Source organism: Pteronotus mesoamericanus, unplaced genomic scaffold (assembly GCF_021234165.1).
Source record: "Pteronotus mesoamericanus isolate MK-2021 breed Mesoamerican mustached bat unplaced genomic scaffold, CSHL_Meso_final contig_639, whole genome shotgun sequence".
In the NCBI taxonomy this organism is placed as follows: domain Eukaryota; kingdom Metazoa; phylum Chordata; class Mammalia; order Chiroptera; family Mormoopidae; genus Pteronotus; species Pteronotus mesoamericanus.
Genome location: NW_026555223.1, coordinates 539,386 through 678,041, shown reverse-complemented (window position 1 = coordinate 678,041; position 138,656 = coordinate 539,386). Strand labels below are relative to the sequence as shown.

The following is a 138,656-nucleotide window of genomic DNA, read 5'->3' as shown; positions in this document are numbered from 1 at the left end:
TTTGCTAGTTTTTATGGAGCTGTGGGAAGAACTGTTAGTTGTGAATAACACTCCTGGCCAAAGTAAGCTCTCAAATAGCTAACTATTTTTTATATGTAACATTAATATGTAAATTATGTAATGTAACATTAACATTAATATGTAAAATGTTTTATATGTAACATTTATATGTAAAAATATGTAACATGTTTTACAATTGCCAAGATGTGGAAACAATCTAGGTGTCCTTCTATAGACAAGTGGATAAAGAGGATGTGGTACCTGTTGTTGGCATAGGAACATGAAAACCTGTAGAGAATTTTTATAAGGGTTTGTTTGAGCTAAACTGAGGACATATGCCAGAAGCAAGATCTTAAATCCTCCAGCGAATGACAGTTTGCAGTTTCTTTTATACATTTTTATTTAAGGAGGGAACATAAGGAAGATTGCATGAAGATGGGAAAAAGCAAGACAGGGATTGGATTACAGGACTGTCAACAATGTGCTCTCTTGAGGGCGGTTATACTTTGCAGGGGTCTGAAAAAGATGCATTTCAAACGTGCATTAACCTAAATACACAGAAACAGTGTTGTACAGGGCTTGCTTAAGGCAAAGGTGAACCTTTTATAGTCCTGGAATGTGACTACCCACCATAACCTGCCCACTTAGGAATTTATGTTCAGATCACCCCGTGAGGCTGCATTCTGTCACTGAACATTGTCAGATTTATTACATAGCCCCTTTTACTTTCTTTCATTTTTAAAAATATTAATTTATTTTTATTGTTTGTGCTGTTACAGTTGTTTGCATTTTTTTCTTCCTTTCCCCTCCCTAAGTCAATCCCCATATTGTTGTCTGTGTCCAGTGGGTTGCACAGAAATGTTCTTTGGTTAATCCCTTCACCATCTTTTATCCCGTACCCCTACCCTTCTATCTGGCAGCTGTCAGTCTGTTTCATGTATCTAAGCTTCTGTTACTATTTTGTTCATTAGTTTATTGTGTTCATTAGGTTCCATGTATGTCATAGCCCCTTATTCATTCCTAACTCCCAATTCATTCCCAATGTGGTCATAAAGCCACCCAAAGAATGCAGTGATGACCAGTCTTTTGGTCGGGTAGTGTGGTCTCACAGCACTAGGAAGACCCATTCCCAGGAAGTTTCATTGTCCAAGTTGAATTACCGAAATGGTGAACTTTTGGCAGCAGGTATGAATTAAAGCTGAATTTTCCCAAAAGAGAAGGGTAGGTTAACAGAAGGTCTTATGGGCCTTTATTACAAAAAACACTCTAGATCATTTTTTTCTTTAAGTATAAAAATAAAATCTTTATTTTCAGTTATTACCCACCAAGAAAAGAAAGTTAGGTTCACAGTTTTAGCTCTTGACATTAAGTGAGCTTGGAGGCAAATTAACATTCATTAGATATAACTAATGGACCAACTTGTTAAGGTTCAGGCTATCATGAAAGATTGTAACATATCAGATATTGCTGTGTATTCTTGAGTGACAGAATGCCAGCAATGGCCAACGGTGAGTAGAACTTGAGGTGTTTTTAACAGTAGGTGTTTTCTATATGTTGCTAAAAGTCAAAAGGTTTTATAAACATGTTACATGTCCAGAAATGAGTTAAATACTTGAAAGTCTAAACATAATGATTTAGGAGTACCTATGTTGCTATCTCAGGAGAGGTCAATAGTTCATATAGACTAAATTAATACTTGCCTCTGGGTAGAAGGTAGGTTTGTGAGTATAAAATTATATTAGACATTAGTATAGTACAGAACACACTCAGCATCATAAGATCCAAAACACCAGGACAAGTTATTGGATCATTTATATCTGGTGAACTATCATGATCTGAGTTTTGCTACGTGTCTCAGTATATACAATGGAATATTACTTAGCTATAAAAAACTTGAAAGCTTGCAATTTTTAATAATATGAGTGGACCTAGAGGGTATTATGTTAAGTAAAATAAGTCAGAAAAAAAAACAAATACCATATGACTTCACTTATATGTGGAATCTCAAAGCAAAACAATTAAAAGAAAACAAAGAAACCTACAGATACAATTGATGGTTGACAGAAGGGGCAGGGGGTAGGATGAGCAAAAAAGGTAAAGGGGACTAAGAAGTACAAACTACTAGTTATAAAATTAGTCACAGGATATCAAGTATAACATAAGGAATATAGTCAGTAATACCGTAATCATTCTGTATGAAGTAAGATGGATACTAGACCTATTGTGGTGATCATCTTGTAAGGTGTATACATATCTAATCATGGTGTTGTACATTTGAAATAATATAACATTGAGTGGGGGAGAATGGGCGAAAAGGTGAGGGGGTTAAGAAGTACAAATACATAGTTACAGGATAGCAATGGGGATGTAAAGTACAGTACAGGAAATGGAGTAGCCACAGAACTTATATGCGACCCATGGACATGAACAATGGTGGGGGCATTGCCTGAGGGAGTGGGGGTGCTGTGTTGAAGGGAGCAAAGGGGGAAAAATCAGGACCACTATAATAGCATAATCAATAAAATATAATTTAAAAAGAAATAATATAGCATTGAATTTAAAGTGTAATTGAAAAAATAAATTTTTAAAAACTATATTAGATGATTCTAGCAACAATTGTCAATGGATTCTTTGACCTTACAGCGAAAGGTTAGTAAGGAAAAGGATCTGGGCAGAAGCCAAAGTATCACTGCCTGCGTTAGTAGCCAACTGTAACGGAGGAAATATCTTTTCATGATGCGGAGATGCGGTGTTCACCGCTTTAATCAGGTAAAGAAGCTCTGCATCCACCACAGTGGGACAGCCTGACACTGGTGCCTCCTGATATGGTACCTAGAAAGTACGCAACATTCTCTATGGAGTCTCCCTGTTAGATGGGATAAACTGAACCTCATCTAGCCTCTAGACCCAAACTTCAGGTTCTAGGAAACAGGAATATATTAAACATGAACATAAAGAGACAAATACAGGGACATTTATAGCGCAACTGAGCTGGTCCACCAAAAATTCAATTTTAAGAAAATACGAAAAGAGACTAATGAGACTAGGGGAGGATGTTCCAGGAAAAAAAGCTTCTGTAAAATTTGTTTATTATAACCAAATAAGCATCTGAACCTTTACTGAATCCTGATTGGGGTGGGAGAACAACTATAAAAGATATTTTTAGGAAAATAGGAGAAATTTGAATATTGAGAATATGTAGTATTATGGAATTTCCTTAGATGTGGAATAGTATTGTGGTTTGTAGGTGAGTGTGCTTAAACTTAAGAAATGACTGCTGAGCTTTTAAGGGTAGAATGTTAAGATGTCTGCAATTTACTCACCAGTGCAAAAGAGAAAAAAGCGTACACACACACACACACACACACACACAAACTTGTACATATGCAGGTAAAGAAAATAAAGTGTTAACAGTAAATCTAAATGGAAGGGTATTCGAGTGCTCCGAACACATACTTAAAAAAAAAAAAAATCTTTTCTCTGTCCTTGAAAGTTTTCTTAATAAAAAGAGGGTAAAATGTTAATTAGAACCTGGCCCTTGCTAGGCAAATTCATATAACCTTCCCTGCAACCTATCTTTGTGGCCCGGGAAGAAGGAAGCTCGGAGTCTCCAGGAGCTCGCTCGAGGTCATACACTGAAGAAAAGCTCACAGGAGTCATTTGATTAGCATGCATTCACTGAACACCTACTAGTGGTGAGCACTGTTGTAGATGATGGGGGCGCAGTACTGGATCAGCCTCACATGATCTCGCTTCTTACGGATTAGGGGAGAGGGTGGAGGGAGAAAGGAAATATGGAAAGAGGTGACATGGAGTAGAGACCTGGTGAAATTAGAGCGGTAGTAAGGCTCTGTTGGAGGGGTGTCCCGGCCAGCGGGAAGGGCCAGTGCGAAGGTTGAGAGGTGGGCGTGGGCTCGCGGTAGGTCAGGCAGCGAGGCCTGGGGAGCTGGGTTGTATGCCGCCTGGACGAGGTCAGCGAAGCTCTTAGGCCCTTCAGAGCACTCTGTGGACATTTGTTTTTCATTCTGAGTAGGATGAAAAGACCCTGGAAGATGAATAAATGATTAAGATAATCTCTGTTTCTGTTCAGTGACTTGAAGAAAACAAAATAGGATGGGATTAATAGAGAGGCTTGGGGAGAGTTGCCTCAGCCCGGTGGTCCCGGAGAGCCTCCGTGAGGAGGCGACTTTGAAGCTGAGATCAGAAAGTGGAGAAGGAGCTAGGAATTCAAAGGGCTGGGGGAAGGGAGAAGGAAAGAGATCGGGCCTGGTGAAATGAAACCAGAAGCGAAGCCACGGGGCCCAGAGGCCTGGGGAGGAGCCTCCGGCAGCTGGGGAGGGAGGAGGGTAGGGGGAGCGCCCCGCCCCAGCCGGTCGCCCCACCCGGCCTCTAGGGAGAGAGGAGGCGCCGGGCGGCTCCAGGCTGCCGCCGGCTCTGGTTATCCAGCTGGTGGCCAGCCCCTGGCGGAGGGTGGGGGTTAGAGACCTGGCCTCCCTGGCCACGCCCCAGGTGGCCACGGCCCATCCCCCACGGAGGGATGGCAAGGGAGGGCACGTTGGCGAACTTGGACTCTGCCCTCAAGGACCCTGTTCCCTCTGCCGAGCCAGCCTGTCCACTTCTCTCTCCAGTGCTTTAGCAGGGCAGGAGCTGAGCCACTTAGCCTCAGTTTGTTCACCTGTAAAGTAGGGGTGCTTCTCATACTGGCTTCAGTGTGGTTATCTTCAGGACAGTTAAAGAGAGCCCATTTAGAAATGAGTTAGGTCTGGTTCCCTCCCTTCTCTCTCAGGGCAGAGCTCAGGTTCTTCCTGTGGGACTCCCCGAGGCCCTACATGATTTGTCCCCCTCAACTCTTTTACCTCATCTCCTAGTACCCTCTCCCTTTCTCACTCTGCCGCAGACACACTGACCTCCTCAGGGTCCCAAAACTCTCTGACATGCTCTGACCTCAGGGCCTTTGCATTGGCTGTTCCCTCTGCCAGGATCAGTCCCCTACAGATTCATTTCCCTCACTTCTCACCTCCTTCAGGTCTTTACTCAAATGGTGCCTTTTCACTGATGCCTTCTCTAGTCATCCCATTTATATAGTGATACCCAACCCCCATAACAGTCCTGCTTTTTCTCTACATTTACCACCACCTGACAGGCTGTACATGTTATTTATTTTTTATGTTTATTTCAGCCCCCCCCCCTCCACTATGCTGCTTTAGGAAAGCAAGAGCTGTTTCACTCATGTGCCTGGAAGAGTGCCAGGCCCACAGTAGACACTCAATACATTTGAGCAATTATTGGAACCCTTGGTGTGCATCAGGCATCCTTTTACACACTTTGCAGGACTGCTCAGTGAGGCAAGTCATTACTCCACATCTTCAGGTTGAGACATGCTGGTGTTTGAAGAATGGCAGAGAATAGTGTGGCTGGAGCATAGGAGTGAGAGAGTGCTGGGGAGATGAGTTTGGAGAAGTGGGAGGGTTGGTCATTGCAAGGGTGGGAGTTTATTTTTTCAATAATAGAAAAAATAATTTTTTTTCAGTGCCCACCTGTGCCAAGCATAGTTCTATGCACCAGGGGTTACAGCTGGGCTAAGACCAACAAAACCCCTTCCAATAGGCCAGGAGGCTAACCATAAACAACTAATGAATAACTTGAGATTGGGTAGGTGCTACTAAGAATATCGAACAGAATGTGATGGGGTGATGGTATATCTGGACATTCTGAGCTAGGAAATACAGGGAAGGCCTGAGAAGTGTACCCTGGGGAGTTAAGAGTGAGTGCAAAGGCCCCAGGGTGGAAGTAAATTTGGGATGAAAGGAAACCCATGTGGCTGGAAGTGAGAGAGGGAGGGGAAAGTGGAAGATTAAACTGGGCTAGTTAGGAGCAAGATTGTCAGGTCTCACAGGCTTTGGTGAAGTTGGTATTTCATTCCATGTGAGAAGTTGCCAAAAGTTCAAAGTAGAAGGAAGACACGATCCAATGGGCGTCCATATAGAGATGTGGACATCACGTACTTTCCTGAGATCCTCTTGATCATCATCTTTCTCTTGATTGGCATCCACATGTTACCCCACTGCTTTCAGACTTAGAAGCAATGCCCCTCTCAGGGTGAGAATCTGGCTTTGAACCAGAAAGCACAGGCAAAATTCCCCTTCTTTCCTTGCCTGTGGACTAGTCAAAGCGTGGTTCCTCCCTGCAGCCCTTCCAGAAAAGTCCCTAAAGCTGGGTAAACTCACTCGTTGCTTGTCCTCAAGGCTTTATGGAGGTGTAGCCAGTGCAACAGCAATGTTATCACACTATCTTCCCTGGTCTCCCTTGTTTCCCCCTCACTCACCACCTTGGGCTTACAACTCCCAAATAAACCCTTAGAATCCTAACTTTAGCCTGGGCTTTGCTTCCTAGCCAAGGGTATTTTTCTCCTCTGGGCCTCAGCAGCACATTTCATACAATGAAAGGGCTGCCTCTCAAGTGTCAGAAAGCACTATCCTTTGACACATAATTCACATGACTTGATTTCTCCCTCCTGTGTCTACGTCTGTGGCTGGGGACTCTAAATTACCAAGAAGTCAGTTAAGAACCAGGCTCTGGAAGCAGGTCGAGTTCAAGTCCTAGCTCCCTACTTCTCATTTTTACCAGCTGTGTGACCCTGAAGAAGTGACTTGGCCTCTCTGAATCTCAGACTCCTTTTATATAAAACATGATTATAGTAGGTACTTCTATACAATTGTGAGGACTAAATGACTTAATTCAAATAAAGTGGGTAGAACAGTGCTCTAACAAGAAGTCAATGTTACATTTAATGGTATATCTGGTCCAACTTTGAGGGAAGGTATACAGGTATCTAGGGAACTTACCAGGTTACCTGATATTTACAAACTTTAGACAGCATGATCCCTTCCAAAATATTTTTATTAAAAAAAAATAATTACAATCAAACCCCATCACCCACCCCACCCCCAAACCACCACAAAAACCTGCCTTTCTTTTAAATAATGAGGCATGGAGCAGTTTGGTGTCCACCCTATTGCACGTGGTCCGGCCTGGTTATGAATCAGGAGGCTGCTAGGACTCCGGTACTGTCAAGGAGGTGGGGTTTAGCCTGGGGCAGTGGGGGAGGAGGCCAGCCCCTCCTACTCCTTCCAGGTACAGGAAGCAGAGCTTGGGTTCCCATAGCAACCAGGCAACACATCCCTGTCATCCTTTGACAGGCCCAGCTTATCTTCCCTGAGGCCCCAGTGGTCACAAGAGTAGGAACTAGAGGGAAAGGCAGAAGAAATGCGGAAGTTGGGAATCAGACTCCCAGAAACAGTCTCATTAAGGCATTTGGAACAGATAAATTAATTCAGGAAGACCTGCCTTCACAGAAGGATGTGGTAACCAGACACACACACATATGCACGCACGCACACAAGACAGTTTGTGGAACCCTGAAACGGGAGAAGAGGAGGCCAGTCACTGCTTAAAGCCCCCAATACACACACACACACACACACACACACACATCTAGAGACCCAGCCCACTGAGGCTGAGATGTGGCGGAAACCCCCCCCCACCTCAACTATTAAAAGTTTTAGGATCCTAGAATGATTTCCATGATGTGATCTAGTTCATTCCACTCCCAGGACCCTGGGGCACAGAAAAGGTTGTGAGGAGACTCCGGTGGGGCCAGTGCAGGTTCCTTCTCCACTGTGGAAGTGTCAATGTCCAGAAAAAAGTCATCTAGACCCGAGTCCCCAAGGTACCGAGAGCTCAGGGCTTCTAAGAAAACTGGATCAGGCTGGGGCAGCACTTCGTTCTGGGGGCCTGGGGGAGCCACTGGATTCTGAGGGGTCTCTGTCTCATCCATGGAAGTCTCTAGCTCCCTGAGAATAGAGCCGATGGTGGTAGACAAGGAGAAATCCTCCTCACCCAGGAAGAGGGGCTCAGGGGGCAGGGCAGGTGCTGGAGCCAGGCAAAGTGCGGCCTGGAGCTGCTGGAGCGTGTTGTGGATGAGGACATGTCTGCGGAGGCTGGGTGCTCGGGGGCCCAGGCTTCGCTGGACTTTGTCTAAGGAGATGCGGAGCAGGGCTTGCTGGTAGCTTCGCAGGCCTGCGGGACCCCTGCCCCACTTCTCATCCTCCTCTTCCTCCTCCAAGTCAGAGTGTTTCCTCTTCAAGCCTCCTACCATGATGCCCTGTGGAGAGAAGTGGGGCAAGTTAGACACAGTAGGGCTAGTTCAAATCCTGAATCTCCTGTATGGTTGTTGTTGATTTTTAATGATCATCTGAACTTCAGTCTTCGCATCTATAAAATGGAGATAGTATAAATCCCAGAAGACTAAACAGGAGAGAAAATGTATGTGACTAAGAAAACAAGACCTGGACACAGCTGGGTTTGAATCCCATTCACTTGCCGCGGTCACCTGGAATGTGGCTCCCACGGAGGGAATTAGAAAGGCCGGCTAATGGTGGGGCCCCTTTACTGGCCCCACCGGAGTCTCTCACAACCTCTTCTGTGCCCCAGGGTCCTGAAAGTGGAATGAACTAGATCACATCATGGAAATCATTCTAGGATCCTAGTCTTCCTCCTTGAGATTCAATTTCTTCATCTGCTAGACATGAATCCTAAGTCAAAGTCCCTCTGAGCCTTAAAACTATTCTTTCCCCAATACTCATTTCTCAAATGTGACACATACAAGACCGGTGTAGAATGCAGAGACCTAGACTGGAAGCAGGGAATCCTCGGTTTGAATTCTGCCTTTCGCACTGCTCAGCTGTGTGATATTGGGGAGTGATGTGACATTACCTCTCCGGGCCTCAGGTTCCTCACCTGTAAAACGGGGATTGTAAAAATTCTCACCACATCCTCAAGGAGATCCCACGTGTAATATGCACAGTGCTCATCACACAGGAAATGCTTACTTAACAAGAGTAAATTCCCATTTATTCATTCAATATATTTATTTATTGTCTACTACACTCAAGCCATCTTTAGTCCCGTTAGGGGACGTATTTGTCGAGACTCTTCTTTCAGAGTATATTACGGTCAGTGCTATTTTCCTTTGTGGGAGCGCTCACAACACACGGAAAGGGCCTTTCTAATTCCCTCCGTACGAGCCTTGTTTCCCCCAAAGCGAGGCCCCGTAGAAAAACTTGCTACAACTAGACTCACGCCAAGCCCCTCCCCCTCTCGACCTATCCAACCAGACCTCGGCCCTCTACAGACCCCGCCCCCTGCACGGATCTATATTTGCCTTCAGCAGCCAGGCACGCCCCAGCTTGGCGCAGGGGCTTCTGGGAAATGTGGGCCAAGAGCCGCCAGGTACGTACGTAGACTTTCAGCACGCACTGCAATCCCCAGAGAGCTCCGCACGCCACAAAAAAGAACCTCCCCCATCTTCCCCCAAGGCATGCGCACAAAAGCCCGGGATGGGTGGGGGAAGGGGACCCGGACGTCCAGCGCCCGGCGCCTGCCGAGCCCCGCCCTCCACTACTCCCAGGGCGGCGGGTCTGAGCTCCGCGCCCTGAACACCCCTCCCCCACCTCAGACTGCGGCTCTAACACTGCTTTCTCCAGATCCTTCAGACCCCAAAAGGTCCTGGTTCTTCCCCCAAACTGCTCTCGGAGAGACGCAGGCACAACTCATCGCTCAAAGACTGCAAATGCTCTCCGATCCGCTCCGTTCGGGACACTAGCTATCTCAATTTTGAGACCGTTCCCCCTTCAACTTTCCCCTATTCTCCCCTTCTACAAACGTCTCTCGACCTCACCTCCAAACTCCCCTCTCTGGCTCCAAGACCTGAACATGGAACTCTTCTCAGCACCCTCTCTCCGCCACTGCGCCTGGGAAACCAAGATTGCTTTCTCGCTTCTCCAAAATGCCTGGGATCCCGGCCCCAATCTTTCACATTTTTCCCGAACACTAGAGCCTCGGATTCAACCCGCCTGGGAGACCCGAATTGTCCTAATTTCAGATTTCCTGCCCCCAAAGTTCCTTCCCTAGTTCTTTTGCTTCTCCAAATACTAGCTTCAAATTCCCTCCATTTGAAGATCCTGCCCAACAACTTCGCCGCCTGTCCAGGATCTCGAATTCAGTCCCCGGCCCCCAAACCCTGAATCTGCGCTCCCCGCTCCCACCCAGACTCCGCCTCCACAACTCCCCGGACGCGCCTCCACCTGCCCCAACACAAGGCAGGTCTCAAGTCGGGCAACCACCCCTCACCTCAGCTGCTAGGTTCACAACGACTATCTTCTGAAACGTCCGAAGCTTTGCGACCCTCCAATGCTTGCCTCCCTGGGGCCTCTGGGTCTGGCCTCTGGTTCACCCAGCTCCACCCAGTAGCCAAGCCATGAGCCGCGATTGGCTCGAATTATTACCGCCGCTGGGCGCGGATTGGCTTGGCGTAGCCACCCGCCTCTCGCCTGAAGACTGCTTACCCGCCCTCCCTTCCCTGGCGCCCGGGACCATTTAAAGGATTCCGACTCCCCAGGGGGCGGGGCCACCTCTGTAGGGTCGAGGGGACATCAAAACTGTTTCCTTCAAATCAGCTACTGTCCTCGCTCCAAGATCGTCAGCACTGCTCTCTGAGACCCTTTATATCAGGCTTGGACCTCGTTGCATAGCAAAACTGGCCGTCACGTTTCGCCTCACCAGCTCTCTGAGAAGGCGGGGCTGAGCCACTCGCGGAGGCCGCGCCCCCGGAGTTCCGAGGACGGCTGCTCCGAAGCGCAGAATGACGCCGCTGAAGGCCAGCCAATAGTTTCGCGCGGCGTACGTTTCCTGAGCGACCGCAGCCCGCCCCTTCTCTGTCGCTCCTCTGCGGCTCTGGACGAGACTTTACCTCCAAGGCTCCCTAATCTTCAAGACTGCTTCAGGCAAGTCCTCTGGTGGCAGGTTCGTTCCGCATCCTTCTAACACCCCGTCCTGTCTCTCTGGACTGCACCTCCGCTGCTGGAGACTGACTCACGACTCTCCACTACCCTGAGGACAAAGTCCAAATTCCTTACTTGTGCCACAAAGTCCTTCACGATCTGGCCTGATGCACCCTCCTCATGCCACACCAATTCACTCTGAGTTTTTCTAGAATGACTTCAAGTGCCCTTCACCACCTTGAACTAAGAGATTTTGTCTGTATTTACAATACTGCTAGCTACATAGCAAGTACTCAAAAATGAGAATTAAAGGGGGTCAAATATATGGTAAGAGATGTAAACTTAGACTTTTAGGGGTGAGCACACAATATAGTATACAGATACTGAATTGTAATGTTGTACACCTGAAATTCCCATAATGTAATAATGTTACTTCAATGAAAATTAATTTAAAAAAAAAAGGTTTCTGGCCCTTTAAACTTGTTTCCTCGTTCTGAAAATAGACCTTCAATTCTCAGGCTGCCTCTCATCAGAAATCATCTCAAAGGCTTCCTCTTCTTGGAAGCCCACTCTGAGGCTCCAGGGTGGATTGTTTCCCATGGGTCCTGTGTTTCCCCCATTGAAGCCTTGACCCCTCTGCCCATGTCTCCCCCATCCTGGCCTTGAGCTGTCACAGCCTGGACTGTGGGACCCCTGATGAAAGGTACCAAGGTTATCTCTGTTACCCACTGTATAGTCACAGCAACACCTAGCAGAGGGCTGGACACAAAGCAGGCGTCCAGGGAAAGTTTGTTAAATACCCAGACAATGTGGCAGACAGAAATGAAGAGGGCAGAAATAAAACAGTGCTAGTGTCCAGAAAGTTTGAATCAGTAGTGCCCCACCCCCACAAGTTTTCACCAGCCTACCCAAGACCAGTTCTCATGGGTTGGAATTTGACAATCAAGTTATCCTGCTGTTTGCAGAAACAGTGTAAGACTGGAATGGATTTTGCGGGTGGTAGAGGTGGGGGAGGAGGGGAGAGGGTGTTGCAGAGGACCTGGGAAGAGTCTAGAGGTAGCAAGAGAGGAGTGGCTCTCACTCAGGCCTGGGAAATATGTCTCTGGGGAATAAAGGCAGGGACAGTAGATTTCAGACGGACATGATTAGGAAGGGGCCATTCTTTCCTTCTCTCTCCCAAACCTGTCCCTACTCTGGGGTCTTCAGCTCAGGGAGGCCCCACTGTAACCTGGTTCCCAGGTTACAGCTCTCTTTCTTCCTGGATGCTGCCCTCCCCTCCCCGTGGTTGTAGCTGTTCCACTCAGGCTCCACCCACTCTCTCTTTCCCTTCTCAAGGTTTCTGCCTGGCACCCCTGGGCTCCCAGCCTCTACTCTTGCCCTCCTCCCGCCCACCTTCACACAATAGCCAAGGGATGTTTTATAAGAAGACCCAAACCTTACTGGGCCCCCTCCCCACCAATTAGTTCCCTGCTTCCCTCCTTGCATAAAGCCTCAGAATAAAGTTTAAACTTTTTACAGTGTCTCTGCACAATTTAGTATCCGTGGAACAGCCTCTTGGGTTGACCACTCCTCACCTCTGAGAAAAGAATTATTAACCATAGGGGACAGATTTTGGTTCCTGTGCTCTCCAGCACCCCGGTCTTTGCTCATTTAGTTCCTTCTGCCCAGAATGCCATCACACCTTGGGACCTTTTCCTGGCTCATTCTTACCAAACCAGATTTCAGGTGGGAACTCCCCTGTTCAACAGAGCCTTGTTTACTCCCCAAGTTAGAGCAGGTATCCTCTCTGAGTTCCCACAGCCCTCTGCGCTTCCTCCATCAGAGCCCTGATCACTGTGGGTTGTCACTGTCGGACTGTGAGATCTGTGAAGGCAGGACTCACCGCTGCTTAGTCACCACTGGGTCCCCAGCACATGGCAGGTGCGGAACAATGACTCAATGAACTGTAACTGAGGAAATGAATGAAGGAATACCCAGAAAATCTTACACACAGGGCAGACAGAGACACTGAAATACCCAAAGCCAGAGTTGGGCCTTCTCGTACAATCTGAAGCTCTTGGCTCAAGATTTATTGCTCCATTTCTTTGTTCTGCATTTCCCAGAATGCTGTCCTCCTGGACAGGGACAGAGCCCTAGTTGTACTGGTGGGAAGGGTAGACGTTGTGCCCATCATACTCATTGGTGGTGAGGCAGCGCAGCATGAAGTGGCCCAGGTCATGTTTGGAGATGACCCTCGAGGGCCCACGTCCATCCAGGGTCACTGAGTAGGCCCCAGTCAGTGGCTGGTCTCCTGTGAAGTAAAGATAGAAGGGACGGGTGAAGATGTTCTTTCACCATCCCCCAACGTGTGGTCACTACAATGATGGTTTCTGGGGGCCTACAGTGTGCCCGGCCTGAATGGTATAAGAACCAACAATGTATGAAACCCTTCCCATGTACAGGGCACTAATCTATACCCTTTACTTTATTCATCTGACAAATCGTTATTGATGACCTATTGTGTCAAGTGCTGGGCACTCAGCAAAGGACAAAGCAGACACAAATCCCTGCTCCTAGCATGCAGAAATTTGCTAAGGAAAGGTGACTAATAAGATAGGGAAGTACAACTGATAATATGTTAGATTGGGAGAAATAAAGCAGAAAATGGACCAGGAACCACTTATTAACTCTATTTACAAACAGGTACACTGAATCTGGGAAAGAGGAAGTCACTTGCCAGTGGCAAAGGCTAGATTTGCTCTAGGTACCTCCATCTGGATGCTCTCCAATCTCTGGACCCCTCTGGGAGGACAGAGTGACATGCCCCGGGCATGGGTCTGTATTTCATAGGCAGTGAAAGGGCTCATTTTTCTGGCCTTGCGAATATGGAGTTGGTGTGTCCTGATGCCAATGATACAACTAGGTCTTTCTTAGACAACAGAAACAGCACATGGGCATGGCCTAGCTGTTACAGGGCATCTAGTGGCGTCATGATAATAATTTTAAAATAATATCTGCCAGTGAGCAACTTAATTTAGGGATCAAAGGCAGCATACCAGTATAGGAACAACCTGGAATGCTATGCAATAAGAAATGCTCACACTTACCCTCATGGCATTCCTACTAAAAATGTTTGCTCCATGTCTGTGAGAACACAACCAAAAATTCAGAATGTGGGGTATTTAAAAAGATGCCAGGCCTAGTTAATGTTGCGAGAAACATTAAAAAAAAAAAAAGATATGAAAGAATGCTCCAGATTTAAGGTGACATGGCAACTCACTGCAATGCGTGATACTCAGTTAGACCCTGATTTTGGGGAGAGGGGGAGATTGGAAGATATTTTTTGATAATCTGGAAATTTGAATATGACATGGATACTAAATGATATGCTAGAGTTCACATCAGTTTCCTTGGTTCAATAACAGTCTTGTGGCTTATACGCAAATATTTTTCTTCTTGGGAATGTCTATTGAGGTTCTACCAGTGAAGTGTGAGAATGTTTGCAACTTATTTTCAAACTGTTCAGTCAAAAATACGAATATATATAGCCCTGGCTGCTGTGGCTCAGTGGACTGAGCGCCGGCCTGCAAACTGAAAGGTTGCCAGTTGGATTCCCAGTCAGGGCACGTGACTGGGTTGCCGGCAGGGTCCCCAGCTGAGGGGCGTATGAGAGGCAGGCAATCGATGTTTCCCTTCCTCTCTTTCTCCTTCCCTCCCCCTCTCTCTAAAAATAAATAAAATATTTGAACACAATACTAATACACACACACACGCAATTAGATACATGCAAAGATAATTGATAGCTAGCCCGTTATACATAGGAAGATAGGGCAAAATGCAAAGAAGGCAAAAATATTAAAAACTAAACCTAAATAATTTTAGGTATTCATACACTTTAACTCCTTCAACTTTTCTGGGGGTTGCAAAGTTTTCACATGCACACATAAAAAAATAAAAAAACTAAGAAAAGTACTTTGTGTTAAATAACTTTTAGGCATGACCTCTCTGGGTACTTATTCCAAACCTAGCAGGTCAAGAAGCAATATGATGAGCCCTGTTTACAGAGAAGGAAACTGAGGCTCAGAGGCCAGGGGTTTGGGTTTTCACCCAGCTTCTCCACTAGGCAGCTTCCCTGATTCAAAGCTCAGGATGCTAGTTCAATAGGATCTTGGCTTACAGCCACTTGACTGCATCTAAAGAGTGAGCCTTATTTGACCCTCTAGGGTATGGCAATCCACACTCCTGTCGGGGGTCCCAGAAAGCAGAGGGCAAAGCAGAACTATGCTTTCAGTGGGCGGGCGACAGGGAAGGAGTCCAAGGGTCTGGCGTCCGGGTCTTTACACTGCTGTTCCTTATCCCAGTCTTCCCTTCCCTCAGACCTTCAACTGACTCCCTCCCTCACTGCATGAAGCCATCTCCTTAGAGAGCTTATGCTTCCTAAACTACACACCATTACTACTCCCTTCACTGTGTGTGTTTCTTCATTCATTCACTGTGGTGCTGCCCACCAGTAATATCATCATCTATCTTTACCTCCCCCACAAGAAATGTAGGCCTCCTGAGGGCAGAGGCTTCATCACCAGTGCTCATAATGGTGGCACAGTTCAAATGCAAGAGACACATCTGTTGAATGAATGGCTCTCCCTGTGTCTGACTCTGTCTCTCAGTGTGGAATACAGACCTGGGAGGGGGAAAGAGGGTGCAGGTGATGTTTACTTGTTGCCTCCCAAACAACACCGTGAGAGGTGGTTCCCCTGTGTTAGTTCACCTGACAAACATATACTGAACATCTACTATATGCCAGGTCCTGTTCTAGGCACTAGGATCATGGCTGTAATCTAAACAAGACAAGATCTGTGACGCCAAAGAGGTGACATCCTAATGAGGGAAACACACACTAAGATAAAGAAATGATAGGACATGTGTGGGGAAGTGTAAGTCCCCTTCCTTTGAATCTGGACCCATCCTGGGAACTCACTTCTAATAAACAGAAAGGAGCAGAAACAGCACTAAGGGATCCGATCCCAGGGAGGCCGAGGGCAGGTGTTCCAGCCACAGTCGCGCCATCCGTCAGCGTGTCTTGGGGGAAGTCTGGCTCCTCTCCCAGCTACTGAGCAACCTCAGGTGCAAGCCTCACCCCCTGAGCCTAGTCTAGGGTACCAAGACAGGAAGTCATAATATATGAGTGGTTTGGTCAACAGAGATAATCAAAATGTATGTTAAAAAGGAGAATAAAATCAAGCGGGAAAGAGGACAGAGTGTGGAGGGAAGGTTTGCAGTTTTGGATGGGCCAGGCAGGTCCTGGCAGATGTCTCCAGAGGACAGGAGCGGGCAGGCTGGAGGTGACCTTGCCACTGGGTCCCAGCCTCACTCACCTATGTGGGGCGGCATCACGGCCACGTACTTCAGACCCGAATCCTGCAGCACCTTGTGCATCCGAATGTGGTCATTGGTCACATCCTGTAGTCGTGGGGGCACCTTGGCCGGGTCCCAGAGCAGGAAGGCTGGGGGCACACGGTGCAGTGTCAACCAAGGAGTGAGGAAGCCCAGCCAGGACAAAACCCTGCAGGGGCTCACTGCTGTCTTCCAGCTGCTTCCAGCTCAAACCGTCTCTCTCCCTCAGCCCACATAAGAGCTGACCGCTTCCCACTCCCCATCTGCTCCGTCCGCCATCACCTCCTGCCTGGACCATGGTAGCAGCCTCCTCTGTGGCCTCCCTGCCTCTGTCCTCACAGTCTGTTCCCTGAATGCAGCCACAGGGGGCCTGTGAACACCCGGAGGAGTTGGAGCTCCTCCGTGCCTCTCATTCAGGGTAAAAGCAAAGTCCCCATCAGGGCTCACAGGGCCCTACCTAATCTGGCTCCATCAGCCCTCTGGCCTTACCACCCAACACCCTCCCCTTCACTAGCTCTGCTGAAGGCACGCTCTGGTCTCATAACCTTCACAACAGCTGATACCTCTGCCCACAGTCCTGTTATCTCGCCATGCAGCCCTCCCTCACGCCACTTCCCTTCCTGGGTAGCAACTGGTGTGAGGAATCAGGTGAGGAATGTGGACTGTGGAGACACACAGCCAGGTATCACACACCAGCTCTACAGCCAAGAGCTGTGTGATCTCAGGTAAGCTGATAGGCCTCCACTGCCTCTACCACTTAGCTATACAAGAGAGACAATAGCTACTGCTTACTGAGCACCTACTATGTGCCACCATGAGTATAAATACTCAAAGGAGTTTTGTGAAGATGAAGTGGCATTCACCCGTGCTCAGATGGTGCCTAGCATACAGTAAGTACTCAGTAATTGTTACCTGTCAGCATTAACTGCTCCTGTTATGTACCCTGCAGTCTTCTTTTTGGATTATTTGGGGCAACTGTTTGTTCAAAGTCTCTTGCCCCATAAATGGGGAGGTCTGTGAAAGCAGAGACTTGGCCTGCATACCCATACCCGTCACTTCCCCTAGAAGGTTCCCTCTGACCTTGTCTCAGCCTGGGTTAAGCACCACCTCCGAGCTCCCAGTACTCCAGGCTTCTCCCTATCCCAGCCCTGAACCCTCTGACTGAGCCCCCCGTCCTGGCCCTGGCAACTGTGGCCTGTCACTGTTTCATGATGGCTCTGTTTACCACTTCCCTGTCCTCTGTGGAATCCATCAGTGTAGGGCCCAGGGCTGCTTGGGTCACCACTACGTCCCTGGCATCTCCCAGGAAGGTTCAGGCACTCAATTAATCTTCGATAAATGCACAGTAACTTGGGATGGCACCAATGCCACCTTGCAAAGGCCCTTGGGCTTTGTACCCACCCCACCCTTCACCCCACCCCTATGTCCCCACCACCCACCCGAGGTGCAGGCCACGACCTTGTCCACACCGTGGGCCTTCATGGCTGCCACAATGTTCTGGGCACCCTCGGACATCATTGTGGTAGGACCTTAGAGAGGACAGAGAGTGGCTGTCACTGGCGGGTGGCGGCGGCGGTGGCAGGGGTGGCAAGGGTGGGGCCGGGGGTGGGGGTGGTGCTGGGGGCCGAGGTGCAGGTGTGGGCCGTGGGCAGAGGGGGGGCCTAGTACTGAGGTCATCGCGGGTGCCCAACAGCACGATGACAGCATCCTGCCCAGCCACGGTCTTGTCCACATCAGCTGCCTGCAGAACATTGCCCACGACCACATGGGCTGGCTGGGGCCCCTCTGAAGGCAACCTGGAGGAGTCCCGCACCAACACTGTCACCTCATAACCTGTGGGCAAAGAAGGACAGAAAGGCAGGTCAGTGGGCTTGTGGGCTGGCACCGGCGGGCTGGCACTCCTGGGCTCCGGGGGCTGGGTCCTGGAGGGTGTCATGAACCTTCAAATATACCCCCCTCGCCCCTGTTCAGAGGCAGTAGTCTCCAAGCATTTCTGTTGGTATACCCACAGTTGATATTCAGCTGGTTATTAAAAATGGGCCATTCCTTCATGCCGGTTCAGCAATTACTTGCATTGATGCCTCCAAGGGCCTCCCTGCCCCGCCCCGCCCCCAGACTTCTCCAGCCTCTGGCAACTAGAGGGTTAATGTCACAGTGGTCTATGATCCCCATCCATAGTCCTGGAGGAAAGGGAGACACAGAGGGAGCCGTGAGTTGCCCAAGGGTGCCCAGAGATGGGATTTGTCTCTCATGCCTTGTTTCTGGACGACTGGGCCCTGGCTTATTGGTTATTAAAGATTCTGAACATGGCCTTGATGTTACCTTCCAAAGGAATTTTTGATAACTTCTGTCCCCCACAACATACACCCATTTTAAAGTTCATAAGCAACATGCTTTTCCTTTGTTTTAAACAATGGCAAAAGATGTTAATGTGTGGGTGTGTTGCAAATGGTGATATAAAAGAAATAAAATGATTAATTGTGGACTCTGATATGGATTGACTACATTCCCCCCCAAATTCATACCCTGAAGCCCTGACCCTAAAGTGACAGCATTTGGAGGCAGGGCCTTTGGGAGGTAATTAGGTTCAGATGAGGACATGGGGATGGGGTCCCCATGATGGGATTTGTGTCGTTAGGAGAGGAAGACAAACCAGGGCTCGCTCTCTCTCCATCACGTAAGAACACGGCAAGAAGTCAGCCATTGGCAGGCCTGGAAGAAGTTTCTCACCAGAAACCAAATCTGTGGGTACCTTGATCTTGGACTTCCCACCCTCCAGAACTGTAAGTGTGAGAAATAAATGTCTGTTATGTAAGCCACCCATCCTATGGTATTTTGTTATAGCCGCTCAAGCTGATGAAGTCAGCCTATGTCATTTTCCTGAAAAAATGAACCAGTCTCCTTGAGAAATGGCTGCTGGGCCGGGGCCGGGAGAGGGCCGGCTGCTGAGCAGTGCTCAGGGAGTGACGGGGCTGCGAACTCAACTGAAACACATCGAATAGGTAAAAATCTGTGGGCTCACATTGATAGTAACAAAGAGACCTCACTATTCATCACTTGTCAGAGGATTAACCGCTTACTCTGAAAATAATAAAGGAGGAGAAACAATAAAATTGTCCCATTTCTCTCGATATCTGTCATCACCCATTTCAAAAACAAACGACAGGAGGTTTTTACACGCTGGGGCAAGGACGACGATGATGATAATAATGATACATATGTGTAGAATACTCACTATGTGCGAGCTGCCAAGAGCCTTTATGTACATTAACTCATTACTTCTCAAAGTAACTCTGAGTTTGAATTCCGGCCCTACTGAATGACATTAGGCAATTCACTTAACCTCTTTGGGCCTCAGAGACTTCATTTGTAAAGTGACACAAATAATAGTATCTGCTTAATAGGGCTGTTGTAAGTTTAAATAATATAACTAAAAGTTTATGTAGACAGTTGATTATTGACAAAGGTTCTAAGGCAATTCAATGGGGGAAAGAATAGCCTTTTCAACAAATGGTGCTCGGACAATTGGCTATCTGTGTGTAAAAGGATGAAGTTGGATCTCTACCTCATACCATATATGAAAATTAAATTAAAAATGATTCAAGACCTAAATTTAAAAGCTAAAACTATAAAACACTTAGAAGAAAACTTAGGCATAAATCTTTGTGCCTTTGGATTAGACACCTAGCTGTGACACCAAAAGCACAGGTAACAACAACAAAATAGATATATCATCAAAATTAAAAATTTACATGTTTCTAAGGACACTATCCAGAAAGTAAAAAAAAAAAAAAAAAAACCAACTCACAATGTGGGAGAATAAGTTTGCAAATCATATATCAGATAAGGGACTTGTACTTCAGATATATATATAAAGAACTTCTACAACTCGATAAGGAAAAGATGAATAATCCAATTACAAATGGAAAAGATCTGACATTTCACCAAAGTAGATATACAAATGGCTAATAAACACATGAAAAGATACTCCATATCATTAGTCATCAGGGAAATGCAATCCAAAACCACAGTGAGATACCACTTCACTCCCACTAGGATGTCTATTATAAAAAAGACAGACAGTAAATGCTGGTGTGCATGTGGGGAAATCAAAACCCTCATACAATGCTGATGGGAATGTAAAATGAATGGTGCGGCCACTTTGGAAAAACAATCTGGCAGCTCCTCAGATGGTTAAACATAGCATTACGCAGCCATTCCACTCAAGAGAAATGAAAACATACATCTGCATAAAAAACTTGTACACAAATGTTCGTAAGAAGCATTATTCATAGTAGCCAAAAAGTGGAAACAAATCCAAAAGCCCACCAATTGAATGGATAAATAAAATGTGGTAGATCCATACAATGTATCCAATAAAAAGAAATAACATATTGATACATGGTACAACATGGATGAACCCTGAAAAAGATTTTTTTGCTAAGTGAAAGAATCTAGTCACAAAGAACCACCTATTGTATGGTTCCACCTATATGAAATGTCCAAAACAGGTAAATCTACAGAGACAGAAAATAGATCAACGGTTGCTGGGGGAAAGGGCTGGGCAGGAAAGTGGATATGACTTCTAGGGGTTTCTTTGGGTGATGAAAATGTTCTAAATTGTTTGCGATGATGTTTGCACAACTTTGTGAATATGCTATATATCATTGAATTGTATATTTTAAAGGGGCTAATTGTACAGTGTGAATTGTATATTAATAAAGCTGTCATAAAAATGCAAAACCAGAACTAAGACAAATGAAAAGTTTAGGTGAGTGCTTGCCACAGGAATGAGCGCTAGATGGGTGTTGGCTGTTATTATGCCTTTTAATCATCTCACAACGTTATTTCCTGGCCTGGTCTAGTCCTTTCTGGGCTCCTGACCCCTGTCACATCACCTCCAATCCATATACCATAGAGCAGCCCGACAGAGCCTTCCAGACAAGCGCACCCTGCTCAGATCCCTCCCATGATACCCCAGTGTCCTGAGATATGAAGCCCTCGGGACAGCCTTTAAGACCCCTCACGATCGGGCCTGCCCTCCTCTCCACCCCGTGCTGCAGCCACTGCCCTCTTGACCCGCTGCATGTCTCTCAGTTCCTCGAACACATCGTGCTGCTTCCTGGCCCTGGCACGTGCTGTCCCCTGCCTGAATCACCCTTTACCCACTTTCCCCAGGCCCCACCAGCCACTCATGCCTCCTCTGTCACGAGCCTACTTATGCTGACCTGGAATAAACCAAGGCCCTACAGGTCCAGGGACTGTGTCATATTTGCCACATCTCTCTGACTTTTTGTAAACACAAAAGCACTAGCTTTGCTGCCGTAAACACCTGGGTTCAAACTCCAGCTCTGCCACTTACTGGCAGAGGAACTGCAGGAAACCCCTTTTAGTCTTCTCTAGAAAGGGAAGGTCATCAACTTTGTAAGGTATACAAGTGTCTAATCACTATGTTGTGCACCTGAAACTAATATACTATTATATGTCAACCATAATTGGAAGATACATTAATTTTTTTAAAAAAGAAAAGAAAGTGAAGATCACAATCCTCAGTGTCTCCATCCCGTGTGACCACCTTTCATAAGGGAATGACACAAAACCCGTGCTGCCCTCACATGCATCAGGGAGCAGCAAGCGCTTTCAGCATGTCGATGCGGGCATTAGTGAACTGCCACTGTATTGGTTAAGAGATCCTGGTGAATTGCAGGCATTTGGGGAGAAAAAGACATATCTCACAGGCAGTGAGAGCTTTGACACAAGATTGCAGCACAACGGTGCCCATGGATTGTTACATTATTGGCGATTAGTGGCATTTATTAGAAGTGCTGTGCAAAGCTCGTTTTGCAGATAAACGTGATTCCTCCCTTCAAATTTTTAACACAAGTGATGTTTCAATTTTAATTTAAAAGTAAGTTGGTGGCTATCATACCAAACAGATTTAGAATTCACAGGTTTTACCCTTTATGAAGAATAAAAGCATTTGTAAGGTATTTCTCAACTTTTTCTTTCTTTTTTCTTTTTTCTTTCTAACAAAGCTCTTACTTTGTTTAGTTTTCTGTTAATTATTTTGAAATAAATTCAGACCTATGGAAAAGCAACAAGACCTAGATTTTCATATTGGTTTTGCTTTACCTTTCTCTGTTTCTGTGTATATAATACACTTATACATAATTATATATGTGTATATAAATATACTTATACATATATAACTATATATGTAACACATACATAGTGTTTTCCTAACTAGTTGAGAGCATGTTTCAGAGTTCATGCGCCTTTTAGGCTTGTTTGATTTCAACCCTCAATACAAAATTTATTTCACAGCCTAATCCAGTATACACAAATGCATAAAACCAATATATAGAAACACATATCACAATATTTACATGTGATACATTCAGACACTGTTGTGACCAATTGCATACAGTCAAAACTCACCATGACCCAGTTTGAAAAGCACCAGACTGCAAAAACCTTACAAGGTAGGTATTATTATGCCTTTTAAGGATGAAGACACTGAGGCAGTTTTAGGTAACTGGGCCAGGATCACACAACTGTGATCTAAGTTCACTCAATCAAGGAATGCTTATTGAGCACCAATTATGTGCTAAACATGATTCTAGGCACTCTCCATATATCATCTCATTTCATCATCAAAAGAGCCCCAGGGCAAATGCTATTAGTTTCATCCCCACTTACATAGACCACAAGACATTTGGCCACACAGGCGGTTAAGTGGCAGAGCTGGGGTTTGAATGTGCGCAGGCTAGCACGGGAGTCCATGCCTGTTAGGACTCGGCCCCACAGAATCACTGAGGTGAATGGAAGCCCAGCTCATTCAACAGCGAGGCTCTGAGCTGTGCAGGAACTCGCCTGAGCCACAAAGAGAAGGCAAGGCCTCCTTAGGCCCCAAGTCCCAATTCCCCAGGGTGCAGTCCCAATTGTGACCAGCAGGGTGGAGGAGCAGAATTCAGTGGAATTCGAGCTTAAGGAAAAGGGAAGGCGAGGAAACCTGGTTCCTCAGGGTGACTCAGCAATACTTAACTTCTTCTTACAAATACTTATCAGCAAATATGTTTCTCCCTTCCCAAAAGTCAAGATCCAAACTAGGTTTTCCTGGGGAGGGGAAGAACAGTGGGCCTCGAGGGGAACTTACAGGCAGAGTCCCTCCAGGGGAGGGCTGGCCTAGAAGACAGCATAGTGTAATCCTGGTGGCCTCCACCCTTTTGGGGCACCCAGATAGTCAATATCTTCAGAGTCACCAAGACCAGCAAGGGCAGGGCCCTATATCTGGAAGTCCCAGGCCTGGCTGGGTTTTGGTGAAGTCTGGACAGTGTGGGCAGAAGGCTGCCCAACTGTCCCCTTCCCTGAGGCAACTCTGAATTTTTAGCCTCATTGCCTTTCCAGGGTCCACAAGTCTCCACCGTGTCTCTGCGATCCTCTCTCCATTAGACGGTTACAGCAACCTGCCCCTCAGACTTTTCAACCTCCAGCCTTGGCGTTGAAGCCAAGAGCTAGCAGGCTTTTGGTGGTTAAGAGGACCGGCTCGGTTCAAATCCCAGCACTGTCACTTCCCAGTTGTGTGACACTGGTCAAGTCTCTCTCCCCTCGGCCTCAGTCTTCTCTGTGAAGTGAGATGACAGAAGATCCAACCTCACACTGAGTGCTGTGAGGATTTAACACGTGTGATGAGAGGGAGGTGCTGGGAGGCAAGCGCTTCCTGGCTTAGTGAGCCCCCGCGGGGTGTGCAACCACCACCGCAAAGACAACACCTGTTTGTAAGCGCCTGGATTTAAACCTGTCATTGGAGTCTCCCAGCCTCCCAGGGCCCACTCCTATTCCTTGAACTCACATAAAATTGGATGGCATAGCGTTCCCCACTTCTGCCCCGGCAGCCACCTGCTTTGCCCTCTGGATCCTCACACACCAAGGCACTGATGGCCCCAAAAGGCCTCGGCTCGACCCCACGATGCCCCTTCCTAGTGCTCTGCCTGTGCACCCCGTGGCATCTCCCGCCCGCCCCAGCTCATGCCTGCTTGCACCGCCTGAGCCAGCGTGGTGAGCCCGGTCCTGCCGGTGGCGCCGAAGATGGCAATCTTCTTGACGGCCATGCTGCGAAGTCGTGGGGGTGCGAGGCCGCGGAGTCTCGGGACGCGCGGGAACCTACAGACTGCTGGGCCGCCCTCCGCGTCCTTCTTTAGCTGGAGGGACAGAACGCGGACCGCTCGGGAGACCACGCCTCAGTCCGCCCCAGGGCAACTCGCTCCAGCCGAGGGGCGGGGCCTAACGGGCCTCCCTTCCAGAAGGGGAGAGCGGGGTGGGCGGGGCTCGCCGCCTTCTGCCGCCCAGCACCGCCCCCTCCGCCCGCCACTTAGACTGGGAGGTGCCGCCGTGTCTGATGGACAAGAAAATGTGGCTCCAGCGCTCCGCCTCCGCGCTCTGCCACGCCCACCAGTCTCTCCTAGTTCACGCCCCCAGGGACTAGGGCGGTGGGTCCGGGACTCACACTACGCCCAGGGCCGCCACAGGGGGAAAGTGCGGGAGGACAGTGTGGGCGTGCCGGTTTGACACTGTAACTGTGTGTCTATGTGTCCGTGTGACTCTGTGACTGTGAGTAACCCCAAAGGGGAGCGTGATTGTGGACACCACTTGCCATCCTCTGTGTGTAACACGGCATTACAAAGTGAAGCCTGTGTGACGCCGCATGGGACAAGCATTGATCTGTTTTTGTGTGACCTTGTGGTGACACTCTGGGTGACACTGTGTCAGTCTGTGATGCTGTCTGCATCCACGACTCAGGGGAACATGTGTGAGACATGTGTGAAAGATGTGACAGTGTGTGGCTCTGTTAGATGTGACAGTCTGACACTGCATGTGTCATGTAAGGATGTGTGACGCAGACCCCCTTTGAGTGTGTGGCTATGGCTGTTACTGTTGGGATGCTGTTTGTGACCTCCTGTGACGTGATGTATGAGTGTGTGATACCGCAGGATGTGTGACCCCATGTGAGTGTGACTGGTATGACAAGTTTGGGTGTGAACAAAATAAGTGATACTGTGTGATTGTGAAGCTGTGTGCGATGTGTGAGTATATGGCGCTCTTCGTGACACTCAGAGGAGTGTGGAACAGTGTGTGTGTGTGACACCGCATGGGTGGTGGCGATGGCACTGCCTCGGTGTCCCAGTGCGCGACGCCGTCGGGCACCGTGCCAGTGTGGGACCCAGTGTGGGTGTGTGATTGCGTGTGCGTTTGCATGTTTGACCCTGTCTGAGCCCATATGACGGGTGACAGCATGTGAGTGTGAATGTGGATAATGTTTGTGATACTGTATGTGACGCTGTATGTGTGACATTGTTAGTGTGTGACTGTGTGTGATGCTACTTCTGGGCCCCAAGAGCGCACCTGTGTATCGCACGCCGCGGCCGGGCGTGTGACCGCGCGTGGGCCCACGCTGTGGGCGGCGGGGGCTGCGGGGGACGCGGACGGGAGGGGGTCCCGAGGGCGCGCGAGCGCGGCGGCCGCGCGACTTGGGAGGAGGCGCGGCGGCGGCGGCGGCGGCGGCGCATGCGGATCTGGCCGAGCAGCGCGGCCGGCGAGGCCGAGCGGAGCCGGGCCGCTCCGGGCCGGGCCAGGACGCCGACAAGGAGGGCAGTCGGGCGCCACGAGCAGTGGGGATAGCAGCACCGGCAGCCGCCGGCCCAGGTGAGCAAATGGGGGCGGAGAGTTCCTCCCTGCAGCATCTCCCCACCTGCCTGAGCATCCCTCCTCCGCGCGCAGGGGCGGTAGCTTGGGCCGCCAGGGTCTCCCTGGCTGGGGGTAGGCGAGGGGTCGAGGACAGCATGAACCCCCACCTTCCCACCCAATTCAGTCTGCGCGCCGTGCGTGAGTCTTCCACCCAGGCCTTGTCCTTCCTAGGCCCCCTCCTTGGGAACGGTGACTAGACTGCAGGGAGAGAGAGGCGCGGCCTCTGAAAGGTTAAAGCATGTGTTCCCCATCCTCAGCCTTGCATCCCACCAGCCTCTGCTGGGGCCACAAGACACTTCTTTCCACCCCCCACCTTCCACCGCTTTCTTCTTCCTTCCTTCTCCATTCAGTCACGTAATGGCCAAGGCTGTTCGAGGGCTGTTCCCTGGCAGCCTGAGAGTTCACAAAGTGCTGAGTGCCTCCCCGTTCCCAGGTCCTCCATTGAAGAAATAATTATGTTCACTATTTAACAGGGAGGGAAACTGAGGCACCAAGAGGCAAGCTAAAGATACTGAGTTAAAGATACAGCAAGAATAAAGCAGGATTTGAACTCATTTCTGTCTGACTCCAGCACAGGCACTTTGATTTGCTAAGATAATGTGACCAGAGGGTGAAAATACTAGCAAGGACCATGTTTTGAGGGTTTGCAGGTGCTAGTTACTATGTTCTCTGCATCATTAAATCATTTTAATCTTCAAAACCCCTTGGGAAATGGGTACTATTATCATTACCATTTTACAGATGACCAAATTGAGGCCCAAAGAGGGGAAGTGATTTGGCCAAGGTCACACAGGTGGTAAGTAGCCATGTGTCTGCATAACTTTCCATGGAAGAAGGGAAGACTAACAATGGATTTTGGAGTGTCCACAAAAAGAGACAATGTCCACCCCATTGACCAAGATGTAGATCCTGCCTTCTTACCATCTGGTGGGTTGGCAACTGTCTGAGTCTTATGAGAAGGGAGACATTGATTTCCTCCCAGTTCTCTCCTTTCTTCATCTTAGAATCAAACTTGGATTCCTGGAGGGTAGAGGAGATGTATCTGATGTCTTCCACCTCCTTAAATTTCATATTTACAATCTGACAGTGTTCTAGACTCAGAGACGATGTCAGTTAGCTATTGCCACGGTAATACTGCATAAGAAACCACTCTCAAACTCAGTGTCTTAAAACAAAACAGTTAAACTTTATGTAGCCGTGGAGTCTGAGATCTGTGACTTAGATTGGGGTCATTTGACTTATTCACATGTGAGGGTGAGGAGGGGGATGTTCACTGTTGACTGCTGTCATTGGTCTTGGCTGAAACACATGAGGCTTTGGCCCTGGACTAGCCTTGCAGTGTTTTTCTCACAGCTACAGTCATCAAACACAAGCAAAAACATGCAAGGTCTCAAATCTTAGGCTCAGAATTCACCCGCACTTCCACCTAGTTCTGCTCGTCAAAGCCATGTGGCCAAACCCAGAGTAAAGGGTGGGGCATGTCCCCTCACCCTATTCTTCCACCCCTCCCAATGCCATAATAGGAGAACACTGAAGAGTTATATGAGAAAGGCTATAAGGAAGAATTGGAGCCATTAATGCAATTAATCATGCCATCACAGTGTCTGCATTTCAGTCATGGCCACTCACTAGCTGTGTGTCCATGAGCAAGTGAATTAGCTCCTCTGTGCCTCAGTTTTCTCCTCTTAAAATAGGCTGAATAATAGCCTATCTTTAGGGCATTTGTGGGAATTAAATAAGATAATACATATAAAGTACTGAGTACAGTGCAAGTGCTCAATAAATGTTAATTATTGTTATTACTGCATTATAGAATTATATCAACAATAACAGTGATGATTTGCCAAGTCTCTACTCTGTGCCAGCTTGTCATTATTATTATGTCCACTTTACAGACAGGGAAGCTGAGGATGAGAGAGAAGACAGGACTTAAAAACAGTCGCTCTCCGAAGTGGGATCTCTGAGCTCAGGCGCTGCTGCCTGCCCTAACCTGCCTTTGCCCATCCCCAGGCCTCACCTTCCCCGATGGCACAGGTACCAGGAGAAGTGGACAACATGGAGGGCCTGCTGGCCTCTAACAACAACAACCCTGCAGCCCGCTGGGAGAGCCCGGACCGGGGCTGGGATCGGGAGCAGCCTGCGGCCTCCACTGCTGCGGCCTCACTGTTCGAGTGCTCCCGGATCAAGGCCTTGGCAGGTACCTGGGAGAGGGCTGGGGTGGGAGACAAGACGGAGGGAAAGCGGGCAGCCACCGGGATGTTGTGCCTCGGTGCCCTGTGATGTCCAACATACTAAGCACTAGTGCTTGTGGTTTTGAGCACTTAAAACACGGCCAGTGCAATCTAAGAACTGAATTTGTATTCGTAGTTAGTTTTAATTAAATAGCCACATGTGGCTTGTGGCTGCTGTATGGAGCAGTGCAGCCTTAGAACCTTAAAGATATGTACAGTTCCAGAAACATGCAGTTTTGTAAGTATGCTTCCTTAGAATCCTAAAATGCTGAAATGCCTGATTTTAGGACCTTAGAATGTCAGGCTTGAACCTGAGACCTTTAGAAACAGAGACTCTTGTAAATGGAATTTTATAATCACAGACCTTAGAAGTTTTAATCATTGGCTCCTAGGATCTCAGACCCTTAGAAATCTAAACTCTAATACATATAGATCCTAGGGCCTTATAATCCTAACCCTTTAGAATTTCTTTTTTTTTTTTAAATAAAGATTTTATTTACTTATTTTTAGAGAGAGGGGAAGGGAGGAAGAAAGAGAGGGAAAAACATCAGTCAGCTGCTTCCTGCATGCTCCCTGACCAAGGACCAAACCCAACCCCAGGAATGTGCCGTGACCAGGAATTGAACTGTTGACCTTTCGGTTTGTGGGACAACGCCCAACCAACAAAGTCGCACTGGTCAGGGCCCTTTAGAATTTCTGATTAGAAAGGTGGATCCTGTGATAGAATGACCCAAGCTTCCAGCTTTAGCACTAAAGCCCTCAGGGACAACTAGGATGGTTGGTCACCTACTTTGACGTCTTAGAACAATGTAAGCAAAGACCAGAGAGCTATAGAGTTATAGAACCTTAGACCTTAGGAAATGTAGACCCTTGAACCTTAAGACTGTATATTCATGGGGCTTTAGAATCTTAGAAGAGTTTAATCATTAGCCTAAAAATTTATGAGCAAAGACCCTTCAGAGACATGTAACTTCATAATCAAAAACTTTGAAAATATAAAACCCTTAGCACCTTGACCTGGAAGGCTTTACACATAACATATATGTAGTTTTAATCATAAAATCTTGAAACCATAAAGTCAGAATTAGTTCCCTTACAATCTCAGAATTTTATTAACTTGACATTTAACAATCATGGGATCTTTGATACTAAGATTTTTGGAACTTTATAATTAAAAGACGTCAAGCAGGGTGTTGAATGAACTCAAGGGCCTCTGGAAAAGCAGGTGACGCAAATGAGTGAGTGGACCGGGGCCCGTGGTCAGCTAATGAACAGTGCCCTGGACGCCAGCTCTTAGAAGCTTAAAAACTTGGGAATATACCAACTTAGAATTCCAGAATTTATTATTTCATTCATGAAATATTTATTTGGTGCCTGCTCTGTGCCTGGCCTCTGCTGGACAATGGGAGGGACAATGGGTGATTGAGTCAGCTCGGTCCTGCCCCTGCAAGGCTCCCAGTCAGTGGGAGAGTTAGATCCAACCAGATAGTGATGACACAGAGGGGTCAGGGCTGGGATGGGGGAGGCACAGGCACAGGGCTGTGAAGGGGAAGCCCAGGGGCTGGAGGAGCCCAGATGAGGTGCCTGATTCAGTCTGGAGAGTCAAGGAATGCTTCCTGGAGGAGGAGATGTCTCAGCTGAGGCCTAAAGGAGAGAGAGAAGTGAAACTCTGATGTGGGAGGCAGAGGGAACAGCATATGCAAGACCTCCCAAAGTTGGGAATGACTTGAATGAGGAGGGGAAATAAATGATGATGAGAGAGGAGCCAGTGGAAGCCACTTTTTTTTTAAAAAAGATTTTATTTATTTATTTTTAGGGAGGGGAAAGGAGAAAGAAAGAGAGGGAGAGAAACATCTATGGCTGTGTGGTTGCCTCTCCCGCCCCCCTACTGTGAACCTGGCCTGCAACCCAGGCATGTGCCCTTGACTGGGAATCGAACCAGTAACCCTTTGGTTCGCAGGCCAGCACTCAGTCCACTCAGCCATACCAGCCAGGATGGGAGCCACATATTGAAGGGCATTGTAGGTCACCATGAAGAGTGTGGGGACATCAGGGAGCTATGGTAAGATTTCAAGCAGAGGTGGAACGTGATAACATGAAGACCAAGGACTCTTCAAATCTTAGAATCACTGACTCACAGAATATCAGTGGTGGACGTCAGACAGTATCTAGTCTAGAGAAATGTAGAGATCCCCTTTAAGAAAAAAAAATTTCTCATACACTCCCTGTGCTTACTTAAATTATTATAACTGTAGTTTCTTAAGTGCACACAAACATATAATTCTGTTTATATTTCTTTTTTCTTCTCATCCAGGGACATTTTTTTACATTGCTTTTAGAGAGAGAGGAAGGGAAGGAGGGGGAAAGAGAGAGACAGAAACATCAATGTGAGAGAGAAATATTGATTGGTTGCCTTCTCGTATGCACCCCAACCAGGGATTGAACCAGCAACCTGGCTATGTGCCCTGACTGGTAATCAAACCAGCGACCTTGGTTTCTACAGGATGACACTCCAACCAACTGAGCCACACTGGCCAGGGGCTGTTTATATCTCTTATGCCTACAGTTCTCTACAACTAAAACACATAATGTTGGACTCTAAACCCAAACCACCAAATTAGTAACATTCACATTAACAGTAACTTGGGGATGCTGCTATTCTGTGAAACCATGCTGCTGTTCAAAGCGCTAATATGACCTAGACTGCTAGGGCGCATTTCTGTTTATATCCCTTTGCCTGTTTTTCTCATGGTTTTTTTTTTTTGTTTTTTTTTTTTCATATTCAAACTAAGGCCAAACCTTTGGGCAGAGTCCTCCATAATATGCTTTCACATGAAGACATTTAAGAAATTGTCTAGACCGTTTCTCGGAGAGTTCCCTTAGTCATGTCCCACATTTGTGGCTTGCTGTTATCGTTTGCGTGAGGCCCTTCTCCGCGTTATCCATTTATTCTCTCTTAGTCCCATTTCTCACACCAATGCCTTCTCTCCTATAGGCAATCATCCTTTCCTTCACATGTGGATGCGTTTACAAAATGTGCATTGCTAATTAGTGTATATGCAGACATAGTTTAACTCTATTAAGTACTACATGCACACAGAAAGGCAAATAAATCATGACTGTCCAGCATTTCAACAAATGAGCACCCTCATGTAACCAGTCCCTAGATGAGGAAACAGAATACGACAGCACAGGCAAACCCCCCTCCGGCCACTTCTCCATCACCGCATCCCAAGAGTAAACACTGTCCTCACTTCTAACAGTGCACATTCCTTTTGCTAGTGTTTGAACTCCATATGAATGGAATCATGCAGTGTGCACCATTGCATGTCTGGCTTCAGTCACTCAACACTCCGCCTGTGAGACTGATCCATGTTGGCCTGTACTTGCAGGCGTTCCTTCATTGCTGCACAGCAGTGATTTTCAACCCGTGTACTCTGGCACACTGGTGTGCCGCAAGTGTCTTTAAAACATACGTTACCTGACTATGTAGACACTAACTTCTTTTCCCTTAGATTGTCAAATAAAAAAACGACAACAGCCAGCATAACAATAGCTGTCCAGCATGAATGAATAAAAATTATACCTATTTTTTTGTCAGATCAGCAAAAAATACAATATATCTGTTGGTGTGCAGAATTTTAGTGATTAGTTTATGTGTGCCATGAGATGAAAAAGGCTGAGAACCGCTCCTGTGTGGTATTCCACAGTGTGACTGTACCATAGCTTATCCACTGACCTGTTGATGAGCATTTGGGTAGCTTCTAGGTTAGGGCTATCACAGATCAGACTATTGTGACCTAGTAATTGCTAGTATTATGAACTACAACAAATGAAACTATTACAAGCTATTGCTGCTCTAAACTTTTTAGTACACACTTCCGGTGGGCGTAAGCACTCATTTGTGGTTGGCTTAGAGCCCCGCTCCAGTGACATTGTTGGGTCACAGCATAGGTGTTTATCTAACCTTAGTAGAAACTGCCAGTTTGTAGGGTTTTATATTCTTCCTAGCAGTGCATGAGTGACTCAGTTGGTGTGTATCCAAACCTCGCCATGGTCGTTCTTTTTAATTTTATCTATTTTGGTGGGTGTGCATTTTATTGTGACTTTAATTTGCATTTTTCTGATGACTAATAACAACTAATAAGTGGAACATCTTTTCATGTTTGTTAACTATTTGAATATCCTATGAAGTGCCCCCTCAAGTCTTTTGAGTATTTTCCTGCTTTTTTCTGACAGCTTTTCAGTTCTTATACAAGGGAGGACCCCCCAAAAAACCCAACTTTATTTATAAAAAATATGTATTTATTCTTCCATGTTTAAACTTCAGCCACCTTCAAAGTACTCTCCATTTGATGCAATGCATCTATTGAAATGTTTTCTTCCACTGCTCAAAACAGTTTTTGAACTCCTCAGTTTTGATGCCTTTTAGTGCTTCTGCCGTTTTTTGTTTTTTTTTTTGTTTTTTTTTTTTTTGTTTCACCTCTTCCACATTGATGAAACATCTCCCTTTGAGAACCTTTGTCATCTGGTAAAACAAAAAACGTCACTTGGGGCAAAATCAGGTGAATAGGGCGGGTGGGGCACGAGAGTTGAGCTGTTTTTGGTCAAAAACAGCTGAACATACAATGCGGTGTGGGCAGGTACATTATCATGAAATGGGCAAATGTGTTGAAAGAGTCTTTTAAAAAAATTTACTGAAGCTGAACGCAGCCTCTCATAATGACACCAACTGGTACGCTGATACAAATGGGTTCCTAGAACACTCACCCAGTGGGGGAAACCTGAACTACAAGGGGCTGCCCTCCAGAAAACGATTCCATGTTTTTTGGGTCCCCCCTCATATATTCTGTGTCCAAGTCCTTTGCCAGATATATGTACTGTGAATATCTTCTCCTGCTCTATGGCTTGTCTTTTCATTCTCCTAACGGTGCTTTTTTGATGAATGGAATTTCTTCATTTATATGTAGTCTAATTTAATAATTACTTTATGCATGGCTAACACTTTGTGTCTTCTTTAAGAAACATTTGCCCACTATCAGTCATGGAGATATTCTTTGATGTTTTCTTCTAAAAAACTTTGTTGTATTCCTTTCACATTAAGATTTATAACTTGAATGATATTTATTACATTTATTATTGTGTATTTATTAGTGTGTGTGGGTCAAGGGTCCTATCCTCTTCCCATGGATATCCAGTTGACTCAGCTCCATTTATTGAAAATAATTTCTCTTCCCTCCTGAACTGTAATGTCACTTTCTCATAAATCTGGGAGCCCTAGCTGTATATGTCAGTGCAGGTGTTGCTGATTGATGCGAATTCTGTCATATTCCAGGTTGCTTTTTTTTGCATAATTTTCTCAGCACTATGCCTTAAGATTCATCCATGTGCCTCTGTGTACATCAAGTCTGTTTGTCCTCGCTGCTGCGCAGAGTCCGTGGTGTGCAGCCATCGTATTTCACCCGTCCCCTTCCCAGTGATGGACAGCTAGGCTGTCTCCAGCCCTGAACCTGCTCCCTGCCGCCTCATCCCCAAATAGCATTGCATTGAACACCCTTCTACATGCTGTGAACCAGTATGGAAGAAGTTCTGGGGACACATAGGCAGGGGAAAGAATTTCTGGGCCACAGGGGTGTGCACTAATTCAATTGGGCTCTGATTGTTTTCAGAATGGTTGCCCCAGTTTATAACTTGCACCAGCAGGCACGAAGATTATGATATTCCCATATTTCCACCAATACTTTATATTCTTCAGCTTTCTAACTATTCCCAGACTAATATCCAAACACATCATTTACATATTAAGTCTCTCTCTATTTTTCTCCTTAACCAATAATGGATAAAGGAGTAGTTCTTCCACTGTTGTATGGAAGTCTCAAAGTGTTAAAGATACAAATAAAGTCCTATTTTAAGGAAATGTATTTCACTTGTGATTGGTGATTGCCACAATGGAGAAGAGTATATGAATGATAAAATGATTCAATATGAACCCATGGCAGAGGTAGGACAATTGTCATTTGGCTCAGAGTCCTGACAGCCCCATGACAGGAGTCCTATCAGGAAGAAGGTGGCCCTCTCAAAGGGATAAAATAGAGAAGAGTTCAAAGAAGGGGCTATTTACAGAGGTGTGGCCAGTGGAGACCTCCCAGGGGATAGGGCAGGGCAGGGCCGACAGTAGTGAGCCAGAAAAGAGGCCTCCCCGGCAGGAGCAGGGGATGCAGGGAGGAGTCAGGCACTGCCAGAAGCAGGTGAGGCAGGGAGGGAGTACATTTCTTGGCCTTTCTTCTCTCCTCTCATCTGCTATCTGAACCCAACAGAAAGTCTGAGGCCTTTGAGGGCTGGTGTGGCTCAGTGGATTGAAAGGTTGCCGATTCCTGGTCAGGGCACATGCCTGGGTTACCGGGCTAGGTCCCAGAGTTGGGGGTATGTGAGAGACAACCACCCTTTGAGGGCAGTCCACACCAGAACAGGTGCAGAAGAGTGGCAGGTGGCACTGGAAAGGCAAACAAAGACACCCTGCATGCTAGCCAGACACATTCACCAATAGCAAACATTCCTTGTCATCTTAGGTCAGGAGCGGCATTCCGGGACATGTTTGGTTTCACCCCCACTGTGTTTTATAAAAACGTAAATCCATTGCCAACATTTAAAAACAGGGAGATTACATCTTTTAAAAAATCCAGATTTTTGGCTCCTGGATTTGGAATATCACATGATATAGCAGCACTGGCTCCAAGGCACATCTCGGAGGCTTCAGGCACAGGCGCCGTGTGGCCGCTGCCCGCGCTGAGGAGGGCCTCGTTTCCTCCATTTCAGCATCTGCCTGGCCCCTGTGGGCATTTCAGTTCTGGACTTTTCAGTTCAGCTCCATGCTAACAAGATTGCAATCACAAAAACCCAACTCTCACTGCACAGTCCTTTATGAAATTGCCATCCAGATGGTCCAGGATATGTTTCTGTTGATTTTCTTCAGGTATCATCTAAATGAAATTACAAAATAAAAAAATATTCTTGTGGATCCTTGTCCTTCAAGAATGAGTCCTCAAACACCCAGAGTCCCCAGGACCCACTGAAGAAGCCCTGATCTGTTCCAAACCCCTCATTTGCAAGTGGGAAAATGGAGGCCCAAAGAGGAGAGAGAATCTCTCAAAGTCGTACAGCCCGTCATCATAGAGGCAGCGCTGACTCCAGTTGTCCTCTTTCTGGCACCACTCGGGGGAAGCACTATCGTTCCACTGTGGCATCAGCATTGGCCCAATCTGCTGTTGGCATGGGCATTGGTGTTGGAAGGCAGAATAACCAAAAACCCAATTCAGCATCTTTTCTGTCACCACTTTCTCATGTGTGTCCTTAAAAGTGTGACTACTAAATTATTTAGTAACAAAATGTAAATTATATCTGTACAGGCTAAGCTGCTATAACAAAGAGACCCAAACAATATAGTGGCTTACAGGAGTTAGAAGCTTATTTCTCCCTCCTGCATAGTTCCTCAGTGAGCCTCCTTGTTGGCAGAGAGGTACAGGTCCAAGCAATCACTGCAGATCCCAGGTTTCTTCTTCCATCCTGTGTTCTGTGGACCTTGGTGTTCAAGCCTGTGGGAGTCAGGAGAAGAGAAGGCAGGCCAGGCAGCAGTTTCCTTTCTTGGTTAAACTTTAGATTATGAAATAATTATAGATTCACAGGAAGTAGCAAAGAGAGTATGGATGATAAAAAGGCAAATAACCCAATTAAAAATGGAAAAAGTTTTGCATAGCTGTTTCTTGAAAGAAGAAATACAAATGGCCAATAAGAATGTGAAAAGATGCTCAACATCATTAATCATTAGGGAGATGCAAATCAAAACTACATTGAGCCCTGGCGGGTGTGGCTCAGTGGATTGAAAGGTTGCCAATTCCTGGTCAGGGCACATGCCTGGGTTGCAGGCCTAGGTCCCCACAGCTGTGGGGTGGGTGTGAGAGACAACCACTCAGCCAGGTTTCCCTCCCTCTTTTTCTCTCTCTCTTCCCCTCTCTCTGAAAATCAATAAATAAAACCTCTTAAAGAAACTATAAAAAATGCATTGAGATACTACTTCATAACCACTACGATGACCATAAAAAAAAAATCCAGAAAATAACAAGTGGTGGCGAGGATGTGGGGAGATTGGAAACCTCGTACACTGCTGGTGGGAATGTGAAATGGTGTAGCCATTTGGAAAATTGTCTGGCAGTTCGTGAAAAGGTTAAACATAGACAGTTACCATATGACTCAGTGATTCCACTACGAGGTATATACTCAGGATAACTGAAAACAAGTGTCCACAGAAACACTTGTTCATAGTAGTGTTATTCATAATCACCAAAAAGTGGAGATAGCCTCAACCGATAAATAGATAAGTAAAATGTATAACCACACATGTAATATTATTTGTCCAGAAAAAGGAATAAAGTACTGATATAAGCTATGACATTGATAAACCTTGAAAACATTATGTGAAACATTAAGTGAAAGAAACCAGACACACAAAAGGCCATATATTGTGTGGTTTCATTTATATAACATGTCTAGAATAGGGAAATTCATTGAAACAGAAAATTTATTAATAGTTGCCTAGGGCTGAGAGGAGAGGGAATGGGGAGTGACTGCTAATAGGTAGTCTCTTCTTGGGGTGTTGAAAATTTCTGGTATTAGTAGTGGTGATGGTTGCACAACTCTGTGAATATACTAAAAAATACTGAATTTATACTTTAAAATGATGAATTTTATATTATGTGTAGTATAGCTTATGGTAAAGCAGTTATTTTTAAGAAAAGAAAGAAGGAGTAAGAGAGCCCCCAAACAATTTCTTTGTAAGCAAGCAGGGCAGAGGTTGCACACATCCTCCCACTCCCCTCCCATTGGCGGTGTCACCTGAGTGTGAATGAATCAAGACCTGGCTAAAATTAAATGACAATGTCTTATTCAAGCGTCTCAAGATTTGCATTCTGGAAACGCTACTAGGTAACACCCAAAATGTTCTGAAGAAAAAAGAAAAGTTGAGTACATCCTTGAGAAAGATTAGTCCTGCATTGTTAGCCTCTGGATTGTCTGAGACAGTGATCTTCCAGATGCCAAGGGTCCGGACGTGAACATTTCCCCCTAAGTTCTTCTCATTGAAAGTCTTTCCTAAAGTCTTCAGAGAGTTATCTATAGGATCTATGTCTATTTCCAGGCATTGAGGCACAACTACTAAGTTCAGAAGTTAAGTCCTCAGGCTAAAGCAATATAAAATCCATTCTTCATGTTTCCGCCCATTCTAATTTAAGTAATTTTGTTAGCTTGGCTATGGTGACTCCATTTTGTTTATTCATTCTCTCTCCTCAGTAGTCACCTGCCTACTCCTCACCCTAGGGATGTGGGACATGCATTGTCTAGCTGGTGATACAACTGCTCCTGAGCAGGAGCCAGGGTTCCTGCCCTCAGGGAGCATTCAGTCTAGCAAATTCCTTCCCCACAGCCTGTCAGTTGCTGGTTCTTACTTTTTCACCTCTAAATAACTCTCCAACATGCCTTCTTCTCTCATTTCCACAGCTCTTCCCTCCTCTAGCTTTGTCCTCTCTTTCCACGGGGCCTTCCCCAATCTCCTCTCTGGTCTCCCGGCTGCCCTTCTTGCTCTCTCTGATCCATCCTCCCCACAGCAGCCAGAGATATTCCTGAAACACAGCTGTCATCTTGCCCCTGCCTGCCCCATGGATCCCTCCATAGCTCCTTAGTGTATTCTCTGTGCCCCAACTGAACTGACCTCTGTGACAAAAGGATGCTTCCTGTATTCAGAGCCTAGAACAGTGGGGGACACATAGGAGGAATGACTGAACAGAGCCAGAAGCTGTAGGATACACGGAAGGCTTCCTGTGGAAGTGAGACCTCGGGAAAAGTTTAAAAGACAAACTAGGCCATCTTCAGGTGGGCCGCTGAGGGTAGGGGAAGGCGTCCCAGGTAGGAAGAGCCCATTGCGCAAAGACATTGTATCTTTGAATGATACAATTGAAGAGCTGGTCCTGCCAACTGTGGGTGGTGGCGAGGGTGGGGGGGGGGCGGCGGGGGGGGTTGGAGGGAAGCTGCAAAACGGAGCTCCTGGGGAAGTTCCTCCGGGAGGCGGGACCTTATCAGAACCTGTCCTTCAGATGAGCGGGAGGCCGTGCAGAAGAAAACTTTTACCAAGTGGGTGAACTCGCACCTCGCCCGCGTTGGCTGCCACATCGGGGACCTCTATTCCGACCTCCGGGATGGCTTCGTGCTCACTCGGCTCCTGGAAGTGCTGTCGGGGGAGCAGCTGGTGAGGGGGCCTGGAGGGCTGGGGGAAGGGAATCGGCCCCGGGATCTCGGGATGGGCTGGGAGTGGGGCCTGGCCAATGGTTGCGTGGAGCGTCCCAGAAGGTGCGGGTAAGACTGCTCATTCGGGAGGGCGGCGCTAGGGCACAGGGATGGAGCTTAGTTGTTAGGACCCTGGAGGCGAGTCTTTGAACCGAGGATTCTGTTGAAGGTGAGGGCCCTGCTTGGGGCAGGACTCTGGGCAGGGCTGGGGCTCCGTTGGAAGGGGTGGGACTATGGGAGAAGGGAGGAGCTTTATTAGAAAGGACTGGCCAGGGCAGTGAGGTAGCAGGGGCAATGACTATAAAGCATGGGCAGAACTCTGTTGACGGGAGGGGGTGGTGCTCGGCTTTGGTCGTGGGGGTCTGGGGGATCAGACAGAACTCTTGTATGAGTGTGGCTTGTTGTGTGGGTTGCGGTTGTATTTCTGGGTTTGGATGGGGCTTCATCGGGAAGGACAGGGTTCTGATGGAGATAAGATCCAGAGCCTGGGGCTCAGAAGTGAGGGTCATGGCTACAGAATAGAAACAAACTGCCATTGAAAGGAAGAGCCGTAGATAAATCGGGATGGGGCGGGCGGGGCTTGCTAGGAAAGGGCGGAGCTCCAGAACTGGGCCTGAAGGGGTGTGGCTATGGAACTGGGCGTAACTTTGGTAGCCTAAGACTGAGATCAAATAGAGGGGCGGGGCTATGGCTACAGGCAGGGGCGGGGCTTAACAATAAGTGGTACAATGATCCTGTCGGAGGCGGAGCTTCAGTAGAAGGGGGTGGGGACAGGAACTTGAATAAGCCACGGAGGGAACTGGGTCTGGCTATGAGAAGGGGAAGAATTCTTTAGAAGGATTTGGTCTTGGGTCTTGGATAAGACTGGACGGGCGTGGACTGCGCTTGGACATCCAGGAGGCGTGGCTACGGGGCAGACTTCTTTGGAAGAGGTGGGGCCCAGGGCACAGCGCTCTAGATCAGGTGCTCCATCTCCCAATGCCCCGCCGCCCTAGCCTAGGCCCACTCGCGGTCGCATGAGGATCCACTCGCTGGAAAACGTGGACAAGGCTCTGCAGTTTCTGAAGGAGCAGCGCGTGCACCTGGAAAACGTGGGGTCGCATGACATCGTGGATGGGAACCACCGGCTGACTCTGGGCCTGGTCTGGACCATCATCCTGCGCTTCCAGGTGATCCCCAACTGTTCCCTCTGGCCGGCGGCCGCAGTGGGACCATAGGAGGGAGTCTCCACCCACTCAGCCATTCGTTCATTCACTCCAGAAAATTCTAATATGCTCCAGGAACCCTGTTCCAGGTGGTGAAAATGAAAATAATGATAAAAATAATAATTATCACCAGCATCACTATGATCATGATTTATGTATTTTTTTATGGTGTTCTAGGCACTATTCTAAACACGTGGTATTTAATACACACAAAAGCCCTATAATCTAGGTACTATTTATTATTCCATTTTACCAGTGAGGAAACAAGCCCAGTTAGGTGAAGTAATATGCTCAAGGTCACACAGCTAGGTAGCAGAAATGGAACTGGAGAATAGACAATCTTGTTTCAGTTCAGTAACAGAACAGACAAGTTTTCTGCCTTTGTGGACAGACAATAAACAAACCCATACATACACAAACAAGGGATGTGTGTGAAAAGGACCAGCTCCAGGTGGGAAAGTAAAAAGAGCTATGTAAAAGAGAGAGTATGATAAATCAGTAAAAGGGATACAAAATATTAGGTTGATGGTATTGGGATTTTAGACTGGACAATCAGAGAAGGGCTCTCTGGGCAGCTGGTTGCTGAATGACATATGAAGTTGAAGGGAGAAAGCATTCCAGGTAAGGGACACAGCAGCAGATGCAAAGACCCTGAGGTGGGAATGAGGCTGACATGTTGGAAGTATAGAAAGACTGGTGTGGCTAGAAGCAAGGGGTGATGGAGGAGATGATGTCAGAGGGGTTGCCAGGGTGTAGGTGATTTCTGATAAGCAGTTTGGATTTTATTCTACCCGACATGGGGAGAGATTGGAGAGTTTTATTAAGAGGAAGGGCATAATCAGATTTAGAAAGATCCCTCTGTACTGGGGTTAGTCACCAAAATTGGGGGCTGGGAGCCAGGGAAGAGTCTGGATCTGGACCTGGGGTGGGTCATAGAGAGGTGAAGAGGAGGGCAGGTAGGGAAGAAGTTCAGGAGTGGAGATGAGGATCTGTCCAGGCCGAGGCCCAAGGCTCTGCCTTGGGGGCTGGGGGTAGTGGGTCCACCATGAGACAAGGCCAGGGAGAAAGAGCAGGTTTGGGAGAGATACTGAGGTCATTTTGGGGCACAGTGGTCATCAGGGGTATGGGACTTTAGAAGGAAGTGTTTAGGAATCCACTGGATCCTGGGAATGGAGCTCAGGAGAGTGGTTAAAGCTGGAGGCAGGTATCAGTCAAGAATGAGGGAATGAAATCATTGGGTTGGGGGTGGTGGGTGGTAGCTGGAACCTTAAAGCAGGGGTTGGGACCTCCTGGGAACCTAGTTTTCTACCTTGGACCCAAATGCCAAACTCAGCTCTTAAGTCTAGGGCCCAAGTATTGAACACCCATCCAAGGCTCTTGAACCTGCTCTAAATTCTGAGTCATTCAGAACTTTATTCAGCACCTACTGTGTGTGATAACATGTAGTTGAAACAAAATAGACATTTGTTACTGCAGAAAACAAAACAGATAAATATCACGTGGTCCTGGAACTTTTAGAGCAGTGAGTGCATTAATCTACTAGGGTTACTGCAACAAAATACCACAGACCAGGGATTTAAACAACAGAAATTTATTTTCTCATAGTTTTAGAAGTTAGATGTTCAAGATCAAAGTGCTGGTAGGTTTGGTTTCTCCTGATGCCTCTCTCCTTGGCTTACCCACAACCACCTTCTCTCTACACCCTCACATGATTTCTTTTCTCTGTGTGGTCAGGTTGCTAGGGTCTCTTCCCCTTCTTATGAGGACATTATCCATATTAGATTAGGGCCCCACCTTTATGAATTTATTAAACCTGAACTAACTCTCTAAGGCCCTATCTTCAAATACAGTCGCATTGGGGTTTAGGGCGTCAACTTACAAATTTGGTTTGGGCGGGGGGCACAATTCAGTCCATAATGGGGGGACAGTAAACCAGATGAAGAAATAAAATGTATAGATGATAAATGCTAAGGAGATAATAAGGCAGGGAAGGAGGATGTGAAATTTGGATGTGCATTTTGAGATTTCAAATCAAGTGGTTGGTGCCCTGGCTGGTGTGGCTCAGTAGACTGAGCACCAGATTGCAAAGTCTAGGGTCGCTGGTTTGATTCCCAGTAAGGGCACAGGCTTGGGTTGCAGGCCACGCCGCCAGTAGGGGGCACACGAGAGGCAACCACATTGCTGTTTCTCTCCCTCTCTGTTTCTCTTCCTTCCCCTCTCTCTAAAAAACAAATAAATAAAATCTTTAAAAAAAAAAATCAAGTGGTTGGTCAAGTCCTCACTGAGAAGGTGACATGAATACAGACCTCAAGGAGAGGGTGGAGCCTTGTGGGGACCTGGGGAAAGGATGTTCCAGGCAAAAGGAAGAGCCAATACAAAGGCCCTGGGGAGGGAGGGCAGTGGTGGTTTATTGGAGAGGACAGAGGTCTCTGAAGGGGAGCAAGCTGTTGAAAGTGCCATCAGAGACATAATGAGAGGAGATTGTGAGAAATTTTATTTTTACCCAGAGTGAACTGGAGCGGTGCATTGAGGATGGGGGGCACATGATCTGACTTGGGTGTTCACAGGGTCCCTCTATCACTCGAAGAACAGACTGTGGGCACTGGGCAGGGAGACTAGTGTGGAGGCCACTGCACTGGCTCAGGCAGGAGGTGATGGTGGCTGGGGCCAGGGAACGGCCTAGACACCAAGGAAGGAGGCATCCCTGGAAGCTGAGACCCTGCTCTGTCCCTGCCTTCTGTCTCCCCCACCGGGCCCCCCCGTGGATATCCTGGCCCACTTCTGAACCCATCTTCACACTCTTGAGCCCCTACCCCAGCTCAAAGCTGCCTCTCCCATCTCCTCCAGCACCTACTTCCCTCCCTGGCAGCAGGGTGGCTGTGGGATCTCCCAGCCTCAAGTCCTCCAGGCCTCAGCAGCTTTGTTTTGTATCCTCACAGATCCAAGTCATCAAAATTGAGACTGAGGACAACAGAGAGACACGTTCTGCCAAGGATGCACTGCTCTTGTGGTGTCAGATGAAGACAGCTGGGTAAGCCCCCAACCCCCGCAGCCTGGGCCCTAACCACGTGTGTCCCTTTGGGGAACAGTGAAAAGGGCAGCTCAAGTCCTAAGTGTCAAAAGGTGCATGCAGAACTAATAAACTAGTAAATAAAACACATCCACTCTTCTGACCTTGATGAATAAACTTGTACATCAATCTGGAAGACCAGGTTCCAGCTTAGAACTTGGCTTCCTCAGAGGTCAATACTGGAAAGTGGTGGACTGTCCCTAGCCTGCTCCCTTTTCTCTCCCCCAACTCATCCTGCACCTCAAGAGGCCTCATGTGCACATGTGTGCATCCTCCAGCTCCAGGTTCCAGACATTCCCCCTCCATGAACAGCCACCTGTCAGGCTAACAGGGCACACACCAGGGCTTGGGCAGCTTGTGTGGAAATTCAGGGTCCTGGGTACCGTTAGTGGACTGCAGGAGGGGGTACAGAGACTCTGCTGCGCATGTGCCCTGGGCTCCTGACTCTCTGCCCTTCAGGGAGGGCCATGGCCTGAAACTCAAGTGGAAGAGCATCCCCTGGGAGGAAGGAGGGAAACTGGCTGTTGTCTCTCATACTTCTGGGGCTGTCTGTCTGTCTTGCAATGCAATCTGTTTCTCCTAGTGTCAGCTATTATCTCTCTGTCTGCTTTTCCTTGTTCTTATCTCTCTCCCCCCCTTCTTTCTCCCCTCCTGTCTCTCTCCCTCTCCTTTTTTCTTTCATCTTTGTATCTTGCTGTCTTCCTCTATCCCTTCTTCCCTCCTTCTTTTATTCTCTCCCTCCCAATGCCTCTTTTTACTCCTCTCCTGTCTGTTGCAATCTCTGTCTCTGTCTCTATCTTTATCTCTATCCCTATCTCCCTGGCTCATTGTATTTTGCCTATCTATCTATCTATCCGTCTGTCCTTCCACATCTGTCTCTCCCTCCTTCTCTCTTCCCTCCTGACTCTTCCCTCTCTGCTTCTGTCTCTCCTTTCCATGCTGCTAGTTACCCTGAGGTAAACATCCAGAATTTTACCACGAGCTGGCGGGACGGCTTGGCCTTCAATGCTCTCATTCACCGGCACAGGTATAACCTGGCTTGGGGCAACCCAGCCCTGCCCTGCCACCTATCCAACGTTCCTCAGGTAAACAGACCCAGGACCGGTGCCTTCACCTCTGTGCACACACACATTTCCCTTCACACAGAGGTGCACATACCCACACAGGTCTCTGTCCAGGCCCCATGCCCTGTGTACACAGAAACATATATGCCTTCGCACAGATGTGTGCACACAGGCCGACACTCATGCACATACACCACCTGTGCCTGCTGCTCAGATGTCCCCAGGGTGGGGAGCTCACTCCCCTGTGGAGGGCCCACTCGAGCGTGCGCATGGTGCTTCCTCCCGCCACAGCCCCCTCTCTTGGTGTGCCCCCAGAGCCCCCTTCTCACTCCCTGCACACCCCCCTAGTCATACCTCAGAGCCTGGTCCTGACCTGGCTGAGGGTGGGGCACCCAGACGGATCACAACCACCCCATGATTGTCCACATGACAGACTGGGGAAACTGAGGCCCAGAGGTCCAGAGGGACTTGCTTTGGTGTGGCAGAAGCCAGAACCCACACAAACACACTCATATACATGGGGGGGGGACCCAGCTGCACCCACACATCCAGAAACCATCAGCAATAATGTGGTCCAGCTAATAATGGTAACAAGGATTGAGTGCTTCCTGTGTACCCAGCATTGTTCTAAGTGCTTTCCAGTAAATCATTGAATATTCAATGACCCTATGAGGGACATGCTATTATTATCCCCATTTTACAAGTAACAATGAGGAAACCGAGGTACAGAAAGATGAAGTAGCTCACCCAGATGACAGCCAAGAAGTGGCCAAGCCTGGGTATGAGCTGGGCAGGCTGGCTGCACACCTCACAATTCTACCCGCTGCCTAGCATTGTATAGAAACACACCCAGCACACTGTGTACGTCCTGGCGTCTGACATACATGTGCCCTCACGCCCACAATACTCACACACACGGTAAATGCCGCACAGACACGGGCCAGCACACACAGCTTCCGCCTCGGCAGGGTCGTGCCCCTCATGCCCCTTGCCCTAGGTGGTGCTCAAACAAGGATGACTTTCGCCCATTTGCCCACTGGCTCTGGAGCCTACCTCCTGCCTGCCCACTCTGTGCCCCTGCCCAGGCCCGACCTCGTGGACTTCAGCAAACTCACCAAGTCCAATGCCAACTACAACCTGCAGAGAGCCTTCCGCACGGCTGAGCAGCACCTGGGGCTGGCACGTCTGCTGGACCCTGAGGGTGAGCTTTGCATGGCCCCCGTCCCGACTACCTCCTTGGGGCTCCCAGCCCCAATGCCATCCCAAATTCAACTCCATCCTACCCCAACACCATCCCACATCTCAAGGTCATTCCGAACCCCAGCTCCCTTCCAGCCCCCTCCTGTTCCTCACCTCCCATCTCTCCGTCTTCCCGTCCCCATGTCTCTTTCTCCATCTTCATCTCAAACCCCAACCTATTTCCATTTCTGTCTCCAACCTGAGCCCCTCCCCTTCCCATCTCCAATCATCTCTCCCAAAACCCACCCCCTCCCCTAACCCCAGCCCCAAAGCCAACACCATCCCCAACCCCAACATGATCCCATCCCCAAACCCACACCTCTTCCTAACATTATCCCTACCCCCATCCCCGAATCCCATTTCCAACCCCATTCCTATCCCCAGCCTGTCCCTTTGCCTGCTCCCATTCCCAGCCCTGTCCTCAGCTCCACCCCTGTCCCTTTCCAACCCTCCCGCAGCCTTCCCTGTGACTTCAGCCTCATCCCCAACCCATGGTCACACTCCACACCAATCTCCCATCTCTAGAATAGCAGCTATCCCCTTTTTTTTTCTTTTTAAAAAATGGTTTATTTATTTATTTTTTAGGGAGAGGGGAAGAGAGGGAGAGAAACATCAATGTGTGGCTGCCTCTTATGTGCCCCGCACTGGGGACCTGGCCCACAACCGAGGCACATGACCTGACCAAGGATCAAACCAGCGACCCTTTGGTTCGCAGGCTGGCACCCAATCCACTGAGCCAAACCAGCCAGGTGCTTTTCCTGAGCACCTACTATGTGCCAAGCACATAGCTGGGAATGTGATCAAAACTGTTCCCTTTCATCCTCACATTGACCTGGTTGGACAGAATTGATCGATCCTGTTTTTAAGTGATGAAAACAAAGGCTCAGAGATGTGAAGTCACTTGCCCAGGGTCACACTGAAAACCAGTAAACAGGACTTCTGACTCCAGAATTCATGGTCTTAATCATTCCTTTACCTGCCTCTTATAGCTGTATTTTGTGCTCAGTGCCTGGCACATGGTAGGTGTTTAGTAGGATGTAAGTTTCACTAGGTGGGCTGAGTATAATGTTGTGCATTTGATGGGTAAATTAAAATGGTCATTGGAATTTGTTGAGTTTCTCCTCTGTGCCAGGTTATTCTTTCTAATACTTAGAGAGTTGCTAGATGGCAGGCACTCTGATTATCCTTGCTGGAACAATGGGGAAGCTGAGGCTCAGAGAACTTAGATATATTTTTTAAAGATCTGCAGTGAGTAAGTGGTTGAGCTTGGGTTCAAGCTTGTGCTCCTTCCAAATCTCATGTCCCTCACTTCAATCTTCATAAACTACTCAAACACTTAGTAAACATTTATTGAGCTCCTTCTGTGTGCTGGGCATGGCAGGAAGAGTGGTTAAAAAGACCGGCAGAGTCCATGTCCTCATGGAGCTCAAAGTGCAGACAAGGACATAATTATATAAGTGAATCTCTAATTACAGATTGTAATAGGGAATTTGGAAGAACTAGGAAGGAATGATAAGATGCTCTGAGGGAGAGTAACAGGAGGAGACCAATTCTAAATGGGCGAACGGGAAGGCTTGTCTGAGGAAATCTGAGTTGAGCCCTGGAGGATGAGTGGGAGTTAGGCACACAGAGGAGGGAACAGTGTCCCCGATGTAAGAACAGCATGTGCAAAGGCCCTGAAGTGGAAGGTAGACTGATGTGCTCAAAAAATAATTATAGATAATTTCTCTATTGTGGTTTATATGTGTCCTGCACTATTTATCCCATGAAGTAGATCCCCATTTAGTAAATATAAAAATTAAGAAACAGATAGGTTGGTTATCTTGCCCATGGACATATAGCTCGTAAGAGTAGGTTGCTCCTCCCGCCACAACCTTTTGACCTGTCTGCCCCAGTGCTCACCATGGTGCTCCCCCACTCTCCCTTAACCCTCAGATGTCAACATGGAGGCTCCGGATGAGAAGTCCATCATCACCTACGTGGTTTCTTACTACCACTATTTCTCCAAGATGAAGGCTCTGGCTGTGGAGGGGAAGCGAATTGGGAAGGTATAAGGCACCAAGGAACGGGGCGAGTGGGAACCTGGGAGTCACGTGGGGGCATGCCTGGAATGGGGCTGACCCCAGCTTCCTGCGCGGGACCAGGTCCTGGACCAGGTGCTGGAGGTGGGGAAGATCATTGAGCGCTATGAGGAGCTGGCTGCTGAGCTGCTGGCCTGGATCCACCGCACCGTGGGCCTCATCAGCAACCAGAAGTTTGCCAACTCACTGAGTGGGGTGCAGCAGCAACTTCAGGCCTTCACAGCCTACTGCACTCTGGAGAAGCCCGTCAAGTGAGGCCCGGCTCTGGAGGGAGGGTGGCAGGTAGAAGTGTGGGGGCAGGTTCCTGAGCTCAAGCACCCTCAGGTTTCAGGAGAAGGGGAACCTGGAGGTGCTGCTCTTCAGCATCCAGAGCAAACTGCGTGTGTGCAACCGTCGCCTCTACGTGCCTCGGGAGGGCTGTGGCATCTGGGATATCGATAAGGTGAGGTTGAGGCTGTGGGGGAGGGACAGGCTGCTCTGTGGAGTTGTGTGGGCTGTGCACTGCTCGAGGAGCCATTCCCATGGTAGCCATTGTGGACTGGATTTCATTCTGATGGTTTTCCAGCAATGAAGTATCATGAGGAAGGAACATGTTTTCTCCAATTTGCACAAAAGTGCTATTAGTCCTAGGAGTGACCTTAGAGAAGCCAGGGGCATTAAACTAGGAGAGTTATGGGAGTCTGACTGCCCCTTCTGTTTCCCTAGGCCTGGGGCCAGCTGGAGAAGGCGGAGCATGAGCGGGAGGCTGCCCTACGGGCTGAGCTGATCCGGCAGGAGAAGCTGGAACTGCTAGCCCAGAGGTTTGACCACAAGGTGGCCATGCGGGAGAGCTGGCTGAATGAGAACCAGCGCCTGGTATCCCAGGTACTGGGCATGTGGCTTGGGAGGGACAGCAAGGCTGATGCTCTGGGACCAGGGAGGGAGACTGGATCTCTCTCTCTCTCTCTTTTTTTTTTTTGACTCTCTTAAGCAACAAAGAAGTATTGGATTAGGTGACAATAGGGTGGGAAGGGAGAATTGTTCTCCTAAGTGATTGGTGGTGGTGGTAGGGAGAGTGGGCCTGATCTCCAGGGTAATAGAGAGTGAGGCTGGTTGGCAAGGTAACAAGAGAAGACAGAATAACTTTTTTTTTTTTTAGAAATAGGAGACTATTTAATTATCTCCTAAGTGACAAAGGAGGTTGTAACTGGTATCCAGGGTAACTCAAGAGGATAGAATTGGTCTCCTAGGTAACAGAGTAGGGTAGATCTGGTCCTTAACCTCTAGGGAAGTGGAAGGATGGGGCTTGTTTCCTAGGTAACAACTTGGTAACAAGTTTACAGTTAGAGACGCAACAGGGAAGGGTGAGCTGGTCTCCAGGGTAACAGGAAAAGGTGGAGCTGGTCTCCATAGTAACAGGGGGATGGTATGGCTGGTCTCCAGGGTAACAGTGGAAAATGGGGCTGGTCCTGATGGTAACAGAAGAAGATAGGGGAGTCTTCCAAGTTCACACAGGGTCAAGGTAACAGGTGGGCTGCTGAGGCAGCATGAGTGAGCGCCTGTGGTCTGTCCTGCCCCAGGACAACTTTGGCTATGAGCTGCCAGCAGTGGAGGCAGCCATGAAGAAACATGAGGCAATCGAGGCAGACATTGCAGCCTACGAGGAGCGGGTGCAGGGCGTGGCAGAGCTGGCCCAGGCATTGGCAGCTGAGGGCTACTACGATGCCCGGCGGGTGGGAGCCCAACGTGACAGTGTCCTGCGCCAGTGGGCCCTGCTGACTGGGCTGGTAGGTGCCCGGCGGACACGGCTCGAGCAGAACCTGGCCCTGCAGAAAGTCTTCCAGGAGATGGTGTACATGGTGGACTGGATGGAGGAGATGCAGGTGGGCACCCCACTGGGGCAAGGGTGGCTGTGGTGCGCTGGGAGGGGCGGGAGAGACGCAGGCACTGAAAGGGCTGTCGGAGACATGGAGAAAGAAGGGGAGGGAGACAGAAAGAGAGAACGAGTAAGTCTGAGAGATAATGAGAAAGAGTGAGAGAAAGATACAGAGAGAGAGAGAAGTAGAGAAAGAGACACAGAGAGAAATAGATTAAAGAGACACAGAGACAGCGATGCAGAGACAGGGACAAGCATAGAGAGAAAGATTATTCCAGGGGAAAATGGTGATGAGAGAGAGAGAGAGAGAGAGAGAGAAAGAGAGAGAGAGAAGGCAGACACAAAGTTAGCAATAGTAATGTAAACAGAGAAAGACACACAGGAAGATAGAATGCACTTGAGAAGACCAACCAGAGATAGAGAGATGGAGAAAGGAAGGATAGAAGCAGAGAGTGAGAGATACAGACATGGAGAGAGACGAGAGACATGGAAAGACACAGATAGGGATAGATATGGAGACATTGAGAGAGATGGAGACAGAGACAGAGATGAAGACAGAGAAGTGTAAGTGAGCAAGAGGTGGAGGCAGAGAGAGTGGAAGACCATTGGATAGAGACATAGAGTAGGAGACATCATGACAGTACCAGGGCCCATAAATGTGGAGCCGATGAGTGACGGCACATTCAGAGACTCAGAGAGAGACAGATTAGGACAGAGACAAGGAGATGGAGAGAGATTAGAGTTCAAGTGATGGTGTAGGAGAACAGACAGCTAGTTCAGGCAGTGGGGGTGGGCGAGTGGCCTCGGGACCAACACCAATAATATTCTCAATACTGACCCCTCCTATAGGCTCAGCTGCTGTCCCGGGAGTGTGGGCAGCACCTGGTGGAGGCTGAGGACCTGTTGCAGAAGCATGGACTGCTGGAGGGGGACATCGCTGCCCAGAGTGAGCGGGTGGAGGCCCTCAATGCTGCTGCCCTGCGTTTCTCCCAGCTGCAGGGTGAGTCTGGCACTGGGGCTTGGGGAGGTGACCTTCACGGCTGATGCTATTAGAAGCTGAATGACTCCTGAGAGAGAGAAGGAAGGAGTGAACTCCTTGTCTTTGGAGGCATCCAAACAAACTAGGATCCCACCCCATAGGGATATATCACCAGGGTAATTAACACCTTGAAGAGGAGATTGAACCCACATGACTTCTTTCTGCTTTGAGGGTCTGTAGCGGTAACTCCCATACATTGAGCACTTGTTATATGCTAAGCCCTTGTAGCTAGATCTCAGTGAATATCATAAAAGGACTGTGTAAGGTAATGTGTTGTCAGGGCCTGTTCAGCAGCAAGTAGTGGAAACTCAGTTCAATTAGCATAAGGAGGAAGTGGGAATGGGTTGGCTGATGTAACTAAAACGTTCAGGGAGGGGTGAGTTTGGCTTCAACTCCCAGGAGTCTCTCCATCTTCTTCATGTGAGATCTTGGTGCCTGATGACAACCAGCAGCACCACAAGAACAGCAAACGGGCTAGTGGGGCGGGGGGGGAGGCATGTCGTGGCGATGGGGGGCAGCACTGCCAGACAAGCGGTCCAGGCAGGGTTCAATGATGCTCTTAAGACTGTCTCTCTCATGGTCATCTCTGTTTGTGTCATTGCTGGGCAGTCCCTTCCCTTGTGGTGTAGACCTGGGGTCATTCTGCCCCATGTTTACATCTCAGCAGCCTGCACACCCAGCAAGAAAGCAGCCCCCCTTATTCCCAATAGTTCTGACCAAAGGTTCAGTGAAAGCTTTTGTTAGCCCACTGTGGGTTCTATCCCCATTGCTCAGCCAAGCATCGTGACCCCAGAGTATGCAGTGATCTAATTGGCCACATCTTTGTGACATACCCACCCCAGGGCCAAGAACAGGGTCAGCTCCCTCCAAAGACCTGGATTGGGAAAGAGGAGGTGGGCCACCGTTACCAGAAGTAGGGACGTGGATATTGATAGGCAGAACTAAAGCTGGCTCTACTGAGGTTCTCATTTTACTGATGTCATTGTCGTCTGGTCAAAGGCCACCAGGAACCCCCTTTAGGCAGAATGAGCTAAGTTTGTTGGCTCTTTGCGTACTCCTTGGGGAACCTCAGTAAGAGGCTATAAGAAAGTCTTGCTATAGGATGTGGGCTTGCGTCAGGTGACTTGCGGGTGATTTCGCGCGGCGGCGTGCGGCAGACGGGATGCTGTCAGGAAGTGGGGGCGATGAGATGACTGCACATCTTAATCATTTTTCTCCAGGGGGTGGGAGGAGCGGGAACTCGCCAAGTCATTCAGCTTAGCCAGGTGAAGGGGGATAGGTGGTGTTTTTGTTGTTTGTGCCGTGTCCTTGTTTCCGTGTGTGCCCACGTGTCATGGTGGAATGACCTCGTTTCGTCCCGCTCCATCGCGGCGCAGAGCGCCTCATCAGACACTGGGGCCCTGTGAAACTATGTGTCCTAGCTGCATATGCTGACAGCAGTCAGGGCTGCTCTTTTCTTTCACTCTGAAGCCCAGAGCTGCAGAGCTGATAACAGGGTTTTGAGGCTGGTGTGTCTCATTCCTTTATCTGGAGCCAGGACCCTTGGAATCCTGGAGCTTTGCTAGAAAAGAAAGGCCTATAGGCTTGAAGGATGGTGGAGTTTCTCACCCTCAAAGGCTGGGTCTTGTCCTAACAGCAAGTGAGGTCCCCTTTCAAGCCCCGGCGCAGGCACCTCCGCCCTGCCTCAGCCACTCTTGCCCCCATCACAACTGCAGGAGAGGTTGTTGGGACCCTCTCCTTCACCCTAGAGATGTTTGTCCCAGGAGTCTCCCTATCTTCTTCATGTGAGATCTTGGTGCCTGGTGACAACCAGCAGCACCATGAGAACAGCAAACAGGCTAGTGGCGGGGTGTGGGGGGAGGCATGTTGTGGCGATGGGGGGCAGCACTGCCGGACAAGCGGTCCAGAGTATGGCCTCCTGATCTGCTGCGTCTTAGCTGATCCTGGGCCAGGGGCTTCCCTCCCTGGGTCTCAGTTCTTCATGTATAAGATGGGCTAGTAAGGGTGCTGACCTCATAGGATGGTTGTGAGGATTAAATGACATCGTGACATCAGACTGGATACATGGTCACCATTTACTATTTAGTTGGATGCCTTGGCATTTGAATCTATTTCAGTGAATATCCAGAATAACAGAAATCTCCATCTAGGGTAGTGTTGTGACCCAGTCAGAAATACATTTACTCATGACCCAGAATTCACATACACGCACACGCACACACACACACACACTGACACCACAGTTTTAGCTAACAATGCTTCCCTTTACCTTGTGTGTTGAATTCTGATGGTTTCTATTCATTCTATTGCATCCCATTAAAGAGATGCTGGCTGCAGCCCATTAGATTAATTTCGGTGTTGGGGTCACAGATTAAGAAGTCTGGGGGGAAAGTGAAATATTTGAACAAAAAGGGAGTTCATTTCATCACTGAGGTTAATAGGGAAGGCAACAGAAAATGAGAGAGGGAACCCAGGAAATAGCTTAAGAGTAGCAGTTTCATTTGGTCCAGTTCTGAAGGGAACACAGTTTACCTGAAAATATGCTGATTCTAGCGAGGATCCTCTGCATCTCAGTTTCCATCCATCATTCAAGCAATGTCACCATTTTCATTAGGCTGCTGCTCTGGGCCCCACCTTGTACTGGGCAGGAATGGGACACAGTGCAATGGAGACAGCCCCAGGCCGTGCCCTCAACGGGGTCGCAGTCCAGTGGGGTAGACGGAACAGGCAGTGATGGCCCAGAGGGTTCAGGGCTGGTCTGTGGAAAGCAGAGAAGCCTGGGATAGCCAGAGAAGGCGCTTGCTCTCCAGACTCGGGGTGTCAGGGAAGGCTGCCTGGAGGAAGGGAATCATAGCCTGGCCTCTGATGAAGCCAAGCCAAGGGCCGGTCAGGTAGCTTGCACCACCCTCCTTGGACGCCCCCTTGCCCGTGCCCAACCGGGGATCCTCCCCTTCTCCTGGCCCAGGCTACCAGCCCTGCGATCCGCAGGTCATCTGCAACCGCGTGAACCACGTGCACGGCTGCCTGGCGGAGCTGCAGGAGCAGGCGGCGCGGCGGCGCGCGGAGCTGGACGCCTCGCGGAGCCTGTGGGCGCTGCTTCAGGAGCTGGAGGAGGCCGAGAGCTGGGCCCGCGACAAGGAGCGACTTCTGGAGGCGGCGGGCGGCGGCGGGACGGGCGCAGCGGGCGGCGCTCACGACTTGTCCAGCACCGCGCGCCTCCTGGCGCAGCACAAGATTCTGCAGGGCGAGCTGGGCGGGCGGCGGGCGCTGCTGCAGCAGGCCCTGCAGCGCGGCGAGGAGCTGGCCGCGGCCGGCGGCGCCCAGGGCCCGCGCGCCGAGACGGTGCACCTGGCGGGCTTGGCGGAGCGCGCGACCAGCGCGCGGCGGCGCTGGCAGCGCTTGGAGGAGGCGGCGGCGCGGCGCGAGCGGCGGCTGCAGGAGGCGCGAGCGCTGCATCAGTTCGGCGCTGACCTCGACGGGCTCCTGGACTGGCTGCGTGACGCCTACCGCTTAGCAGCTGCGGGCGACTTCGGCCACGACGAGGCGTCCAGCCGCCGCTTGGCACGCCAGCACCGCGCGCTCACCGGGGAGGTGGAGGCGCATCGGGGGCACGTGGGTGGCCTGCGGCGTCAGCTGGCGACACTGGGGGGTGCCAGCGGCGCCGGGCCACTTGTGGTGGCACTGCAGGTGCGCGTGGTGGAGGCCGAGCAGCTGTTCGCCGAGGTGACTGAGGTGGCCTCTCTGCGGCGCCAGTGGCTGCGGGATGCCCTCGCTGTCTATCGCATGTTCGGCGAGGTGCACGCGTGCGAGCTGTGGATCGGAGAGAAGGAACAATGGCTGCTCGCCATGCGCGTCCCCGATTCCCTCGACGACGTCGAGGTGGTGCAGCATCGGTGAGCGCACACTTGTGGGACTCGAGGGTCCCCTCCCTTAGTCATAGGCTCACCTTCTTTGGAAACAAAAAGTTTCTTTATTGGCTCCGCTGGAACTCGGGTTCCGGTACAATCGGAAGGATACTAGTCCTAACCACGCAGGCTGTGGTCAACAATAAATGAGCAAATACGTATAGAACACTTAGCAAATGCCTGGGGACAGGGAGCATCCCAGGAGCTTTTGCTGTCATTCTCCTGGCACAGGCTTCTCCAGATGTATCCCAGCCTGGCCTCTCCACTGGGACTCCCGCTGCCAGGTACACGTCATGTCACCTCCCTTGCTAATGCACTAGCTCTGCCCCTTGTCACTTTCCCTTAGCACTGCTTTATGTTTCTTCATAGCACTTACCACCCTGTGACACTAGATACTGACTTAGGAATGAGTTAAATTAGTGGATGAGCCCTCTGTACCTCTCTCTGAGCACTTGTTCATCCATTCACTCGCCTGGCAGGCACTTACTAAACCGCTGCTCTATTCTAGGTCTTGCACTGGGCATTGCTGAAAACACAGATGGGTCTTGTCCTTGTCCTTGCTGTGCCCACAGTTACCTAAGCCACAGTTTTTAGCATTGTTTTAAACAAGGGAGGGCCTGCCCAGTTTTAAAAAGATCTCCTGGCTGCTGAGTGGAGGGTGGGTTGGAAGGGGTGACAATGGTGGCTGGGAGACCAGAGAGGCAGCTGGGATGCGCACCCAGGTTGGAGGGTACAGGACTGGACCAGGGCAGAAGGCCAAGTGGACAAGCCATGAGGGCGGACAGGCTGGGAACAGGGAGTGGTCCAAAACAGGACTCTGGCCTGGGGATAGTAGGGCTGTTCTTGAGATGGGGACCCAGAGGAGGAAGAAACGTGGGAGGAGATACTGAAGCCAGTTTGAATCACACTGAGGGTGAGGAGCCCTAAGGGGATGTACAGCAGGCTTGGAGGCTAGAGACGGCTCAGAAGGAAGAAGCTGGAGCAGGAAACTGAGATGTTTGGGCGTCACAAGTTCGAGAGTGAGATCTGAGGCTGGGGGATGCGTGAGAGGGCCCAGGCAGGGCACTCAGAGCCCTGAAGAATTTAACATTTAGGTCACAGGTAGAAGGAGGAGGAGCTGGCAAAGAAACCCAAGAAACTGAGGTTGGAGAGTTAGAAGATCCAGGAGAAGGCAGTTTTATAGAAGCCAAGAAGAGGGCACGTCCCCGGGGTCCAGGCCTCTCTGAGAATGTCCATGCTTCTTCGGCAGATTTGAGAGTCTGGACCAGGAGATGAACAGTCTGATGGGCCGTGTCCTGGATGTGAACCAAACAGTCCAGGAGCTGGTGGAAGGGGGCCACCCCAGTTCAGACGAGGTGCGCTCCTGCCAGGACCACCTCAACAGCAGGTAGGCGGGGCCTGGGGCTGGAAGTCCTGAGTGCCTCACAGCAGTTCTCCCCATCATTCCTTTCCTCATCCACTCACTGGGAAGTCAAGAGTGTGCAGTTTCAAAGCCCTGAGACAATAATGGCCTCCTGGTAAATCAGCAAAATATGGGGTGTGGGGGGGAGTTAATACTCAGTTCTAGTGATGATATGCTAAAATTAGGATGCAGTACATTTCAGTGGGTTATTAATTTATTTGTTCAGAAATAATTGTATATTTAAAACCTGCTGGGGGTTTTTCCTAAACACTTTATATACCTCATTTTAGCTCTCAACATTCTAATTTCCATAGTAAAGACTCCAAAATTCAGGACTCCAAAAGCAGTAACAAATTAATAACTTTCCTCCTAGAACACTGCCAGCAGTTCTCCCAGTGTGGGTGGGGTTCATAGATGAAGACACAGGCCCAAGGAAGTGAAATCGTTAACATGATCACTCAGTCTAGTAAGTTGGAGTCAAACCCAGTTCTGTCTGAATCCAGAACTGAGGCTCTTGATAGCATGTAATCAGTCTTCCCAGCAACCCATGGGGTATAAATTACCCCACACTGGAAGGAGAAAACTGGGGCCCAGAGAGGTGAAGACACTGGCCCAAGGTCACAGAGCAAATTATAGAGTCAAGCCTGGATTTGAAATTGAATTTGCCTGACTCCCAAAGCTGTGCTCTTAATTGCTGTACTGCAAGATCTAACATACAGTGGTTTCACAGCTTTTGTAGCCTTGACACTGTTGAAGCATCAGGACCTAAAAAGATAAGAAAAAGAATGCTACAGCCTTTAGTGAGACTATATGCCAAGTGTTTTAGCTGCATGATCTCATTTAGCACTCAGTGAAATGGACGTTATTATCCTGATTTTTCAATGAGGAAAATGAGGGTCATAAGGGAAAATGATCTGCCCAGGGTCACATGGTGAATCTGGCCAGAGCAGCACTTGAACTTGGGTCCTTCCGATGTCAGAGTCCTAACCTCTGTCCTTGTGGTGTGTTCATTCTAGATGGGGTAGGGTGACAGTTAACAAACAAACTAATAAGTGAGCAAGACATTTAAGGAATTTTAAGGGTTTATGCAGGAATTAGAGGACAGTGACTGTCCATTAGCCCAGCCAAGGCAGAGCCCCAAGGCAGAGAAGGGCTCAATATGTTCCAAAGGTCATCTCCACTCAACCACAGTGGCAGACGGGTACTGTTGGAAACAGTTCATAAATCAGAACTTATTTGACCCTCATAATACCCCTATGAGGTAGTTATTAAACTGTGATTGTGTCCATTTTACTAATGGGGAAACTGAGGCACAGAGAGTTACTAGCCAAAGGGTGCACATCTCAGATTTGACTGCAGGCTGCCCTGCTAGGATTCTATGCTTGTAACTTGGACAACACTCAGTCTATGAAGGGGAACCGAGGCCCAGAGTAGTGTCATTGCTTGCCTGAGGGCACAGAGCAATACATAATTTTTCCATTAATTTATTTTGGAATAAAAAAGATTTGCCCTTGCACATCTCTGTCCTCAGCATCTGGCTCATTGTATCTGATCACTTACTGTTTGTTAAACCAAACATATTATCTGACATCGTCAGCTAGCATTTCTCACACTCTTTGGTCTCAGGACCTCTTTTTTTAAAAAAAAATTTATTTATTCTTACAGAGGGGGGAGAGAGGGAGAAAGAAAGGGAGAGAAATATCAATATGTGAGAGATTATGTTGATTGCTTGCCTCCTGCATGCCCCCAGCTGGGGACATGGCCTGCAACCCAGGCATCTGCCCTGACTGGGTATCGAACTGGCGACCTTTCAGTTTGCAGGTTGGCACTCAGTCCACTGATCTACACTAGCCAAGGCTCAGAACCTCTTTACACTCTTAAAAACTATTGAGGACCCTAAAGAGCTCGTTTTAATGGGTTATGCCTATCAATTGTTTACTATATTAGAAATTAGTACTGAGTAATTAAAAATATTAAGTCTTAAAATAGCAATAATAAACCTATTGTGTTAACATTTTTAACAAAAAAAAACTTTTAAAAAAATGTAGTGAGCAGAGTGGCATTGTTTGGCGTTTTTGCAGATCTCTTTAATGTCCGCTTAATAGAAGGCAGCTGAGTTTTCAGGTCTGCCTCAGCGTTGGGTCTTTGTCATGCAGCCTCTGGAGAACACTAACGCTCTGGAGACAATGAGAGTGCAAAGGCAGATAGCGCCTTAGCGTTACTATGAAGATAGTTTTGACGTCGTCCAGATCTCATTTTGAGAACCGCTGCCCTAAGCAAACGAGTGGGTAGGGTTTCATTTTACACAGGCAGAAACTGGGGGTCAGTAATACAAAGTCTTCCCAAGGTCATGCAGTGGCAGGTTTCTATTCTGGGCGAGTGGCCCTCCCCACCCAGGAGGAGGCCTTGTCCTCTTCAAGCTGCCTCCTTCACTTGGGTAGGTGGAACCGCATCGTGGAGCTGGTGGAACAGCGCAAAGAAGAGGTGAGCGCGGTGCTGCTGGTGGAGAACCACGTGCTGGAGGTGGCCGAGGTGCGCGCCCAGGTGCGCGAAAAGCGGAGGGCTGTGGAGAGCGCACCCCGCGCCGGCGGCGCCCTCCAGTGGCGCCTTAGCGGCCTGGAGGCGGCTCTGCAAGCGCTGGAGCCGCGCCAGGCGGCCCTCCTGGAGGAGGCGTCGCTGCTAGCCGCACGCTTCCCGGCGCAGGCTGCGCGGCTGCACCGGGGTGCGGAAGAACTAGGTGCCGAGTGGGGCGCGCTGGCCGGCGCCGCTCAGGCCTGTGGCGAGGCTGTGGCGGCGGCTGGGCGCCTGCAGCGCTTCCTGCACGACCTGGACGCCTTCCTAGACTGGCTGGTGCGCGCCCAGGAGGCGGCGGGCGGCGACGAGGGACCCCTGCCAGGCAGCCTGGAAGAAGCGGACGCGCTCCTGGCGCGCCACGCGGCGCTCAAAGAGGAAGTGGACCAGCGCGAGGAGGACTATGCGCACATCGTGGCGGCCAGCGAGGCGCTGTTGGCAGCCGACGTCGCAGAGCTGGGTCCAGGCCTGGCACTTGACGAGTGGCTGCCGCACCTCGAACTTGGCTGGCACAAGCTGCTGGGCTTGTGGGAGGCGCGCAGGGAGGCGCTGGTCCAGGCGCACGTCTACCAGCTCTTCCTGCGAGACTTACGCCAGGCGCTTGCCGTGCTGCGCAACCAGGTGCCGGCTTGGGGGTTCACGCGAGTGGGGGTCCGAGGCTGTGCGGGACTGCTGGGAGAGGGAAATGAATGGAGTGTGTCTGTGGGGACTGCTGGATTTGTGGCTTAAGGGAGGTGGATGGGAGTGGGAAGGGTGTCTGGTATAGATAGCTGCATTTGTGGATCATCCAGTGTGAACATGTGTGGACAATGTGTGTAACAGAATTTGAGGATTAGGATGGGAGGTTTGGTTTCTTAGCTGAGGTGACTAACAGTTTGGGGACCATCCTAGTGAGTAATGCATTTGGCTATTCACTGGAGTGGCTTCTTGGGTTTGTGAATTACCTGGAAGGTAGAGTGTGAAATTGACTGGTGATGGTTAATGGGGTCCAAAAAAATCTTGAGGTGGAAATCCTAAAGGAGGATAAAGATTATGGAAGTAGGTAATGCAGGCTGAGAGATGATTGGGATCAGTGATTGTGGATTATGAGGTTGTGGATTCCAACCTAAATTAGCAGATGTCCTTCTTATTGGACGTGGTAGTTTGCAGATTCTGTGGAGGGGATAACTGTCTGTGGCTTGAGGAATCAAGTGTGGTGCTTCTTTGCGAACAGCTGACCCAGTTTGGAGATGGTTCTGGTTTGGGAACCAAGTCTGGGATTTGGGCAAGACAGAACACCCAGTTTCCAGATTGCCCAATAGTATGTACCAACTTTTTGGGATCATTTGAGAAAGCGTGAGCACTGGTGCTGGCTATCTAGAGAAAGCTGACTCAGCTTGAGGATGACCTGGGGGGGGGGGGGCAGACAGGGAGCCCCTCGGATCATGAGGTTACTAAATATTGGAGCTTAGGCAGCCTTGAGAAACCCTTTCTGACCCACCTATTTTACCAGCTAGAAAACTAACCCCAGAGGGGGAAAGAACTTCTTCGAGGACACATAGCACCCAGTGCAGGCTTGTGGTTTTTTTTAAAAAAATAAAGATGTTATTTATTTATTTTAGACAGAGGGAAAGGGAGGGAGAAAGAGAGGGAGAGAAACATCAATGTGAGAGAAACATCAATCAACTGCCCCTTGCACACCACCAAAGAGGGACCTGGCCCACAACTCAGGCATGTGCCCTGACCAGGAATCAAACCAGCAACTTTTTGGTTTGCAGGATAATGCTACCCACTGAACTACATCCCAGTTAGGGCCCAGTTGAGTCTTTATCAATTAACCAAATATTTATAGGGTGCCTCCTCTGTGCCAGGCATTATTCTGGGGCTGAGCACAATAAGGAAACAAAACACAAAATCCCACACTCATGTGACTGGCATTTTATGTATGTATATATGTGGGGGAAGAGACAATAAACAAGTAAGTGTATATATGATATTATGTCAGGTATATGTTCTGAAAAATAAAGCGGGGTAAAAGGATATGGCTGGGGTAGAGGACGATATTTGTGGCAGGGTGGTCAGAGATCTGAAGAAAGTGAAGTAGCCAGCCATGAGAATATCTGGAGGGACGGACTGTCAGGCAGAGGGACCAGCATGAGCAAAGACCCTGGAATGGGGCCATGCCTGGTGTGTTTGATGCTAGAAAGAAGGTGGAAGAGAATGATTGTGGCAAGCCAGGCTGGCCATCTCTCCCAGGGCCTGGAATGGGTGGTAGGGGTGGGTGTCTGACCTGTGCACTACCCTACTCCCTTCCCAGGAGACGGCACTGTCGGGTCTGGAGCTCCCAGGCACAGTGGAGTCGGTGGAGGAGGCGTTGAAACAGCACAGGGATTTTCTCACCACAATGGAGCTGAACCAGCAAAAGATGCAGGTGGCTGTGCAGGCTGCGGAGGGCCTGCTGAGGCAGGGCAACGTCTACGGGGAGCAGGCCCAGGAGGCTGTGACCCGACTGCTGGAGAAGTAGGTCCCTTAGTCCCCAGGAACACAGGGGAGGGCGAGGTGGCCAGGGTTCTGCTCCTTTCTCTCACAATTTCTTCTTTTCTGCCCCTCTCTGATTTCTGTTTCATTCCATATTGTTTTAGGTTTGATTTAAATTGACATTTTGTGAAAAGGTAACTTGTGGTTATCAACCCAAAAGATACAGAAGGATACACAATGAAAAGTTTCTCTCCAGAGCCCCACCCTCAGCCTGGGATAGCGAGACTGGTTGTTAAAATGTTACCATATCTTCTTCCTGGATGCCTGGCGTCTGCCCTGCTGTTCTGGCCCATCCCTGGGAATCCCGGGACACATGCAGATCCCTCAGCTAAGGGCCAGGCAAAGGTTCCAGATGAGACAGTGTCTCCTGCCATGCTGGTTTGTCAAATATTGGGAATGAACACTTCTGCCAGGCCCCAGCCCCAGTTCTCTAGGAAGTGGTATGCAGAGTTTATGCGTTTGTCTGTCACCATCTGTCACTACTGCCCCGTCTCTTGACTGTCCTTGTAGTAATCAAGCAAAGCTATTTATTGAGCATCTACTGTGTGCCAGGCACTATTCTAGACCCAAACAAAACAAAATCTCAGCCTTTGAGTAAAGTCCTTTATAGGGCTTCCTCCAGACCCACTTCTTTGTCTCTCCCAATGTTCCTGCTGCTCCTGGTGACTTTAGAATTCCCCTCCCTGTCCTGATCCAGCTGGGAGAGACCCCAGCACCCCTCCTTGTGTCTTCCCACCTCTTGATGGAAAGCACACCTGGTTATTTAACCACCATCCACAGCCCCAAGGCTCCAGCCTCCTTTTCCAAGGCTGGAGTTTGCTAAAGGAAACTTATGGGGATTCTGGTCCTGAGGCTGCAAACTTATGATCTAGTGTCCCCACCTCCAGTCCTGGACCCTTCCTTCCTGTGTCCCATGTTTCTTGAGTGCTGGCTGTATGCTGAGCTCTGCAAAATGAGGAGGAGGAACCTGGAGGACTGGTCATTCTCTGATTCACTTCTTCATTTCTTTTCAGTTATTAGTTGTTCCTTTTATTCTATTGTTTACTCATTTATTCTTCAGCCAATTAAACAGGCAGAGTCTGTACTCTGTTCCAGGCCCTGTGTGGGGCAAAGTGGTTAAGGACAGGACAGGATTCCTGCCCTCACAGAGCTGGCATGCTGTCTGACAAAGATGGCCCAGAGTGGTCAGGGCCGGGATGGGGGAAATACAGGGGCCTTTGGAGCCTAGAGGGCGCATCTGCCCTAGGCTTGTGTTGGCCGAGCCTGGGAACACAGCAGACACTGAGATGGTTCCAATTCCCGCACTCCCCCAACCCTGCCCCATTCATTTACTCTTCTAGGGATGGTTTTCCCACCTGGTAGAAGTAATAAAACATCCATTCATAGCAGGGGGCAGGGAGGTTGCTGCCCATGCCATGCAGAGTTGGGGGCTGGGGCCTTCAGGTGAGACAGGACCAGATCCTAGTCCCAGCTCCACCCCTCAACCTGTGAGATTCAGGGCAAGTCACATAGTCTTTCTGTGGACCTTGTGTAGCCTGGAACCTGGCCTAGCCTGTGTGCCAGATGCTCTCTTTATCTGCATTTTGCACCCGAGGCTCAGAGAGGGTCATTGACTTGCCCAAGGCCACAGCCAGGAAGTGGCCAGGCTGGGAATTGAACCCTGCCCTTTTATTCACCCTTCCGGAGATTTTTGTCATCCTGAGGACTGATGCTTGACAAGTTGGCTGGTGAAGGCCGGGAGGGATTGATTTCAGTTCATTTTTAGAGGCATTTCCTATTTTCTGGCTTCTGAACTGAGTCCAGGCAAGAGGGAGTCAGTCCCTTGCTTGTCTGTCTATGGTGTTTTCTTTTCCTCCCAGTTGTGCCTTGGCTCTCTCCGTGACTCTCCCTTACCCCTCTATCTCTTGGCCTTCAGCCTCCATCTATCTGTGTATCTCTGTCTCTTTCCTTCTCTCTCTCCCCGCGTTTCTCTGCCTCCATCTGCTCTCTTCTGTCTCCCTGTCTCTGTCTCTCTTTCTTAAACACTTTACTTTTGTTTCTGTTATTTCTCTTTCTTTCTGCTTCTGTGTCTCTTTTTCATTGATTTATTCATTCAACAAAAATGTATTAAGCACCTACTGTGTGCCAGGCTCTTTTTCTAGGCATTGGGGATACAGCTGTGAACAGAACAGACAAAAATTCCTGCCCTCGCGGAATGACATCCTAGTGGGGAAGACAGACAAGATAAACAAATAGCATGTAGGCACACATTGTGTTAATGTTAAGTGTGAAGAAGCAGAAGGTGTTGGGAGTGGTCAGGAAGGGTCTCTTTGAGAAGGTGACATTTGAGTAGATGTTTGGGAGAAGAGAATTTCAGGCAGGGAGCTGCCAGCAGGAGGCCATGGGGTGGGAGTGGCTTGTTCAAGGCACAGTGAAACGAGATGCTCCCAGTCCCCTCCACCAGGCCTCTTGGGCACGTTTCCATGCACTGGGGCCGGAGGCCTACTTTCAGTTCACTCAGGCCAAGGGCCTGTCCCTCCTTGCTGGCACACAGGCCGACCCTCCCTGCAGCTCCAGCCCCTCCTCTCCCCACGCGCTGCTCTGTTCCCTCTTTCCAACGCTGCCGCACCCTTCTGTCCAGCTGGCTGTGCCCTTTACTGGCATCACGCCCCTTCTCTGCCTGACCCTCTCTGGGCTGTCCTGCCTGACTCTTTCTGTCACTTCCCCAATTCCTCTCCCTCTAACTCCTCTCTCTCTCCCCTACAACTTTCTCGCTGGCACTACTTCTGCCCCATTTCTTTCCTTCTCTTTTCCTATTTTCTCTCTCCCTGTGTCTCTTTCTCTTCATCTGTCTCTCTCTAGGTCTCTGTCAACCACTCCCTCTTGAGGTCTCTGCTTATATCTTTGTGTCTGGCTGTGTGTGTGTATCTCTCTAGGCCTTTATAATTTCAGTCTCTCAATCTTTCTCTCTCTCTCTCAGTTTGTCTGTCCCTCTTGATCTCTCTCTCGGCATCTCTCACTGTCTAAGTTTTCTGTTATCTCTCTCCGGGCTTCTCTCTGTCTGTATCTCTTTCTTCCCAGATGTCTGTCTCTGTCTCTGTACCTCTCCCCCTATGTCCCTGGCTCTGCCCCACTGATGTTTCTTTGTCTCTCCCCCTATTCCCACCTTGCTCTCTCCTCCTCGCTCATACATACACACCAGGTTTCTTGCCCTGCCAAGTCCAATACCCTCGCTCACAGAACTACTGCCAGCATCCCCATTCAGGCTTCCCCCAAACGCTATCTTCCCATCCGCAGGAGCCAAGAAAACCAACTTCGGGCCCAGCAGTGGATGGAGAAGCTACATGACCAACTTGGGCTGCAGCACTTCCTCCGAGACTGCCACGAGGTAGGAACTCCAGCTGTGCTAGGCACACCGACTTCTTTCCTAGGGAGGGAAGTACTCCGAGGCAGTGGGGGTGGGGACGCCCCTCTAAGTGGGTCGCGGAGCAACGTTCACTCCACGCCGCCGGGAGGCGCGCGGAGCCCCGCCTCAGTGCGCATGCTCTGCAGGTTCCTTCCCCCGCCTACGCGAGCGAGACGGGAGGGGTTCCTGTCGCCCGTGGCAACGGCGCGCGACCGCGCCTACAGGTCCCTCGGGAACGCGCTCCGGTCTCTTGTTTCCTCTGGTGATTTTCGAGAAGCGCTCCGCTGGGGAGAGGAGCGGGAGACTGGAGGGGTGTGGGGGGCGTGAGGACTAGTGGCCCAGAGCACAACTTCGGCCACAGATGGTCCAGAAACAAGCCTTCACCCCTTTAAATGTGTCCAGGAATCAAGCTCTGCCCCTTTAGAGATGATGTATACACCTGTAAGGACCTCCCCAAATCGGATCCCTTCCCTATTTAGAGAAGGTTCAGAAGTCACTCTGCTTCCTCGCTCCTTCCCCCGCATTCCGTAGAAACTGTTCTGGATTCTGACCACATAAGAAATAGACCGTTAGAGACGGCCCGGGAAGCATTTTCCTAACCCCCGCAGAGAGATGGGGCAGGCCTCACTCATCTACCCCGCTCCCCGCACGATGATCCAGTACCTACGTTTCCCCCACCAAGGATGATTCGGGAACTAGGCCCTGTCCCCCCCGCCCCCGCCCTTAACGATGGTTTGACTCCCTCCACGGTAACCCCCCATGGGAGACTTAGTCTCACATTTGAAAGGACGAGGGCCACCATGCCCCCAAAGCCCCACATATCTGAAGCCTATTAGAGATGGGTCTGGGACTCAAGAAGCCCACTAGACATGGATCCAGGAACTTCCTGGACCGGAAGAGTCCCCCACTGGAGATTATTGTTCCAGTCCCCTCACCCGGGCTCCCTTACTCTCTACCCCTGTGGCTGAGGTATCCGGGAGTCTGAGCCTCTTCCCATTATAAGAGGTTCAGGAGCACATCCCACCTCCACCCCATACTCCCCACCTTCACGTATGTAGCCCCGGGGCCAGATGCCCCTCCCCCGCCGCTCCCGCCATTTGATTTGGTCCAGGAGCCCCTTTCCCCTTTGGTCGTGAGATTGTTCTGGACCAAGTAGCAATCATCTGAGATGGCGCAGAACCCCCACCCCCACGCCCCAACTGGGGCCTGGCAAGGAGGCAGGCAGCGGGCGCGCGCGGGCCGGCGCGCTGCCACGGCGCGGGGGCGGAGGCGCGCGCCCGCGGGAGCCTCAGACGCCGCCACCGCTGCCGCCGCCGTTGCAGTGGAGTGGCGAGAGCCCGCCCGCTCGCCCGCCGCAGGAACGCCCCGCCAACGCTGCCGCCACTTCAGGTCTCGGGGGCGCCCGAGGTGGGGGGAGGGGGCTGACGCGCGCTCCCGCGGAGGTGGGCGGGGGAGGGGGCGCGCTCGCCGTCCGAGGCCACGGGAGGGAGGGGCTCAGGGGCGGGTCGGCGGGACGCCAGGACCCTAGCCTTGCGGAGGTGCTTGGACGCCAGGAGCTGTCCGCGGTGCTGCTGCGGGCGGGACTGAGAGACCGGGTCCCAAGGGGCGGAAAAAGGGGGGACTTTTAAGGCTACTCCTGGGGTAGTGTGCATTTGTCCTGGGGATTACGAAGGTCTTAACCTCTTTCAGGGGCTGTCCTTTGGGTAATGGGGAATATCGGAGATTTGCCCTGGGATTGGAAGACTTGCAACCTTTTGGTGGGGGGCGGGGGGATTCTTCCTTGGTTCTTGTGTGATCTGTATTAGTCTTAGATGATGGAGCGAATCACTTTTTCGGGGGTCTGCCTTGGGTGACGAGGGTCTTGGACTTGCTCTGGCTTTGAGAAGCTCTGATTTGGGGCGCTTTCCCCTGGTTGTTGGGAACTCTGACTTTGTCCTTCGTGGTGGGAGTCAATCACTTTTGGGGGGCTTTACCTTGATGACGGAGTATCATCTATTTTAAGGGCTTTGCCTTCACTGCGAGCTTTGGTTGCCATTGGCAAACTCTCCTCCGCGTGTGGGAACCTGTGAATTGAGTCGGGGGTTTCAGTATTTGACTTGGCTCTCGAGAGAGAGTGTGCGTGTGTGTCTTGGAGGCTATCCCGGACCCCTGGGGAGCACATGATGGGGGACACGGAGTGGGGCTTGGCCAGCTGGGGATTTGTCCTTGGCTGTGACTGCATTTGCCTCCCAGGACGCTGAGCTAGAGTCCATGTTTTTCTTTTTTTTTTTTTTTTCCAGGAGGGAGGAGGATGATCTTGTGACTGGGGGGTGGGGGAGAGAAGGGGGAGGAGCAACTGTCTCAGGTGCCAGAGTGCCAGATTTGGTCATGAGTGGAGAGGTTGGGGCTTGGGGAATAAGTCTTATTTGGAGAACCCAGAAAGCCTTGTGATTAGTCTTGCTGAGGGTAGTGCAAGGGGCCCACTCAGTGCTTGCATTTTGTTGGTGAATGGGAGGACTAGAACTGGCTTTGGTTTGGGAGGGGCCTGGCTGAGGAGGAGTCTGGGGCTAGCTTTTGGGGTATGTTCATTTGGGGAGCTGGAAGGCAGCTCTGTGGCTTGCATTTGGGGGTTGGCTTTGGTAGGGGGTTAGAACTGGTCATGGTTTGGGGGAATTGTGGTCTTGGGCTGGATCCTCATGGCAGAATTTGGGGAGTCCTGTGGGCTCATTAGGGAGGCTAGATCTGGGTTGTGGGGGATGGGTCTACCCCAGATTGGACGGCTGGTTTGGAGAAAACTAGACTTGGCACCAGTTTGGAAATGGTTTAGGGGTTCATCAGATCATATTGGGGGCTGGGGCTAGGTATGAGGGCTTCACTTGATACCCTGGGGAGTGGGTTGGGGATCCTGAACTGGTCCTTATTGGAGGTGGCTGAGACTGAATTGAAGGGTCTAAGTGCTGCTGTTGGGGCATTCTGGGGACTCGTCCGCCCATCTTCTACCCCTTAGGAAAGAGTTTGAGCTCCCCCTGCGCCCTCCCCCCCATAGAAAGACCTCATTTGCAAAGGTTTCCCATGCCTTCCTCCCTGCCCCAAACCTAGCAGCCCTGGCTCTGAATCTGGAACACCCTGGAGGGGACGGGGGCAGATAGGGAAGAGATCTGATTTGGGGGAACCAGCTGAGCCCCTCCTCCTCTCCTGCACAGCTGGATGGCTGGATCCATGAGAAGATGCTGATGGCGCGAGATGGCACACGGGAAGATGGCCACAAGCTGCATAAGAGGTGGCTCCGGCACCAGGCATTCATGGCCGAGCTGGCTCAGAATAAAGAGTGGCTGGAGAAGATCGAAAGGGTGAGGATGCAGAAGGCATCCTCTTCAGGTGCCAGGGGCCTCCAGAGAACCCACTTTTCACTGACAGCCTACTGCTGTCACACCTCAGAACTGGCTCAGATCATTTCAACATCTGCATCTAGCTTTGTAGCCTTGAGCAATCTATGTAACCTCTTTGAGCCTCAGTTGCCCATTTGTAAAATGGCCAGCTTCTCTTCTGAGTGATGCCCACACCTAGCTGTTAAATACATATTTCACCCCTTCCTATAATCTTCCCCAGCAGGCTTCTTCCTTCCCCACCATTTGAAGCACCTAAGGGGGAACATCAAGTAGACAGGCTGGGGCAGCCCTGGAATGCTAGGATTAAAGTGAACTTCGCCTTCCTACAACCTTGGACTCTAACTGTGTCTATGCCTGTTACCAACTGTGTCGGGGTCCTTGGGGAATTGTGTTAACCTCCTTGAGCCTCAGCTGACACTGCTTTAAAATTGAGGAAATAAAAAAAATTAAGGAAATAATGAATGCAGTTACTTCCCTCAGCTCTTCTGCACATACAGTGCTGCTTAACACAAAGCCAGCCACCTAGGAGCTGTAATTGCACTGGTATTGTTATTTTTAATACACTCTAGGCCCACATATATTGAAGGTTGACTTCAGTCTTGGAGGGACCCAGGCAGATTTTTGCTCTAAGTCTCAATCCCCAAAATGGCCCCCTACCCTGGCTGAACCCCTAGACCTGCAGCCCTGGATACCCCTATTCTTCTGACTCAATCAGAGACACCCATGTGGACCATAGATGCCCCACAAGTTGTAGCGCATAGCAAAACCACTCTTCTTGACTTTAATGGCAGTTCACTCTCTCTCCTCTCCCATCCCCTCTCTCCACTCTCTGTCTCTCTCCCCCTTGTCTTTTTTATGGTCCTCTTCCTATGTTTCTGAACTTATGGGAATGTCTCTGTGTCTATCACTCTGTGACTCTCTGGCTCCTTTCCATGTCTTTGTGTCTCTCTGTCTCCCTCCTACACTTCTGTCTGTCTGCCTGCCTGCCTGTCTTTCCTTGTCTCTCTTCCCACTTCTTGGTTCCTTCCATCTCCGCGCCTATCTCTGCATCCACCTCTCATGTTTCTGTCTCTGTCTTCAACTCCTTTCTGGTCTCTCTCTCCGCATCTCTCCCTTTGTCCTGTTGCCCCTGTATTTTTCTGTCCCTCTCCACCATCCACCCCTCCCCCTCACTTCCTCACTCACACTGTCTGGGGCAGGAGGGCCAGCAACTGATGCAGGAGAAGCCAGAGCTTGCGGCCTCGGTGCGGAAGAAGCTGGGTGAGATCCGGCAGTGCTGGGCCGAGCTGGAGAGCACCACCCAGGCCAAGGCGCGGCAGCTCTTTGAGGCCAGCAAGGCCGACCAGCTGGTGCAGAGCTTCGCTGAGCTGGACAAGAAGCTCCTTCACATGGAAAGCCAGCTGCAAGATGTGGACCCTGGCGGGGACCTGGCCACCGTCAACAGCCAGCTCAAGAAGCTGCAGGTATGGCTTCGCTGACCCAGATAGGGGCTTTCAATGCCAAAGTGAGGCTTGAGTCAGGATCAGACTTTGCTGGAGGTGTTTCACACAGGGGGCATTTATTTCAAATGTGTTAAAAGGACTGGAAATAGAAAGGGTATACTGGGGCAGTCCAGATAGTAGTAAGCGTTGGAAGCAGCCACCACCCTTAGGGTGTGGGGTACAAAGGGAAGAGAAGGATTTAGAGCCGAGAAGCAGTGGGTGAATAACTAGTACACTGAGAGTTTCACAGGACACTGACACTTGCTTCCTGGGTGGAGAAACCAAAGCCCAGAGGGAGGAAAATGGCTTTGCACAGAATAATAATGACATTTATGTAGTGCTTCCTCTACCAGTCTCTGTGCTGGCTCTTATTGACACCTCCCACCAACCCTAAGAGGTTGGCATGAATTATTATTTATCTCCCATTTTACCAATGGGCGCCTGGCCCAAGAACACACCGCTAGCCAGTGTCTCCCTTACGAACGGAGAGGCTCTTCGACACAGCTGATGGATGCTCAGTATCTGACCATGCGACCTGAACGGCAGGAGGTGCAAATGTAGGTGCTGCATCTCACCTCCCAAGGTGTTCTACCTCCTGCCTTTGCGTGCCAGGAACAATGCCTGACTGTGACTGAAGAGAAACTGAGGCTCTAGGAGGTGGACTTGCTGGCTCAGGGTAGCAAGTGGCAAAGTCTGGATTCAAACCCAGGTCCCTATGTTTTTCACACGCCTTGTGATCCACCTTCTGCATAGTTATGCTTCTGAAGTGCTTGGCACAGGGTCTTGCAGGAAAAAAGTTGACTCACAATAAAAGCATAATGATGCTGATTAGTATGTATTCATTTTATTTATGCAACAAATCTTTACTGAGCACCTACTGTGTGCTATGCACTTTTCTAAGTGCTGTAAGACAGCTGTGGGTGAAACTGACAAAAATCATTGACCTCACATTCATGGGGCTCACATTCTGGTGGGGGAGACAGGCAAAGGAGCAAAGAGACAAACATCTGAATAGGATTCCAGTGGTGCCATCGCTTTACATGCACCAGGGGGCCTCAAACGCCCTCGGTCTCCTGGACACCTCTGCCTCTCATAAGACAGTGAGATCCCCAAAGAGCTTTTGTTTGTGTGGATTATACTTATTTGGTATTTTCTATGTTAAAAATTAGAACAGAAATATTTAAATTATTGAATCATTTAAAAGCAGCAATAATAAACCTATCACCTATTAGCCCCAAAACATTCTTTTATGTAGAATAACCGTATTTTCCAAGACAAAAGAAAATGTAGTCAGAAGACCAGTATTGTTTTCAATGTTACAACTCTCTTTTGTGTCTGGAATAATAGGAGCGCTGGATTCCCACCTGCACGCCTGTATTCATTCTGCTGCAGGAGCACCAGTCATATGGTCCCTGCAAAACCCGGCTGTACACTAGGGAAAGAATGGGAGTGTGGAAGACAAATTACACTTTAGTATTTTTTTAAATCCTCACTCAAGGATACATTCACTGATTTTAGAGAAAGAGAGAGAGGGAGGGAGGAAAATCAGCATGAGGGAGGAACATCAGCATGAGAGAGAAACATCAGTCGGTTGTCTCCTGTACACACCCCAACTGGGGATCTAACCAGCAACCAAGATATGTCCCCTGAATAGGGATTGAACCCGCATCCATTTGGTGCACAGGATGATGAACAACCCAGTCAGGGCAAACCTTAGCATTTTTATAGAAAGAGTTGTGACCTTGCAGACCTATTGAAAGGATCTAGGGGTCCCCGGGAGCCCCCGGACAACACTTTGAGAACCACTGATGTACGCTCCATGCCAGGCACGGGTACACCTTTCTCCGCAGCAGCCCGATCAGGCTGGGGCTGTCTGTGGGTTGCACCAGCTCACACAGGCCCCAGTGGCCATTCAGGATGTCATGTGGGCATTTGGAGATTACAAAACATAATGCATACAGTGGTTTCAGAATTGCTGACCCACCAAATCTAGGATTCAATATTTGTTTAGAAGTTTTTCAGTTTTAATTGTCTTCAGCTGGAGATCACTAGACTTTGTTCAAAAGTTATTTGTGTTACTTATTTCTTCACCTTCACTGTAGTTATGTTATTATGTGAAAGAGTTGTTTTATTTGTTTCTGTTTGTATTCCATGTTGGCATTTCTCCCATCCTTATAGCTTGTTTAAAATGTATTTTAGGAAGTACTGATAGGAAACATTAATATAGTGCCCGAAGTTAGTACTATCTTCAGTTCTCTTGATCTTCCCAAATTCTTTGCTCAAGTCCTGATGCTAATTAGGAATTCCTGCTTCCTTCCAACTCCGGAACTTGGTATTGTCAGACCTTTTATATTCGTTCCATTCTCATGGACTGGAAATGTATCTCACTGTGATGTTTGCATTTGCATTTTTTGGGGGAACTGGTGAGCTTAGGCATTTTTGTCTCTCTTTTTGGCCATTCAGATTTCAGAGGGAGGATTTGGGGCCTCCTGCTCTAGCCAGAATGCAGACAGAGTCACCTCTTCCCTACCCGTGGGGGTGGTTAGCACACCAAGCCCTGGAGACCAAGACGTGGGGGTCCCCGTTGTTTAAGGGAGCGACCAAGATGCTGCGGGGAATGTGGGCGGGGGCTGGGGGGAACTGGCACTCCAGGCCACAGAGCCATGAGTGTCAGCGGCAGGCCCCCAGCCGAGGGCCCTGGGCTTTTTCCCCAGCAGAGGGAGCCTGAGCCTGAGGCAGGGAGTGACTCTGTGGCCACGGTCCCCAGATGGAGCCCAGCTGGGCCTCAGGAGTTGCCGCTGGGGAGGGGAGAGGCTTCCCAAGGCCCTTTGTCCCCTGGGACCCTCTGGAGAGCCCAGACACTGGGCATATGCAGGAAGGAGGGGGTAGTTCAGCTGGGCACACGTTCTGGCTGCCCTGCCGCTCAGGCTGGCTTGGGGCCAGGCTGGGCTAGGGGCGGTACTGCTTCCGGCTGGAGGGGTGTGGATGCGTGACTGGTCTGTCTCCCCCTGCCTCTCATTCCTGCTCCCCCAGTTCTTCTCTGTCTGTTTCTTTTTGTTTCTCTCTCTCCTATCTCAGCCTCTCTCCCTTGATCTCTCTCATCCCTGTGCCCTCCTCGTGCCCTCTCCATGTCCCTGCCCCAGCCGCTGCAGCAGGCTTCCTGGGCGGGACCCCACCTCCCAGGTCTAGGCCATGTGACGCACAGAGAGTCCTCTCTCAGCACCTCCTGCCCAAATGTCCTTCTGGCTGAGGGGCCAGATGGTGGAGTCCCAAGCCCCCACCTTCCCAGTCCTCAGAGGCCTGGCCAGCTGGTCTGGCTCAGCCACAGGCTCCTGCTTGGGGAGGTGGGGGCGGGGGTGTCCTGCCATCTGAGGGAGACCAGCGAGGGAAATGCACTGGAGGCTTTGCAGCTGCTGAGCTGTGTCCCTGGGGACTCTTTACCACCCCCACACTAAGCAATTCTCCTTCTCTGGCCAAGGAGACACCCTCCTCCCCTTTTTTCAATTTTTGTGGCACATTTCTTCATCTAGCTCAGCATGGCCGAGGGGAAGAGGCCAGATTCGGGAGCCGCACAGTCCCTTCCACTCCTGCGTGACCAAGGGCAAGTGACCCCACCTTTTTGAGTCCCAACATCCCCAGTTACAAAGAATTAGAGTGACTGAGAGCCACTAGGATTTTGTGGTCATAGTGTCCTGGGTTCAAATTTTGGCTCTGGCAGTTTTTCTTCTGGACCAGGGACTGCTCCTCTGTGGGCCTCAGTTTCCCTCTCTGGTAGATGGGAAGGCAGCAGGTGGGTCAGAGCAGGAACCCGGATGCCGCGGAGTCAGGCGTGGACTCAGGGACGGCTGTGTCACTACTGACCACGTGCCTGGCACCAGAGGCGTATTTTGGAAGTAGGCTCTTCTGGGTTTCCTTTTTCTCTTCTCTTTTCTTCTTTTTTTCTTTCTAAACTTTAATGTTTAACAATTTTTTTCTTTTTTAAAAAATTGACATTTAATTCCATACCATAAAGTATAGTTTTATGTGAACAAATAAAGTTTTAAAGTGAACAATTCAATGGTTTTTAGTGTATTTACAAAGTTGAACAACTCTCACTTATCACTATCTAACTGCGGAATATTTTAATCACCCCCAAAAGAAATCCTGTGCCCTTCAACTGTATCTACCAATCTACTTTCTGTCTCTATACATTTGTCTGTTTTTGGACATTTTGTATATAAGTAGAATCATAAATATGTGGCCTTCTTTTTGTGTCTGGCTTCTTTCACTTAACAGTGTTTTCAAAAACCATCTATGTTGTGGAATGTATCAGTATTTCATGGCTGATTTTAATGTTTGAAGCTGGTTTAATTTTTTAAATGTTAATCTTCAATACTGCCCAGCTAAGAGAAGCAGAATAGCAGGGTGACTAGTCAAAGTCAACACACATTTCTGGAGACCTATTCTGTGCAGGCACAGTGCCAGGCGCTGGCATCCAGCTGTGAACAAAACAAACATCCCCTTGGTCTGTGACCTCACACACTGTTGTAAGGATTAGATGAGTTATTCTTGTCAAGTTCTCAGAGCAGTGCCTGGAGTGGACCAAGCATCAGGAAGTGTTACCTGTCATTGCTGTTACAGTAAGAACTTCAAACAGAAGGATGGAAAGGAAAAAGGAAAAAGTCCTCCTTCCCCTTCACACACCCAGTACCACTCTCCAGGGGTGTAACTGCTCTCAACAGTTTCTTCTCTATCCTTCTAGCAATATTCTATGCACATGCACACACACACATACTGAAACTTGCCTTTTTACTTGACAAAACATCCTTAGCATCCTTTCTTGTCCCAAAGTCTGTGGATATACCCTGTCCTTTTAAACTGTTGCATAGTATGCCATGGGCTGGTTTGACAACCTGTCTTTAACCAGTTTTCTCTTGAGAGACCTTTGGGCTGTTTAATCTGCTAGTATAAGTAACGCTGTTCTCTGTCTATACGAATTTGAGTCCATGTGCAAGTGTTTCTGTAGAAAATGGTCCTCAAAATGACACTTCCGGACCAAAAGGTATGTGCATTAAAGATAGCTACTGACAAATACCCTCTTTCCGCATTGCAGTACTAACACCTGCGATGTGACCGGCAGCACCCATCTTCCCTGTGGCCCCACCTTAGGTATCTTCAAGCTCTTTCATCTCTGTTAATCTGGGAAGTGACAGATACTGTCTTGTAGTTATTTTGATTTGTGTTTTCCTCAACATTTAAGGAGACTGAACATCTTTTTTGTGTGTTTAATGACCATTGTGCTTCTGCATCCTTCGTCACGTTTGCAGGGAAGGATGTACATTAAATGGGTGTTCAAAATACATGACATTTTTGTAGAAGTAGAAAGGTGTCAGTGTCTGGAATTATTCCTTCTCAGGTCAAAGGGTCACTTGCTTTGTGGAGGGGTTTTCATCTAATGGGAAATGGAACTTATAACCTTAACATTTCAGCTTATATTTAAGAGTCCCCTGAATTCTAATGCATTTTCATTTTCTTAGCAAAAAAAAGGTTTTGGGGTGACCATTTTATTTTGATTTCTATAGTTTATGATTGTGTCTTTAAAAAGTTCCCACCTTAATGGTTTTGATTTGTTTTAGTTGATTTTTACCCATTTTTATGATTCCTAGAGAATGTGAACTGTATCATCTGGGACTCCTTGGAGTAAAATTCATAGGACTTAAACCTATGTAGGCTTAAGCTAAAAAGGGGCATTGTTGGCTCAGGTAGCTGAAAGATTCGGGGGTATGCAGCTTCTGGCATGGCTGGATCAGTTACTCAAGTTATGTCTGTCCTCAGTTATCTCTTTCCTTTTCTGCACCCTGCTTTCCTCTGTGTTGGCCTCAATGTTGGGAGCCCGTTCCCTTGCAGTGGCAAGATGGCTCCCAGTACCCCAGGTCTGCATTCTATTAGCTCAGGAACCTCGTGGGAAAGAGAGCATCCCTTCTGAGCTCACACCTCTCCAGCAAAAGTGGGAAGAGTTTTCACTGGCCGATTTAGATCACGTGCCATCTTTTACCCAGTCCTCATGGCCACAGTGATTCATTGTTCTCATTGGCAGGCCTGAGTCACATGGCCATTCTTGGAATGCTGGATTTCATAAGCTCCTCAAGTAGCCAGAAGCATTTTCATTGGCCCAGCTTAGGCCACACGACCATCCCTGACCCAAACCCTGTGGCCAGGGCAATTTGTGTCCTAGTTGACCAAACTTGGGTCATGTGGCCCCCTCTGGCTCTTCAGGTTTTATTAGTTGCTCAAGAAGCTCAGTATTTGAGGGTGGGATTTGAAGGGCTGGAATGGAAGGGATGGATGTCGCGTGGGTAAAACAACAGCTCTGCACTAGAGTACCTTGAACAAAAGCCTTGACTTAGTTCTCAAGTTTTGAGTTCTGGCTTGTAGTCTTTTGCCCTAATCTGTTACCATTTAATTTCACTCTTATTTTGTTTTCTTTTCCATCTTCCCCAGCATCTGTTTAGAATCACATGAGTACTGCGTAAATACATTCTTTGAGAAAAAGATCTTACTAACCTAGAGGCCTTCAGTAAAACAAAGCCTCCCTTCAGTACACTGCCCAGTCGCACACCCCAAGGACAACCTCAATTATTATTTGGTGTACACACTTCTAGACTTCTTTCTATACAAGTGTACCTACGTGGGTTTTTAATGTTTTTATTTGTTTTTCATGTTTAATTTGTATTTTTGAATAAATCAATTTGTTCAGACATCAAAAAATACATAAAAATCCTATGTGCGAAGTCTCCTTCATGTCTGTCCCCATTCAGTATGTTCCCATTCACCAAATAGGTGCCATCTGTCATTAATTTCTTGTTTCCTCCAGGGAAGTTTATGCATGTGCAATCCACTACAAATATATGTTAATATGTATGTTCAAAATTGTTTTTCCTCTTGACAGTAAGTCTTGGCTATTTTCAATACTGTTCGGGATTTGCTTAACCATTTTGCTCCTAATGGGCATTGAGACTGTTTTCAATTTTTCCCCATTGTAAATTCTGCTACTATGAGATCCTTAGATAGACATCTCTGCTATGATGAACATCTTTGGAAAAACATCTTCATGTATATGTGCCAGTATTTCTTTAGATGTATTCCTAGAAGTAGAAATGCAAGTGCTGGGTCAAAGCATTTTGACACATTTTGCATTTTTGACAGGACCTGCCAAATTGCCTTCCAAAAAGGCTCCACTCATTTACACCAGTGCCGACAGCGGCTGAGTGTGTCCATCTCCCTGCATCTTTGCCAACACTAGATATTATTGATCTTTTACATTTTTGCCAATCTGCAAAATCGAAAAGGATACCTTGTTTATTTATTTATTTATTTTTTGATCCTCACCTGAGGAAATTTTTTCATTGCTTTTAGAGAGAATGGAAGGGAGAGAGAGGAAAAGACTGATGTTAGAGAGAAGCATCAATCAGTTATTTCCAATAGGTGCCCAAACCAGGGATCAAAGCTGCAACCTAGGCCTGTGCCCTGACCAGGAATCAAGCCGACAATCTCTTGGTTACAGGACAACACCCCAGCCAACTGAGCCACACTGGCCAGGGAAAGGTTGCCTTGTTTAATTTGTATTTTCCTGCTCATTAGTGAGACTGGGCATCTTTTAATGGGTTTATTTTTTCTTCTCTGTGTTGCCTATTCATATATGATACCCATTTGGGCAGTCTTCCCTTGTTAATGCTATTCTTTGATTGTTAAAGAAACTAATTCCTTGATCTAATATGTATTAAATTTTTCCGGTTTGTCATTTGCCTTTAACGACTAGAAACTTTGGTTAATGTGAAAGTATTTTATGTGGCCAAATTTGTAAATCTTTCCCTTTATGGTTGGAAAGATTTTCTCCATCTCAAGGTTATAAAAGCATTTACCCAGGTTTTCTTCTAGTACCTTATGGACTTACTTATTCCATTTAATCCATCTGGAATTGTTCTCAGCATAAAGAGTGAGGAAGAGATCCAGCTAAATTGGTTAGCCAGTTGGCCCATGACCACTTGTTGAATAATCCATCTTTTCCTTAGAGATTTGAAATGGCATCTATAAAATATATGAATTATCCTGTGTGTTTGGGTCTGCTTTTGCACTTTGTGCCTATATCACATCTACCATTTAAATCACTATAGCTATGAATTTATTTTTGCTATTTGGAAAGGTTGGCTCTTTGGACAAATTACCTAACTTCTCTGGGCCTCCGTTCCCTCCTCTGTAAAACAGGGATACCAACAACTGTGAAAGGTTTTTCCGAGAACTAAGAAATTGATGGACCATTTTAGTCCAAGGGGTCGTATAAGCCTCCTTAAGAAGGTAATACTTGAGCTGAAATCTAATTGACAAGGAAGCCCATGCTTGGCAGAGGGAATAGCAAATGCAAAGACCCTGAGGCAGGAACGGGCTTAGTGGGCTGCGGGATCGGAGGAGGCAGCGCTTCCGGAGGCGCCTGAGCAAAGGGGAGAGTGAAATGGTGGGCCGCGGTGAGGGGTTTGCTGTCACCGTAAAGTTACTGGAGAGCCACAGCAGGACTGGGAGGATAGGTGGGCCCACTGACCCTGCCCCTCTTTCCACAGTCGATGGAGTCACAGGTGGAAGAGTGGTACCGCGAGGTGGGAGAGCTGCAGGCGCAGACGGCGGCGCTGCCGCTGGAGCCGGCGAGCAAGGAGCTGGTTGGCGAGCGGCAGAACGCGGTGGGCGAGCGCCTGGTGCGCCTGCTCGAGCCGCTGCAGGAGCGCCGCCGTCTGCTGCTCGCTTCCAAGGAGCTGCACCAGGTGGCGCACGACCTGGACGACGAGCTGGTGAGGCCCGGAACCGTGGGCTGAGGAGGGAGCCGGGGGACCCGGCGGTACGGGAGGCCCGAGGCAGGCCGGCGGGCCGAGGGGGTGGAGCCCGGGAGCAGGGGCGGGGCCGTGGGGCCTGGGCGGGTTCGAGGGTGGAGCTGGCTAAGAGACCTGAGAGACTCAGTCATTCAGTCCTTTACTACTTCATTGACTCATTCACTTATTTATTCATTCACTCTCACATTCATTAGCTCACTTTCAGTCATTTATTATTCGTTGACTCTTTTTTCCTTCCTTCACTCATTTATTTACTTGCTCATTTATTCACTCATGCCTCCTCCATTCTTTCCTCATTCGGTTCCTTTTCTGATTTGCTCATTCATTCACTCACTCATTTGCTTATTCATTTGATCATTCTGGCCCCAGCCTTGTGCCTGGATGATGCTGGAGCCACAGGGGTGACCAAGGCAGACTTCATTCCTGCCCATAGACGGCTCAGAGTCCAAAGGGGAAAACAGACTTGTCCCCAGATAGTGACAAGCCAGTGTGGTTAGGACTGTGATGGGGGGAGTTGGGAGGCTGTGGGAGCCCAGGGGAGACAACTGGTCAAGATCCAAAGTCAGGGAGGGTTTCCTGGAGAAAGGGGTGTCTGAAGTGAGATGTGAAGAAAGAGTACACATGAGCTTGCGGAGGGAGTGGGAGAGGAATCCCAGGAAGCACAACCTGCCTGTGCAAAGGCCAGAAGTAAGCAAGAGCCTGGCTCTAGTGCAAAGAGCAAGATGGAGCATGTTCAGAGAGGAGGCCAAAGACGTGAGCAGGCTCTTAGGCAATGAGGGGCCTTGGATGCTGTGCAGGTGGCTTACAGTTTGATCAGGGTGCAGCGATCCCAGGATGCATTCCCTGACTTGCTCCCTGTGTCCCCTCTAGGCATGGGTCCAGGAGCGGCTGCCCCTGGCCATGCAGACGGAGCGGGGCAATGGTTTGCAGGCTGTTCAGCAGCACATCAAAAAGAACCAGGTGAGCAGATTCTGGACGAGAGGGTGGATTAGGACATACTCGCATTTGAGCAATAGAAAATGGCTCAAGGTACCCTGACCTGTGTGGCTCAGTTGGTTGGGCATCATCCTGCAAAGTGAAAGGTCGTCAGTTCAATTCCCAGTCAGGGCACATGGCTGGGTTGCAGGTTCAGTTCCCCAGCTGGGGCATGTGGGAGAGGCAGCTGATCAATATTCTCTCTCACATCAGTGTTTCTCTCTCTCTCTCTCTGTCTCTCTCTCTCTCTCTTCTTCCTTCCCCCTCTTTCTAAAAATAAGTTTTAAAAATCTTTTTGAAAATAAAATAAAATGGCTCAAGGTGGCTAAAGTCCTAAAGGGGGATTAATTGGCTCTTGTCATTGAAAAGACAGCAGGTACGGAAGTATTCAGGTACTTCCATGATGTCACAAATCACTCAGCTTCAGCTCCATTGTTTGTTTTTCCTGCATTAGCTTTGTTCTCAGGCCAACTCTCCTCTCCTGGTAGTAAAACACCTTCAACGGATTCAAGTTTACATCCCACCAGCAAAACTGAAGAGAATTTCTCTCTTTAAAAAAGATGCCCAGTCTTATAAATCTGCAATCGTTTCAAGAATAACAATTATTGTTGAATAATAGTTATTGAATAACTATTGTCGAATAGTTATTGAATGACTCTTAGCTCAACTTGAGGCACATGTCCACCCCCGAGTTGATCATGGTGGCCAGGGATTTAGACTGCTCTGATTGGCTTGGTCCCAGCTAAGGGCCCACCCTTGGAACAACAGGTGGACTCAGCCTTCACTCAATTACCTGCCATAAGATGTAGGCAAGGAGATTCCCCCAAAGAAAGTCAGAGGCCCTTGACTAGAAGTAAGGGGAATGGCTTACTGGGTCATGAAAAAGAAAAACAACAACAAACAAATAACTCACACCTCTGGCAGAGGGAGAGAACAGAGAAGGTCAGTGAGAATGCTGACTCCTAAGCTAAGCTCTGTGGGGGGCTTTTGAGCCTCTAAAATCACTAGGTCTCTCTTCTGCTCTCTGGGCCTCAGCTTCCATGTCTAAATAGGAGAGAGCTGGTCTAGAGCAGTGGTTCTCCAATTGCTTAGCAGAGAAACCTTTTGGTCACAGCAACTTTTTCACCAAAGCTCAAAGGGAGGCACATAAAAGATGAATAATAATAATAATAATAATGGTAAAACGCACTAATTAAAGATGATGTGGCAAGTACTGTCCTGGGGCGGGGAGGGGGGTCATGTTGGTTATTTCCTTTAATCCCCATAATAACCCTACAAGGTAGGCTAGCCTTTTAAAAAAAAAAAAAAAGTGAGAATGGGGCCCTGAAGGGTGGTGAGGAGGTGGGTACACAAATTATTCTGAAGTGTTCATGATCCAGCTGCCCTGGATGGAACTCTTTAAGAGGCTGGAGTTTTTCTCAGATTTTGTTTTTCCATCTTGATGAAATTACTCTTGGGTGTGGACAGAGTTAGGGACAAACAAAGCTGGCTCATCACTTTCATGGTTGAGGAAAACGATCAAGTGCACTCAATGCTTAAAACTGGGGGAGCACACCCAGGTAGGTGTGAGAGTGCGGGATCCACAGAGGTTGTTAAAAGAACAATCACTGCTGTTATTGGCTGAGCACCTACTGCGTGCCAGGCACAATTCTAAGTGCACGGTGGTACAACACCTCCACAGGGCAGATGTCAGCAGTCTACCACTAGCCATGTGGCTTTGGCAAGTTCCTCAACTTCCTTAGGCCTCAGTTTCCTCATCTGTAAAATGAGAACGATGATGTCTGGCTCCTGGGGTTGGAGTGAAGACTACATGAGTGGCTACATCATGCAAAGCCCTTACTTAGCAAAATGCTTGGCAGGTAGCAGGTACTAAGTAGGTGTTGACTATCATCTTCATTTGCCAGTTGAGGAAACTGAGGCACAAGAGAGGTTAAATAAGGTACAGAGCTGGTTGAGGGAAACTTCTGAGGTGATGGAAGCGTTCCATATTCTGATCTGGGTACATGGGGTTACTCCTAAGATTTGTGCTCTTTGATTCTCAGGCCTGTGTCTCAACCATTAGGGAGGATCTTGTGTCACCAGGCATCTTGGTTCCGAGTCTCTGAAGCCAGCCTTCTTCTTTTAAATCCTGCCACCCCCTTTACTAGCTGCTCCTTCTCGGGGCGACGTACTTCGCTTCTCTGTGCCTGTTTTCCCACCTGCCACACGGGGTTTGAGCGAGTGAGCGAATGAGTAACGACAAATGCTTACGTGGGACCTGGCATTGGCTGGCGGATGTGCGGGTGTTTGCCCGTTTCTCCTGGGACGTGCCAGTCGCAGAGGCGCACGCGGTATTGCCGGGCCTCTGAATTCCCTTCTTCACGCACAACCCCCATCTTCCGTCCCCAGGGACTGAGGCGGGAGATCCAGGCGCACGGCCCGCGCTTGGAAGAGGTGCTGGAGCGCGCGGGCGCGCTGGCGGCGCTGCGCAGCCCGGAGGCGGAGGCGGTGCGCCGCGGCCAGGAGCAGCTGCAGAGCGCCTGGGCAGGACTGCGCGAGGCGGCTGAGCGGCGGCAGCAGGTGCTGGACGCCGCCTTCCAGGTGGAACAGTACTACTTCGACGTGGCCGAGGTGGAGGCGTGGCTGGGCGAGCAGGAGCTGCTCATGATGAGTGAGGACAAGGGCAAGGTGCGCCCGGGCTGGGGGTGCAGGGGTTCTGGGGGAGCTGGAGGCCCGGGTGGGCCTCCATCGCCTCATCGTGGGCGCCGTGTGCCCTCAGGACGAACAGAGCACCTTGCAGCTGCTCAAGAAGCACCTGCAGCTGGAGCAGGGCGTGGAGAACTACGAGGAAAGCATCGCGCAGCTGTCGCGCCAGTGTCGCGCGCTGCTGGAGATGGGGCACCCAGACAGGTGCGTGGGCATGGGAGAGGGATTCAGGGCCAGGTGGGGGCAGGGCCCGTTCTTAGCGAATGGTCCTGCAGGATCTGAAGCTTCGCTGTTGGAAACTGGGAGAGGGCCCATATTGGCTATTGGATGGGGAGGGCCCCTCACTGTGACGTGCTGTATTTTCAGCAGGTGGTTGGGGCGAGAATGGAGGAGCACTGCCCAAGGATGGTTGAAAGGGTAGGGCCAGGTGAACTGGGATTTGAGGATAGGGGATAGCAAGGGGAGGTGTGTAGGATTGAGAGAAGTAAGAGCTCAGGGCAGGGGAGGGTCCTTTTCCTACCCTGTGTCTGCGCAGTGTCTGGGAGGACAGAAAGCCTGTAGTACTGTGAGTGGGCGTGGCCTGAGGTCTCCTGGATGGCAGGTGTGTGGCCTCCCTGAAGTCAGGAGTAGGAGCCACATCTGGGAGGCCTGGATCAGGGGTGAGATCTGAGAGGGGGCACAGGGCTAGACCTCCATCCACTCAAACCTGGAGATCGGAACTGGAGGTGAGGCTGATTAGCTATGGACTCCAGTAGGGAGTCAGGAGCCCCAGCCAAGTCGCTGGAGAGGAGGGGCATGGGACCACAGATGGAAAGGCTGCCAGGAGGCGGGGGAGGGGGGAGCTTATCAAGCTTATGGAAGCGGAGTTTTCCCTGAGTGCTGAGATCCAAGGACTGCGTTGACTTACTCCAAGGCTTGCAGAAAACAGTCCTGCATGGAGGCATCCCAGGGGACCCTACCCTGCCTGAAGGTTAAGAGGAGACACAGCCATGCCCTGAGAGGGGGTGTCAGGGGGCTCCAGTTCTGTCCTTTAAGTCTCAGAGGCTCCATCTCTGCCCCTCCACATCCCGACCCCCAACCCCAGTGAGCAGATCAGCCGACGGCAGTCTCAGGTGGACCGCTTGTATGTGGCGCTCAAGGAGCTGGGCGAGGAGCGCAGGGTGAGCCTGGAGCAGCAGTACTGGCTGTACCAGCTCAGCCGCCAGGTGGACGAACTGGAGCACTGGATTGCAGAGAAGGAGGTGGTGGCTGGCTCACCTGAGCTCGGCCAGGACTTTGAGCACGTCACGGTTAGTAATCACAATAATACCAGTGGCTACTGTATATGCTACTGGAGTTCTCTGGGCCTCAGTTTCCCCATCTGTAATTTGAAGATAATAGTAGCACTTACCTCATGGCTCTGTTTTAAGCCAAATGAATTAATATACAGTAGTCCCCCTTATCCACAGGGGATATGTTCCAAGATCCCAGTGGATGCCTGAAACCATGGATGGTACCAAACCTTGTATATATTACCATCTTTCCTATACATACGTACCTATTTACCTAAGGAAGCATTGTACAGTTTCTCTTTGGCATCTCCAGATTGCCAGCAACACCACTCTTGAGCTTTGGGGCCACTGTTAAGTAAGGCTCACGTGAACACAAGCATTGCAATACTGTGACAGTTGACGTGATGTCCTAGACAGCTCCTAAGCGACCACACATCATGGAGAGACTGGACAAAGGGGTGATTCACATCCCAGGCAGGATGGAATGAGGTGGAGTGAGATTTTATTATGCTACTCAGAATGGCCCACAATTTAAAATGTATGAATTGTTTATTTCTAGAGTTTTCCATGTAATATTTTTGGACCAGAATTGACTGCAGGTAACTGGAACCGCAGAAAGCAAAACCCCAGATAAGGGGGAACAGCTGTAATGCGAGACACTTATGACCGTACTTGGCACACGCAATAATGCCTAACCCAGTGTAATTATTGTTATCACATTGTTATTTTTATTATTGTTATTATTATTGCTACAGAGGAAGTACTCCATAAGTGTTAGATGTTGTTTTTTTATTATGATTTTCCTTGTTACTCTTCCTATCCTTATCTGCCATAAGGGGGGGGGGCCAGAGGGGCCTTGGTGTATACACCTTTGCCTATACCCCTGCCCCCCCACTTCCTGGTGGCAGGTGCTGCAGGAGAAATTCTCAGAGTTTGCCAATGAAACTGGCACAGCAGGGCGGGAGCGACTGGCAGCTGTGAACCAGATGGTGGATGAGCTGATTGAGTGTGGCCATACAGCTGCGGCCACCATGGCCGAGTGGAAGGACGGACTGAACGAGGCCTGGGCCGAGCTGCTGGAGCTCATGGGCACACGGGCCCAGCTGCTCGCTGCCTCACGGGAGCTGCATAAGTTCTTCAGTGATGCCAGGGAGCTTCAGGGGCAGATCGAAGAAAAGCGGAGGCGGCTGCCCCGCCTGACCGCCCCGCCTGAGCCGAGACCCAGTGCCAGCTCCATACAGCGGACTCTGCGAGCCTTTGAGCATGACCTACAGCTCCTCGTGTCCCAGGTTGGGTGCCGGTGGCCAGGAGGGAAGGTGGGAGGCCCTGGGCAGCATGGCTAAGCGATGTGGGCAGCAGAGCAGACAAAAATCAGGCTGTAGAGCGTGTGAGAATTAGATGGTGGAACAGATAGAAAACAGACCACGGAAAGGGGAGAAGTTAGATGATGGAGCAGGTGGAAAATGGACTGATTACGTGGTGCACAGAAATCAGACAGTGGCAGAAAAAAGTTGTGCAGTATGGCTGATAGAAAATAGATAGTATTTCAGTGCTGGCTGGGCAGGGATTCTCCTTGGAACTGTGAAGTGAATCTTACCTAAATTCAGGTAGACAGTTTAAAGGGAATTGTGGGAGGGTTAAGAGAAATTTGGCTTTGGGTCAGAGAGAAATTAGACAGCAGGTCTCTTATAGAAATCATATGATTCTTCTCAGAAAATTTTGATGGGGGCAAATTAATGAAAATTGTATTGGAGCTAATAGAAAATTGTATTGGGCTGTAGATCTGACAGGAATGGGGAAGTGGTGCTGAGAAATCAGATGGAAATGAAGCTGTGGACGTAATAGAACTCAGACAGCTGAACTGAAGAAATGTGGGTTGCAGGTGTAATGGAAGGCATAAATTGGGTGATTATCTTTATATAAATCATGTAGGTCACTGTTAGAAATCAGGCGGAGAGCTTGATAGTGATTTAGTGGTGGATTGGATAGAAATGTGGTGCGCACTCCAACATTGAATCAACTGAGAGTGAACAGCGGGTCCAATAGAACTCATACAGTAGGACCAGTAGAAATTGGGCAGGAGACCTGATTGTAGTCAAATAGCCATTCTGAAGGAAACTGGGCAATAGTAGGTAGGTAATGGGCCTGAAAAAAACTGAGTGAAAAGAAATTGGACAGTGTGTCTCATAAACATCAGGTTGGAAAGAGGTTTCCCGAAAGAAATCAGATTGGTCTGAAACAAGATAGAAGTGGGCCTGAAAAAATGAGGTGACAGGCCCAGCAGACATAGAGCCTCAAACCAAAAGATACCAGGGAGCGGCCTCAAAGAAATCTGGTGGTAGGTCTAAAAGAAGTCAGAATGCAGGTAAGTCCAAGAAAAAGCAGGCAGCAGATAAGGGGAACCTAGTGTGGGATTACTAGGACGCAGGCTTCTTACATTGTTAAGCTCCGTACCCAGCTGGTAGACGGGGAGAGGGCAGAGCCTGGACCCCACGGAGGGCTGGTGCTCGACCTGGCCCTGGCGTGCCCCTCAGGTACGGCAGCTGCAAGAGGGGGCGGCACAGCTGCGGACCGTGTATGCAGGTGAGCATGCAGAGGCCATCGCGAGCCGGGAGCAGGAGGTGATGCAGGGCTGGAAGGAGTTGCTGGCAGCCTGTGAGGACGCCCGCCTGCACGTCAGCTCCACGGCCGACGCCCTGCGATTCCACAGCCAGGCCCGGGACCTGCTCTCCTGGATGGATGGCATCTCTGGGCAGATTGGGGCAGCTGACAAGCCCAGGTGCTCCTCACCCCACCTCAAGCTTCCTACCTGCCTCTGGGCAGCCACCCCCTGCCCATCAGCAGTCCTGTTCCCATAAGAATCACAACAGCCAATACCTGCATGACACCTCTGTGTGCCGGGCACTGTTGTAAATGCTTCATGTGTATTAAGACCCCTGTCAGGCTTGGTATCGGGCTCAGAGCACAGGGCATACTCTTGCCTTCCCTCCTTCCCCTTGCCCCATGCCATCCCCTGTGGGGTGTCATGGCATGGGATGGGCTGCAGCCAGGACAGGGACAGGGAGGCGTGGTACTGTATGTGTGGCTTACCCTAGTAGATATTGATTTATTGCTTACATAACAGTTCAGTGCGGGTGTCCAGCAGAAGCCTGAACCACAGTGATTGGGAGCCAGGTCCTTCCATCACTCTGCCCTGTGAGTCACTGACTGGACCCTCCATGTCCAACTGCAGATGTGGAGGATCACATGGGAGGTTTTAAGAACTAAGCCTCCACTCACATTGCATTGTCTCTGTGACTGTGAGGCCTTCAGTCTACATTAATTTACTCAGTAAATATTTATTGAATGCCTACTGTGTGCCAAGCCCCTGTCCGAAAGCAGCTTATTTTGAGGGTGGAGGCAGGAAACAGATAAGTAAACAAACATCTAATATTATTTTAGACAGTAATAAGTGCTCTGAAGAAAAATAAAGCAAGGTAAGGGAATGAGGTGCTAGTTGGCAAGGCCTCTCTGAGGATGTCGAGTGTGAGACCTCAATGAAGCGATGGTGAGTTGGGTAAAGTTTGGGGAAAAGGGTTTTCCAGGCGGAGGGATCAGCAAGTGCAAAGGCCCTGAGGTGGGTTGTGGTTAGGCCTATTTCAGGAAGAGCAAGATGATCACTGTAGCTGGATGGAGGGAGTAGGGGAGAGTGGAAAGAGGTAGGAAACAAGGTTTGAGAAGGAATAGGGTGTGGTGAGGAGTTTGCCTTTTTTCAGAGTGAGATAGGAGACATGGGAGTGTCTAGAGCAGGGAAGTGATGTGAAATAATGTGCATTTGAGATAGATCTCTATAGGTGCCTTGTAAGCAATAGAGTGTGGAGAGCAAGGAGGGAAGCAGGTAGACCAGTGCGGAGGCTGCTGTGATGAACCAGGTGGGAGATGATGGTGGCTTGGCCCAGTGTGGTGGTTGTAGAGATGGGGAGAAGTGATTAGTTTTAGGAATTTGAACAAAGTCTTTTTATTATGAAAAATTTCACATATACACAGAAGTAGCCATAATAGTATAGTGAATGCACATGTGTATAGTGACCACTTGGCTTGCACAATCATCAACATCTGGCCAATCTTGTTTCATCTACATATCCCCACCCCTACAACTTGCTGATTTATTTTAAAATAAATCTCAGGTGTCATATCGTATCTCAAGGTATGTTTTAAAATTATAAATGTCCAGTTTTGACTGATGGATTAGCTTTAGGGGCTGAGGGAAAAGGAGTCACAGATAAATGATGGGTAAATTTACTGAGGTGGAGGATTTCAGAGGAGAATCAGATCATTCTAGATGATCTAAGTCTTAGGAAAGAGTCATTACAATGTGAAACTTTCAGAAATAAATTTGGACATTTTAAGTCTTATAAAGCTATACTTGCTGACTGGTGGAACATTCAGAAATTCGAAATTTGTTTTGGACACATGACAGCGGACAAGAGTTGTACAGCGCTGTCCAGGAGTTATACAATGCAAGCCACAAATGTGAACCACATATATAATTTAAGATTTTCTTGTAACCACGTTAAAAAAGTAAAAAGAGGAAAGTGAAATTAACTTTAGTAACTGTAATTCATTTTATTTAACCTAGTATACCCAAAATATCAGTTTTAATATGTAGTCAATATTAAAATTATTGAAATATTTGATGCTTTTTTTATACTAAATCTTCAAAATATGGTGTGTACTTTAAACTTCAACACATCTCAGTTCAGACTAGCCACATTTCTGGTGCTCATTTGCCACAATGACTAGTGGCTACTGTATTGAACAGCGCAGACTTATAAGGTTAGAATCACCCAGCTAAAGGAATCTTCAGAAGTAGAGCTTTAGAAAACTGGAAAACTTGCATCTTGAAATCCTAGCTTAGACTCACAGTGTGACACTGTAGTACCCTGGGAAAAGTTGGAATCATTGACTCATTGGGGAACCTTGGACTCCCAGAACTTGTCCATAGGGGTTGGGAGTCTGGAGGTGGCATGGAACTGTGGCTTCAGGGACTTGGGCTCCTCTAGAGCTGTGTATATGGGGTGGGCTTAGGGAAACTGCCTGTGGCTCAGATCCCTGCCACCGCCCACCGTAGGGATGTGTCATCGGTGGAGGTGCTCATGAACTACCACCAGGGCCTGAAGACTGAGCTGGAGGCGCGGGCGCCCGAGCTAACGGCCTGCCAGGAGCTGGGCCGCTCTCTGCTGCTCAACAAGAGTGCCATGGCTGACGAGGTGGGGAGGGGTATGGGGGGCGCCCCTCTGCCATCCATACCCATTGGGATGGGAGCCACCCTTGATTCCTGCCCACCCACCGCTCCCAGATCCAGGCACAGCTGGACAAGCTGGAAACCAGGAAGGAGGAGGTGTCAAACAAATGGGACCGTCATTGGGAGTGGCTGCAGCAGAGTGAGTGGGGGCCCATACACACATGGCTCAAGGGCACAAGGACCTTCTCCATTGTGTTCAGAAAGGCCCAGAGGGTGACACAGGCATGCTTTGCACATTACTCATGGGTCCCGAGTAGCAAACATGAAGGCCTGGCAGGGAGGGCGAGGGGGCCACCTTGCCATTGAAGCAGATTATTTAGAGGAGAAGCTGGTGCCCTCAGAAGTGACCCAGCCTCTCATTCCTACAGAGCTCAGAGTGGTCCAGGCTGGCAGAGAGGAAGCCAGTGTTGGGGGGGGGGGGTGTGGAAGGCCAGACGAGACAGCCACTGTCCCATGAAGACCCACAGTTGTCCCAGCACACTTATCCCACGTCTCCCCTCAGTGCTGGAGGTGCACCAATTTGCCCAGGAGGCAGTGGTGGCGGATGCCTGGCTGACAGCTCAAGAGCCACTCCTGCAGAGCCGGGAGCTGGGCAGCAGTGTGGACGAGGTGGAGCAGCTTATCCGGCGACACGAGGCCTTCCGCAAAGCCGCCGCAGCCTGGGAAGAAAGATTCAGCTCTCTACGGCGCCTGACCACGGTCAGCCCCGACCCCCATCCCCACCCCCACGCCCGTCTACATAAGACAGAAACGCTGGGACTCAGTGCTCAGGGTTGTGCCTAGGGTTGCTGAGACAGACCTTCACTGGCTTCCCACTCTGAGGGTGGGGGTGGGGGAGTTGGGGGAAAGAGCAGACCCGCCACCAGACAGTGACAGCCCAGGGCTGGGATGGGGATGCACAGGGGCCGTGGGAGGCTAGAAGCACTTGGTCTGGCCTGAAGAGTCTCACCTGAGACTTACAGAATGAGGAGGAGAGACCATTGTAGTTAAAAGTCTTAAGGCCCTGGGAGGGGACCATTAAGGAAGTAGGCATGGGGGCCAGAAAGGCAGTAGAGAAAGTGATACTTTAGCTGGTTCTTAAAAGAACTAAGTGTTTGCCGGAGAAAATAGAAATTAAGTTCGTAGCAGAGAGCAAAGCATGCGTGCAGGCCTGGACAAGCTTGTTTTTTTCACCAATGAAACTAATAACCAGGGTGGTGAGGCAGACAACCCAGAGTTGCCTGTCTGCAACGCACCCCCCCCCCGCCACGCCCCTCTACCTGACCCTGGCCCCTCCGTCCCCAGATCGAAAAAATCAAGGCAGAACAGAGCAAGCAGCCGCCCACTCCTCTGCTGGGGCGCAAGTTCTTTGGGGACCCCACAGAACTGGCAGCTAAGGCGGCACCCCTGCTGCGGCCAGGGGGCTACGAGAGGGGCTTGGAGCCCCTCGCCCGCCGGGCCTCGGACGCGTTGTCTGCCGAGGTGCGGACCCGGGTGGGGTACGTGCGCCAGGAACTCAAGCCTGAGCGCCTCCAGCCGCGCATCGACCGGCTGCCGGAGGTCCCGGGGAGGGTTGAGCCCACGGCCCCACCAACCGCATCAGAGAACGTGGTGGAGACCCCTGCGACACCCACGGTAGCGGAGCAGGTCCGGCTGCGGCCCGAGCGCCAGGAGTCGGCTGATCGCGCGGAGGAATTGCCCAGGAGGCGGCGGCCGGAGAGGCAAGAATCAGCAGATCAATCCGAGGAGGCTGCACGGAGGCGACGGTCAGAGCGGCAGGAGTCAGTGGAGCACGAGGCAGCACACAGCCTTACCCTGGGCCGCTACGAGCAGATGGAGCGGCGGCGTGAGCGGCGCGAACGACGATTGGAGCGGCAAGAGTCCAGTGAACAGGAGACACCCGCCAGAGGAGAGCTGGCCAGGGGGTGAGGCCTCCTTAGTCCAGGGAGCGAGGGTGGGGAGACAGACAGGTCCTGGAGCCAGGACGCATAGTGGAGAGGGCTTCCTTCGGTTCTCCAAACTGCCTAAGGAGGGAGAGTGAGTCCTGGTACCCATTTTGCAGGGATGTAAACTGAGCCTGAAAAAGGAGGGTAGGTGACCTGCCTGCTCTCTCACAGCACAGTTCTAACTGATGAAGGAAAGGACAGAGTTAGCCAGAGTGTGTTGTGCAGATCGATCTAATCAGCTGTGTCCCCAGAAAGAGGTATTTGGGTCAAATACATTTCAGTGACAATGACTTCTTGATCCCTTTTTAAATTTCAGATTTCATGAACATTTGCTGAGTGCCTACCCTGTGCATGCTATGTGCTGGGGAGAGCACAGACGGGGCCAACCCCTAGCCCTGCTTTCATGGGCTCACACTCCAGCAGGGGAAACACACTTGTCACCAGACAGTGATGACCCAGAATGATCAGGGCCAGAACAGGGGAAGTCCAGCAGACTTGGAAGCTTGGGGTGGGTGGGGAAAGGCAACAGTCTGTTCAAAGGTTTGAAGGCACCATTTTGCTCTTTGTGTTGCTTAAAACTCAAAAGGGAGAGAGGTTCTGCCCTCCATTCAGCAGCCGCGTCCTGGGCACCTGTGGCGTGTAAGGCCACTATCTGAGGGGCAGCTACAGAAGTGGATAAGGGCCAGGTTGGCCCCTGAGAAAAAGCACCCCACTTCCATTGGGTCTTTCTGCCCTCACCCCCAGGAAGGCCACCCTCGCTGACATTGTGGAGCAGCTGCAGGAGAAAGAGGCAGGCCCAGGGCTCCCTGTTGGGGTAAGTTGAGCCTAGGGATGGGTGGGGAATGGAGAACTCCTCAGTGCAGCAGTCAGGATCCCAGAAACACCAGTGCCTAGCCCTGGGTAACCCCCTCCACTTGAACCCTGAAGAGAGGCTCTCCAGGGATAGAGAGGGTCACCAGATGCTCCCCAAATTTTCTCCCTTAGAAAGATGAGGCCACCAACCTTAGAGACTTCTCCCTCCTACACACACACACACTCCATAGTCTTCCCACATCTGCCCTGGACTCTTTCTCCAGTCCAGTGCGGGGAGCTCAAATTTCCTTACAGACAGCCACACACAGAGAAGCAAGCCTAGATTCCTCCTGCACACAGCTGGGACACCTACCTGCCCGCATCCCCCCTTCATGACTCCTCCTCCCCAAGATCAAGAGGAATTCCAAACCTGTGGGTCCTGGCAGACAAATTCCAAAGACCAGTGGAACCCCTAAGAGTTGGGTCTCCAGCCCTCAGGTCCTCCCATACTCGCCCCGAAGACAGAATGGCCCTGCAGACAGATGGGACACCCAGACCCACGAATTCCCCCAGGTGGCCCCTTCACCCACTTTGTACAGCACCCGATTTCCCCCTCCCTTCACACAGACGTCTCTGTCTCAGCCTCGCGAGCTCCCCCCCGGCCGCCTACCCAACGGGCTTGAGCCGCCCGAACGGACACCTCGGCCGGACCGGCCGCGGGCGCGGGACCGGCCCAAGCCGCGACGACGGCCGCGGCCCCGAGAGGGTGGCGAGGGCGGGGGAAGCCGGCGCTCGCGCTCAGCCCCGGCCCAGGGCGGCTCCGCCCCCGCGCCTCCGCCACCACCCACTCACACAGTGCAGCACGAGGGCGTCCTGCTGCGCAAGCGTGAGCTCGATGGTAACCGCAAGTCGTCCAATCGGTGAGCATGTAGGCACGGCTTTTGAAGGCGGGTTCCAAGCTCGGGATGTCCAGTAAATGAATAGGTGGCAGTGAGAAGGACTTCTAACCGGCAGCGGGGTGGGCGGGGCCTGAAAAAGTGCGGGGCTTAATTTTAAGTAAGCAAGCAATGAGCAGGAGGAGTGGGGCCTGAAGCTAGTGTGACCAATGGGTGAGCGGTTGGAGCTTAGATGAGGGCGGGACCTGCGGAAAATGCTCCTAAAGTGAATGAATGGCGACCCAATATTATAGCAACCAACCCAGGAGTGAATTAAAGCAAATTGGATATGGGGTCTGGTCTAAGGGTTTCAGTGGCTCATGAGGTAGAGCCTGGAGAGTTCCATCCAACCACTTAATGGGGTGGGTCCACACAAGAAGTTTTAAATTGAGGGAAGATCTGAGAAGGTGCGGAACCCAAACTCTGAGGGCGTCTCATATCAATGTCCAAATGGGGGCTTAACGGTGTTGTATTTACTCTTGGAGTCCAGCTCCTGTTTGCCCAACCCTTTTTTGCCCAACTGGGAGGCAGAGGCTGGGAAGGGGTGAAGCCAAAGAGGATAGCAGCGCTGGCCAAAGAGCAGAGTGATGTCTAGATCCATGACATGAAATGGGCAGAACAGGTTGAGATTGCCTGTGGGGTCTCGGTAGTCTTTCTTTTTTTGTGCTGAAGCCAAGGTAGAAGTAACCAGGGGTACTTCGGTGTTTTTCGCTCTTGAGGGACTTCCTCCTCCCTGGTTGGGGCTTTGGCTGAATGAGGAGATGAAGTCCTCATTTCAAGCAGTAGACCAATAAGCTTCCCTTTAGGAGATTCCATGGGAGGTAGAGGAGTGACTGGGAACATGCCCAAGCAAAAGGCTTATAAAGGAGAGATTAAATCTTGCCTTCTAGAAATTCAGAGTGACAGCGTATTAGGAAGGGCAACCCCAGCAGGGGTAGCCTGGGCAAAGACTGGGTACTGAGAGACTTAGACCCTGCCCTCAGCTCAGGAACACCCAAGGCGTATGGCCCCTGTAGAGCAACGGCCCCAAGGGAGGAAAGCGCTGACAGGTTCAGCCCATGGAAGCTATTGATGAAGAGAACCAAAGAAGAGTGCTGCAGAGCTGCCTTGACCCCTGTCTTATTGCCCCAGGTCGTGGGTGAGCTTGTACTGCGTGCTCAGCAAGGGGGAGCTGGGCTTCTACAAGGACGCCAAAGGCCCAGCATCTGGGAGCACTCATGGTGGGGAGCCACTGCTCAGCCTGCACAAGGCCACCAGCGAGGTGGCTAGTGACTACAAGAAAAAGAAGCATGTCTTCAAGCTTCAGTAAGATTTCCAATGGGCCAGAGGGCGGGATCCAAGTTCCAGCTGTCCCCTCCCAGCAATCCCCTGCTCCCTTGGAAAAACAGTTGGTGGAAGGATGGGCCCAGACCTCTGCCCCAAGTCCCCCAAGTCTTGTGTCCCCTTCTGCAGGACCCAGGATGGCAGCGAATTTTTGCTCCAGGCTAAAGATGAGGTGAGATCTGTTTTTTTCTCTCCCTAAATAAGGACCTCAGGGACCACCTGGCTGGCTGGTTCCTGGCCCAGAGTGATGGAGCTGTAAGGGGGAAGCACAAGCTAGAGTTACTGGGGCTGTACTGGGAAAGCCCAGGGCAGAGAAAACCCAGAAGTTCCTAGCCTAGCCAGGGGAGCAATCAGTGAGCGAGGGGAGAAGTGGCAGATCAGGAAGCCTGCCCGGAGTCCCCAGGACAAAGTTCCACCTCCTTGCCTCTGCCTTTGAAGTAAGGTTGAAAAGATAAGAGAAGGTTTAGAAAGAAAGAAAGAGAGAGAGAAAGAGAAAAAAGAAAAAAACAAGCTGAGGGGGTTGATACAGACAGAGGGAACACCATGGGCAAAGATTTAGAGGTGCAGAATTGCAAAGCATTAACTATGCTTGAAGAGAGTTCAAGAAGACATTTCACAGGGGCTGGTCTTGTGGGCCAGAGGAGGTTGGGTTTGTCCTAAGGACACTGGGGAGCCATGGCAGAGGTTTGAGCAAGGGAGGGTTACTGCAATGCATACAGGGTAGATTGGAGAGGGCAAAAGTGGAGGTGTGGAGCCCTGGAGGTGGCCAGGGCAGGGACTCAAGTGGGAGAGCACAGGCTAAACCTTGGCAGGCCTGTGTGGAGGGGAGGAGGAGGTGAATGAGAAAGACAGGAATGTGAGTAGACCTTGGGACTAGGGCTAAGGGGAAAAAGGTCAGGGGAGGAGGGGCAGGCTTGGAGGTGGCTTGAAGAGATGTTGAAAATAATAACTTTTTATTTAATTCATCCTCATGAGAGGTTATCAAATAGGCCTTTATTCTCTCTGTGACTCCTTTATTTATCTTTAAAATGGAGATAAAAATAGTTTTTCATCATAGGGTTATTGTGAGATTTAAATAAGTTGATACATGCAGAGCACTTACGCGGCTTAGTAAGTGTTCTCTCTATAAGTGTCTGCTGATATTAATTGGCTTCCTTTCTTACAAATGCCGACTCTGTGCTCTGTTTTCCTCTTTTCAGGAGGAGATGAATGGCTGGCTGGAGGCTGTAGCGGCCTCGGTGGCGGAACATGCCGAGATCGCCCGCTGGGGACAGACACTACCCACGACGTCGTCCACAGACGAGGGCAACCCCAAGCGGGAGACAGGGGAGCGCAGGGCCAGTGGGCGCAGGAAATGACTTCCCACCCCCAAGGACCTGACGCAACTCCCCTCCCCTCCTCTCCGCACTATGGGCACAAAGACACTTTCTTCCGCAGGGGCTGGAGCCCCTAGTTCCACCAACACTGCGGACATGCTTTGATGGGCACTGGAAAGGAGGGGACTTCTCCTGCATCCCAAAAAGTGGTGGGGAGATTGCCACCCCTATAGCCATATCTCGGCCCCTTCCCGCTCGCCACCCCCACCCCAGGTGCTGGGGCTCCATTATTTTTATGCAATAACTGAGCTTGGGGGAGCGGGTAAGGGGCCCATTGAGCCAAGCCCCCTGTCCGGCTCCCCAAATCCTGCCCCAGGAAGCTGGGGTGGTAGGGGCGATATTCCTGCCCCCCTCTCCACCCTAGGGATGGGTATGGGGGCGCTGGTGAGGTCCCCTGGACCATCCAGGGTGCTAGGGGGTGGGGAGGGGACGGCCCCTCACCGCCTTTACCTCACTTCCAATGCTGCCTTGATCTCCGTCTGGGAAGGGGGAGTGAAGGGGCCCAAGCCCCCGCACTCTACCACCTCAGAGCCATGCGGTTAATTCCTGACTTAGTTTATTTTTGCAAAACGTGGACCTCCTCCTCCCACCCCACACCCCTGCCCCGCATCCGCGAAGGCATTTATGGGAGGAACGTCAAAGCTCAAAATGGTCTTCCTCTCCCTTCCCCCCTCCAATTCCACTTCGTGAGGGGAGGGGCGAGGGGAAGCCCTCCCCCTGCATGCTTCAGGCTGAGGCACCTCCCAGGAGAGTGGAGGGGGGACCGGGTTGTGGCAGCCCCCGTGACCTCCTGGAGAAGCCGCTGGGGCCCGGGGGTGTGAGGCGGTGTGGCAGGCGCACACTGTATGTACCTATAATAAATCCATTGGCTTTGACGATTTATACTGGTTTGTTCGCGTTTCAGGGGCTGCGTCGGGCGGGGTGGGGGTGGGGCATGGGGGCGGGAAGAGACTGCAGGTGCGGAGAGCGTTTAAAGATCCCCCTAGATGTGGACTGATTTCGGGGTCTAAGCATGTGCCCCGGACGAAGCATTTAGATGCCATTCCTAAAAAGGGAACCCCAAAGTGCTGGAGGAATGTTTTGTTATTCCTCCTAACTAAACTTCCCCAAAGGAGCCACCGGGTACGCCCCGTCTACGACAGGAAAGGCGGACCCCCTTTAAGGAGGCGGAGACTTAAACTGCGACGGATGAGTGCTTTGACCAATCACCGGCCGCTCCGGGAGTTTCTGGCCCAATGAGCACGCGGTGAGGGCGGGGGCGGGGAGACACCCGGAAGCGGGTGCAGACCGGCCGGCTCGCCCGCGGGCCATGGCAGGCGCAGCGCCTGCAGCAGAAGGGTTCCCAGGTCGGGGACCTCCTGGGGAGGTGATTCACCTGAACGTAGGCGGCAAGAGGTGAGTTTAGTGGATTCCTGAGGCCCCACCCTCGGGGGCGGGCAGCGGGGTGGGAGAACTCGCTTATCCCTAGGAATGCTGTCCTCGATTGCTCCGCCCCCGGCGGGAGGCGCGGGAGTCTTCACGAGCGCCCGCGGTGGGTAATTCACCGGGTCCTGGGGTAGGGGGCCGTATACCTCACCCTCCCTACATCCTCTCTCGTCCGCTCACCTTCCCACCTTCCCCGCACAGATTCAGTACCTCTCGCCAGACCCTCACCTGGATACCAGACTCCTTCTTCTCCAGGTGGTTGGGAGAGCGAGTTTCGGGTGGGGGCGGGAGGAGAAGGTATGGGGAGACCTCATGCCCCCGCTCCTCACGTACACACTCCTGCCCGTGACACCTGCTCTGTGTCGCCTCCCTGCAGTCTTTTGAGCGGACGCATCTCGACACTGAAAGATGAGACCGGAGCTGTGAGTAGGGCAAGACCTAAAATGGGGCGGCGGGTAAGAGGGACGGGACCCCCACTCAGCCCCTCTCTTTGCCCCATCCATCCTCTGCACCCCTTCCCCGCAGATCTTCATCGACAGAGACCCCACCGTCTTCGCCCCCATCCTCAACTTTCTGCGCACCAAAGAGTTGGACCCCAGGTTGGCTTGGAGGATGAAGGGGAGTCCCCCACCGTATGCGCCCCCTGAGGAATGTCCTCTTCCCTTCAGAATGTTCAGTTAAGCTCCTTGATCATATTTAAATTGTGTGTCCTTACAATTCCCCGCAAACACACACATTTTTACCAGCCATGTCATCACCCACCAAAATTCGCCACCTCTTAGGATTCTCTGCAGTTTTAAAAACTTTCTCCTCAGAATTCTATGCCCACTCCCACTACCAAGGCCCTGACCCCTGGTCATTTCTACTACCCAGGGGTGTCCACGGTTCCAGCCTCCTTCACGAAGCCCAATTCTATGGGCTTACTCCTTTGGGTAAGTGGGTGCCCCATTAGCATCCTCAGTGAATAGAAAACCGGCTCTTTAATGATGCTCCCTCATCCCTCTCTCTCCTGAAAGAAGGTTGGGTTAGAGCTGACAGCCCTGGATTTGGTCCTGGGCCTCAGGGGAGTGGTGGTATTCTGTGGAGAGGGAGGTGGGGGAGAGGGGAAAGAATTGGACTCAGCACCCTCCAAGACCCATCCTTCGAGTCTTTCTGCCTCAGTTCGTCGTCTGCAACTGCGGGAGGAGTTGGATCGCTCTTCTTGTGGAAACGTTCTCTTCAATGGTTACCTGCCTCCACCAGGTGGGCACTACTAAGGGATGGAATGGAGGGTGGATAGAATAAAGACTACATATCCCATAAGGCTGGCAGTCGTTGGGTGCCCATGCTGTGAACCTTGAGACAGTATGGGAGTTGTAGTTCTGTATGAGATGCAGGTGCTTTGGCATGATGCTTAGAAAGGAAGTAGGAACAAGCATTCCGGTGAGGCAGTGGACCCCTTAAGGCTCCATTGCATGCCCTAGAGTGAGTGGGAGTTGCAGCCCAGGTTTGATTTTCTTGTGGGAAAGCTTAGGGAGAACTGCGTTCCTTTGCACGGAGGGGACAACTATTAAAGGAGATTTATTGACTATAATCTCCATGGGACCTTGGTGCAGCCAGCCCAGTGGCCATGGAAAATATGATCCAGGGGTTATTGGGGCCTATAGTCCATGAAGCTTTGCTGATTGGTAGAAGGAATGGAGGGGTAAATTCAATTTATGGCTTTATTTCCTTAACCTTAATCAATATCTACTACCTTCATGAAGTGTGCCAAATATGAAGACTGTTGTTTTCTTAACTTAGCTCTGCCCTGTTTTTTAAAAAATCATTTTAAATAGAGGCTTTATATCACTACCTTTATACCATAAATACATAAACACAAAAATAAGACCCAAACATAGCAGTGTTATTGAACACTGACTAGATGCTGTTACCTGCCAAGGGGACAGGCTTCCATTTCTTAAAAGGAAAGATTAGCAGATATTGAAGAGATAATCAATATTATGGCTTTACCAAACTGATCGCAGATGGGCTGAAAGGAACTGAAAAGGGAGTAACTTGCTGTGTGATTCAACTTCACTTAATGTGGTGTCCCCACCCCACCTAAACTCTCTTCATCAAAAGACTGTGTTCCACACATGGGGAAATCAATACCTGGCATATTTTAGGGTCTTGCTGTGTGGCCACTGTCACAGGTATTAGAGTTGTCAGTCTGCCTCTTCTCCCTGACGTAGTGTTCCCAATGAAGCGGCGGAACCGGCACAGCCTGGTGGGACCCCAGCAGACAGGGGGACGCCCAGCGCCTGTTCGAAGGAGCAACACCATGCCCCCCAACCTGGGCAATGCAGGGCTGCTGGGCCGGATGCTGGATGAGAAAGCCCCTCCCTCCCCGTCAGGTATGCTTCTGTCTCCTGGGAGGCTAGGACAGCCAGTGGAAGCCCTGCGACCCTGTGCTGATCTTTGCTCTCCCTTCTAAGGGCTACCGGAGGAACCCGGGATGGTGCGCCTAGTGTGTGGACACCACAACTGGATTGCCGTGGCCTATACCCAGTTTCTTGTCTGTTACAGGTGCTTGTGGAGGGTGGTGGCAGGAGGCTTTGAGCCCTTTTGATGTGGAGGGATTGGGGTGAGGGTTGATGACGTCCTCCAATCCTCCAGGCTGAAAGAAGCCTCTGGCTGGCAGCTGGTCTTTTCCAGTCCCCGCCTAGACTGGCCCATCGAACGACTGGCACTCACAGCCCGGGTACCTGGTGGGGCTTTGGGTGAGCATGACAAGATGGTGGCGGCGGCTACAGGCAGCGAGATCCTCCTGTGGGCTCTGCAGGCAGAAGGCGGTGGCTCTGAGATAGGTATGGCACCAGGTTTTTCCTAGAAGCCTCTTCCCTGTAGAATTTTATTCCAATCTGTGGTCTGTTAAAATTTTCTATCCCATTAGCATTCTGCGGCCTTTTAAAATACCCATTATGCAGCTCTCCAACCCATAAGAATTCTTTGCGTTATTAGGATGTTCCCGCACTTTAGAATTCTGTATCCTGTTAGAATTCCTTGGCCTAGTAGAAAAATTCACCCACATACAATTCTTTCTCCTGTCAGAATTTACTCCCCTGTTAGATTTCTTTGCTTTGTTGGAATTCTTCATGCCAGTGTAATACCAAGCCTATTAGACTCTGTGTTCTCATTAGAAATCTCTGATTTGTTAACTAATCTGTTCCCTCCTCCAGTGAGGCCTCCCTGATGCTCCTTAGGCCGTTAGCAAGTCTCGATCCTCAGGAGAAGCCCTGTGATTCCTGCTGGAATCCTCTGTCCTGTGAAGATTCCATGGCCAGCTGACTCCTCCGGGCCTCAGAACTCTTCTTGCCATTCTTCTTCTCCCCCATGAAGCAGGGTCCTGACTGAATGCTCCTTTCCCTCAACAGGAGTCTTCCATCTGGGGGTGCCTGTGGAGGCCTTATTCTTCGTCGGGAACCAGCTTATCGCTACAAGCCACACAGGGCGCATAGGGGTGTGGAATGCCGTCACCAAACACTGGCAGGTCAGAGTGCTGGCTTTCCTTTTCCCTGATGGGCAGACTGTACAGACCTCTCAGGAGGGATTTCTTTCTGTCCCCACCAACCTGGAGAGAGCCAGCAAGCCCGGCAGTGGGCCAGAGCCTGGGCGTCTGTGTAAAAGGCTTAAGGAGCATCAGGGAGGCCTTCCTGGAGGAGGGACTGCCAAGCTCACAGGAAAGATGGGTGGTTTTGGAAAGGAGAGAGGATCTCCAGGCAGTGGATGGGGGAGCAGGTGAGGGGAGATGGTGTAGGAGACAGAAACCCACAGAGACACTTGCAAATGCCTGTCATTCTCTCTGCATCTACACCTAGCCATGTCCAAAATGTAAAAAAAGTACACCTGCAGTGTTGTTTTCTTCTACTAAAGTATGAGTGTTTGAGAGAGAGAGACAGACAAGCAGAGAAAGGAGGATGCAAAAGACAGTAGGAGGTGGGGGGGACAGAAAAATGGAAAGAGGTGACAGAGAAAGAAGGGCAGGCAGGGAGGAACCGGGACTGAATGCCTGTGGCAGATGAAGGGGCCCAAAGAGTGGACGGAGAGGGATAGAGAAATGTCAGAGATACAGCATCAAGGAGAAGCCTAGAGATGGAAGCACTGACCAAGCGCCGTTTAGAGATAGAGAGAAACTGACTGAGACAGGCCTAGAGCAGGCAAGGCTGGAGAGAAGTGGACCTAGAAACTCTGGTGGGGTCTTGGGGGCTTTGGCGGGTGGCAAGGGCACGCCAGGCGCTGTGGAGGCGAAGGCAGGGAGGGACCCCCGCCACAGTCTGCCCTGCCCCCAGGTCCAGGAAGTACAGCCCATCACCAGCTATGATGCAGCAGGCTCCTTCCTCCTCCTGGGCTGCAACAATGGCTCCATCTACTACGTGGGTGAGTGGCAGCTGCATGAGCACCTCCCCTGGAAAGTGGGAGAGAAGGGGAGAGGCTGGGGCGCCTTGAACAAACCTGCCTTATCCTCTTTGCCCACTGCAGATGTGCAGAAGTTTCCCCTGCGCATGAAGGACAATGACCTCCTTGTCAGCGAGCTCTACCGGGACCCAGCAGAAGATGGGGTCACAGCCCTCAGCGTCTACCTCACCCCCAAGACCAGTAAGCTATGACCTGGCTCCCCACTGCCATCCGCAGCCAGCCCCAGCCCGTAGCTGTCTCCCCACTGCTCGTGCAGTGTGACACAGTGAGATTTAATGGAAGGGAGGACAGATTGACCTGTCACTTAGTCGTTCAACAAACTGAGCACCACTTGTAGACAAGCACTGTTCTAGATACTGGGTGGGGGCAGACCCCTCCACCACGGGCAAAGCTGACCACAGCCATTCACCTGTGGGTTTCTTTCCCGTCTCTGCGATGAGGGCACGATGCTGCTCACCCCTAAAACAAAGAGGAGGCACGTTTTACAGTGGACAAAGCGGAGTTTTTTCACTTGGGGCAGTTTTTTGTCCTCAAATAGAAATTACTTGATTTTTATTTTCTTCTGTTGAGATATTATTCACAAACCTTAAAATTCGCCATTTTAAAGGGTACAATTTGGTGATTTTTATTTTTTTTATTTCCTTTTACCTTTGTGTGTTCTTTTGAAGACTTTAATTAATTAATTTATTTTAGCAAGCAGGAGGGAGAAAGAAAGAGAAACATCAATGTGTGAGAGAAACATTGATCTGTTGCCTCTCACACACCTCCAACCAGGGACCTGGCCTGCAACGCAGGCATGTACCCTCACCCAGAATTGAACCAGTAACCTTTTGGTTCACAGGCTGATACTCAACCCACAGAACCACACCAGCCAGGGCACTTTGGTGATTTTTAGTAGTTTCACAAGGTTGTACAGCCATCACTACTATCTAATTCCAGAATATGATTTTTTGTCACCCCAAAAAGAAACCCTGAACTTGTTAGCAATCATACCCCATTCCCGCCTCCCGACAGCCCCTGGAAAGTTAATCTATTTTTTGTCTCTATAAATTTGCCTCTTCTGGACATTTCACGCAAAGGAAATCATACCATATGTGGCTTTTGGGTCTGGCTTTTTTCACTTAGCATAATGGTTATTTTATTCTTTTGTTTATGGTTAGTGCTTTCTGGATCTTAAGATACCTTTGCGTACCTCCAGGCTGTGAAGATTTCCCCCTGTATTTTTTTCTAGAAGCTTTGTTGTTTTAGCATTTACACATAGGTCTCTGTTTCCCTTCAAATTAACTTGTATATATGGTGGGAGATAAGGGTCATGGTATATTTTTTTTCTAGCATGAATTAATATTACACCTCACTTCACAGCACGTCATCATATGAAGCCTCTTTCTTTTTTTTAATTTACATATAGTTGGTATATAATATATTAACCATATTAATTTTGGGTGTACAATATAGTGATTCAACACTTTTGTACCTTACAATGTGATCACCCCACAGTTCTGTCAATGTGCAAACTATCACAGTGCTATTGACTATGTTCCTCTTCACCTTTTCACCCATCCCCCCGCCTGTAAGGCCCCTTTCTTATTTCATTTATTTATCCCTTCCCTCCCCACCATATGCTTCTATTCTGTCATGATTAGCATTTATCTTTTCACGTGTATGTGTCCTTACCAAATGGGCGCCACGGAGACGGTTTGAATTTGTGTAAACCGTACCGGTATCTATCTCAGCTATTCTCTTTGTCCGCCTTGCCCTAGGTTTAGTATCCATCCATGTGGTGATGCATAACCCTAATCCATTGCTTTTAACTGTACAAAATATTAAAACCACATTTTCCCTACCCCCTGTCTTTTGGATGGTTCGTGGAGTTTCTGGCATTTGTGAAATAACTCTTCCCTTCTGGAAAGTTGGTGAGGGCAGGGCGTCCCTCAGACACATTGGGTTGCACTTCCTTGTTGTGCTGTCTGTCTGTTCATGTATGTTATTATTTTTTTCCTTTCTCTCTAATTCCATCTCTGTCTATGTCTGTCTGTCTCTGTGTCTATATTCCTCCCTGTGACTCATTTGCTCGGTTCTCATGTCTCCCCATTTCTCTAGTTTCTCTGTCTCTCTTCCCTCTCATGTTAGGTCTGCCTCTCTTCATCTTAACGTCTGTCTCTGGTTCTTTCTCGGATCTGTCACTCTGAGTCCCTGCTCCTCCATCTCCACACCTCCTCACCACCCATTTTCATCTTTCCCTCTCTCCTTGCTTCCTGACTCTCTGTTCTTCGTCTGTCTGTCCGTCTCTCTCTCTCTGCCTTGGTTTCTGTCCCTCTGTGACCCTGTCCCTCTCTTCGTCATCAGGTGACAGTGGGAACTGGATTGAGATTGCCTATGGCACCAGCTCAGGGGGTGTGCGGGTCATCGTGCAGCACCCCGAGACTGTGGGCTCCGGGCCTCAGCTCTTCCAGACCTTCACTGTGCATCGCAGCCCCGTCACCAAGATCATGTTATCAGAGAAGCATCTCATCTCAGGTGGGCCTGCCAGGCTGCTCCAGGTGCCCCTCTCCCTGCAGGGGGGGTGGCTCTGTGGGAGCATGAAACCAAGCGGATGAGGGCTTCCCCTGGGGAGGGGCGTTGCGTGGGGAGAGATCTAGAGGGGAGAGAAGTTTGACCTGTGACAAGAATCACGGGAGTGAGAGGATACTATAAAGGGGGCCAGCTTGAGGGATTGAACAATTTATCAATTCAACAAATGTCTGTTGAACACCTACTGTGTGCCAGGCACACACAGTGATGAACAAGATAGGCCAAGTCCCTACCCTTACGGAACAGATGTTCTTGGGGGGATGGCAGACAAATTAATAAAAAAAACATAAATCGATATCAGGCAATAATGAGGGCCATGGAGAAAAACAAATCTGTGTGAGTGGCTAGAGAGTGGCAGGGTCACAGGGTAGTGCGTGGTTCGGGGAAGGCCGTTCTGAGGCAGGCCTTTTAAGCAGAAATGAGGAAATGAACAGTGCAGATCGGTAGGGGCAAGCATTATAGGCAGAGGGAACAGACATGGGAAAAGATAGGCAGTGGGAGGGTGTTTGAGATATCGGAGGAAAAGCAGGGAGCCCCCTGTGCCTAGAGTGAAGGGGGCAAGGGAGAGGGTGGATTGATGGGGGCAGGTCAATAGGACCTTGTGAACCACGGAGAAGACTGTCCTGGGCCTGACTGAGATAGTGCCACGGGCGGGCTCTGGGAGAGGAGGGCTGTGACCTGCCGCAGGTGTGCATAGGCCCCCTCTGGCTGCACATGGGACAGGCTGTGGGGACAGGGCAGGAGCAGGGCATAGTGGGACGAGGCTGCTGCAATGGTCCAGGCAGGACATGAGATAACCAGAAGCAGCTGGAGGCAGTGGACAGGATAAGGTGAGATCGGACTGAATGATTTTGGAGACAGAGCCAAGAAGATTTTTGACCATTTGGAATTCTGGGAAGGGATTCAGAGGGACCTGAATCCTGACACCTTTGAAAGTGGGTGCTCCTGGGGCTGGGGAAGGTTGGGCAGCAACAGCCCAGCCTGACCTGCTGTCCTTTGCCCTTCAGTCTGTGCTGACAACAACCACGTGCGGACGTGGTCTGTGACTCGCTTCCGTGGCATGATTTCCACCCAGCCGGGTTCCACCCCACTCGCTTCCTTCAAGATCCTGGCTCTGGAGTCAGCCGACGGGCATGGAGGCTGCAGTGCTGGCAATGACATTGGTGCTTCCCGGTCCCTGGCTGCCTATCCCCAGACCCCCATCGGCCTCCGTTGACCCCTTCCTTATCTGACCCCTTTTGACCTTCCTTTACTCCCAGCTCCTCCTGGTCAATTCTGTTGCCCCCACTGATTCCTGCTAACTGCTACCTGACTTGAGACCACCCCCATCCCTGATGTACCTGATCCCTGTTGACTGTCGCTGACCCTCAGCCATCTCTGACCCTGCCCAACTTCAGCAGTTTAGGGATGGGGACCTAGTCCTGGGATAGGGTGGAGCCTTGGGGTCTGGAGGTCCCAGGCACCCAGCAGGCCTGACCCTCATCCCTGCTTGGCCCAGGCCCCTACGGCGAGCGGGATGACCAGCAAGTGTTTGTTCAGAAGGTGGTGCCAAGTGCCAGCCAGCTCTTTGTGCGTCTTTCATCCACTGGTCAACGGTGAGGACAATTCATCGAACGGGAATGGTGGTCGGAGGAGAAGACAAGAGGCCAGCCGTGTTACGGAGGCCAGAAGGAAGTCTCTGCCAAGTGGCACTAAAGAAGCAAGGGCTAGGAGGGAGCAGGGGCCTGGTCCAGGGTTAGGGGCTGGAGGCATCCAAGGCGTGACATGTACTGGCGGGGGAGGAGTTGAAGGAGGTGGTACCTGAGGTGGGCCTTAGATAGAGACTGCCCGGTGTAATCAGGGTGGGGCAGAGGGCCTGGGCAGAGAGGCCGGACCAGGATGAGGGGAGCTTGGGGGTCAGAGTGGGATTGGGGAGGTGGCCTGGAAGCTATAGAAGAGGTTTGGCTTGGGCCTGGGAAGTAGGCCTGAGATGGTTTTCTTGAAGAGGAGGCTGAGCTGAGACCTTGAGGATAAATAGAAATGAGTGTGCCAGGCTGAAGGAACACATTTGCAAAGGCCAGGAATGGCTGAACGGGGTAGCCAGCGAAGCGCCCATGGTCTGGGGGCCAGAGCACAGAATGAGGTGAGTGGTGGGACTGCAGAGGGGCAGGGCCTTGTCGATTGAATGGAGGCGCTGAGGCTGCCCTGCAGGCACTGGGAGCTGTGGCTGCTGTGACAGGGATGGACTGAGGTTTGGATAGGAGACCAGTGAGGGGGCTGGACAGGTGACTGGCCAGAGAGGGCAGGCTTGGCCAGGGCAATGCGTTGGGCTGGGAGGAGGAGCCGTGGAAGAGACGCAGGGACTGAGGGACCCATACGATGCGATGAGGGAGGCATGCTGGGTGACTCGGGCCTTCCCCGAGGTGGGACCTGGGGGGGGCAGCAGATTTGGGGGAGAGTCCTGAGGCCCACGTGGAGCACATGGCAAGTGTGAAGGCAGGGGACATTCAAGAAGCTGCTGGCCCCACAGGGCCGGAGCCCAGGAAAGTAGAGTGAAAGACAGAGAAGCCTGAGGGTGGAGAGGCAGGAATGGAAGCCATCATGGTGTGGTTCTGGTCCAGGAAGACTGTAAGGATGGGAAGAGGGGACAGGCCAGGCCCTGGCATGGCCAGGGTGACCACCCCTCGTCTCTCGCAGGGTGTGCTCGGTGCGTTCTGTGGATGGCTCGCCCACCACTGCCTTCACAGTGCTCGAGTGCGAGGGATCCCGGAGGCTTGGCTCTCGGCCCCGGCGCTACCTGCTCACTGGCCAGGCCAATGGCAGCCTGGCCATGTGGGACCTGACCACCGCCATGGATGGCCTCGGCCAGGCCCCTGGTACTCCCTGCCCCACCTCAATCCGGTCCCAAGCCTCATAGACTCACCCTGAACCCCTCCTCACGTCCTCTTTCATCACGATCTCCAATCTCCTTCCCCAAGCCCTTGCCCTCTGACCCCTTTCCCTGCCCCCGCAACCCCTCCTTGCCCTTACTTTTTAACTCCTCTGTCCCTTGACCCTCTGCATCTTCTCCTGTCTTGCCCTGCAATCCTTGTCTTGTCCCCTGATGCTGCCTCCTTGCCCCACAGCAGGTGGCCTGACAGAGGAAGAGCTGATGGAACAGCTGGAGCAGTGTGACCTGGCCCCGCTGGCTTCCTCGCGGGGCTCTCTCCCTAGCCCTTCACCCCGCACTTCTCTCACCAGGTAGGTGTGACTCCACTTCCCCTCTGTACAAGGGGGGAAAGGACAGAACAAGGTGGCCTTGCTCGGGGAGAGTGGCCTGGTCGCCTCATAATGGCCTGCACTGACTCTCATCACCCCCTCAGTCTCCACTCAGCCTCCAGCAACACCTCCCTGCCTGGCCGCCGTGGGAGCCCCAACCCCCCACAAGTTGAGGTCCGGCGCCGTGGGGGAGGCAGCTTCGTGGAACGCTGCCAGGAACTGGTGCGCAGTGGGCCAGAGCCCCGACGGCCACCGACACCAGCCCCCCGGCCCTCCACAGGTCTTGGGGCTCCCCTTGTACCCCCCAAGATGAAGCTCAATGAAACTTCCTTCTGAATGCAACTTCCATGGTGCCTTTGGATACCCAGGCCCTGGGGTCTCTGGTGCCTCCCCACTTCCTGTCAGATCCCTGGGTTCAGGGCCAGGGCCTCCTTGGAGTAGTCACTGTTACTAGATCCCCCTACTCCCTTTTCTGGAGCCAAAGTCACCCTGGCCTAATAAAGTTCTCACTGCCAACATCTTCCTTACATTCTTAGAGGATTTTGGGACCTCCAGGGAAAGAGTGTGAGAGATGTGGGGCCCAACCATGTCTCTGGCTGTAGATTCAGAGACATCTGTCTCTCCTGGTTTAAGGAAAGAAAGGAACTGTATAGGCTGACATCCAGCTTCAGGCATAGCTGGATCCAGGGGTTCTCAATCAGGTTTTCCCTCTCTGCGCCAGAATAACTCCAGGTAGTTCCTTAGCAACTGTATTCTCTCTAGTAACCACAGAAATCACAAGACTGAATTGGCTTGAATTGAGTCAGATGATCATCCCTGAACCAATCATTCTAGGAGTCATGTGACCTCACAAGCTGGGAGGTGAGGTTACCTCCATGCTCACAGAATGGAAGAGGATTTCCTGAAAGATGAATCAGGGTGTGTTTACTACAAGAGGGGATGAATGGCTACAGGTTGGTCAGCATAAGCACAGATGCGTTGTCACATGCTTAACATTTGTACTCCAAACCCCACCGTTGCAAAAGCCTTGCCCATATCCCTGGCTGCCCAGCCTTCACCCCTTTGCTGCCCACACCTGAGAGAGTATATGAGACAGATAGGCTGAGCTCACCCAGCCTGACATCCTGGGATCTTCCCCCGAGTAATACCTGTTCCTATGGAAACTCCTCAGGGAAACTTTCAGCATCTTTTCCTTGGACCAATGAAAGGGAGAAAAAGTGGGCCAATAAATTGGTGGATGTGCTAATTCTAGAATCCCAGAGGTGCTGGAATACAGAGCTTTTGTGACATGGTGGAGATGGGTCTAGAGTGTTAGAGAACCTAGAACACAGGCTATCCTAGAGTTCTAGTGGATGGACAATGTTAGGGTTCTCCCCTGCATTTCAGAGCATCCAGGCTGTAGAAGTGTCTTGACAAAAAGGACCCGGAAAGTTAATAATTCTAGAATGAGTCCTGGCTGGTATGGCTCAGTGGATTGAGTGCTGGTCTGTGAACTAAGGGGCCACTGGTTTGATTCCCAGTCGGGGCACATGCCTGGGTTGTGAGCCGGGTCCCCAGTTGGGGGCATGTGAGTGGCAACCACACACTGATGTTTCTCTCCCTCTCTTTCTGTCTCCCTTCCCCTATCTCTATATATAAATAAATAAATCTTTTTAAAAATAAAAAGAAATAGTTCTAGAATGGGAATGTTCTAGAAGGCCTATGAATCTACACTAGTAGGAATATTTTCCATGCCAGGAATTATGGACTGCTAGTATTATAAAAGAAAAGAATCTGGATTGCTAGAAAATCTAGGCTATTCTGAAATGTCAACTTTTCTAAATCACTGGAGGGTTTGCATTCCAAGAGATCCATAATGGCAGGGGGCTCTAGGTTGTCAGAGAATCTCGAACATGAATGGGAGGTCTAAAAAGTGTGTAATTCTAAACTAAGTATTCTGGAATGCCTGTGACTCTTAAACTCTAGAAATGTTATTTTTTTAAATCCTCACCCAAATATATGTTTATTGATTTGAGAGAGAGGGGAAAAAAATCAATGTGAGAGAAACACTGATCAGTTGCCTCCTGTATGCGCCTGATGGGGGAGGGGGATGGAACCCACAACCCTTTGGTGCACAGGAAGAGGCTCCAATCAACCAAGCCACCTGGCCAGGGCTAGAAATGTTTTTATAAGCCAGGGCATTCAGATCACAGGAATGTTTGAATGTTAGGAAGTCTAGAACATAGGAGGGTGCTGGGATATCAAGGAATCTAGAATACAAGGGCATTTTGTAGCGCTTGCAGATCTGGAATATTGAGACCTTTTTTTTTTGATTCCAGGGAATCCAGAACACATGTGCTTGTGGAATGTTGGTGATTCTAGAACCAAGGGGGAAAGTGTCAGTAAATCTAGAACATTAAAGAGATTTTTGTTGGTTTCTTTATTCGTTAATATAAGGGATAAAACAGTGTTTGTAAGCTGCACACTGGGAGGAAGCTTCTGGAATGCCATGACTCCAGAACTCTGGGGTTTCTGAAGAGTTGAGAGCCGATCAGGATCCAAGGGGTGACATAGAAATGACCCTGGGGGGAGCATTTGAGATCTTGCTTCTCTGCGTATATCGTCAGTTTGGCTCAAATTAGATAGGTAGATAGATAGATAGATAGATAGATAGATAGATAGATAGATAGATAGAATGACCCTGGGAGACCTAGGAGATAGTGGCACTGATTGGGATTGACAGCTGAGGACTCCAAATGCTGTGAGGGGTGGAGGGGAGCTGGGAATCTGACGCCATTCCCGGAAGTTGCAGTGGTGAGCCAGTGGCTGTTGCCTAGCAACGAGCATTGAAGATGCCCTGGATCCCAGGCAGAACGGAGAAATTTCGGCAGCGCCCCAGCAAATGCTCCAGCCACAGGGTAGGATGTAGGGAGGGGGCCTACAGGGGGCCAGGATATGTTCTCATGCTGGGCTGTTAGCAGGGATTGCGGGGGCTTCACAAAGAGGGACACGGAACACATTCAGTGGACAGAACCAGGCACTCTGTCGTCACGCTGGGTCAGCCCACGAATGCCCATGAATGGGGCCTGAGTGCCGTGGTAACTGCTTCAAGCAGCTGTGTGTCCCTGGATGGCCTATGGGCCCAGAGTTCTAAGGATCAGTGTAGGATGGAGGTGTGGATTGCTCTAGGTAGCAGTGATGATGTGAGTGTGGCTATGTGAGTCAGCCTGGGTCCCTCACTGTACTGGGGAGGTTGAAGGGGTACCCCATGCTTCCTGCACACCTTTCATTGGAAGAAGTAGGGGATGAAGACAAAGCTCGATCTGTTGCTATGTTAGTGTGGAGTCAGCCAGTTGGTGGGAGGAGGGTGGCTATGTACTCTGTGTGGGTGGATCCTAGAGAAGAGACTAACACTACAAAACTGAAAATCTTAAGAATTAAACTTCAGTGAGTTGGGGCCTGCAAACCCTGGAGGCAGGGCAAACATAAAAAGGGTGGGGCTTGGGATACCGAGAGTGAGGCCACTCCCCAATTACCTGTGGGAAGGAGTGTGGCCTGAAACTTAAAGAAGAGGGCAGCTAGGGGACAGGCCTAAAGCTCTGGGTCAGTGCCTTGGGCAGAAAAAAGAAGTAGGGTTATAATTCCAAGGAAAGAAGGTGGGGGCTTAAGCCTTGAATCTGTAATGAAGAGAGGAGACTGGTCTTGATACCCTCTGAAGCCCTGAGCAGGGGTTGGAGCCTGGAACCCTTTAAAGGGGGGCCTAAGGTCCTCGGTGGCTTGGGGCTCCTAAAGGTAAAGGGACGGGACTGGAATTCCCTAGGGAGAATCTGCAGTCCCGGGAATTGGAGGGCTGCTCTTGGGAGTCTTTGAAGACTCAGGCAGGGAATGGGTTCTGGTACCCTCTAGGGGTGGCCAGTGGAGAGAGGTTCAGGGAGGAGAGCAACGTCAGGAGCTCTGGGCGTGGAGTCTGGATCAGAGACCACCGCCTTCTGAAGAACCAACCTTTGGCTTGTTGAGCCTGGAACCCTGCAGCACAGGGCCTGTAAAGGGGTGAATCCTTTGGGAAGGTCCAGAGTGGACCTGGAACCTTCAGAGGGGTGGTACTGGGGCCCAGTGCAGGATGCTACGTCCCCAGAATCCTCAGTGTCTCGCGTGAAAAATGGACATCTGTTGGGATATCCAGCATCTACACCAGTCAGGGAGCAAATTTTGATCAAATTCTCCCACAACTGAGAGCTGAGGGATGAGGCCTGAGAATGGAAGTCTGTTTTAGGGGACCCTGCCTACGCAGGACTCCCAGTAGTGGGAGGGGTCCCAGTACTTCTACACTTGGGCCTCTCCTTCACCAGAGGGTTCACTGAGTCAGTAACCGACTCCCGATTCTCCCCCACCGCAGGAGAAATCCAGGCAGGCCCCAGCGCCCCCCGCCCAACACCTGTCCCTCTAGCACCGCCCCTGCCGCCTTCCGATTGGCCGCGCAGGCAGCGCCCCGGCGGCACCGGGCTCCGATTGGCGGGAAGTTAGTAGCCCGCGACTGGGACAGTGGAGAAAATGAGTCGGCCTCGGGCGGGGTCGTGGGGCAGGGCGGTGCCGAGCCGGACCTGCTGGACAGACAGCCTGCCTGGAGCGGGACTCCACGCGGGACACGATGCGGCAGCCTGGCCCCAGCGTCCGCCGCCCCCTCCCGCTGGTGCTGCTGCTGCCCTTCCTCGCAGCCGCCGCGTCGGCCGCCATCCCCAGTCCCAGCCCCAGCCCCAGCCAGGCCGTCGAGGCTGCGGCGATCCCGGGCCGCCCGGCTGGGTAAGCCCCGCTGCAGCCCCCTCTTCCTCGTGCCCCTTCCACCCAACAGGAGTGGTCGTCCGGGAGGCCAAAGATTTTTCCAGTGCAGGCGGAATCGAACCCACTGCTTCGGGGTTGGGATGAAAGAGCGAGAGCCCGTGGACTTATTAGGGCCCTCTATTTCGTAGGGGTTAGAATCCGGGAAGAACAGATTTTTGACTGGAGAGATTCCCTTCTGGTGTGTGTGGTAGAGATAGATGCGGCTCCAGGAAATTCTAGGGTGTTTTTTGTCTTTTGTTTCCGCCCCCCCCCCGCCCCCCGAGAAGGGTCGCAGTTTATATGGGAGGCACGGCTTTGAGTTCCCCTAGGATGACAGATGGGTGGGGCCCTTGAACTGGGATCGGGTTCCCCAAGTTTCTTGGGTGCTTCAGGAGGAAGAGTGTGGGAGGTTGTGAAGGGATTATATATGAGAGTTAGGATGTGCTGGTTTCGTGGGGTCTGGGGGCGCCTAGATTAATTAAAAGGGACACTTGGATTTTCCCAATGTGGAAGACGTGGACTTTCAGGTTGATGGCGGAAGGGCTTGCAGGGACTTGTGCCGGCGGGGGTATTCCTCAGGTTTCCTGAGAGCTGGAGATGCTCTAGTGTCCTAGAATTACAGGATTTCAGGTTTGAATGAGGTATCAGTGATTTCGCGGCAACAGACCCAGAATTTCCTATAGATTTGGGGCTTGTAGCCACCCTTCCTGTCTACAGTGACGAGATTGAAGGAAACAGTCTGCCCCGTACCCTCACCCCCCGCCCTGCAGCCCAACGCTCCGTTACAAAGGCCCCGGGCTTCGCTCCCGCCTCGGTCTCTGCGAATGCGTTTAGTAACCCGAGCCGCGCGGGGGGCGGGGCTGGGAAGGGGTTAACCCCGGAGGAAAGGAGGGAGGGATGACGGCAAGATCAAGGGTCCTGGAAGTTCCCACCCGGCGGCCTCCTTTCCCACTGGACCCCAACCGTCTGGGAAGAGTCCATGCGCCCTACGTCCCCTTCGCAGCATCCCCTCAATGCCCTCCCCTCGGAGCCTGCGCCCGCTCCCTCGTCCCTCGTTCCCCCTTAGCCTGGCGATAATGGATTTGTCTGGGGGGCCCCACGGTTACGACGCACTCGCGTCTCTAAGCTGAGGGCTTCGCTACTCAGAATCTGAGAGCCTATAGGCGCAGAGGTTTCTCCAGGAACCACAGGGAGGAAACCGAGGCCCAAAGACTAGGAGATCCTGGCTTCGAGACACACGAGCTTGCAAGGGCAGAAATGGGCTAAAACTCAGGCCTCGGGATTCCCAGTTCCTGGGCTGTCGCTCCTTCTGTATCCCTCTCCACCTCAGCACCCTGCAGGACCCAAAGTCGAAGGAAGACCTCCCTTCCCAGACGCAGAGGCCTGTGGAAATGGCGCCACCTGCCGGTCACGCGTGGAATGACGGCTGAGCCCATCCAGTACAGGGATGAGCCGGGAGGGCAGGGTTCTAGATTCCCACCCCGACAGTCGGGAATGGGATATGCGCTTAGAAATCCTCTTTGAGTCTTTTTTTAAAAATACATTTTAAAATAATACTTTACCTCCAAACACTTCAGAAAACAAGTAAAAATAAGGTTTTGGTGACCTTCCTCCCTGCAGAGGCTATGCCAGTTTGCCCCTCATTGTACAGGCCTGCAGAGGCATCCAGACAGTGTCTCAAATTGGCCACACATCTATTTCCAGCACCCTCAAGCCTTATCTTAGCTTTTCCTCCCCTACCCCCATTGCTCTCCTTTGCGGAGTTCTAGAATCCTAGACACCTGAGTGGCTTCCACCTTTCTGTTTATAGTGTTGCTGCTTGTCGCTGCTGCCCAGCCCGATCACCCAGGAGGAGCCGCTGCTTCAGAGGTGGGTTCTCCTAGGTGGGGAATAGGTAGGGGTCAAACAGTAGGAACAGAGGGGCTGGGGCTCCCTTCTCCACACCTCATCCCAGCTGGAGATCTAGATGCACTTGATGGAAAGAGGGACTCAGTCACATCCTTCTTCACTTAGTCCCTGGCTATCTCTGAAGCCTCCTGCAGGGTTCAGAGCTGCCTGCCTGAGAAGTGTGCAGGCTCCCAGCGGTGCCTGACACCAGTGCCCCCTGTGCTGCCAAGCCCCAGCCCCAGCGTGAGGAAGAGACAGGTGTCTCTTAACTGGCAGCCTCTGACGTGAGTGTGCAGTCTCTCCCCTACCAAATGCTCTGGAGCTCCTAGCTCCCCCACCATTTCTGGCACATCTCTCGCTTTGCTCTCTGGGTCTCCTCTCACTTGTTCTCTCTCTCGCTCTCTCTCTCTCTCTCTCTGAGTCTGACTATCAACTTGTATCTGTTTCTATTTCTCCTTTTCCTACCCATCACAGTCTCTAAACCTTTTAGTCTCTATCGCTCTGTCTCCATGTCCCTCTCTCTGCATTTGTTCTATCCATCTCTGTCTCCTTCTGTTTCTCTCATTGTTACCTGTCTCTTTTCTTCTGTATCTCTTCTCTTTCTCCCTTACTCATCTGTTTCTCCCACCATCGTTGTCTCTGTTTCTCGCCAAGCCTCTAAAGGACTCTCAAGGCCTGGTTCCTTCCTGTAGTGGGGTGGGAGGGGTAGAAGGGTGGGCAGAGCCGCTACTGGAAGACCTCCTGGCTGGAAGGCCCCTTGGCGGGGGGACCCGCGGGAGGGGTGGCTGTCAGCCTAAGGGTGGTCACAGCTCCTTCTCTGCCCCCTCCCACCCAGGCTGCAGCAGGCCAGAGCTCTGCTGAGGCGACTGCGGCCCCGCGGGCCGGGGGGCCGGGCACTGCTGAAAAGAAGGCCCCCACAGCGCGCCCCTGCCGGCCAGACCCAGGGTAAGAACATCCGCCTTTCCTCTGCCGCCAGGGGCGGGGGGGTTCCGGGCCAGATAAAGCCGTCTGGTTCCCACGGTCCAGCCGCTGCCTAGCGGCCCCCCACTGTAGCTCAGCACCCTAGCCCGGGACACAGCCCCCTCTAGGGACCCCAGCGTCCGGCCTCACGAGGTGAGCCTGGGAGAGAACCAGACGCTGGCCAGAGGCGCTGACCCGCGGGGGTGGGACCGGGAAGCCAGGCGTCCGGGCTTCTCTTGGCCAAAGAGGGGGGCACTATCCCGGCAGAGTGCAGCCGAGCTAGCCCAGACAACAAAAGCGATTGTGCGGATTGGCGCCTGCCCGGTCACTGAGTGCCCAAAATTGCCGGTCGGCTAGAGGCCAAAGGCCTCCCCCTGTTTCCCTTGCTCTCCTCTTGCTCCAGCTCTCACCCCTGGGCTAGCACATCCCCTAGTTTTAACCACCCTCAAAAGTCCCCCTCCTGCTGTGGCCTTCAGCCCAGATGTGTCCCCTCCTCCCTAAAGTCTTCCAGATGTGGGCCTCTGGCCAGATGTAAGGACCCCCGCCCACAGCCTCAGTCCACCCTTTCCCCTTATCCATTCTGACTTCTACCAGGTCGGAGGGGGGGGGTGTGTCCTGGCCAGATGTGAGTGTATCCTCAAATGACCCCCCGCCAGCGTTCTCCCCACCATGCAGACCCCCAATTCCTTCATGTGTTCAGGTGCGCTGACACTTTCCTCTCACGTATGTGCCACCTGACTGCCCAGATGTGCCATGACAGCCCTTTATCCATAGGAAGCCCCTATCTCTGTACCTAGGGCAGAGAATCAGCCCTTAGCCGCCACCCCAAATGCGGCCCCCACTTCTCCTTCCTCTTCGTGGATTCAGCCCTGTCTGGGGAGGAACGGGCCCGCCCCCACCTGTTCCCTTCCTCGCCGCTCCCCTGCGGGCCCCATTCACTTGTTGGTGCGAGGGGGAGACAGAGGGGGCGCCCCCCTCCCCCTGCGCGCCTAGCGCCCGGCCTGCGCGCCTCTGGCTGTGCGCCCAGCCCCACGCGCCCCCGCGCGGCCGCCGGGGAGGGAGTGGTGGGGAGGGGGGGCCTGAGCGGGGGCGCGGCCGTCCTCCCCCGCGGGCGGGCGGGTGCGGCCGGGCCCCTCGGGCGGGCTGGGGCGGCGGCGCGGCGGAGCGCGGCGCTGCAGCCATGGCGGGCGGCGCGCGGCTGCTCTGGGTGTCGCTATTGGTGCTCCTGGAGCTGCTCCGGCCGCAGCCCGGACAGAGCCAGCTGCGAGAGCGCCTCCGCGTGCGCTTTACCCCAGCGGTGTGCAGCCTGCGCTGCGTCGATGGGCCCACCGGCCCTCGCTGTACCCCGATCTGCGCGCCCCGCAACACCACCAGCGTGGACAGCGGCGCGCCCGGCGGGGCGGCCCCGGGGGGACCCGGCTTCCGCGCCTGTGAGTGCGGGGTGGTGGTCCCGAGGGAGGGGTTCTCAGGGGAAGGAGAAACCCTCAGGGATGGGGGAGAAAGTCCTCCAGGGAGAGGGAGCCCAGATTCCCTGTGCTGGGGGACTCCTGGTTACTTAAGGAAGGGAGCTTCAAATCCCTGGCATTTGGGGTTGGGTCCTTAGGGTCCTGATTTTTCAAGCAATGGGATTTCTCAGGGACCTGTGGCGTCCCACGTGAGGGGACTGAGGCCGACTTTCGAGCCTTTGAGTCAAAGTTCGGGATACCAGAATTGAGGGCCCTGGGAGCTTGGGAAAAGGGGGCCTGAATTCTGAGACTGTAATGGGTCCCTGGAGGCCAAGGGAGAGTTTCAGGGCCCTGGGGGCGGGGGAGTAGTTTCTGCGTCTGTGGGTGAGAGGGGTCAGGGAAGTCCAGGAGAGGGGTGCCTGTGTGGAGGGGGACTGGGATGAAGAAAGTGGATGAGGAGAGCTGAGAGGGAAAGCGTCCATAGAAGGAGAGTGTCTGCAGAGCCCTGAGTTGTGAGGGTCACACGTGGGAGAGAAATCCATATAGGAGGCCTAGGGGATGGGGTGATCCCCTGGGGGCAGAGGGGGCAGGAGGAGGGTTCGCACCAGGCACTCCTAGAGATAGGTAGCGCCCAGGACTTCAGGTGAGGTTGGGAAAATGGGCCACCTGTTTGCCCCAGGATGCGGGGATAGGGGGGCTCTTGGGGTCTAGGCCTACCTGCCCCCAACCCAGGAGGCCCTCTGGAGTGGGGAGTGGGGGCCCCTGGCGCCGAGAATTCGCCCAGCCTGGCCCCCAGCCAACCCAGCCCTGGCGGCGTGAGCTCATCTCCCGCCTGAGCCTCCGCCCGCTGCCACTCCTTCTCTCCTCCCCTTCCTCCCTCCTTCCTTCACTCCCAGCCCAGCCCCAATGCGCCCGTGCCAGGCGCCGTGCCCAGGCGGGTGCCAAGCCCCTGGAGGCACAAGGAGGGGCATGTGAAGGGGACCTGACCTTGGCAGGACCCCGATGTCCTCAGCTCCTCACTTCTCCAGGGGCGAGGGGAGTTGGCCATGCACATCTAGCAGCTTGCCCAGGCCTGGGAGCCCTCAGGGAGCTGGGTGGGGGCCTGCATTCAGGCCAAGAGAAGGTGGAGAAATGCTCTCGGAGGCTGGGAAGTGCCCCCAGACCTAGCTTGATTACCACAACCCCCAGCAGAGATCTTTCCTATTTTGGAATCTTGATTCCTAGTTAAGCCTCCCGTAGGCCTGTCACTCACTTAAGGACCCGTGTTGAAGCACCCTGGAGTCCTGGCCTGGCTCCCCTCGCTAGGAGAGCCCAGAGCCCCTGCCCTCAGACCTTGATCACCCCCCAACAGTAGACTCCAGGGGAGCTCCCTCCCTCCCGTTCTTCTGATGTAATGCCCCCGACTGTGCTCCTCACCAGAGTTGTGTAGTATTTTTCTGAGCTACTGCTCTCCACTTTCTGGAGAAGCCTTAGGTTACAAACACTATATACACTGATAACTCCACTTCCTAGCTGAATTCTCTTCCCACAAAAACTGCCACTTTCTTATATTTCCAACTGAATCCCATTAGAGATTCCTAATTCCAGTCTTTCCGAGTCCTGCTCTTTCAGCTGACCCCCTCCCCAGGAACTTCTCGTTCATCTGTCTTCGCGGAACTCCAGAGTTGGTCTTGATCAACTGATTCTCGCAGGAGGACTCCAGACACTGTGTTCTCCCCAGGCAGCCATTAAACAGAAGATTTGGGCATCTAATCCTTTAGCGGGGAGAGGCGGGGGAAATTCCACAGTATCTTCGAGTTTTCCCAGACTACTGAGGTTCTCCTGTGCTGGAGACTCCCAGAAGTCCACTTCTCCTTCTAACCCTGTTCTCAGCACCCTCACACTGGCCACCCCCTAAAAGGAACTAGAGTGCTGGAACTCCTGTTGAATGGATGCCTTAGTTCCTCTAAGCTAGGCTCTCTCCCGTTCAGTTCCGGAAAACTTGGCCGCCTTTGAACCCCGGAGTACTGCCCTCTAGCTGATTTCCTCCTAGGAGTCCAGTCTTTTTACCCTTCTAAAATGAGGGGCTCTGTCTCTCTATGCGTTTCTCTCTCCAGTGATGGCTCAGAATACCACACACGCCTTCCCGGATGGCCCCGGCGCCTGCCCCCTTCCTCCCCTCCGTACAGCTGTCTCCAGCTGTTCTCGGTCACCCCTGGGGAGAAAGGGAGGGGGTGCCCCCGAAGCGTATGTCCGGCCTTCTTTGGCTCAGCGGGCCGGGGCTCCCTAAGGATCCGGAATGTGCAGCCACCGCCCTACCCCTGCCGCGCCCCTCTCTTTGTTTACCCCGCCGCACAGCTGGCAGTGCCCCTCCCAGAGGTGGCCTGGGGCCCAGCGAGGGCGCGCAGAGAGAGGAGGCGCGTTCCCGCTGGTGGCCCCGCCCCGAGGATCCTGGAGGCGGGAAGGCCGGGCTAGAGCTCTGGAGCCTAAGCCAAAGGGATGCGGGCGGAGACCTAGGGCGGTGGGCGGAGCTAGAACGCCTAGATAGCCGGCTGGCAGGGTGGGAGGGGTGTGAACAAATGAGCCCGGGCAAATTAGCGAGTGGAAAGGAGATGGGCGGAGATAAAGGCAGCGAGTTGGAGGACTTGATAGGCGGAGTTTAGAATTCCGCGGGTGGAAGGTGATGTGGGCGGGGCTGCAAGGGGGGCGTGGTGCAAGGGAGTGGCTAAAATGTGGTTTTAGTCAATGCTAGGGACCAGATGGGATTTCGGGGCTGGAACACCGAAACTCGGGGTCAGACGGCGAGATGGGCGGGGCTAAATACTTCTGGAAAGGGCGCCAAATATGTGGTGACAGAAGATGATTTGACTTTGGATGGTGGGCACACAATGTAATGTACAGATAAATATCATAGAAATGTACACTTGAAGTATATACTTTCATTAAGCAATGTCACTATAACAGGTTTAATTAAAAATAAATAAATACATGCTTATGGAAAGCTAGAGTGGGTGGGGCCGAGCCAAATGGGCGGGGATAACGTGTGGGCGGGGCTGGCACTCTGGGAACTCAATCAGAAAGTGGGTCTCCGGAGGGAGGGTGGGGTAACATGTAAGTGAATGAAGAGCTGGAGGGCGTGGCAAGCCGACCGAGTGGGCTAAGCTATACCACAGAAGTCTGGGAAACCGGACCCAGCCCAATGCAGGTAGCCAAAGATTGGTGGCCGTGGCACAAGACAGCTTAAGGTGTAGCGACGAAGCACTGAGTGATAACTTTGAGGGTTTTCTTATAATGTTAGGGACAGAGCTAGTTTGGATGCGCTGGCCCCAGGGATGCCTGCCAGGAAGGTTGTTGACTCTGAGCGTCCTTGCTCTCCCCCTAGTCCTGTGTCCCTTGATCTGCCACAACGGCGGTGTGTGTACGAAGCCTGACCGCTGCCTCTGTCCCCCGGACTTCGCTGGCAAATTCTGCCAGTTGCGCTCCTCCGGTGCCCGGCCCCCGGCCCCAGCCATGCCAGGCCTCACCCGCTCGGTGTACACCATGCCGCTAGCCAACCACCGGGACGACGAGCACGGTGAGAGTGCGCCGGGGTCCTCTCCTAATCCTGTGTCTGCCACCTCGTCATTCCTTTGACCCCCTTCTTTCCTGCTTTCTCCCGAGGACCCTTCTCCAGTGTGCCCTTCCCCCCATTCCTAGCCCGATTCTGTAAGAACCCGGGTAGATACCACTTTGCCCCGCGGTGCCTCCCTCCAGGAGTGGCCTCTATGGTGAGCGTCCATGTGGAGCACCCGCAGGAGGCGTCCGTGGTGGTGCATCAGGTGGAGCGTGTGTCCGGTCCTTGGGAGGTGGCGGATGCCGAGGCAATGGCTCGGGCAGAGGCGGCGGCGCGGGCGGAGGCCGCGGCACCCTACACGGTGCTGGCACAGAACGCTCCCCGTGAGGACAGCTACTCAGACGCCTCGGGCTTCGGTTACTGCTTTCGGGAGCAGCGCAGAGGCGAAGTGAGAGGAGGCCGGTGGGGAGGGGCCCCGTGTATGCGCAGGGACTTGCTCACCCAACACTTTTCCACAGTGCTCTTCCCCACTGCCCGGGCTCAGGACGCAGGATGTGTGCTGCAGAGGGGCCGGTGTGGCCTGGGGCGTCTATGACTGTCAGTCGTGTTCGGAGATCCTGGGTAAGCCCCAGGACATTCCGGAGGTGCTTGGAGCTGGGGAGGCATGAGACACTCCCCTGCCCCGCGCCCCACACTCTGCACCAAGATAAACCCAGTTCACAGATTAACCATGCTTCTCTGGTTGTGGCGATCACTTCCAGTCTGTAGGCCTGTCCATATCGTTTTGGGGCTGCTCACCCCACTTTCTGAATTTGACTGTTCTGTTCTCATCCTGTTTTTGTGCCATGCATGGCCTTGTGATACATTTCTGGAACCTCCCTCGTTGCCTTCTGTCAGAACCTCAATTTTAATTAAGGCTGACCTTACACTCAAACGACATCCAATATCTTCTAGTCCCTTCCACCCCACTTTCGTCCCTGCCCACTCCATTCTCGATCCCCTTGCTCCGGCCCACCCCTCTCCTCTCTCTACAGGGAACTCCAACCAAGTGGGGGCCCCAGGTGGTCCGTGTCCAACGGGCTTTGAAAGGGTTAATGGGTCTTGCGAAGGTGAGTGGGATAGAGGTTGGAGAGACCTAGTTCTGGGGACAAGGCCGGCAGGGAGCCTCACCCTCTATCCCTCCTCACAGATGTGGATGAATGCGCAACTGGAGGGCGCTGTCAGCACGGGGAGTGTGCAAATACGCATGGTGGGTACACATGCGTGTGCCCTGATGGCTTCCTGCTGGACTCATCCCGCAGCAGCTGCATCTGTGAGTCACCAAGAGGGGGCTGAGGCTGAGTCCCATGTCCCGATCTGCCTCCAGACCTCATCCCAGAACATCCCAGGACCTTTAATTCCCTTAGACACCCCAAGGTCCTCCAAGACCCCCAGTTCTCTTATCAGATCCCTCTGAGACTTCCTGAACATTCTTCAGCCATTTCTAAGAAGGCCTCAAACCTTTTGGACCCAATCCCTTCAGATCCGCAGGCTTTCTTCAGCTCTCTCAGCACCGCCCCCCAAATATCTTCACCTTCCCCCACCAGACCTTCTTCAGACCCTGAGATCCTCCTCAGATTGTCTCATTCACCCCCTCAGACTCTCCTCAGGTCCCAAACCTTTTTCTGATCTCCAGACCCCTCTCAGACTTCTCCTGAATGTCCCTCAACCCACCAAATCCTCCCTGGGTGCCTTACTTCTCAGCTCCCTAGCCCCTGACTGAAAGATTTCCTTCTCCCCCAGCCCAACACGTGATCTCGGAGGCCAAGGGGCCCTGTTTCCGTGTGCTCCGTGATGGCGGCTGCTCACTGCCTATTCTGCGCAACATCACCAAACAGATCTGCTGCTGTAGCCGTGTGGGCAAAGCCTGGGGTCGGGGCTGCCAGCTTTGCCCACCCTTTGGCTCAGGTGAGGGCCTTTTGCTTGGGCTTACACCTAGAACTGACGTGCACTGTGCCCACTCTAGGCCCCGCCCAAGGCCCCGCCCCCCAACACTGAGGCTCACAGCACTGAGGCTCACAGCCCTCAAACCTGGTTGAGCCTTAGTCTTGGCCACCTCCTCATCCTCTGAGACCGAGTCCCCTCAGACTGAACTACACTCAGGCCACACCCATCCTTGGCCACACCTACCCCTGAGACACACTACCTTAAAGTTAGGCTTTGTCTTCTGAGCATCACCGCCAGCTTTGGCCGCTCCTAGCTCGAGAGATTTGCTGCTTACCCTACCGTGTCTCCTTGCTTTAGCCAAATCCCCAGCTCCTGAGACACTGCCTTCAGCATAGGCTCCACTTAGGGTCCTGCCCCAGACATGCCCCTCCATGAGGCACTTCTCTGGAAATCTAGCTTCTGCCTAAAACCAGATCCCACAATGGGCCTGTTTCCTGGCATTCAGCCTAGTCTCTGTAGACCTCAAAACCAGACCCTACCACCATCCCAAATATGGGAAACCATCCTTGGTCCCACATATGGCCTCCGAGACATTCCATTCTTTGGCAAGGGTACCACCCCACCCCGACATCTAATCCAAACTCCTGACAAGCTTCCAGGCCAACCCCCACCCCTAGCCAGGGCAAAATCCTAGTGCGTCTCCCCCCCCACCCCCCACCCCCCCGGTTTCATGCCCTCTCTCTGCCTCTCTCCCTCCCTTTCCTGTTCCCAGAGGGTTTTCGGGAGATCTGCCCTGCTGGCCCTGGCTACCACTACTCGGCCTCTGACCTCCGCTACAACACCAGGCCCTTGAGCCAGGAGCCACCCCGAGTGTCCCTCAGTCAACCGCGTGCCCCACCCTCCACTCCTCGGTCACCCACAGGTGAGCTGGCTTTTGGAGGAGGGATGTTGTCTCTCATAGGAAAAGGAAGAGAGAGGAGTGGGGACACCCACATCCAGGTCTCCACTCAATGATAGCCTTTCTTTACCAGGATTTCTGCCCACCCATCGCCCAGAACCTCGGCCTGAGCCCCGGCCAGGCCCTGAGCTTCCCCTACCCAGCATCCCATCCTGGATTGGTCCTGAGGTCCCTGAATCAGGTTTGGTACAGGGAATCCAGGGCATTGATGGGGGCATTATGGGGAGGGGTCTTAGGGGAAGGTTTCAAGCAGGGACGCCACAGCCAGAGGAGTTAAGGAGGATGGGAAGAGGTAAAGGTATGGAGGGTTGTGTGGTGGTTACTTCAAGAGCTGGAGTCAGACGGGCTGGGTTCAAGTTGTCTGTTAATTGGGCAAGTCATTGAGCCTCAATCTGCTCATCTGTAAAACAGTAATCACCGTGAGGATTCAGTGAGCTGTCTCTAAAGTGTCTGGCCCATAGTAAATGCTCAGTTAATGTTATACAAATACTTATTTTCATGACAGCACTAAGAATGTATCTGAGGCGGAGAATTAGAGAGCAAAATATTTTCAACTGGAGATTTTTAGGTGGTATTATGGGGAAATTTAGGGAGAGGATTTGAGGAGAACATCCCACGATAAAAAGAGGGTGATCACAGGTGGGGGACGACTTTGGGAGGGAGGTCCATGAAGGTGTTTTAGGCAGAGGACCTGAGGGGATTGAACTGGAATGAATGGCACAGAGGATTCAGAGATGGGAGAACTCTGGCTGACTGGACCCCCCAGGTTCCTCCGTGGGCATGTGTCAGCGCAATCCCCAGGTCTGCGGCCCCGGACGCTGCATCCCACGGCCCAGTGGCTACACCTGCGCGTGTGATTCCGGTTTCCGGCTCAACCCGCAGGGCACTCATTGCATTGGTGAGCTAGACCGAGTGGGTCGGCAGAGTCAGGGCGGGCTGGGCCGGTTCACCTCCTGACAAGTCCCCTCCGCGCCCTCAGACGTGGACGAATGTCGCCGCGTGCCGCCGCCCTGTGCTGCCGGACGCTGCGAAAACGCGCCAGGCAGCTTTCGTTGCGTGTGCGGCCCGGGATTTCGAGCAGGCCCGCGGGCTACGGAGTGTCTGGGTGAGAAACCTGCCCTGCCTGGCTCCAGATTTCACCTCTGCACGATCTCGCTCCTACTATCCCCGCAGAGTGGCTCCCGCCCTCTCCCCCTTCCTCAGACCCCTTTGGCTCTACCATTGGAGCCCCGGCCCCTGGCCTGCCCCGCCCCCGGGCCAGCTCACGCTCTCCCTTCGGCCTCTCCACTGCCTCTTCCCCGCCCAGTTGCCCCTTCCGGTCTCGGGGGACCTCTCCTCTACTGCTACTCAACCTTTTCCTCCGACAGTTCTGAGCACGCCCTCTCTTGGCCCCGCCCCTTCCCCGTGCCAGACTGGCTCCCGCCGGTCCCCTGGCCCCCGCCCCTGTCCTACAGCTGCCGGAACCTATCTACTGAGTACCGCCCCTGATTCCCACCCTGCCACACCAGTGCCCCGTCCGAAGATCGTCCCTTCCCTCTCTCCTGCCACCCCTTTGCTCGGTCCCCCAAGCTTTCCTTCCTTTCCTTGCCCTGCCCAGGCACTGTCCTTTCCACATTGCCCCCGTCACGGTTCACCTCTCGGCCTCTGCTCTGGTGGGGACCCCAGACCCTGTCCTGCCTTCCCCACTCAAGCCCCACCTTGGTCTTAAATCTACCTACTGCGAGCCCCTCCTCGCTGCCCTCGTCTCCCGCCCCTCCCGGCTCCGGCCCTAGTTTGGCTCCGCCCCTGCCCACCCCGCCTCCTTGAGACTGCGGGGCCTCGGGGGGAGGGGGCGGAGGGAGGAGTGTCTGCCCCAGTTTCAGCCGCCCGGTTTGTGCCCGCAGACGTGGATGAGTGCCACCGCGTGCCGCCGCCCTGTGACCGCGGGCGCTGTGAAAACACGCCAGGCAGCTTCCTGTGCGTGTGCCCTGCTGGGTACCAGGCTGCGCCCCACGGAGCAGGCTGCCAGGGTGAGGGACTGGAAGGGGCCAAGGGGAAGGGGTTGTGGGCGAAACGGCAGAGCTAGTGATGAGGGCTGGAGAGACTGAGCAATGAGGCTGGCTGATGGAGACAGAGGCCAGGTTCTGAGAACAAGATGTGCAGCCTGATGGCTGCAGCAGCAGTGACATGAGGATAGAGAGGCCAAGTGATGGGAAACAGAACGACTGAGTCATAGAGGATGGATATGCCAGTTATAGGGAACAGAGGAGAAGGAGGCCCACACTGGTGGGGATGAGTAAGGCAGAGTTCTAGAAGGCAGACAGGCCGCTTGTAACAGGGATTGAAAAGATGCAGGGGTGGAGGATGCAGAGCTAGAATGATGAGAGATAGGGTGGCCAAATGATGGCGACAGGGAGGAAGCGATGGAGGATGGAGTGCCGTGATGGCGACCGTGTGGGAGAGGGTGGGAAGTCAAACAGATGGAGGCTGGGCAGAGAGTGTAGAATGGGAGGCATAAAGGGGTCCCCTGCCCCCTGCAGATGTGGACGAATGCATCCAGAGCCCAGGCCTCTGCGGCCGAGGGGTCTGTGAAAACCTGCCCGGCTCTTTCCGCTGTGTTTGCCCGGCTGGCTTCCGGGGCTCAGCGTGTGAAGAGGATGTGGATGAATGTGCCCAGGAGCCACCACCCTGTGGGCCAGGCCGCTGCGACAACACTGCAGGCTCCTATCACTGTGCCTGCCCTGCTGGCTTCCGATCCCGAGGGCCGGGGGCCCCCTGCCAAGGTGAGGATGCTGAGTCCAAGTGCACTCCACCCCCATTTATTGTGGGGACAGAGAGGCAGGGTGATGGAGCTCAGTGATGAAGGACGGGTCAGAGGGTAGAAGGGACAGAGAGGGTGGGAGACTCTCACTCCAGAATCTTCTCCCCTTTCTCCAAATATGAAGGTGTCCTCCATATCACCTGCCTTTTTGGATGATCCTCTTGTGCTTGTGGGACCCTTGAGGAGGGGACAGCTCTGAGGCAGGAAGGGCACATTCAGGAGGTGGTGTCCAGGCACCCTGGACAGCTGTGGAAGGACCATTAATGGGGAAATGAGGCAGGAGGGAACAGCCTGGGCAAAGTGCTGAGGTGGGTGGTGAATGGCAATGGGGAAGGGCCCCAGCCCCTTCCACAGCCCCACTGGTTCCCTCTGCCCCAGATGTGGATGAATGTGCCCGTAGCCCCCCGCCCTGTGCCTATGGCCGGTGTGAGAACACAGAAGGCAGCTTCCAGTGCATCTGCCCAACAGGCTTCCAACCAAACTCTGCTGGCTCTGAGTGCGAGGGTGAGGCCGGGGAGGGAGGGAGGGCTGTGGATGGGTGAGGGGGCTATTGGGTCACTCCTTCAAAGCTGTACTCTCCCCTGCCCCCCAGATGTGGATGAGTGTGAGAACCACCTGGCATGTCCTGGACAGGAGTGTGTGAACTCACCCGGCTCCTTCCAGTGCAGGGCTTGTCCTGCCGGCTACCACCTGCACCGTGGCCGATGTATTGGTGAGCTCAGGCTCTGGCTGCGACCTTGGATCTGCATCATGACTCCTGACCGAGATGGTGACCCCTGTCCTAGACTATAACCCACACCTGGTCCATAACTTCCTGACCTTGACCTCAATTCCCTTACCTGAACCACAACCTTCAGAGCCTGACTGTGACTTTTAACATAGACTATGGACCCCTGACTCAGACTGCAGTTCCTGACATGAACCACAATCCGTGACCCTGAATGGGACTTCTTATTCTATGACCCATGAACCCTCAACTTGATATTTGACCCTAACCATGATCCTTGCTAGTAACCTGATCACAGCACTATAGCAGCTGTGACCCTCCTGACCCTGCCTGTTTCTGGCCCATATGTGATCTGTGACCCCTGAACTTGACTGTGACATTTGGCCTAACCATAACTCCTGACCATAACTCTGACCACAACTCCTGACTCTGTGTGACCCTTGATCCTGTCTCCTTCACTGCCCCGGTCTCTTCTCAGAGTCCCTACCTTGGGGCCTGATTTGGTTCACGATCCCTGGTCCCAGCCCCTGAGTAGAGGCAGAATTCTGGACCCTGACTATAACCCCAACTTCTGATCCTAATTGGTCTCAGATCCCAGTCACTGACTCTGACCCCTGACTCTTCAGAAAGCCATCCAATGATCCTGGTTGATAATACTGGACCCCTTACTCTAATTAATTTATGACCCCCAGACCAGTCCGAAGTCCCTTCACCTGACCCTAGGATACTGGCACAGGGAGTTCCCAGAAACCCAGACCCATAGGGCCCCCAATTATGGTCCCCAGAATCAGAGAAACCTGGTCTCCACAACCCACTTCTTCCATGGAGCCTTCACCACATATTCAACCCAAAACACTTCTCACCGCCTCCTCCAGACCCCTTACCCCAAGGGGATCCGTCTTGTGTGTCTCTAGACTGGACCTCTTCTTCTTTCTTCTTTCTTCTTCTTCTTCAAGAATTTAGACAGAGGGGAAGGGAGGGAGAAAGAGGGAGAGAAACATCAATGTGTGGTTTCCTCTTGTGTGCACGGCGCTGGGGACCTGGCCCACAACCCAAGCAGGTGCCCTGACTGGGAATCGAACCCGCAACCCTTAGGTTTGTAGGCTGGTACTCATTCCTCTGAGCCACACCAGCCAAGGGTAGACTGGACCCTTTCTGAAGCCCTCCTTCCCACAGATGTGGATGAATGCAGTTCAGGCGCCTCCTGCGGCCCCCACGGCCACTGCACTAACACCGAAGGCTCGTTCCACTGCAGCTGCGCGCCTGGCTACCGGGTGCCGCCTGGCCGGCCCGGACCCTGTGCAGGTGGGCAGGATGGGGCAAGGGCCGGAGAGAGCCTGCGCCATGCCCTGGGTTCGTGGACGAGCCTGTTAGGGAGGTGGATGCTGGACTGCAGAGCTGTGGGTGGAGCTTAGAAACCCACCATTTGGGATGGGACTTGGGGGCAAGATTGCCTCTTCGGGGGCAGGGTTTGGGTTTCGGGGGCGGGTCCAGTGACCCTCAGGTCTATCTCTTGGGTATCCTAGACGTGAACGAGTGCCTTGAGGGCGACTTTTGCTTTCCCCACGGCGAGTGCCTCAACACTGACGGCTCCTTTGCCTGTACTTGTGCCCCCGGCTACCGGCCGGGACCTCGTGGAGCCTCCTGTCTCGGTCTGTACCCAGGCGAGGCCTGGACCTGGAAAGGGTGATCTTACACCAGGAAAAGGCAGGACGAGTAGAAGAAGGTGGAATGGGGAATCTGCATTTTGGACTGCGTTTGGGGGGCAGGGCTTGTGGACCCTGTGGCCTAGCAGTGAGGGGCGGAGTTTGAATAGCTGCCCAGTGATTAGAAAGGACTGAGCCTAAACTTGTCCAAGGAGTGGGGCTTGCAGGGAGGGAGGAGCCTAAGACAGGTTGCTGAAGGTGTTAAAGGCTTTGGAGCCAGAGGGGCGTGGAGGGGTGTGGCCTGAGAGGTTAAACAGAGGAAGAGGTGCGTCCGGTTTTGAACACTGTCCTGCAGACGTGGACGAATGCAGCGAGGAGGACCTCTGCCAGAGCGGCATCTGTACCAACACTGACGGCTCCTTCGAGTGCGTCTGTCCTCCGGGACACCGCGCCAGCCCCGATCTCGCCTCCTGCCTCGGTGAGAGGCCCCGCCGCTACCTGACCCTTCCTTTCTTCCCTTTGCCTCCTGTCTCCCGCCCTCTGCCCTCTTTCTCTCTCTCGAGCCCTCTTCTCTGAGTCCCCGCCTCCTCCTCGCGACTGTCTTCTCCCCTCCTTGATTCCCCCATCTTTTCTCCTTTGCCTCTCAACCGCCCCCGCTTCCGGCATCTGACCGCCCTGCCTCACACCTCAGACGTGGACGAATGTCGCGAGAGGGGCCCAGCCCTATGCGGCTCCCAGCGTTGTGAGAATTCCCCTGGCTCTTACCGCTGTGTCCGAGACTGCGACCCGGGTTACAGGGCGGGCCCTGAAGGCACCTGTGACGGTGAGACCACTGCCCTTGCCCCTAGGTTTCTGGGGTTGGTTCCCTTGGGGACCGCATGTCTCTGGGACTTATGGGGAGGAAAAGGGCCCCAGCCAATGCACTTCACTCTGTGCCCATCTCTGTGCTGGGAATAAACCACCAGTGTATTTTTTCCTTTGTATTTGTTTTTCTTTAAAAATTTTTATTTGTCAATTACAGTTGACATTCAATATTATTTTAATTTAAAAAAATTTTTAGTGTATCTAGTACTTTATTGTGAGGGCGAGGTGGGAGGATGGGGAAAATCACTGCTGTCAGGAAGTGGGCCAGGCCTCACGACCAGAAGCAGCCCATGCCCCCTCTGCCTGCTGAGTTACCCCAGCAAACCATCCCTAACCTAAGAGCAGTTGACCTCGTCCCCTCCCCGGCCCCCCATCCCTCTGCCCAATGAAAACTTCTTGTTTCTCCCTCTTCAGGCTCCTTCTCTTTGGACCCGCCCTCTTCCCACCTTTCAGGACTCACTCTCCTTCCATCTGTCTCTCCAAAGAAGGGCAACTTTGGCTGTCCCAGGCCCCATCCTTTCCCAAGGAGAAATTCCCCAGGTTTCTCCAAGCACTGACCCCTGCCCACTTAAACTCGACCCTTCAAAGTGCTATTTGTCCCTCCAGATTCAATCCTTTGCCTTTCCTCAGACTTCTCCAGGTCTTGGAAACTACCGGTCTACACCTACCAGTTTCTGCTCCACCTTCAGACCACCTTTTGCCTACTCTTCTCATTTTCAATGACTTCCCACCCCTCCATACCCCCACCTCACCCCTCACCTCTCAGCCTCTGGTCCCCATTCCCGTAGCAGGCTCTGGCAGGGTACTGGCTGAGACAGGAGGCTAGGACTAATCTAAGACATGGTTTTGGATGGAGTGTGGGTCAGCATTTTGTGGAACAGATGAAATGACTGTGGGCTGCCTTTGGCTCTCTGGTTGCCAGACCTCTGACTCATGGAAACCTAGGTCCAGGGGTTCTCATTCACTAATTCCACAAGAATGCACTAAGTACCTGCTGTGTGCCAGACATTGGGGGTGCAACAGGCAATAAGTCAAAATTTCTGCCTTCATGGAGCTGATGTGGGGAGAGGGGATGGACAGACAATAAATAGGTAAATTTTTGGTCTTTCCGTTTATTTTGATTTCTTTTTAAAAGTATATTGATTATGCTGTTACAGTTGTCCCAATTTTTCCCCTTTTGCCCCCCTCTACCCAGTACCGCCCCCACTCCCTCAAATAGGTAAATTAATTTAAAACTCACTCAGCAAACAATTTGGGGCACCTGCTATATGTTATATACTGTTATATGCCCTGGGAATACAGTAGAGAACAAGACAGACACAAGTCCCTGCTGTTTTGGAGTTTCCATTCTAGGGAAGTGGCTATAAAATAATGTCAAGTTTAAAAAGGAAAGTAGAACAGGATAAATGGACAGGGATGACAGAGCAGTAGGGGAGAGGGTGCTAGGCGGGCTTGACCTAGACAGTTGAGTGAAGCGAGGAAGGAAGCCATGGAGACAGTTGAGGGAAAAGTGTTCCTGACAGAGGGAACAGCAAGTGCAAAGGCCTGAGGTGAGGCCATGTTTGGGCTGTGCGAGAAATGGCAGTGAGGCCCTAGGAGTTATCATCACTGTCAATCTTTAGAAGCTCAGACTCCTAGAATACAAGATTCACAGACTTCTCAGTCATGAGAACTGAAAGTGGCATGAGGAACCTATGAATCTTGACCTGTGACTCCCCTCTTCTCCCCTCATGCTGTCCCTGCTCTTGCAGATGTGGACGAGTGCCAAGAATATGGCCCAGCAATTTGTGGAGCCCAGCGCTGTGAAAACACTCCCGGCTCCTACCGCTGCACGCCAGCCTGTGACCCTGGCTACCAGCCCACGCCTGGGGGCGGATGCCAGGGTGGGTGTCCATTGGGCTTTGGGTGAGCTGTAGAGGAGCCAGAAGGTCCAGCAATGGCCTGATTGTCTCCTGGTTGCAGATGTGGATGAATGCCGGAACCGGTCCTTCTGCGGGGCCCATGCTGTATGTCAGAACCTGCCTGGCTCCTTCCAGTGCCTCTGTGACCAGGGCTACGAAGGGGCGCGGGACGGGCGTCACTGCGTGGGTATGGGGCTCCAGGGGTTGGGTGGGGCCAAAGGATGGGGTAAAGGTTGGTCAGGCCAAGCCCCTCTTCATAAATCTGAACAATGTGAACTTTGGGGGTGTGGAATTGAGACCTTGGGATATAAGATCATCTTCATGTCAGGAAAACCTCTTCATTCAGATTATGTTTTGGGGATGCTTTTTAAAAATCAAAGTATGTAAAATGCACTAATTTTAAATGTACATAAACATTATTTTTCCTCAACATTTTCTGAGTTAAACATGCAGCATGACCTATTGTTATCTAGTATTAGATTTATTATTTAATTATTTTAATCATTAGATCTAATTATTTAGATAATAATTAGATTATTATAATTATTTCATTATTATCATTTTATAATACTTGCTTCCTTATATATCTATCCATGAATCCACCTAATTTTTTTGATAGATTTTTCAAAAATGATTTTATTTATTTATTTTTAGAGAGAGGAAGGGAGGGAGAAAGAAGGAAACATCAATGTGTGGTTGCCCCTTGCGCACCCCCTACTGGGGACCTGGCCTGCAATCCAGCCATGTGGCCTGACTGGGAATTGAACCAGTGACCCTTTGGTTCACAGGCCAGCACTCAGTCAACTGAGCCACACCAGCCAGGGCTGGATAGATTTAAAATTACACTCATCAGTACACTTCTTTCTGAATTCTTCAGTGTGTGTATCATTTATTGGTGTTCAATAGGTGTTTATAGAGATTTTCATTTGCTGTTCAATTTATATACAGTGAAATGCATGAATCTTAATTATGCATTCACTTAAGTTTTGACAGATGCCAACACAACAGGCTATAATTCTTTAAAGGGAATTAAAATCTTGAAGTCATGGGATATATTTGAACTTCAGGCACATTTGGATCTAGGAATTGTAACAAGACTACCTGTCTCCCTCTCTCGGCTCTATTTTCCTCTATTACATTATTTTCAGACAGATTCTCTTTTCACAATGACAGAGATGGCCTGAACACCTATGGCTAACATCCTCAGCTTGGAAACCATAGCTGCAGAGAGGGGCTCTTTCTCAATATTTCCAGCCCAAATCCCAGGACTGGCTTTGACTGGCTCAGCTTAGACACTGCCTGCCTCTGAACCAGAGAAATGCAGCAATCTGGTTAGCTGTGCCTAGGACTTGTTCCCACCTCTAGGAGTAGATACAGCTCTGCTCAAAACACAGGGGCTGAAAACGGAGGAGTAGAAGGCTTCCAAGGGAAATTCAGTGTTTGTCACTAGAAGAGAAATCAATGACGGGGTCTGGGCCATTAAAAATACCCATTATATTTGAAAGCTCAGAGTTTACCACCACTGACTTCCTCTCCCCTGTTGTTTTCTGCTCATAGATGTGAATGAATGTGAAACACTACAGGGTGTGTGTGGAGCTGCCCTGTGTGAGAATGTGGAAGGCTCCTTCCTCTGCGTCTGCCCCACCAGTCCTGAGGAGTTTGACCCCATGACTGGACGCTGTGTTCCCCCACGGACTTCTGCTGGTGAGGCTGATTTCAGCGTCTATTTAACTGATGGCTGCTTGCCGCACAGGAAATTGATGTGGTCTAACCATGCCTGATGTGGACAGCCGCCATCACTTAAATGCCATTGTTTTAAACAACGAAAAACTCCAGAACTCATGGGTTAACCTGGGTAGTGCGACTCAGCAACAGGAGAACTAGATCCTGGCCCTGCCTGACTTTACTAGATTTTTCCATTCAACAATGTTCACAAGGACATCCACTGTGTTTCATCCCTATTCTGGGCACTGGGGACACAGTAGTGACCAGGGAAGATCACTCTGTTTTGAAGATGCTCACAGTACGGTGGGGACCGACAGAGATATCACTAGACAGTTACAACCCAAAGAAATCAGTGCTGGGATGAGGAAGCTTGGGCCAGAGGGAATGGCCTGTCTTGAAGAAAGGGTTGTGGGACTCCAGAGGAAGTGCCTGCCCGGCCCAAGAGAGGAGTTAGGGAGGGCTTCCTATAGGAGGGATGTCTGAGCTGAGAGCAGTCTGGTGAGTAGAAGTGAGCCAGGTGAAGTGGGTGAGGGTGGCATTTGGAGCAGAGAGCAAGGGCAAAGGCAAAGGTCAGGCAAGGCAAGAAAGGGCCTGGCATGTTGGAAGAACAGAAGTAAGTTCAGAGAGGCAGGCTTTACAGAGCAGGGGAAGGAGTGGGGAGGGAGCCAGGAGCAAAAGGCTGGTGCCACGTGATACTGACTCACCATGGTCAGGAGGTTAGGTTGGGCCCGGGGTTACCCTGGCACCACGGAAGGGTTTTAGGCAGGAGGGGAGGTATAATCAGACCGTGAAACCTGCTCTGGCTGCCCCATGAAGGTGGGTTGGAGGAGGTGATCCTGGGTGCTGGAAGACTAGGCAGCAGGCTGGCACAGGGACCGGGCAGAGAGGACAGGACTGGATCAAGGCAGCAGTCATGGGAGGGGAAGAGGGGGCAGGTGAGTGAAACACTCCAGAGGCTGAGCGGACGAGCTGCGGGGCTGCCTGGCTGAGGGAGAGGCGACCTGATGCAGGCCTGTGTTTGGGTATGAAGGCTCCAAGGCCAGTCTGGGACACATTAGATGTGAGAACCCAGGGAGACATCCAGGAGGTAAAGGAAACCCCCTCTCCTCCTACCCAAACTGCAGCTTTGATAACAGGCCAGATGTCTGGGAGAGTGTGAGGTGGGGAGGCAAGAAGTGCAGAAATGACAGGAGGTAAAAAGAGGAGAAAGACATAAGAAAGTAGGAAAATATGACAGAGTGGAGTCTGGTTCTGCCAATAATGGCTGGGAGCCCTTTGTGACTCAGTTTCCCCATTTATAACGTGGGGGCTGGAGGTTCAGCCCACACTCACTAAAGCCTCTTACCTCCGCAGGCACATTTCCAGGCTCGCAGGACCAGGCACCTGCCAGCCCTGGTCTGCCCGCCAGGCCACGCCCACCACCCCCACCCCGCCGGCCAAGCCCACCTAGGCAGGGACCTGTGGGCAGCGGGCGCCGGGAGTGCTACTTTGACACGGCAGCTCCAGATGCATGTGACAACATCCTGGCTCGGAATGTGACATGGCAGGAGTGCTGCTGCACCGTGGGTGAGGGCTGGGGCAGCGGCTGCCGCATCCAGCAGTGCCCGGGCACTGAGACAGGTGGGCATGGGCTGCCGCGTGGGCATGGTCTGAGGGTTTGGGTAACGGGCATGGGGCTGAGAGGTGGGCACAGACAGATGTGAGGGCTGAAGACTTGGCGGTGAAGGGTGGCGTGGGGCCAGAGTAAACACTGAGGTCTGGGGTGGGGACTGGGGTTTTGGATTCTGGGCTTAGCCTTGTCTCTCTGTGCAGCTGAGTACCAGTCACTCTGTCCCCATGGCCGGGGCTACCTGGCACCTAGTGGAGACCCAAGCCTCCGGAGAGGTGAGGCCAGACCTTAAGCCCCACCCACCTTCAGCCCCCGCCCAGTTCCTGTCCACCCTGCCTGTTTTCCATGTTTCCTCTCACACCTTTTCTCAGTCTCCTCCCACCCATCTCTCTATCTCCATCTTTCCCTGTCTCTATCTCGGAGTCTCTGTCGCCATCGCCCTGTCTCCCTCTTCTCTGGTCAAGCCACACAGCCACACCCCCTCCACCATCCAGCCCGCCCCACACCCTGGCCCGCATCCATCTCTCTTGGTGGTGGCGCGCCTCTGACCATCCTTCCCACACAGATGTGGACGAGTGCCAGCTGTTCCGAGACCAGGTGTGCAAAAGTGGCGTGTGCGTGAACACAGCCCCAGGCTACTCGTGTTACTGTAGCAATGGCTACTACTACCATGTCCGGCGACTGGAGTGTGTCGGTATGAGCCCCACCTCCATCATTCCCCAAAATATCCTCCACCACGCCAGCCCCTCTCTGGAATGTGGCCACCACTAGTAGTACGTCCTTCCTCGGGTCCAGACTCTATCTATCACTGTCAATGCACTGGGGAACTCGCAAAGTGTTGAGGGCTGCTTCCTAACCACTGCCCCCATCCATCCTAGACAATGACGAGTGCGCAGACGAGGAGCCGGCTTGTGAGGGCGGCCGCTGCGTCAACACCGTGGGTTCTTATCACTGCACATGCGAGCCCCCGCTGGTGCTGGACGGCTCACAGCGCCGTTGCGTCTCCAACGAGAGCCAGAGCCTGGGTAACAGGGCCTCAAGCCCGCCTTGCTCCTCCCAGCCAATTACTCCCCACCCAAGTCATGCCCACACCGCACAGCCAGCCCCTTGGGTCCCACTTCCTTTGTGCCCATTGGCTGAATTGGCAGTAGCCCTACCTTATAAGATGGTTGTAAAAAATTTTAAGGTCAGAACAGGGCTTGGTCTAAGTGCTAAAGGTATGCTCCCTATTGTTTCCCTGTGTATCTCTGACTCTTTCTGCCTTTTTTTGGGTTTCTGTCTTTAGGCTTTTCTCTGACTTTGACACCTTCTGGGTCTACTGCTGTTTCTTGGTCTGTTGCTTTCTGTCTCTTTCTGCATCTTTGCTTACCAGTTTCTCTTTTTCTTTTTAATTTATTGATTTTGAGAGAAAGAGAGAGAAACATTGATTTGTTATTCCACTCACTTATGTATTCATTGTTTGACTCTTGTATGTGTCCTGCCCAGGGACTGAACCCACAACCTTGGCATATCAAGATGATGCTCTAACTCACTGAGCTACCCAGCTAGGGCACCTGTTTTTCTTTGACTCTTTGACTGTTTGGATGTGTTTGTTTCTATTTCTTTGTGCTTTCTCTCTCTCTCTTTCTTGCCCATGGACCCAAACTCTGTTACTACAACATGCCCAAATACTCCATTCAAACAATTCTGGGAGAGGAAGAGCAACTGCCCCAAGGCCACACAGCCCTCCGGAGGCCAGGCTTGGAGAGAGCTCCCTCAGACCCTGCCTGCTAGCCGTTGGAGCACCTCTGCTCTTTCCTTCTATATGACAGCCTCATATCAGATCAGGTCCTGTCCTCTATTCAGAACCTTGGAACTCTAGCTTCTGGGAGCCAGATCACAGCTGTTGAGAAGGGTTTGTTGATAGGCAGAGGTTGTTAGGCTGCTCCCGAAGGAGAGGAGGCTGAGCATTTGGGAGGATCTAAGTGTCAGTCCCACCCTGACGCATGTGGTCTCTGCCCTCAGATGACAACCTGGGAGTGTGCTGGCAGGAAGTGGGGGCTGACCTTGTGTGCAGCCGCCCTCGGCTGGACCGTCAGGCCACCTACACAGAGTGCTGCTGCCTATACGGGGAGGCCTGGGGCATGGACTGTGCCCTCTGCCCTGCCCAGGACTCAGGTACTGCCACCTGCCTGCGTCACACTCAGAGGCCCTGCCCCTCAGGTTCCAAATCCAGACCCTTAGATCTCCTAGTCTTAGACCCAGTGTTAGACTCCCAAATGTCCAAGCCCATCCCTAAATCTTGGTCCCTTAGTTCCCAAGTCACATCCCCAAGACCTCCCAGTCTTATCAGCAGGTCCCACAGTTCCAGTCCCGTAGGGCCCTGAGGTCTGGTCTCTTAGACCCTCAACTCCTGGTCTCCAGAATCCCAAAACATCCCATGAGACCCCCCCGCCCCCAAATTCTGGACTTTAGACCAGTTGTTCCAACTCTATCATCGTGGCCCACGGACTCTGGTCATAACTGACAGGCCTCCAGGTGCCATTGCTTTGGACATCCATATCCAGGTGCCTAAGACCCCAACACACAGGGCTCTTAAAACCCTTGGTTCCCCCAGTTGTCAGCCTTCAGGAACCCAGCCCAGGCCCAGGCCCAAAGACCCCACACTCAGGTCTCAGACCTCCAGGTCCTGTGGCTCAGATCCCCTCCCATGCATCCTGGCCCCTCAGACCCTGAGTAGCAGTTTCTGCGAATTCCCAGTTCTGGTCCCTAAAACACCAGCATCACATTTCTGTTGGCCTCTCGTCTGAGTTACCATGGGTCCCCCAAATTCCAGCACATTGGACCATAATTCTTAGCTGCAATCCTTCTCACCCCAGTACCTTCAAATCCTAGTCTCAGCCCTTGGAACCTCAATCCTGGCCCCAGGACCCCTGATCCTCACCCTGCAAGTCCAGGCCCCTCCTCTGAAGCCCCTTCCATGCCTGAGCCCAAGGCCCTCCCGCCCTCTCCTCTGGGTTCTTCCCACAGCGGGGACATGAATGGTAGGTGCAAGGCAAGCAAGGGATGACTGTTAGGCTTGGCTCCTCTTCACAGATGACTTTGAGGCCCTGTGCAATGTGCTGCGCCCCCCTGCATATGGCCCCCCGCGGCCAGGTGGCTTTGGACTCCCCTACGAGTATGGTCCAGACTTAGGTCCACCTTACCAGGGCCTTCCGTATGGGCCCGAGTTGTATCCACCACCTGTGCTACCTTATGACCCCTACCCACCGCCACCTGGGCCCTTCGCCCGCCGCGAGGCCCCCTACGGGGTGCCGCCCTTCGACGTGCCTGACTTTGATGATGATGGCGGTCCCTATGGCGAATCTGAGGCTCCTGCTCCGCCCGGCCCGGGCACCCGCTGGCGCTATCGGTCCCGTGACACCCGCGGCTCCTTCCCAGAGCCTGATGAGCCACGTGAAGATGGTGAGCACTGCAGGCTGATGGGGACTGCGATGAGGACCGAGCTGTGCAGATTTGGAGACAGGGAGGAGGGAAGGAGAGAGATGCAGAAACAAAGAACCAGGGGTAGAGACAGGCTCAGAGAGATGGGGAAGTACAGATGAAGTCACAGAGAATAGAGACTTACCTAGAGACCCACCAAGAAACAGGCGCAGACGGGAAAGCCAGGGAGAGTCCCACAGCGCCCCCTGGAGAGGGATGGACCATTCAAAAGGGGGCACGCAGGGATATAGAGCCAGGGGCTCAGTGGCCTTTGGGAAACGGGAGAGGAGGCACAGACCCTGAATCAGGGAGTCTGCTCATTCTCCGCAGGCGCTCTGGCTGGGCCTTACCAGGGGCTGGAGGCGGAGGAGTGCGGAATCTTGGATGGCTGTGCCCATGGCCGCTGTGTGCGTGTCCCCGAGGGCTTCACCTGCGACTGCTTTGACGGCTACCGCCTGGACATGACCCGCATGTCCTGCGTTGGTGAGGGGATGGCAGGGGCCAGTGTGTACGGGGAGAGGGTGGAGGCTCTGACTAAAGGTGGGTGCTCAGTGACATCAGCGGGAAGGAGCAGCCTGACAAAGGCAAAGTCAGGCGTGAGGGAAGCAGAGCTTGGCCCCAGCGCCTGGCCTGGGCTCGGAGCAGGGCAGAAGGGCGGAATCCTGCAGCTGTGATGGTTAAGGTGTGATGCAACCTTGGGTTAATTTGCTTGACCTCTTGGAGAGCTTCCTGTCTGTAAAGTGGGAATATGAATCATGTTTGCCTAGTTCAGACAGTAGTAATGCAGGACTCTGAGGGAATTAGAGAGGTCTCAGACTCGGCCCAGCGAATTGCTGTGTGACCTGGTCAGGTGACTGTCCCTCGCTAATTTTTTTCATCTGAAGGGACCATAGTCATAGAACCCATTTCAAAGAATTGTGAACAGTGTTAATATCGATTTACAATGACACTGTAAATCGAGGGTCAGGAAAAGGGAATTGAGTTCCTCAAGGTCTCACAGCTGGGGGCTGGGCACTCAGGGCCTCGAGAGCTCGTCTGAGAACCTTCGCGGCAGAGTGCAGGCTGGCTGTGCAACACCGGCAAGGGGCTTCCCCACCCTGGGCCTCAGTCTGCACGTAGGTGAAAGCAAATCGCAGAACGTACTTCATAGGATTATTCGGAGAATAAATTTAATTCAGGGGATGTGCTTAACACATGTCTAGTTTGGAGTAAACATTTACTGTGGTTGGTATGGCCATCAGTATTATTTTCTTAACAAAAACCTAGTGATTTAGGGACTACTGTACCCAGCTTACAGCACACCAAGCTGAGGCACAGAGAGGTTAAGCCACCTGCTCAGTCTTGTGCAGATAGCAGATGGTACTGGCAGGGCACGAACTCATCCACGAGGCTCCGCATCCATACCCCTCTTCCCCAGGAGCCTCGGGACAGGGAGTCAGACTCCCAGGTTCCCAGCGCTGAGCAGCAGCTCTCCTGTCCCTCCTCCGCAGACATCAACGAGTGTGACGAGGCTGAGGCGGCTGTTCCGCTCTGCATCAACGCGCGTTGCGTCAACACCGACGGCTCCTTCCGCTGTGTCTGCCGCCCTGGATTTGCACCCTCCCACCAGCCGCACCACTGCACGCCTGCCCGGCCTCGGCCTCGGGCCTGAGCCTCAGCAGCCCCCGGTGCCTCCCCGCCGTGCACGCGGGCTCCCTGCGGCACCCCCGCTCCTGCCTGCTTGCGCGCATGGGCACAGGGATGCCGGCCCTGGCAGAGTGGACGACTGATCCGCAGACGCAGAAGGAAGTGGGGACGCCCTTCGCTGCTCCCGCCACCCCCAGCCCCTCCTACCGACTCCGCAGGCCCGGGCCTAGCCCAGTGTCTCCTTCATATTTCTAATCCTTTTGATAAAAGTTTTCAATTAAAAAACACCTATTTTGTACCTTCTGCCTCTTTCTGCATGTTTTTGAAAGTCTAACTCTAGAGTTTGTTCTTTGAGCCACTAAATTATATCCTCTTCTATCCTGACTCCTATCTTCTATTCTATCCTGATTCCTTATCTATTAATTTCCGTGCCTGTCGTCCGTCTCTTTAATGGCCTCCATCTCTCTCCTTTGTCTCTTTCTCTTTGTTTCCTCCTTTCTCCTTTCTGCTTCATTTTCTCTGCCTGAGACTCTGTCTTTTAGTCTCTGTTTCTATGTCTTTCTCTTTTTCCTATGTTTCATTCTCCCTGATCTTGAGATAAATCTTGCCTCTGGTTTTTTAACTCCAGTACTGACCCTCCCAACAAACCCTGCTGGCGCTCCCTGTTCCCCTCCCTGTGTGGAGCCCCAGCAAGGAATGGGATGGGGTAGGCTCTGTGCAGGGTGCTCCCTCTTTTCTCAGCTAGAGGGTACCCTGTATTACCTCATGCTCTCCAAAGAAGTCAAAAGCCACCCTGGGACTAGTGGGACATAGGGCCGGGGTTGGGGGGCAGGCAGGAGCACCCGGAGGGTTAAACCCAGGCCTGGGCCCCAGATTTGGCTGTGACAAAGCAGGGAGTGGCAGTCCAGGTGGGGGCTGGAATGAGCTATGTGGGGAAGGGTAATGTAGCCCCCAGGGCCCCCGCCTAATCCCTGGCCATGTGGGGAGTCCAAAG

The 138,656-nt window shown here is 51.4% G+C and overlaps 5 protein-coding genes across 11 annotated transcripts; 3 read left to right on the top strand and 2 right to left on the bottom strand.

Moving 5' to 3' along the window:
- Nucleotides 1-6,861: 6,861 nt before the first annotated feature.
- On the bottom strand, nt 6,862-11,097 carry SERTAD3 (SERTA domain containing 3). 5 transcript variants are annotated; one of them, XM_054580838.1, is made up of 3 exons: nt 10,192-10,268; nt 8,800-8,890; nt 6,862-8,164 (listed from the first exon to the last, which is right to left on the bottom strand). In XM_054580838.1, the coding sequence occupies exon 3, from the start codon at nt 8,156-8,158 to the stop codon at nt 7,562-7,564; it is 597 nt and encodes a 198-aa protein (XP_054436813.1). In that variant the 5' UTR covers nt 8,159-8,164; nt 8,800-8,890; nt 10,192-10,268; the 3' UTR covers nt 6,862-7,561. The 5 variants fall into 5 exon arrangements, with proteins under 5 accessions (XP_054436813.1, XP_054436815.1, XP_054436812.1 ...); XM_054580840.1 differs by lacking the exons at nt 8,800-8,890; nt 10,192-10,268 and adding an exon at nt 10,811-11,097; XM_054580837.1 differs by lacking the exon at nt 8,800-8,890 and having other exon boundaries at nt 10,192-10,269.
- Nucleotides 11,098-12,869: 1,772 nt separating this feature from the next.
- Nucleotides 12,870-24,484, bottom strand: BLVRB (biliverdin reductase B). Its single transcript, XM_054580836.1, has 5 exons — nt 24,247-24,484; nt 17,883-18,047; nt 17,654-17,743; nt 16,196-16,324; nt 12,870-13,131 (listed from the first exon to the last, which is right to left on the bottom strand). Exons 1-5 carry the CDS (start codon nt 24,323-24,325, stop codon nt 12,974-12,976), a joined length of 621 nt encoding a protein of 206 aa, XP_054436811.1. The 5' UTR covers nt 24,326-24,484; the 3' UTR covers nt 12,870-12,973.
- A 3,478-nt stretch (nt 24,485-27,962) lies between these two features.
- SPTBN4 (spectrin beta, non-erythrocytic 4) lies at nt 27,963-94,959 on the top strand. Of its 3 annotated transcripts, XM_054580758.1 has the most exons (35): nt 27,963-28,155; nt 38,332-38,483; nt 39,517-39,690; nt 42,666-42,757; nt 43,743-43,823; nt 44,946-45,061; nt 47,035-47,147; nt 47,244-47,431; nt 47,505-47,622; nt 47,886-48,044; nt 48,740-49,042; nt 49,885-50,035; nt 53,040-53,967; nt 55,229-55,366; nt 57,823-58,573; nt 60,249-60,451; nt 63,746-63,836; nt 67,037-67,183; nt 68,422-68,685; nt 77,298-77,522; nt 78,432-78,521; nt 80,925-81,203; nt 81,295-81,425; nt 82,306-82,510; nt 83,401-83,781; nt 85,027-85,271; nt 87,603-87,741; nt 87,831-87,915; nt 88,279-88,475; nt 89,061-89,680; nt 90,446-90,515; nt 91,121-91,413; nt 92,560-92,733; nt 92,881-92,923; nt 93,951-94,959. In XM_054580758.1, exons 1-35 carry the CDS (start codon nt 27,984-27,986, stop codon nt 94,107-94,109), a joined length of 7,677 nt encoding a protein of 2,558 aa, XP_054436733.1. In that variant the 5' UTR covers nt 27,963-27,983; the 3' UTR covers nt 94,110-94,959. The 3 variants fall into 3 exon arrangements, with proteins under 3 accessions (XP_054436733.1, XP_054436734.1, XP_054436736.1); XM_054580759.1 differs by lacking the exons at nt 27,963-28,155; nt 38,332-38,483; nt 39,517-39,690; ... (12 more) ...; nt 60,249-60,451; nt 63,746-63,836 and adding an exon at nt 65,172-65,243; XM_054580761.1 differs by lacking the exons at nt 27,963-28,155; nt 38,332-38,483; nt 39,517-39,690; ... (12 more) ...; nt 60,249-60,451; nt 63,746-63,836 and adding an exon at nt 65,410-65,495.
- Nucleotides 94,960-95,401: 442 nt separating this feature from the next.
- Nucleotides 95,402-106,352, top strand: SHKBP1 (SH3KBP1 binding protein 1). The gene is made up of 18 exons (XM_054580757.1): nt 95,402-95,522; nt 95,754-95,807; nt 95,929-95,974; nt 96,078-96,151; nt 96,426-96,484; nt 96,714-96,794; nt 97,766-97,927; nt 98,009-98,099; nt 98,190-98,380; nt 98,948-99,063; nt 99,863-99,950; nt 100,053-100,169; nt 102,336-102,506; nt 103,568-103,723; nt 104,059-104,155; nt 105,237-105,415; nt 105,665-105,779; nt 105,902-106,352. The coding sequence occupies exons 1-18, from the start codon at nt 95,437-95,439 to the stop codon at nt 106,131-106,133; spliced, it is 2,115 nt and encodes a 704-aa protein (XP_054436732.1). The 5' UTR covers nt 95,402-95,436; the 3' UTR covers nt 106,134-106,352.
- Nucleotides 106,353-114,593: 8,241 nt separating this feature from the next.
- On the top strand, nt 114,594-137,941 carry LTBP4 (latent transforming growth factor beta binding protein 4). The gene is made up of 30 exons (XM_054580756.1): nt 114,594-114,871; nt 118,248-118,439; nt 118,619-118,866; nt 118,937-119,039; nt 119,453-119,527; nt 119,608-119,730; nt 120,201-120,365; nt 121,117-121,266; nt 121,376-121,483; nt 122,069-122,200; nt 122,282-122,407; nt 123,186-123,311; nt 123,822-124,064; nt 124,481-124,606; nt 124,695-124,814; nt 126,006-126,134; nt 126,356-126,481; nt 126,831-126,953; nt 127,167-127,298; nt 129,091-129,222; nt 129,302-129,427; nt 130,798-130,944; nt 132,319-132,585; nt 132,778-132,849; nt 133,140-133,268; nt 133,453-133,599; nt 134,579-134,731; nt 135,650-136,018; nt 136,367-136,519; nt 137,527-137,941. The coding sequence occupies exons 1-30, from the start codon at nt 114,622-114,624 to the stop codon at nt 137,685-137,687; spliced, it is 4,653 nt and encodes a 1,550-aa protein (XP_054436731.1). The 5' UTR covers nt 114,594-114,621; the 3' UTR covers nt 137,688-137,941.
- The last annotated feature ends 715 nt before the right edge of the window (nt 137,942-138,656 follow it).

What these genes read in the sequence shown, in the direction of transcription:
- SERTAD3 (XM_054580840.1), bottom strand. Translation starts at nt 8,158, where the DNA reads ATGGTAGGAGGCTTGAAGAGGAAACACTCTGACTTGGAGGAGGAAGAG.
- LTBP4 (XM_054580756.1), top strand. Translation starts at nt 114,622, where the DNA reads ATGGCGGGCGGCGCGCGGCTGCTCTGGGTGTCGCTATTGGTGCTCCTG. An exon ending in ATCCCGCAGCAGCTGCATCT is followed by an intron (nt 119,731 to 120,200) that starts GTGAGTCACCAA and finishes CTTCTCCCCCAG; the next exon opens with CCCAACACGTGATCTCGGAG. An exon ending in CAACGAGAGCCAGAGCCTGG is followed by an intron (nt 133,600 to 134,578) that starts GTAACAGGGCCT and finishes CTCTGCCCTCAG; the next exon opens with ATGACAACCTGGGAGTGTGC.
- BLVRB (XM_054580836.1), bottom strand. Translation starts at nt 24,325, where the DNA reads ATGGCCGTCAAGAAGATTGCCATCTTCGGCGCCACCGGCAGGACCGGG. An exon ending in GGCTCAGGCGGTGCAAGCAG is followed by an intron (nt 18,048 to 24,246) that starts GCATGAGCTGGG and finishes CTTTGCCCACAG; the next exon opens with GTTATGAGGTGACAGTGTTG. An exon ending in CGTGATGCCGCCCCACATAG is followed by an intron (nt 13,132 to 16,195) that starts GTGAGTGAGGCT and finishes TTTACTTCACAG; the next exon opens with GAGACCAGCCACTGACTGGG.
- SHKBP1 (XM_054580757.1), top strand. Translation starts at nt 95,437, where the DNA reads ATGGCAGGCGCAGCGCCTGCAGCAGAAGGGTTCCCAGGTCGGGGACCT. An exon ending in CCAGACTCCTTCTTCTCCAG is followed by an intron (nt 95,808 to 95,928) that starts GTGGTTGGGAGA and finishes GCCTCCCTGCAG; the next exon opens with TCTTTTGAGCGGACGCATCT. An exon ending in CTACCTCACCCCCAAGACCA is followed by an intron (nt 100,170 to 102,335) that starts GTAAGCTATGAC and finishes CTTCGTCATCAG; the next exon opens with GTGACAGTGGGAACTGGATT.
- SPTBN4 (XM_054580758.1), top strand. Translation starts at nt 27,984, where the DNA reads ATGGCACAGGTACCAGGAGAAGTGGACAACATGGAGGGCCTGCTGGCC. An exon ending in AGGGGAAGCGAATTGGGAAG is followed by an intron (nt 47,148 to 47,243) that starts GTATAAGGCACC and finishes GCGCGGGACCAG; the next exon opens with GTCCTGGACCAGGTGCTGGA. An exon ending in GCATCTGGGATATCGATAAG is followed by an intron (nt 47,623 to 47,885) that starts GTGAGGTTGAGG and finishes CTGTTTCCCTAG; the next exon opens with GCCTGGGGCCAGCTGGAGAA.